The 144,179-nt window shown below is 48.4% G+C and overlaps 1 protein-coding gene and 1 non-coding gene across 2 annotated transcripts; one reads left to right on the top strand and one right to left on the bottom strand.

The window, feature by feature from the left end:
• Positions 1-67,646: 67,646 nt before the first annotated feature.
• SFRP1 (secreted frizzled related protein 1) lies at positions 67,647-117,051 on the bottom strand. Its single transcript, XM_074383836.1, has 3 exons — positions 116,054-117,051; positions 110,545-110,622; positions 67,647-71,189 (listed from the first exon to the last, which is right to left on the bottom strand). The coding sequence occupies exons 1-3, from the start codon at positions 116,595-116,597 to the stop codon at positions 70,867-70,869; spliced, it is 945 nt and encodes a 314-aa protein (XP_074239937.1). The 5' UTR covers positions 116,598-117,051; the 3' UTR covers positions 67,647-70,866.
• Positions 105,019-105,120, top strand: LOC120361560 (U6 spliceosomal RNA). Its single transcript, XR_005577737.1, has one exon. It is a non-coding gene; the product is annotated as a U6 spliceosomal RNA (small nuclear RNA).
• Positions 117,052-144,179: the final 27,128 nt, after the last annotated feature.

The raw sequence follows: 144,179 nt of genomic DNA, 5'->3' as shown, positions 1-144,179 counted from the left end.
GAAATCTTTTTCTGTCTATTTTTGTGCTATCGAGGCCCCCAGCTGATGAGCACCCATCCACTGCCTCACACACCAACCTCCTCTGGAAACACCGCACAGATACCCCAAGAAGTGCCGCTTTACCAGCTCTCTAAGTATTCCTTAATTCAGTCAAGCTGACACCTGCAATTAACCATCACACAGCACCAGAAGTAGAGCGGCTCCCAGTAAATGTGTCGTTACTTTTTGTAATCCCCAAATGAACAAAATTGTAAAATACCTCTCAAATGCACCTCCACGTCTGCCTTATAGGAGGGTTTTGTGGCTTCCTTTCGTGACTATTCAAACAATATCATATCTGTTCTCCCACTGTTTCATTCTCCATTTTACCTTATAAAGTGAGTTTCCCTACCTGTCTTCCCTTGCCAGGGGCCTCATTCCTCGAGTCCACACTGCCCCTGGGAACCTTGTTTCATGCATGGGAATTGTCTCAGTTCAATCTTCTCACCTTGTGTGGGCCCCAAATCAGAAGATCCAAAGAAGGCATTAAAACCCAAGACCCTAGACCACAGATCAGCAAAGTGTAACTCATGGGCCAAGCTGAGCTCGCTGCTAGGCAAGTCCTCCCACGCCCTTTTGCTTACATATTGTCTGTGGCTGCATTCATGCCACAGAGGCAGAGATGAGTCGTTTGAACAGAGACCATCTGGGCTCGTAAAGTTGAAAATATTTGCTAACTGGCCCTTGACAGATTATGATTGCCAGCCCTTGCTCTAGACAACCAGGACCATCAAAAGCACCAGTAACTCTGTTTTCAGCTCTTGGGAAATTCTCTCACCTTTTCGCAGACTCAGTGATACATTTCAAAGGAATTTTGTGTCCTGCAAGTGCAGCCATATTGAGTGGGGAGTTTTTCTAGGACATCTAGGCCACCACCACATGGCCAGAAAGCAAAGCTAGCCTCTTCTTTCTTTTATCCTCTCAAAATTCTAATCACCTTTTAAAGTCTAAAACAGAAAGACTCTCCTTCAGAAAGCCTTCCCCGATGATTTTGGCTGAGCGTACTATGTGACTACATATGCTTTAAATGTCCTTATCATCTCTAATGGTCTAGTAATTCATCATAGGAGAGTGTGTGTGTGTGTGTGTGTGTGTGTGTGTGTGTGTGTAAACCTCTCCGGTTGCATTGAGCAGGTAATTATTCTCCTTTGTAGGGTTGTCAGAATCTTAAGAACAATGTTGATCATTTAGATCAAGGCCTAGTATTGTGGAATTTGGGAGTTAACACAATCCTGAGATGCTATGGAGTTCTACATCTGGTAGTTTAGAAAAGAAACTTTGGCCTCGCCATGGCAATGGAGAATGTAGCAAGGGGAAGTAGTAGGTGTTCAGGCTTTGAGTTTAAGCAGATATGGGTTCAGATCCCAGTTCTAGTTAATTGCATACTAGCCGTATGACCTTAGGCAATTAATCCTTCTGAGTTCAGGTTGCTTCATCTATAAAAATATAAAATAAAGAATGTTATACCTACCTTGGACAATCGAGAGACTTAGAACATACGTGCACGGTTTATGGCAGAAGTAGGCAATTAGCGGGCTATTATTATGTTATGGAAATAACTTGTTTGTTAATGATCTCCCGACCACACTTGAAGGCTTTGACTGTTCCAATAGTACATGCATCCCAGCTGGAATTCCATCTGTTATGTGTATCCAAGTTTGTGAAACCTGGACAAGAAGCCTAGGAAATACGGAGAGGAATTGGTAAGGAGGCATGCCTAGACCTTACGAGAGAGCAGATTTCCAGCATTTCAGGTCTGGCTGCAGAAATTCTTCAGGGTTAGAATAGGTCAAATGGCCTAACCAACCTAATCCACAGAAAAGTGTATTACGACGCTAACAGCTATTGAAAACTGCTGGCTGGCTGCGACTGCCACAGACAACGCATCTTGGCTTTGTCTTTGGCATGGACTTCCTTGGTAACTCTGTCAGTACCTTGTCCCACCATGCCCAGCGGGCCTGAGCTTCGCCAGCTAGTCTTATTTCAGGGAAAACACATTTGTTAGTTTTTCTTTCCCCTCTTTTTTGGCATTGGTAACAGAAAAGTGGGGCCCTAGGCAGGAACTGAAAAGGGAGATGGGGTGGCCTGAGGTTGCACCGCCTCCCTCTAGGCTGACTTAGAACTGTGTCTTTGGTGCTGGTCCAGGGGCTGCTGGAAGCCTCATTCAGGTGCCCTGGGCAGTGGGTTGGATACGAGGTAGCAAGAGAAATCACAGATTTATTCATGACCCAGCCACAGAAGAGGCAACAGGAGTTTATTGGTGAGAAGGCCATCTCTTCTAGGCCTTGACTCCTTTGGTAGCACTGAGTTCGTACTTGCTGACTTGACCTCTCTAAGCCCTTGCCTGGTGGCCTGCACCCCTCACAGGTCACTGTGCTGCCTCTGTTCTTGTTCTGCATAGGACTCCAGAGCATGCCTGCTTCATGCAGTGCTCTCCTGCAGGTAAAGAGGTTCCCACTCCCATCCTCACTCTGCCCAAACACATGTGGCCACACCCTCTTCTCCAGTTTCCATCATTTTATTGATCCATCCCTTTTTTTTAAAGACAGTGTCTCACTCTGGCTCAGGCTGGAGTGCAGTCATATGATCACAGCTCACGGCAGCCTCAAACTCCTGGGCCTAAGCCTTCTACTTCAGCCTCTGAAGTAGCTAAGACTACAGGTGTACACCACCACACCACACTAATTTTTTTAAAATTATTTTTGTAGAGATGAGGTCATGTTATGTTGCCCAGGCTAGTCTAGAACTCCTGGCCTTAAGTGACCCTCCTGCCTCAGTCTCCCAAAGCACTGGGATTACAGCATGAGCCTGACCTCTATCACTTCTGACTTAACTCATTTATGAATTTGAAATATATTTGTGTTACTCACAAGGGCTACAAAGCACAAAGGCTACCTTCAGTGTTTCCTGACTATTTCAGTTACTATTTACTAAGATGCTCTGTATCTGAAGCGAGAAGTCTCAGTAATAATAAACCTTTAATTTGCACAGCATTATTTTTCAATATATGATTTTATACTTTTGAAATAAACAAAGCATCTAAACTAGGTCAATACTATGTTGCAATAAGTTAATCGGAATGACCTATAACAACTGATGAAGAAAAATGTGCAATTCAGATTTCCCCAGCATACAAAGAACACTGCAAAATTAACAGACCAAACCTCAACAGAAAAATGGGAAAGGATATAAAGAAGACAGTTCACAGAAATGAAAGTAAACATGGATTACAACATAGGCCAGTGTACTCAACCTCATTCACAGTAAGAGAAAAACCAACTCAAAATTACATCATCTACAGTTTTTCACCATAAATGGGTAGAGATAATTAATGCAACTTCTCTAAAGAGTAATTTAGTAGTATTCATACAAACTGCAACTGTACACACTTGATCTAGCAATCCTACTCATAAGAAATTGCCAAACAGAGGTATTCTCACATATAGGTGGATAATAGTCACACAGGGTTGTTCATGGTAGCATTATTTCTAATAGCAAGGTATGGGGTAACACCTAAATGTTTATTAATAGAGGACACTGCCTAAAAAAGTCATGGGGCATCCATGCAATAAAATGCTATGCAACTGTAAAAAATAAAGTGGAGGAGAGGGTTAGTCTAGGATGGATGGATTTGACGCAGACGCTTAAGGATATATTGTAAAGTGAAAAAAGCAACGTGGGCGACAGTATGCATCCCATGTTGCTGTCATCTGTACTAAAAAGGTGGGAGAAGAGAATATCTAAATGTAAGTACACTTTTTTTTTGTCCTGAGAGACAAGGTCTCACACTGGAGTTCAGTGGTGTGATCATAGCTAACTGCAGCCTCGCCTTTCTGAGCTCAAGTGACCCTCCTGCCTCAGAAGAGCTGGGATTACAGGCACACACCACCATGCCCAACTAATTAATTTTTTTTTTTTTTTTTTTTTTTTTGGTAGAGACGGAGTCTTACTTTGTTTCCCCGGCTGGTCTTGAACTCCTGTCCTCAAGCAATCCTCCCCACTCTGCCTTCCAAAGCACTGGGATGACAGGTGTGAGCCACCATGCCCAGCCACATCTGTATACTTTTACATGCATAGAATATCTCTAAAGATACACAAAAAAATGTAACCCTGGTTGCCTCTTTTCACTGTCTACCCTTTGTTCCGTTTGAATTTTGATTATCCAAATTAACAAAACATTTTAATCGAGTGTCTATTATTGGCAGTAAGTGGTGTTTTTCTTGTGCCACTGAGCTTCATCAACTCCCTTTTGGAAATCAGACGGCACCCAGACATTTGCCAGCTCCACAGTTACCACCCGAGCAGAAGCAGAGGCTCCGTGCTCCAAAGTGGCCCTGCAAGTTCTGAGAGCTCTAAAGGGAGCTTCTCAGGTGCCCCCAAACCCATCTGTATCTGTGCAACCTCTGTCTCTTCCTTGGGCTCCCATTCACGCCTGCACCTGCTGATGCTACCCTCATGAAAGTCTCTTGGACTAGCCTCATTGCAGCCCTATCTGTTCCCTCTGCTACTGCAGTTCCCAAATACTCCCAACATTTTCTTTCTCTGCAAGTCTGGTTCCCGGCAGGGCAGTAGAAGAGCAGCAACCCTGCTCTGTGCTGCGTTTATCTCCCCAGCCTTAAGCAACTCTGCCTGGACACAGAGTATCAGAGTCTTTCCTGAATATTTCTATTAGTAATAGTACCAACCTCCAGTCCCCTATGTATAAACATCATTCTGACTCCATAGGCTCAAGGGAGGGAGGAGATTCCTTAACACTCACTCATCCTCTGCTTTTTCTGGGAGAGGGGAAAAGGGAAGGACAGGACTTGCTTCCCTCTCCATAACTTCCTCCCTCCTCTCTCAAAAACAAAACAAGTATGGGTGGAGGTGGATAGAGGGAAACAGGAATTCCTGATAACTGCTACAACTATAAAACTCCAATTCTAGACAATTCCTTTCCCTCGGGGATTATCATGTTAAGTTCTTCCTCGAGGTTTTCCATTGCAATGATTCTGACACAGCCCGACTCCACAGTGGCGACTATCCTGCAACTGCCATCAGCCCATTCTGGTTCCAGCCTGTCCCCTGATGTTCTATTAGCCTTCCTGAAACACTCTTGATTCAGACCCTAGTGGCTGCATTGAGTTCCCAAGTTTCCAAAGAACCCTTGAAAGTTGGGCTTTATGCCAAGGAGGCTGGCTGGGCTGAGCGGTCTGGAAGGCGTGTTGTGCCTTCTCTCATGGAGACGCCCAGCTAAGTGATGGGTGGGAGAGCAGGATCCGTAAGTTACAGTCCTGGATTCCAAGGAGCCAACAGACCAGCAGAGAATATGAAACTGTCACACAGAGTAGCTGCCATGTAGAACATAACGTGACACATGACAGAATAAGCAGCAGCAACAAACCAACATGACACGGAAGACAGCAAGGGAGAGAGGTGTCATCCACTGGAGGGATCAAGGAAGGCTTCATGAAAACAATAGGATATGAGTTCAGTGGTGAGGGTGTTGGCCTAAAAGGAAGAAACTGAGGCACAAAATATGATTTAAAGAGTTTCCTTGGCCAGGCACAGTGGCTTAGGCCTGTAATCCCAACACATTGGGAGGCCGAGGCAGGAGGAGCACTTCAGCCCAGTTCAAGACCAGCCTGGGCAACACAGTAGTACCCTGTTGCTGCGAAAATTACAAAAAATTAACCAGGAGTGGTGGCACATGCCTGTAGTGTCCCAGCTACTCACGAGGCTGAGGCCAGGAGGATCGTTTGACCCTGGGAGATCGCACCATTGCATAAGCTGGGCGACAGAGCAAGACTCTGAGTCAAAAAAAAAAAAAAAGTTTCCCTAAGCTAAAGCTAGAACAACTGCCTGGCAGACTCAGAGATTCAGACCCAAGTAACCTTGGATATGAGCTCTATTTGGGCTTTGTTACAAGCAGGATTTGTTTCTTCTGCTTGCTTGTTTGTTTGAGACAAAGTGTTGCTCTGTTGCCCAGGCTGGAGTGCAGTGTTGCAATCTCGGCTCACTGCAGCTTCCTCCTCCTGGGTTCAAGCAATTCTCCTGCCTCAGCATCCTGAATAGCTGGGACTACAGGAATGCACCATCATGGCTGGCTAATTTTTGTATTTGTAGTAGAGACGGGGTTTCACCATTTGGCCAGGATGGTCTCGATCTCCTGACCTCATGATCTGCCCACCTCAGCCTCCCAAAGTGCTGGGATTACAGGCGTGAGCCACCATGTATGGCCACAAGCAGGTTTTTAAAGGCAAGGGACAGGGAGTGGCTGGCAGAAAGTTGACTGTAGAGAATTCTCATTGGTTAATAGAAATAGCATTGATTAGTGATTGGCTGTACACTGTGAAGCTACCAGTGTGGGTTAGCGTGTTCCGTGCGGTGTTACGGGTTAGTTTCTAGCTACTTGTGGCAGCAGCAGGCAGCTTCAGGAGATGAGCAGCTCGAGGTGGAGGAGGACAACAGTGCTGGCTCACTTCAATGTCTCTCTGGGTCTGATCACTTAACAGGACTTTCATTCCTCGATTCAATGGTCTTTGCTTTTCTCAAGGGAAAGGTAGAATTTCCCTGGGTGTGGTGGCTCACGCCTGTCATCCCAATACTCTGAGAGGCAAGAGGCAGGCAGATCACCTGAGGTCAGGAGTTCAAGACCAGCTTGGCCAACATGGCAAAACCCTGTCTCTACTAAAAATACCAAAATTAGCCAGGTGTAGTGGTAAGTGCCTGTAATCTCAGCTACTTCGGAGGCTGAGGCAGGAGAATCACTTGAACCCAGGAGGCAGAGGTTCCAGTGAGCTGAAATCCCACCATTGCACTCCAGCCTGGGCAAGAAGAGTCAAAAAAGAAGAGAGAGAGAAGATGAAGAAAGAGGGAAGGAAAGAAGGGAGGGAGGGAAGGAAGGAAGGAAGGAAGGAAGGAAGGAAGGAAGGAAGAAGAAAGAAAGAAAGAAAGAAAGGAAAGAAAGAAAGAAAGAGAAAGAAGAAAGAGAGAAGAAAGAAAGAAGGAGAGGGAGAGGGAAGGAAGAAGGAAGGGAGGAAGGAAGGAAGGAAGGAAGGGAGGGAGGGAGGGAGGGAGAGAAGGAGGGATTTGGACACAGAGCAGGAAAGAACAGCTGAGCCAAGACAACAGGAAGGTCAGGTGGCCTGGCTCTACCAGGAGGCAGCCAGCGTGGAGACATTGGAATGAGCATGCGGTCAGGCACAGGCAGCCCCCAATAATGACAGCTACTGCCATTTGCATAGCCCTTATAATTTACGGAGCTCTTTCCAATGCATGGCCATTTAACCTTCACAATGACCTCGTGACTTACACATTTTTAGAGAAAAACAAAACTAAAGCTCAGAGAGTTTGCCGCAATTCACCCAAGGTTATTCAGTGGCAAACACCAGTTTTAACCTGGGAACATACAGAGTCCTTTGCAGGAGAAGGCACTAAAATACCATAGATAAGTGTTGATGGGCCCCCAGTTGCCTGGGGCTAATTTTAAGTTTGTTCTCTTACATACTTTTAACATTTCCACTGAGTAAATTATTTTCTACTATTGATTTGCATTGTAAGTAATGTCTTTGGGGTAAATTTCTTCGGTAAGTACCAGGTTAAACATCAGCCTTGACCTTCTTCAGATTACCCAAATTCTGAGTTACTGGTGGGTGATTGAATGAGGTTTCGCTGTGTGTTTCTTTACACTGGCTCAGCTGTGTCAGTGTTTTCTCGACTTGTAATTTGCACAGCTACTTTTTAACTGGATTTGGGAAGCCCTTAGACTAGCAGTGTACTAAAGTAAACAGGGAGACCCCTTTGTCTTTCTCTCTCTGTTCTTAGGATTGAAAGGATGAAAGTGACACAGAAATACATTTATTAGAGAAGTGAAAGAACTGCTTTATTGCTTCTTTTTTTCCCCTAATCTAATCCATAATGCTTTATTACCTATATGCTGAGATTCCTTCCAAAATGTCCACTGGAGTTGATGGCATTGAATTGGCCCAGTAGCGAACAGTTGCTTCCCGTGAGATGCCCGCTAACAGGCAGTGGTTTGCTTTTGTTGTTTTCTGTTTCTTTGTTTGTGGTTTCATTTGTATTATTTCATTTTCACTCTGGGGCCACTGAATAAATCACTGCAGAAAAGGAGCTCATGGTCTCTCCATTCTCAGGGAAAACCCTGCCCCTCGGTGGCATAGCCCTCCCCAATGTCATGGGTGTTCTAAAGATGTTTGCTAAAGGGAAAAATAACCTTCATGGATGTAGACCTAGAGCTTTCCAGAACTCCTCCAACAGGACATCCTTCATTCTGTGACATAGGGAGAGACAGGCAAGGGCAGGGACACCAGTCAGTTCATCACCATTCCCCTCAGTGGGCCTGGGTGAAAAATATAAGCAATTCTCATTATTGGAGATAGTGATGTTCCACAAAGTTTCTGGGAATACTGGAATAGTGAATACTGAACCATTGCTCCTAGGGGAAATAGAGGGTTATGCTCCTATGAGCCTCTGCTCACAACATCTTCATCAACTGATTGATTCATAACCTCGTTGTTTTGGTGTTTTGTTTGTTTGTTTGTTTGTTTTTACAAGAAAGAGGTTCCAATCTAGACCCCAAGAGAGGGTTCTGGGATCTCACTCAAGACAGAATTCGAGCGAGTCCACAGAGTAAAACAAAAGCAAGTTTCTTAGAGAAGTAAAGAAACAAAAGAATGTCGACTCCACAGCCAGAGCAGTGGCATAGGCTACTCAGCCAAATATACTTATGGTTAATTCTTGATTATATGCTAAACAAGGGGTGGATTCTTCATGAGTCTTCCAGGAAAAGGAGGGGAGTTCCCGTAACTGAGGGTATCTCACCCTTTTAGACCAGGTAACGTAGCTTCCAGCCTTTGCCATGACATTTGTAAGCTGTCATGGCACTGGTGAGAGTTTCTTTTCACACGCTAATGTATTACAATTATTATTATTATTTGAGACAGGATCTCACTGTCACCCAGGTTAGAGTGCAGTGGTGCAATCTAGGCTCACTGCACTGTCTGTCTCTCAGGCTCACACAATCCTCCCATCTCAGCCTCTCGAGTAGCTGGAACAACAGGCATGTGCTACTACACCCAGCTAGTTTTTGTAGCTTTTGTAGAGACAGGGTCTTGCCACATTGCCCAGGTTAGTCTCAAACTCCTGGGCTCAAGCTATCCTCCTGCCTCAGCCTCCCAAAGTGCTGGGATTACAGAAGTAAGCCACCACGACCAGCCTGCTAATGTATTATGATTAGCATATAATGAGGAGTGAGGATGACCAGAGGTCACTTTTGTCACCATCTTGGTTTTGATAAGTTTCGAAAGGCTTCTTTACCACCTCCTGTTTTATTGGCAAGGTCTTTGTGATCCATATCTTGTGATTCCAGTCCTGTTGACTTCCTGTTTCATCCTGTGACTGAGAATGCCTAACCACCTAGGAATGCAGCCCAGCAGGCATCAGCCTTATTTTCCCTAGCCCCTATTCAAGATGGAGTCACTCTGGTTCAAACCCCTCTGACAGTTTTATTTCTGTTTCTGTTTAAGGGCACTTCCTATGTATTGCTGATTCATTAACACATTGAACTCATGGCCACCCGCACTGTGACACAACCGAGCAAAGCTTACCTAACACACATATTTTCTCTGGAAGGCACATCATATCCTTCTTGGGCTATGGAGCACTAGATAGCACGTCAGTGCTACCCTTGGGGACCATTTTAAATGGCAAAATCACCAACAAAATGTATAAAAATGAGAAAAAAACATGTTGCTACATCAACTATGAAAGGGACTCTTATTTAGAGTAAGAAAAAGAGAGAGCAAAGTATTGCCTTGTTTGACCTCAGCTATAAACATGCACATCCAGAGACCCCCAATTTTTTGTCACTCTGCACATGTTTGCAAATGACCGTACGAGTGCCGTGAGTATGGATTTGGGGGAGTAGAGATACATTTTAGCAAGTAGGCACATTTGCAAATATAGAACCAGTGAAAAATGAGGAGCAACTGACTATTGAAAGCATGTGTGGGGGTGGGGGAATGGGTGTGGGTGCTTGTGGAAAGAATGAGGGATTCTGTGGTTGGGCAATGTGAGGGCTGTGTGCAGCCGGATCAGGGCCGCTAGTCTCTATGGTACTGTCATGTGAATTTTTTTTTTTTTTTTTCGAGAAGGAGTCTCATTCTGTAGCCCACATTGGAGTGCAGCGAGATGACCTTGGCTCACTGCAAACTCTTGCCTGCTGGGTTGAAGTGATTCTCCTGCCTCAGCCTCCCATGCCCAGCTAATTTGTGTATTTTTAGTGCAGATGGGGTTTCGCCATGTTGGCCAGGCTTGTCTCGAACTCCTGACCTCAAGTGATCCACCTGCCTCGGCCTCCCAAAGTTCTGGGATTACAGGCATGAGCCACCGCGTCCAGCCCCGTCACGTGAATTAGACGATGCCACACCTTCTGTGCAGCCTCACTTGCCTAGCACACAGCTTGAGAAACAGACAGAACAGCCAGTACCTTCAAGCCAAGGAAAGAAAACTCTTTTCTCCAGGAGAATGAAGCTTTATACCAACACACTGGTCTTGGTAGAGAGAGACAGAGAGGATTCCAGTCCCTTCTCTCCCCCTGGGCATGCAAACTGCAGAGCCAATGTGGTGGCCTAATAAAGAACGCGGCAAGGACAGGCCAGCATTGTCTGGGAGCAGAATTCACCCTTCAAACAGGTTCTGTCAAGGCACTTCCACAGAACTTCTGTGTCCGCATTTCCATTCTCTGCCCATGTTTTGCCTCAGGTCTTGGATTCCTTTAGGAGTCCCTGATTGGTTTCCAAGGGTTGCTGTAACAAATGAATACAAATGCCATGACTTAAAGCAACAGTACCATATTCTCTAACAGTTCTGTGTCAGCAGAACCAGGCTCCAGGGGAAACCTTGCCCTTGCCCTTCCAGCCTCTCATGGCTCCTGGCCATCCTCGGTGTCCTTGGCTTGTGGCTGCGTCACTCTGTTCTCTGCCTCCATCTTCACAGGCCCTCTTCCCCTGTGTGTGTGTCCTGTACCCTTTCTTTTGCATTTTGGGCCCACCCTTAATGTAGCATGATCTCACCTTAACTAATATATCTGCAAAGGCTCTAATTCCAAATGAGGTCACATTCTGAAGTTCTAGGCAGATATGAATTCTGCGGGGACAACATTCAACCCACCACCGCTCCCACAAATGAAGCCTGGGGAAGCATAATAAGGGAGGCCTGGACCATCATCTGATGACCTCTGGACAGAGCTCTGGATTCCTCTCAATGCCTCCACTACCGTGCGCCCCCCAGCTACAGGGTCCCCCTTTGTTCCTACGTCCTTTCCAGGCTTAAGGGGTTTGAATCAATTGTAGCAAGTGAAAAGATAGAGAAAGAAAAACAAATGCCAGCCACAAGAAAAACCCTAAAATATTTCACCTTGAAAGTTTATGCAAATATGCACTACCTCATTAACAATAACTTAAAGTTTGCTGTGACCCAAGGGCACATTCCAGGGGCCACCAATGGTCTGGGCATTAGAACTGCACCCAGAATAACACAAGAGGTTAGACATTAATGACCCCTTCGGCCACAACATTTCCCGTGGTCTCAGGAAACCCGCACTGCGAAGCCCGCCTTCGTGACAGCCTGTCCTCTGACACGCTCTGGAAGAGAGCGTGGGCTGCAGACCACTCTGAGACTAGTCCTTTTGACCATGAGGCTAAAAGTAGCTATCTACTGACAATGTACCTACAGGAGGTCTTTAGCTTGAGTCCCTTTGAAGATAAAAACTTTTTTCCAGAATGATTAAATCTGCTGCACTGGGTAATAGAAACCAAATGCAATTTACTCTCCTAGCTTTTTGGATTTTCAGATCTTTTTTTCCTTCTCCGTCGGTCCATGTGTTGCAGGTGGAGTTAACTCCACCCCTGACTTCAGGTGGCCCTGTGAGCCAGGCCTGACCAATCAGAGCACTGAATTCTCCTGGCCGCAGTGATCGGTTGGAGGATGGGTGCCGGCCACAATCAGAGCCAATGAAAAAAAGCCGGACTCCTTATGGAACTTCTGGGAGAAGAGCATGGGCTGTTGACATTGGGTTTGTATAGCTGCTGGCAGCTATATCGCCACCGTGGAATGACTTTGGAATGGAGCCAAGATGAGGAATCGCTGAGCTGAGAGAATCATTCAAACTGAAACTTGATGACATCAGCTGAGCTCTGGATCTAGTTGTAGCAAGAACTAAATATATATATATATATATATATATATATATATGTGTGTGTGTGTGTGTGTGTGTGTGTGTGTGTGTGTGTGTGTGTATGTATATAAAATTGGACTTTCCGTTACATGAAGGAGTAAATTCCCTTTTTTTGCTGATTTGAGTAGGAGTTTCTGTCACTTGCAATAAAGAGACTCTAAGGGCATGTACAAAACCACCCAAGAAGGGGGTAGGGACTCAAGGTCTGGCATTGAGTGCCACTTCCTCCTCACTAGGACACAGGAGATCATTCTGAACCAGCAGCTGGGTTAAACCTCTTGTCTTTAGAAATTACCCAGTCTATTTTGATCCTCATGCAATCACCATGACCACCCAGCTGGATCTGTTTCTCTGAGCACCCAGGAAATTTTTTGCTTTGCTCTCATTCTATTTTTTAAATAATTTTTATTATTTTTATTGGTATTATCATTTTTGTAAAGTTGGGGTCTTTCTCTGCTGCCCAGGCTGGTCTGAAATTCCTGGCCTCAAGCAATCCTCCCACCTTGGCCTCCTGAAATGCTGAGATTACAGGCATGAGCCAATGCACCCAGCCTACTTTGTTCTCCTTCTACATGAGGCCTCTGTGTGTCTCCCCTAGGCTGCTCCTGCTTGTCCTAGTGACAATCTGGTGTCCGCTTCAGACTACCTTGGCCTCAACTGGCTGCCACTAGCAACAGAGGCTGAGTCTTTGTCCACCCACCACCCAGTTCACTGCCCTGAAAGTCCAACACTAGCCTCTGCAATGGGTCACTTCTAACCTGCCATGAGGGACACCATGACAGGGCCCTGGCTGCCAGCTCAGTGTGACCAACATGGTGACCAATGCAGCCGGAGAAGGCAAGGCCCTGGCTTTCCAGAGCCATCCGGTGCCACAGGTTGATGTGGTCGTTCCCAGGCTGGTGTGTGGCGGGCTCTGCTTTCTATGTGGCCTTCACCTTGCCTGTACTCATGCTTCTCACCAGTTGTATTAGTCTATTCTCACACTGTTATGAGGAAATACCCAAGACTGGATAATTTAATAAAGAAAACAGCTGTAATGGACTCACAGTTCCACATGGCCAGGCAGGCCTTAGGAAACAGAGAGGAAGCAAACATGCCTTCTTCAGAAGCCGGCAGGAAAGTACCAGCAGGGGAAATGCCAGACGCTTACAAAACCATCAGATTTTATGAGAACTCCCTCACTATCACAAGAACAGCATGGGGGAACTGCCCCCAGGATCCCATCACTTCCTGCTGGGTCCCTCCCATGACACATGGGGATTATGGGAACTATAATTCAAGATGAGATTTGGGTGGGGGCACAGCCAAACCATATCACCAGCCTAAGCCTGGAAAGGACAATACAGCAGACCCAAGCCCAGCCACTTGCCAGCCAAGCCCCTCTCCTTCCTGCTCCTTATGTTCCCCAGGCTGAAAGAGGCTCCAACTTCTCGTTTGTTTCTCTTCTCTCACTTCCTGTTTCTCCAGGGCTCCAGCCAAGCTGGTCTCTCCTCTACGCTATGGAAGAAATCTTTGAGAGGCGTCACTGAGGCTCCGTTGGTGAAATGTTAAACGGGGAGGGACGGAGATGTGGAAATGGGTTTTGAAGACAGCAGCTTGGCATGCACATCTCTCTTATTGCTGAAGGATCAGATTCTGAATGTCAAGGGCTGAATATGAAGCTGTTCTTCCTCTTTGCATTTCTTAAATAACTTTTCTCATTCCCTCCCACTCACAAACAAGAATGTTTGGGGCAGATGAAAACAGTGCTGTCCAAAAGAACTTTCTGCAATGGTGAGAATACCCTCTGCGCCATCCCCACTCTAGCCTCTGGCTGTATGTGGCCACTGAGGACTTGAAACATGGCTAGTAGGCCAGAGGAATGGGCTTTTTCATGTATTTCATTTCAGGTAACTTACATGTAATTAGCCACATGTAGTGGGTAGTGGCTACTACTCTGGGTAGCACAGAACTGGTATATAGGTCTGTTCAGCAAGGCAAAAGAGAAACCCACAATCGTTATAATAAAATCTGCCCGCCCCCCCGCCCCCCCATTCCAGGTGGGAATAGCTGTGCAATTCTGTGTCCTCCTGCTGGGACAGATGCTCTGATTGGTCAATTATTTCATACCCAAGACTTCTCCATCGTCACCCACAGACACAACAGTGACAGGTGTTTTTGCAGCACCGCATTCCTGCCTGTCTGTAAACATCTCCTGTCACTGGTTCACATTGTTTCCAAGAAACAGATTGTAATCTAGACCACTGACTTTCTCATATGGAAATGGTCCTTGTTTTCCTTTGAGAGCCTCCTCGGGGCCTTAAGGAAAAAGGTCAGTGAACAGCGGGAAACAGTTCCATAAAAGCTCACTCTCTCAGGCCCCAGAAGGTCGCAGAAGGGCAACCTCCCAGTTTGGCTTATTTTCCCTGGGAAGTGTCTGTCATCCAAGCCTCTTTAAGGAGTCAGTCCGCTGAGCCCTGCTGGCTCCTGTGTGTACCGTGAAGAATGCATTGCAAGGTAAACCGTAGGAGTTGGAGGGGTCCAGAAAGCCGGGGAAACCCCCTACCTCATGCCCTGACTCCGAGTTCTAAAACCACAAGGTCCTTATGCTGTGCCCCTGGGCTCACCTAGGATAAAGGGAAAGGAACGCGGGAGATAGACAGGGAGAGAAAATCACTTTCCACCACAGTCTGGAGTGGGGCCAAAGAAGTGCTCTCACTGCCGATCCCACGCTGGTTTTGAGGATGAGTAATTGTCAAGAGCAGTGATTAAAAACTTACCTTTGTGTAGTAAGTTTCTCATACAGTATCTCACTTAAATCCTCTCAAGTCGACAGCATTATCAACGTCCTCAACTATGAGAAGAGAAAGCCAGGTCAGCAGGGGTCAGTGCAAGCTGAAGTCACACACAGGAATTGGGGCAGGTCGACTGTCTCTGGAGCCCAGTGGTGTGGGGTTTGGGAAAGCTGCAGCCACAGGGAAGAGGGTGTTGTGCATGACATGCGAGAGGGAGGGAGGAGGGAGGTGAGCACCAGGAAAGCTCTTCAGAGGACACAAGACATATTCTAGCCCCTAGACAGCACTGACCTTGACTGTACTAAAGTGATCTGCTCCCCTGGCCCGCACACTGCCTGCCACCCCGGGGTAGAAGCACTTAGGGTCACACCACATTGTTCGGTTTGTCAGGTCCTTTGTCCTTGCATGATCACATTTGATCCTCACAGCCAAAGGGCCTCAAGGTGGGGAGTCACCGTAGTTCTTGAGTCCTCCACGGGGGTGGGAGATCTGCAGTACAGAGGGATTGAGAAACCCACTTCATGTCAAACAGCCCAAGAGTAACAAGGCAAAAACTTCATTTATTTTTTATTGTACTATGTCTTTAAAGAGTGGAGGTCGCACTCTTTCACCCAGGATGGAATGCAGTGATGTGATCGTAGCTCACTGCAGCCTTGAACTCTTGGCTGTAAACAATCCTCCAGCCTCAGCCTCCTGAGTAGCTAAGATTACAGGTATGCACCACCATGCCTGGCTAAAGAGTGAGTATTCTGCCAGGCACAGTGGCTCACACTGTAATTCTCGCACTTTGGTAGGCCAAGACAGAGAATTCCCTGAGACTAGAAGTTCGAGACCAGCGTTGGCAACATAGCAAGACCCCACCTCTATACAAAAATATTTTAAAATTTTTAAATTAGCCAGGTGTGGTACTATGCACCTGTGATCCCAGCTTCCCGGGAGCCTGAGGTAGGAGGATCAGTTGAGCCTGAGAGTTTGAGGCTGCAATGAGCTGTGGTTGCACCACTGCACTTTAGCCTGGGGAACAGAGCAAGACCCTGTCTCTAAATAAATAAATAAGTGAGGATTCTAACCTCTGCCTCTGCCTCCCGGCCCATGGCTCTTTCCTATGCAGGCGAGGCCCGCTGTCGCCTCTCCAGGGACTGGGTGTCTGTCCCACAGCTCAGCACACCCGTCACTCTGCCCTGTCTGCCCTCTCCTCTCCAGCCATCCCAGTGGGCGAGAGTGGGTGCCTGGACCTTTCTCTAATCTAGCCACTTCCTGTCTAATCAGTCCTCACCTGGACATTGTTCCTGGAGTGAGTCAAGAGGAACCCCAAGTGCTCCCTCCTTTGAGGAGCCCACACTGCCCTCCTCTGCGGGGTGGGAGCCAGCCCACACTTCCAGCCTGACTTGTGTCGGCAAGGACTCCGGCTGGGGCCAGGCCCGCCGCCCGTCTGCTGGCATGTCTCCGTTCGTCTCCGGTCTCTCCCCGCAGGACTGCTTTGCAGAGCTTCACACAGACAGCCTGATGGGCCCTGCAGCTCTGCAGCCAGCCCTGGGGCCAAGAGCCTCCACAAGGCTGTCCATGGGAAGAGCTCCATATGTGATCGATTTTTGGCCCCTGATGATGCCCGCCTTCCAAGATGCCTCTTCTCTTCCCTCCTGAGTGGCTCCCAAGCCTGAAGACAGTAGGACGGACAGCCCAGCCCCTTCCCCACCCCTGAGGCTGCTTAATCAGAGGAAAGCAAGCCCAGGCAGCTCTGAGCCAACCAAGCAGCCACGGCCCCTGGGAGCCCCAGCCTGGATGCGCTCCCTCAGCCAGGGTGGTCTGGGAAAAGGCTCAGAGTTCCCAGAAGCCACCTGAGCACACTCTGCGTTGGCCCCTGCACACACGAACCTCTGCCCCGCCTCCCTGGAGTGGCTCCCAGGAGACAGTGGTGCTTCCTGCAGCCACGCCACCCGGGCGCATCCTCCTGAGGGGCTGCCAGCAGGAGGTAAGGGGAGGGACTGGGGCATGGAAGCAGGAAGGCCCCGGGCCGCTGCCCTGGCTGCTCACAGGTAAAACCCTCAAGCCTGCACCCCCAGGAACCCCTCTGTCCTCGGGTCTTCATCTAAACAAGGAAAACAAAAACACTTACCTGGCCAATCTCCTTCCTTCATGCATTCATTGAGCACCTACTATATGCCAGGCACTCTGCTGGGCTCTGTGCAGATGCTCAAGAGTGAACCATAAGGCCTGTTCCCCACCAGCTTACTGCCTTGTTCCCAAAGGAAATCACTCAACGTGCTGTCTTGGGGGGCTGGTGGTGCCTGGCACAAATGCAACCACATCTCCATCATGTTTGAAGACTTGGCTTAATTAACACATGCCTTTCTGCTCAGGACTGCTATTAGGCGCTAAAGAAATGGGGCAGGATCAGCACTTTGTAAACTATAAAGGGATTATACAACTGTCAGAGACTATTTGACTGTGGCCATGACAGAGGCAGCGCTCTGCTGGGCAGCTCTGAAAGGGAAGGCAGAAGTGTGTCCATGCCTGAGGGAGAACACCCCGGATCTTTTGGGCAGCGGGCGCTTCAGCTCCAAAGCAGGGAGAGACCATTTGCAGGCATCCACCCATAGAGGAGCCCTGGGGCCTCGGGCCAGAGGACTTGCCTGTGGCTAGATTAGTAAGGCTGACCACAGTGGCTTCCTTGCAAAGGGGTTCCCCAGACTCTCAGTAGGACTTTGGGTCTTTCAGAAAGACACTAAACTAATTAGGCACATAGGGAGGTAGTTAATTCAGGCAGGAGCATTTTTTCCTGTTTAGAAATCATCATTCTTTACAATTCTTAAAAAGAAGACAATTTTCTTCTCCAGCTCTCAGTCTCCCTTTTGCCTAAACTTTTTAACCCCAGATAGAGACATGGGGTCCCCTGGAACTTGGTTCTCACTGCTCTGTACTCAGAGTTCATGTCAACCCTCCTTCCACTGCCCTGAGCCCAAGGGGTTGATCATTTTTACTAAAGTTCCTTAGCATTTCTGAACTCAGCTGTTGTGAGGGCTGGGATACGCTCCCTACCTCCCTTCTAAGCCGCACTATCCCAGGGGCTTGCATTCTTTCCTGCTGAATTCCTTCCATCTTAGTGAGTCAACTATCTGAGAACTTAAGCACTTTTCTGTTTTCTCTGCCTCAAGCAAAAATGAACGAGAAGCCTTGGATGAATTCACTGATTGATCAGTTGATTGATTTCTGGCCACTGTCGCCTTCTTGTTCCACAGGGTGAATCATTTCCAATGATGAGATCACCACTCTGAAAATACTAATCAGCAGTAAAAAAAAAAAAAAAAAAAAAAAAAAAAAGCCAACAAAAGGGAATGCGAGTTCCAGGAGGGCTGTTTTAGATAACACTTTGCTAAACACACGCACGCAGGCACACATCAGACCTACAAGAAGGTTTCCTTCCTAAGAAAGCCATTTGAGGAGCAGCTAAGACTTGGGTTTGCTTCTGTCACATTTTGGGAGCTGATTCTCTAATCTTCTACAGCCCTGGCTGTATAAGACCTTTTTCTCTCCAAAGTCGGGGGATAAGAGCTAGGGTTCGCATCTCACCTGAGTGAGAACAAGTCTGGACACCTATACCGCATTTGCCAGAGGCTCCAAGGGCATCAATTGAATTCATCTCAATCAATTAAGATTGAATGGGAATCATCCATAAAGCAGGCTGAAGAGCAGGCCCAGCTCCAGCGCCGCCACGCATTCATTTAATCACTCAGTAAATAATCACAGATGCCGAGAGGCTGAGGCAAGAGGATCGCTTGAGCCCTAGGAGGTTGCGCCTGCAGTGATCGCACCACTGTGCTCCAGCCTGGCAACACAGTGAGACCCTGTCTCAAAAAATAAATAGAATAAATAAATAAACAGCCATAGAGGCTAGGAATACAGTGAGCCTAGAGGGATTTTCGGTCCTCAGAGAGCTTGCATTCTAATGGCATCTGGTCGGGGCTACTCCTACCTCCTCTTTCCCTATCATCAGCTGTCCTGGACAAAAGAATTGAAAAGCAGAGACTTTCCTCTCGAGCCACCTGTAAAAGCCACCATTGCCCCTTTACCTCACCAGATCAACACTGCAGTCTGTGTAGCCCTCTGAGAGCCTTCTCGGAAGCATGGTGCCTAGGCTGGCTGCACTTTAGAATCATACATACATACAACCAGGTCCTACCAGAAGATGTTCTGGTTTAATAGGCCAGGACTGGAACCGGGTTTCTGCCAGAGAATTTCTGTTTTCATTTCTACCTCCCATCAAAATTAGCTGTGTGTGTGTGTTGGTGTGTGCGCATATGTGTGTGCGTGTATGGGGAAGGTCTTTGCCAGAGCCAAAGAGGTGGAATCCCCACCTCTCTACCAACTCTGAGACTGAAACATCCAGACAGTGAAAGGCAGCTGGTGAGTAGAGAGAAGGCTGGACCGGAAGTCAGGAGATCAGACTCCTAAGTTTAGCTGCACCTTCACCAGTGACATGACTTTGGACGCATCCCTCTACCTCCTGGGCCTCAGTGACTTCAGGTGAGTTCCCTGGGGGTAAGTCACAAAGTGATCAAAGATTCATTCCAGCTCTGACAGTCCGTGGCTCTGATACAAACAGTGACTCAGCCCCTTGGGTAGAAAAGAAGAAAAGTTGCTCACTGTCCCATGATCTGGTTGGGTTCTATCAAGGGAGAAATTTAAACAGCATTCTCCAAGGAACATAAAAGGTTAGAGGTTCCTAAGCCAAGAAGACAAGAGGACTCCCTCCTAGAACTTTCAGCACACGACAGGGCCTCAGTCACTCTCACACCTGATGGACAGTGTCGTAAGCCTCTGGCAGCTTGGAGCTCCTTTTATTACCCTGAAATAGCACAGCATCTCGGCTTCACGAGGGACCCCTGCTGCACACAAAGGCACATGAAACAATATGATCGACACTGCTGGCCTGCCTCTCTGTTGTTGTGATTCTCGTCAGTTTTAAGAGACAAGGCTGGAGTGCACTGGTGTGATCATAGCTCAGTGCAGCCTCAAACTCTTGGGCTCAAGTGATCCTCCTGCCTCAGCCTCCTGAGTAGCTGGGACTAAAGATGTGCACCATCATACCCAGTTTATTTTGTTTTATTTTATTTTATTGTAGAGACAGGGGTTTGCTATGTTGCCCTGGCTGCTCTGGAACTCCTAGCCTGAAATGGTTTGGCTCTGTGTCCCCACCCAAATCTCGTAAGAAGAGTTCTCACAAGATCTGGTTATTTGAAAGTGTGTAGCACCTCCCCCTTCTCTCTGTGTGTGTGTCTCACTCTCTGTCTCTCTCTCTCTGACTCTCTGTCTCTCTCTCTCTGTCTCTCTGTCTCTCTGTCTCTCTCTCTCTCTCTCTCTCCTGCCTGCCATGTGAATATGTGCCTGCTTCCCCTTTACTTTCCACCGTGATTGTAAGTTTCCTGAAGCCTCCCTAGAAGCAGAAGTCTGTACAGCCTACAGAACCATGAGCTGATTAAACCTGTTTTCTTTATAAATTATCCAGTCTCAGGTATGTCTTTACAGCAGTGTGAGAATGAACTAACATATGGCCTCAAGTCATCTTCCCACCTTGGCCTCCCAAAGAATTGGGATTACAGCTGTGGGCCATGGCACCAGGCCTGCATTGGCTTTAAAATGAGCCTCCCAAATCCAAACTCGGTGCTGCTGGAGCAGAAACACGTTTCCTGCTCTGGTTTTGCAGAATCTGGGTCCACCAGATGACAGTCACTACCCAAGATCAGTGGGAGCTGAAGAGCTCTCCAGGCTGATAAGGAGACGAGAGATTGTTCTCCAGGAAAGTTACAGATCAATGAGGTTTTCCCATTGGCTTGGGAAGTCAGCCTGTCAATCCGCTGCTCAGTCTCCAGAGCCGTAATAGAGGGCAGATGGCTTTGCTCCCTGACAGGCTGACAGGAGCAGCTCATCATGCTCGTCCATCATCAGTCTGCTCTCAGACTGAGAATCCGAGCTTGACAGCAAGGCTCAAAACAGAAGGCAGCCCTGGGGTCAGTCAGCTCCCAGAAGAGCCCTGCAAAACTAGCAGAGGTCTGTGGGGCTGAAGCCACACTGCCCTGAAGCCATCTCATGTAACATCACCTCTAAGACTTAATTTCTCTGGCCTATGTGGCCCAAATGGCAACTTCTGAACATGCCCCAGACACTGACACCGCGAGGGATGGCAGTGTGGCCGCGGCAGCCCTGTTTACCCGGGCTCCTCCTCCTGGGGTTCACTGAGGTTCTTCCTACCTGGGTTCCCCACCGTGAAGCGGTCAGGGAAGGCCTCTGCAGAGCACAGGAAAGGCCAGGATTTGCCAGCCATTCTGAAGCAGCCAGCTAGCAGCAAAGAAAGACAGCAGAGGGCATTTGTCCTCTTTCACCTCTAACACTGGTCATTGTTGGGGACTCGGCGGTGCCCCTGGAAGGACAGCCACCTCCGTCCCTGCAGATGGAGCTATCCTGGTCCTAAAGGAAAGGAGCTTGGTGAAGGAAAGAGCAGATATGGGGACCCAAGCCAAGAATTGCTAAGTCTCCCCTGTAGCTCCCTTCTCAATTCATAACTGCATCTTACTCAGAAGTCTTCCGTGGGCCAGGCAAAGCAGCTCACTTTCCCAGCACTTTGGGAGACAGAGGCAGGAGGATTGCTTGAGACCAGGAGGTCGAGAACAGCCTGAACAATATAGTGAGACTTCGTCGCTATGAAAGATAAAAAATTGACCAGGCATGGTGGCACGCACCTGTAGTCCCATCTACTTGGGAGACTAAGGCCGAAGGATCGCCTGAACCCTGAGTTCAAGGCTGCAGGGAGCTATGATTGTGCCACTACCTCCTGTCTGGGCACAAATCTTTATTTTCAGAGACAGAGACCCTGAAAAAGTCAAGAGACCCTGTCTCTGAAAATAAAGGCTTCTGTGGCTTTGCAGCAGAATGTATTCCAACTCCCCCAATCCCAATCAAGGCCACTCAAACGTGGCTCTACTTGACTACCCCAGTGTGTCTCCCATCCCGTGGTGCGGACACGGCCTTGGCGACATGCTTCCTGAGCCCTGCCCACTTCCCAGTCCAGGCCAGTGCTCACATCTCCCTGTCCTGGCGCTCACTCCCGTCTATCACATGCCTGAATGCTGCTCTCCTGACCCCCACACCCATCGAATCCAACCCATTCTCCAAGCAGCACCTAAAGACCCAGCTCTTCCAAGAGTGCTCCCTACCACTCTAGCAGACACTGTTTCCCCTCTGCTCTGAAATACTCTCTTCTTGCCATTTGCTATCCTTATTAGAGGAACTTCAAGTCCTGATGTACCTGTGATTCCTGGCTGTATGACTTCCACTAGATCATTTGCACTGAAAGGGAGAAAGCCCAAAATAATGGACTCCAGACTTAATGCTCCAAGAATCTGAGCCACTTTCCACTCCAGAATCGCTGCACTGGGGCAGGATGGAGTGGAGCAGGGTGGAGCCGGTAGTGTGAACATTCCTGCTCAAAAGCTCATGACCTTTGTAGATATTGCCTTTAGCCTTGCCCTGGTTCTATGACACTGAGCCACCCAACTTGTTTCTGAGTCTATTTCTAATCTGTGTCCCTGGACAACTCAGGAGAGTGCCATTCACTTAGACTGAAAGTGACTGTCACCCCCAGACTTGCTCAGTATGCAACCTGCACAACCACACACAGCAGTCCTGTCTAACTCCTGGAAGCCCATCTTTGTGTAGCTGTCCATCTATGGCCCCCAGCAACAAACCGAGATCACACATAGGATGAGTTCCATTGAAAATGCAGACCATTGCCTGGAAAGAGACAGCCTATGCTCCCTGGCATTCCTTGGCTCAAGTGCCAGGAACCAGGTTGAATCACCACCTGGCATCTGGTCATGCTCTTGCTCCCTCTCCATAATGAAGAAGGCCTGGGCAAGACCCTGGGCCAAGCCAAGGGTTGACCCACATTGCTCTTGCCTGGGATTCTGACAGTCATTACCATTCACTGGAAACTTTCGGCTAAAATTCTTAGAAGCTCCTGAATTCCAAGTGACTTCCGAATATCACAGTCCCTCTTCATTTTCTTCATTTTCTGTTCCCCAGAGAGCACACTGACCTCACGGGCTGCCCACATGCTTGTGGGGAGCCCGTCACGGAGGGACTGAGCCTGAGTCATTCTATTAAGAGTTTCCAAACCGTGCGTCAGCATGGGCCACTCTGTGGCAAGCAGGAAATTATCAGTAGAAGTGGAAGTGACAGGGTGTTTAGCAAACATTCAACCAAGGGAGCTTAAAAGGTCTTGGAGCATTGTTAAATAAACATTGAGGATGACTGAGAGGGCAGAATATGAAATGGAAAAGAAAGTGTAAACACGTTCTGTGGGTGGGAGAGGCTTTGTCATTCTTCCACCTTCTGGTCACAGGGCTATGAGGATGCCAGGCGTGAGCTGGATGAAGCTGTAACTTGAAATAAAATTACCCTTTCCAAGGGGGAGAACCAACCAACAGACATTCAGAGGAAAGGAACTGAGTCTCTTTGTTCATCTTGAGACTCAGGTTTGACTCTGATACTCATGTCTTGAGATGCTAGGCCAGGTCTAAGAGGGTCCCAGGGCACACCTGGCTCAGGACCTCACCCTCCAAGATGCCCCAACAGGCAAGCCAGCTCTGGGACCGAACAGCCTCACCTGAGTGCCAAGCAGCTTCTGTGAGCCTCAGAACAAGCCCAGCATGCAGGCATCCTCACCAGGGGTAGACTAATGCTGAGAGAGATGGTCACAGAGGGAGTGGCAGAGCCACGGTGGGGACTTGGGGACTCCAGTCTGTGTGCTCCAGAGTCCCCACCTTCAGCAGTGCCCTGCATTTCCATGAAAAGTGCCATGAGGGGCCTCCGCCAAGCCCCTCCCAGGGCACCGCTGGGAGGAATGAAGACTGGGAGAGACAGAGGCCGGGGAGGGCCAGGCCCGCAGCGATGAAGTGATGACCAGAATGACGAGAACATGGGTGGTGGAGATCCAGACCTCGACAGCGTTACAGCGCACAACATTTGCTGGCCCTTCTTTGCTCTAGAGGGTTCTCTGTTGCTAATTTGTAGGGGATTCATTTCTCACATGGCTCCAGTCAGTCCAGGGAAAGGGCCGAGAGCAGCAAGCCTGGGAGAAGGCCTGGGTCAAACAGGGGGCTTGTGGGGGAAGCCAGCCAACCCATTCTTGCAGTGTCATAGTTAAGGGAGAATCTGGAGGCCTTTCTCCTGTTCTGCCACGGTGACTCAAGTTGGTTAGTCTTCTCAGGGCTTTATTCCCGATTTCCTACAAATGCAGAAGACGTGTGCATACGGTTAGTGGGCATGTCTCCTAAGGATGATTCCCCCATCCAAAACTCACACATGCCCACATGCACATACGCACACAAGCACACACACGGACATACACACACAGACATACAGACACACAAACACATGTACATGCATGCACACATGCAAGCACACACATGCACACATGTACAGAATGCACAGACATGCACACACACAGACACATGGGCACACAGTACCTGTAAACACATATGCACACATACACATAAACACATGCATGCACATGCACACATGTACACACAAACATACATAGACACATGAATGCACAAACACGTACATACATGCACCCATGCAAGTACACACATGCATACGTGCACAGAATGCACTAACATGCACACATATGAACATATAGACACACGGACACACAAACACATGTGCATGCACACACATACATGTAAACACATATGTACACTGTGCACACATGTACACACAAGCATGCATGTATGAAAACACATGCATATGCATACACACATACAGGTACCACCCCCTTCCCAAAACAACTGGAACAACCAGGCAATCCCTGGTGGGCTGGGGATTGCCACAAGCCCACCTCCCTCCATGGGAGCCTCAGCTGGGCTGTGCCTTGTACTCTGGCACCTGGAGTTCGTAAGAACTTAACAAAGTGAAGCAGAACCAGGCAAGGCAAATAAATAAATGATTCAAGAAGTGCCAGAAAAACAGCAATAGAGCCAGATGCATCCAGCGTCTTTTCCAGCGCTTCCACAACAGGCTGTGACCTTGCACACGTGTTTGCAGGTTTATTTCATATCTCTGGTTCCTTAACTACTTCCATCTCAAAGCTGCCCCAAGGATCCCCATTACGCAAACTAGAAGCCGGGGCCAACACCCCAACTGCTCTCCAGCAGACTTGCCAGTATCCTGCTTGTTGCTACCTCTCAGTTTTCTCTCTGCTGACCCCAGGTCTCTCTAACGTCTCAGGGTCTGTGTCACCCTGGCTTTCCTGAGTGCTCACATCCTTCCAGGGCCTCCTCCACCTTCCTCTTTAAGAAGACTCCCTCGCCCACTCCAGGCCAAAGAGACTCCTCCTTCCCCTGAATCCTTCCAGCATTTTGCAAGCCTAGAGCTTGGCTTCCTCCCTTTATGCCAAGTTGATTAGTCCAGACTCCTCACTTAGGCCCTAAATCCTTGGGATCAGAGACCACAGCGCTGTTTCTTTGCCACCTGGCACATCACGAGGGCTTGTTAGCTGGCCGGGAAGGGAGCATCTGTCCTTTTCGTGATCCATTCAGGCCAGCAGTAATCACTGCAACTGGGCTGGCAGTGTTGGCTCTGGCCGGACAGGCTGGTCCAAGGCCCAAGTGAACGTATTCCAGAGACCTGAGAACTTCAGCAAAACGTCGGCACCTGCCCAGATCTGCAACAGGCTCAATCTATACCTCCAACATCAAGCTTGGACCTAATTTCTGCTGTGTTGCACTAAATCAGTGACACAAAGAAAGGGGGAAAGAAAGAATTTTAAAATCGCCTTCACTGTTTCATATTGAATCAGTTATGAACGTCCACAAACAAGGTTCAATCTCCTCCAAATGGAAGTTACTTTGATGGTATAGTGCAGTGCTCAAAAGAGCATTGATTGCTTGTGTGATTACAACTGCTGGCAGGGTCTCCCTGAAGCCTCACACATGTGTATTTGCTTACATGGGCTGGGATTTTTACCTCCCTTTTTGTTGTAACATAATTACACATTTTATGTGTAAGGCTCTTTCCACGTGGGTATTTTTCAAAATACCATGGAAGTTCCCATGTTGGGAATGGAGTTCCCAAAATCATCGACAGGGAGAAGTGAGAGATCAGCAGAAGGTCCATGGTGAGGCCCTTTGTGCACACGTGAGGCTGCGGTCTCCCTGTTCCGGTCTGCAGGGGAGACTCCAGGCTGTAGAACAAGATGTGGGTGTCACCTCTAGGTCTGCCACCTAGATCTATGCGCCCTTAGACTGACCCTCTGAGAGAGAGAGAGAGATCCTCTATTTTTATATCTGTAAAAAGGAGTATGCAGATATTCCTTTCCTCACAATGAGGTTATGTCTTGATAAACTTATCATAAATTGAAACTATCCCAAGTTGAAAATGCATTTAATACACCCAACCTACTGAACATCATAGCTTAGCCCAGCCCACTTTAAACGTGCCTGACCACTTACCTTGGCCTACAGATGGGCAAAATCATCTAACATGAGGCCTATTTTACAATCAAGTGTTGAGTATTGTACACACATGGGCATTTTGCAGACATGATGGAATGAGAAACAAAACACAATATCTAATAAACACTGGCGACACAGTACATCAGAAAGTGCATGTCCCAGGACCCCCAACCTGCACCAAAAGTCACCATACTCAAGTCTCTGATATAAAACAGTGGGGTCTTTGCATGTCACCTACCCATGCCCTCCCATATACTCTAAATCAGGGGTGTCCAATCTTTTAGCTTCCCTGGACCACAATGAAAGAAGAAGAATTGTCTTGGGCGACAAATGAAATATGCTAACACTAACGATAGCTGATGAGCTAAAACAAAAACCACAAAAAAGTAATCTCATAAGGTTTTAAGAAAGTTTACAAAGCTGTGTTGGGCCGCATTCAAAGCCAGCCTGGGCCTCATGTGGTCCACAGGCCCCAGGTTGAACAAGCTTGCTCTAAAGCAGCTCTAGGTTACTTCAAATACCTGATATTTAATACAATCTGACTGCTATGTAAATAGTTGTTACACTGTATTATTTAGGGAATAATGACAAGAAAAATGTCTGTGCATGTTCAGTACAGATGCCACCATCTGTTGTTGTTGATTTTCCATGACCATTTTTAAGTTGCGGTTGGTCGAGTCCATGGATGTGGAACCCCGGGATACAGAGGTCATTCACCCTTGTGACCACAGAGCTGACTGGGAGCTGTGGCTTGCTGTCGCCGAGCATCAAGAGACAGCATCAAATGCATATTGCTAGCCTGGGAAAAGATTAAAATTCAAAATTCGAAGTGCAAGGCCATCTATATTAATCTCTTATGGATGCCATAACAAAAAACTACAATCCAGGAAGCTTAAAGCAACAGAAACGTATTCTCTCACAGTTCCGGAGGCCAGAGGTTTAAATTCAAGGTGTCGGCAGGGCTGTGCTCCCTCCGTAGGTGATGAGGAATATCCTCCTTGCTTCTCCAGCTTCTGGAAGCTACCAGTAAAGCTTGGCTTGCAGACGCATAGCTCCAATCTCTGCCTTGGTCATACGAATCTCCCTCTCCTTTCCTGTGTAAAAACAGCAAACAGCAATCACTTTGTTTCGGGCCCATCTTAATCCAGTATGACCTCATCTTAATTTGATGACATCTACAAAGACCCTACTTCCAAATAAAGTCTCATTCACAGGTACCAGGGATTAGGACTTGAACACAATTCAATTGGCTCTAAGGAGATGGTAGTGAACACTGCTCCAGACTGTTTTGGGGGAGGAACAAAATCACAGAATACAAAATGATTAGTCCATAGAATGCAATAACTGAGGATCCACTGAGTCATGATGAGGTTGGTCTGCACAAGAATGGGGCCTAAAAAGCCCAGGATGGGAGCGTTGGCCCCACAGCTGTAGTGTGCTTCCTACCAGACCCCCTAGTTGGAAAAAAGAAGCCCACCAGCTTCAATTACAGATAACAGGGCTTAGCTCCCAGAGACAGAGGTTGACTGGGTGTTTGGGGCATTAGGGGATGAGTGAGATCTCATACTTATTTGAATTAAAGCAACAATCTAGTCACACACACTGGCCAAACATGGCAGGATGAGAGAGAAGAAACACACTGAGCACAGAAATCCCCCCGGCCTAAGGACAGAGAGACCATCTCTAGAAGGAACAGGGCTGAGATGTGGCTGCTCTGGGAAGGACTGGCCCAGGGGTGAAGTGGGCCTGTTGCTTGGGGGAAAGCCAGAAAGGAGAGGAGATTCTCCAGGCAATCATGACAGACTTGCGTCATTTCCCTCTGTGCAGCAGTGACCTACTGGTGACCCCAGCCAATTTGGGAGCCTGCTTCTCTTCCTCAGTCTCTCTCTGGGGTTCTCATGAAAATCCTGTCCTGTTTAAGGGCCTGATTCGACATCTACTTGCCCTAGAAATGTTCCCTGACCACCCCACGCTCCTTAACCACCTTATAACGTGACTACACCATTTACTCCTGGGATTAGTCCATTCTCACACTGCTAAAGAGAACTGCCCAATACGGGGTAATTTGCAAAGGAAAGAGGTTTAATTGATTCACAGTTCAACATAGCTGTGACGGCCTCAGGAAACTTACAATCATGGCAGAAAGCAAAGTGGAAGCAAGGCACCTTTCACAAGGTGGCAGGAAGGAGAAATGCTGAGTGAAGGAGGAAGAGCCCCTTGTGAAACCATCAGATCTCATGAGACTCACTTACTCTCATGAGAACAGCATGGGGGAAAACACCTCCACTATTCAGTCACCTCCAAATGGGGATTATGGGGATTACAATTCAGGATAATATTTAAGTGGGGACACAAAGCCTAACCATATCACTTTTATGAAAGGTTCTATCCATTAATAGCTCCCTCTCGCCAAAGGGAACAGAAGTTCCTTGCAGGCACAGACCATGACTTACTCTCAATGCTCCTATGGCCTCAAGTGTGCTACTCAGGATACAGCAAGAACTCAATAAACACTTGCTTGGCCATTTCTTATTTCTCACCCATCCTCCTTTTTAGAATCATGTAGATTCTAAGAGAATGTAAAAAATGTATGTCCGTAGCCCAAGACACAAGCACTAACCCTTGGAAAGCTTGCTGTTTTCCAGAAATTGAGTCTTTTCACATGACATCATGTTCCAATAACTAAGTGTATCATACTATTCTCCGATTGTCGCAGGAATCCTCCTCTCTCCTTCTTCATCCTCAACTACAAATTCTTACTGGGCACCATGTGCTAGACACTCCATTAATCATAAGAAAAGTCATAGCCTTTAGGAAACCAGAGCGCCTGTTTGTCTTGTTATAACATAACTTCGTCCAACTATAGATATTTTGCATGTTTCTGACATACTTGGCAGGTGCTGGCCGTAAAAAACTAGCTGAGTTCCTCTGCTGGAAAATGAATGAACCAATGGCAAAAAAAAAAAAAAAGGTTTTGGAATTCAAAAGAGGACACAGTGATGATGTGTATAAACAGTTTTGCTTCTCCAAGATGTGGAATCAGAAAGCCATTTTATTTAATGTTTGATTTGGGAGATTGGCTTAATTGTGTGGCATGCTATCGATGCAGAAGAAGGGAGTCAATATGGGTAAAGGCAGAAGAGGAAGAAATCCAACAGACTTGGCTGCTTTACCTCTCATCTTCCTATGTGCCCATGAGGCAAGCACATCATCAGCATTTCAAACATGGAAATACCTGCATCCTGGGGAAGAACAAAGTTGTTGCTTGAGGAGGACTTACTAACCTTCCTATAACATGATCAACAGTACAGTATTTCCCTGGTAGAAGGCAAAGAGGAGCTGGCGTGTGCAGAGATCACATGGGGAGAGAGGAAGCAGGAGAGCAAGGCTCTAGTTAACAACCAGTTATCATGGGAACTCAGTGAGAACTACCTCACCCCCAAGGGAGGGCATTAATCTACTCATGAGGGAGCCACTTCATGACCCAAACACTGGTTGATATGTGGACATAGTTTGTTGTAACAGAGTCCAATAGGATGTTTCCTGTATGTTATAAGCACCCAGATATACCTGAATTTAATTTTCCTGAATTAAATTCAACATGTGATTGAACTCTATTTGTAAAGTCTTTAACTTTATATTTGTACATTATTTGTATATTTGCATATTATTATAACTACATAGATATATTATCTAGGCAAAGATGATTATTAGAATACTCCCGGGCCAGGCATAATGGCTTACACTTGTAATCTCAGGGCTTTTGGAAGCTGGGGTGAGAAGATTACTTCAGGGCACAAGTTTGAGACTAGCCTGGGCAACATAGTGAGATATTGTCTCTACAAAAATTGAAAATTGCCAGATGTGGTGGCACGTACCTGTGATCCTACCTACTCTGGAGGCTGAGGCAGTAAGATCCCTTGGGCCCAGGAGTTTGAGGCTATAGTCTGCACCATCACACTCCAGTCTGGGCAACAGAGTGAGACCCTATCTCGAAAGAAAGAAAGAGATAAAGAGAGAAGGAGAGAAAGAGAGAGAGAGAAAAAGAAAGAAGGAAGGAAGGAAGGAAAGAGAAAGAAAGAAAGAAAGAAAGAAAGAAAGAAAGAAAGAAAGAAAGAAAGAAAGAAAGAAAGAAAGAAAGAAAGAAAGAAAGAAAGAAAGGAAGGAAGAAAAAGAAAGAAAGAAAGAAAGAAAGAGAAAAAGAAAGAAAGAAAGAGGAAGGAAGACTTACCTCTTGAAATTATGCTGAACATGAAGAATAGAAGTCACCCTCAAATGGAAGGAGAGAGTATCAGCAATTCACATACTACCTACACCTTCCCGCCCTGCTATGGTTTAGATATGGTTTGTTTGTCTCCTCCAGACCTCCAAATTTGATTCTCAGTGTTGGAGGTGGGACTCATGGGAGGTGTTCGGGTCACGGAGGTGGCTCCCTCATGAATAGATTAATGCCCTCCCTTGGAGGTGAGGGAGTTCTCACTGAGTTCCCATGATAACTGGCCGTTAACTAGAGCCTGGCAGCTCCGCACTTGCTCTCCTTCCTCTCCATCTGTATGATCTCTGCACACGTCAGCTCCCCTTCACCTTCTGCCATGCATGGAAGCAGCCTAAGGCCCTCCTCAGATGCAGGTGTCTGATCTTGAACTTTCCAGCCACCAGAATTGTGAGCTAAATAAACCTGTTTTTCTTTATAAATTGCCAGCCTTAGGTATTCCTTCACAGCAACATAAAACAGACTAAGACACACCCCAAATATGCCTCTGAAAGTAGGATAGTCCCCCTACCACATATATTTTCAAATAGCTCCTCATGGGACCCAACCAGTCACTAAGGGCATTGAGAGACCCCTGGATTTGGGTGAAAACATGATTGGTTTCTAAGCAGCTGAGGTGAAAAGTAATTAACAGGATTACTTTCTGGTTCTGCAAATTCGTATTCAAGTTGCCAAGGAGATAATTAATAATGGCACAAGCTCTCTTAGCCCTGGCAAGAAGATTTTCTTGAGCCTAGGTCTTTGAGGACAAGAAGATTTTCTGGTACGGGCTAAGAAGGTAAACGTGATCCTGAATCCCTGACTCGAGACTCTCATGCTACCTTGCCTATCTTGAAGATGGCTTAGATGAGTCAGATCTCTCTTGGTTTGCATTTCTGTAAGAACCTAATGAGAAAGTATGTGTTAAGACACTTTTAAAAGTTTAAACAATATCAGGGATTCTTGTATGGGCAATAAGAATCATAGAACAAAGTCCTACAAGGACCTGGAAGTGGAAAAACATACAAGAGAACAGGCCGGTTACCATTTCCAGCCCCTAACCCACAGGTCTGTCTCCAAAAGGGGTGGCATCTTATTGCTCGATACCCAAATGTCAGCATCAGGGCAGGGCAAAGCAACATGGTTTTATTCTCAGAGACACAGCAGTGATGTCTCTCATGGTGTCCAGTTTTTGTTTTTTGTTTTGTTTTGTTTTGTTTTGTTTTGTTTTGTTTTTGAGACAGAGTTTTGCTCTTGTTGCCCAGGCTGGAGTGCACTGGTGTGATCTCGGCTCACTACAACCTCTGCCTCCTGGGTTGAAGTGATTCTCCTGTCTCGGCCTCCTGAAGTAGCTGAGATTACAGGCGCCCGCCACCATGCCCAGCTAACTTTTTTGTATTTTTAGTTGAGATGGGGTTTCACCATGTTGGCCAGGCTGGTTTTGAACTCTTGACCTCAGGTGATCCACCTTCCTCAGCCTCCCAAAGTGCTGGGATTACAGGCGTGAGCCGCCGCACCTGGCCACGGTGTCAGCATTTAAAAGAACCATGGAGTCTTGAATATTTTCCCAAGCTTTGTGACAAGCAGATTTGTGTGATGTCAACTTCACTGAAGTGAACTTGGTTTCTCAAATCCTCTTGCATCGTCCCAGGTTAGTGTGACTGACCAGAGGCATCCTCTGTCATATTTTGAAGCAGAAGTCAGATTCTTTGGCCCCTCAGAAGGTCAGGCCATTTTACCACTTGCTGTAACATTTCACGCACAGCACAACTTACCTGCACCTCACCTTGCTGGTGTGGGGATACAGCCAGGCCCTCAGCCACCCCAGATCCTGCCAGATCCTCCCTTTCAGCATCTTCAATTCCTGGGCCAGGAATTGAATTGTTTTATTTATTTTTCTAAGAGACTGCCCAGGCTGGAGTGGAGTGGAGGGATCATAACTCACTGCCACCTCAAATACCCAGGCTCAAGCAATTCTCCCACCTCAGCCTCCCCAGTGGGTGGGACTACAGTGCACACCACCACAACTGGCTATTTCTATTTTTGTAGAGACAGGGTCTTGCTATGTTGCCTAGTCAGGTCTTGAACTTCTGGCCTCAAGCAATCTTCCCACCTCAGCCTCCCTTGCAGTCCCAAGTTCTGGGATTACAGCACTTTGGGAAGCTATATCCAGCCACCATTAATCTTTTGGTAAAAATTAAAATTATAGTGGGCAGATGGATTGTTACCGAATGCACTGAAGAATTTGGGGAAACAAAATAATGAGACCAGGGTTTAAAATTCCCAGACCAAGCTTCCTAAAAGGAACTTAAAAGCTTCTACTCTGGCCCTAAAATAAACCTTTCTCTTGTGGCCACCAGGTTGAGATTTCTGAAAACCAGAATTTAACCTAAAGTCTAGTTCTAGAGGTAGCTGAATTATAAGACAAATTGAATTCTCAACTTTACAGGCTCCCTAATGTAGTTACGGCATGGATTTTGAAGGAGTGGGACCTTGAAAATTGGGGAAGGGACACAGGGGTATATTCCAACCTGTGAATTTTGCCAACCGCCTTGCCAGTGCCCGGAATGAGAAGGTTAGTGTCCTCTTGGCTGAAGAAACGTGGGGTCTTTGCGAGGAAAGGATTGTGCCTCTTCAGCCCTACTTTTGTCACCTCCTTTTGCTTCTAGAACTACAGCCACATTTCAGTCCAACCAGCCACAGAGGATAAAGTGCAAAGTGCACTTCAACTTATTTAACAGTCTCAAAATGACGAACCGTGACGGAGAAGAGGTCAGTGGTTGAGGGGGTTAGGTTTGGAGGAGGGTGACTGTGCAGAGCAGCATGTGGGATTTTCTTTGAGGTGTGGTACACTTCCATGGCCTGACTTAGTGGTCATTATGCAAATCTGTGCATGTAATAAAATTTGGTGGAACTACACAGCAACAACAACAAAATCACCGTGTAGAGAAGATTTAGCAGGATAAGTAAATCAATGGAATTTTGGCTCAGGTCTAAGTGTGTCTTTAAAGCCTCAAAATACTCGGTTGCTATTCCCTCTGTTTGGGAGCTGGAATACACAAACTCAACGAGGGGAAAATCCCCACATTCCACCCTGACCCACAGAGTGAGGGCTGTTATGGCAGGAAAGCCAAGGAGAAGCCGGGACACCTGCCTCCACCTCCTGAAATATGACACCAAAGGCAACATCCCATTTCTAGAGGGACTGAGAGATTCATGTCACAGCTAAGACCTTGACAGAGGGAAGGGTGGTGACTCCCACCACATCATTGTCAGCTCACCTGTTTGACCTGTGCAGAAGCCGGATCTTCACAATGATAGCGGATTGTCATCAACTTAATTAGATGGTGGTTCCAATTGCAGCTGCTGCTCCTAATACATTTTCACTGATAGAGAAAATCAATAGTCCCATAGGATCCACATGCAGCCACGATTGGGAGAATGATTTTTTTCTGTAATCCTGTGCTAGCTTCTTAGGCTGCTGTAACAGAGCACCACAAATTGTGTGTCTTAAAACAACAGAAATGTATCACCTCACAGTTCTAGGGCTGGGCCTTCACCATCAAGGCATCAACGAGGCCCTGCTCCCCATGAAGGCTCCAGGGAAGAGGGTCCTCACCTCTTCTAGCCCCTGGCGGCTGCTGGCAGTCCTCAGCATTCCTTGGCCTGTAGCTGCATCTCCCGTGTCTTCCTCCATCTTTACATGATGTTCTTTCCCATGTGTCTCTTCTCTTCTTTTTGAAATCTTTAGAAATATTTTATTTTATTTTAGAGACAGGGTCTCACTCTGTGACGCAGGTTGGAGTGTAGTGGTGCAAACATAGCTCACTGCAGCCTCAAACTTCTGGGCTCAAGCAGTCCTCCTGCCTCAGCTTCCTGAGTAGCTGGGGCTATAGGCAGGCACATGCCACCACACTTGGCTAATTTTATTTTTTTATTTTGTAGATACAGGGTCTCTCTCTGTTTTGCCTGAGCTGGTCTCGAACTCCTGGCCTTAAGCAATGCTTTGGCCTCAGCCACCCAAAATGCTGGAATTATAGGTGTGAGCCACCAAGCCTGGCCTCTTTTCTCATTGGACCAGAAGAATACCTTCACCGTCCTATCTCAGAGCTAATCCACCCTCCAGCCTTCTGTCATCATCTACTCCATAGGGACCTTAGTAAGTCTCTCCATCCTGCAGGATAGCATACTGACCATGACATGGATAATATCATATTAATTGGTCCTGGTGAACAGGAAGTAGTGACTACATTAGACACATTGGTAAGACACATGGATGCCAGACTGTGAGAGATTAATTTCCCACAAAAATTCAGAGGCCTTCCATCTGGGTGAACTTTCCTGGGATCCAGTGGTCTGGGACATTGTTGAAATATCCCTTCCAAATTGAAGGGGAAGTTGCTGTATCCGATTCCTCTTACCACTGAGAAAGAGACAGTGCCTAACAGGTTTCTTTGGAATTTAAGGCAGTGTACACCTCATTTAATACTCTGACATATTTACTGAGAAGCCCAAAAAGCTACCAGTAAAACAAGAGAAGGCTTGGCAACAGGTCCAGACTATGTGGGCTACACGGCTGAGGACATTAATGGTGCTTGAAGCACCTGCAGCAAATTCAAAAGCTGTATGATAGAAACTTTCACAGGTCTCTCTGGAGAAATCATGGCACAGACTGCTGGGATCTGGGAGCAAAGCAATGCCATCATCTGTGGTGAGCCATTGTCTCTTTGAGGAGCAGCTGCCAGGGTGCTACATGGCCTTTGTAGATTGGACACTTAACCATGTACCACTAAGTCATTGTGGAACTTGCACTGTCTATCATCAACTGTTTGTTGTCTGATCCACCAAGCCCCATAAATCTGGGCATGCACAGAGTCACTCTGTCAGTCACTAATTGCAGGGGTCTGTCTTGCAGACCTCAACTCAGTGACAGATGAATAAAGTACACTGACACACAGATATTATGCTTTGCTTGTTCCCCTAAGTGTGACTGGGAAGCTTACAGACTCCTTGGAGAATGCTGAAAAGAGATAGCAGCCACTGGCCTTTACTACTTAGTGAGACTTGCATTTATTTAGTAAAGTTTAATTGACAAAGATTTAAGTTAACACCACTAGAGTGAGTATAAAGATTATAAAATATGAGGATTATAGTGGATCTCCTGCAAGAGATCCCTAGGGGTGTGCATTTTCCCCCTAGTGCTGCCTTAACAAAACAGCATAAACCGAGTGGCTTGAAACAGCAGAAATTTATTCTCTCATGGTTGTAGGGGCTGAAAGTCTGAAAGCAAGGTTTTCCCTCCAAAATCTCTGGGGAAGGATTCCTCCTTGCCTTTTCTGTCTTTGGGTAGCGCAAGGAATTCCTTGGCTGGAGGCAGTATCCCTCCAACCTCTGCTTCTCTCTGTGTCCGCATAGTTCATGGTGTTCACCTTCATGTACGTGTCTGCATCCAAATCTCCGTCTTCTTATAAGGCCACCAGTCATGTCAGAGTGAAGCCCATCCTAATGACCTCATCTTAACTTGATGCTGTCTGCGAAGATACCATTTCCAAATAAGGTCACACTCACAGGTACCAGGGGTTAGAACGTATCTTTTGGGAGGACACAATGCAGCTAGTAACACGGTACCTCCTAGTACTCCCATGCCCTGTGATTACATTAGTAGAATTAATTATTGTAGAATTTTAATTATAATGAAATACAATAATGGACAACTACAGATAGGACTGCAGGCTTGGGTCACCCCATCAGGCAGGGAACTATGATGATCCAAGCTGATTGCTAAAAGCAAAAGAAATATGGAATGAGAAGTATAAGAAGATACTTACAAATAATAGAACTGTAGTAGATATGAGTATCTTTTTATTCTGATAAGAACACATTTGTGTATATATTGTTATTTTCTCTTACCTTCTTCGAATTTCCAGCCATCTAATGGAAGATGTCTCAATAGTAGTTAACCTTATATCTCAGTGTTTGAGTCAGATAATATCAATGGGAGAATGTATCTAGCTAGAGACGGAATGACCCTCATCCACAGATGGATAAAGGGACTTTGCACCTTTCATGGAGAGGGCCAGGGTGCTTTCAGTTGTATGGACAGCTGCATTATTTTAGGTGAAAACACAAGTTTGATATTGCCTTTTTCAGGCAATTAAGTACGTTAAAATAGTTGTATGTGGATACAAAGGTTACAAGGGGTAGATAGTTGTAAATATGTATCAAGTCAACTTAGCTTGACTGTGGGATCATGGTGAGACCAGTTCTAGCTAAACTAGAACTATGGTTCCTGGCAGTCTTGGGTTACTGTCAGTCACAGGACATATTTAGTGTGAGGTCTAGACAGCAAAAGTGAAGCCAAAGCCACGTCCTTTTTATATTCAAAAGTTGGTTAAGGGTACCAGGCCCTGCTGCGGCTCACCTCGCGGCCCCTCCTCTGAAGGCTTGCCTTGTCAGGGTGGTGACTCCACCTCCAACCTCGCCCATCTCCCCCTGAGCTCATCCATCTCCTAGGAGTTTGAGCTCCATGCCAGCAGCTGCCAGTTTCTCCTGCCCTTCACCACCCATCTTCAAAGTTGAGGCATGGAGAGGATGAGAGGCCACTGCAGGTTCTCATCCACACTCATAGCATCTGTGTCACCTGTGTGGATGCTGGTCCTCCCTTCCCTCATTTAGGCACATCCTTGACTCCCAACTGCCTGCTTTTTTTTTTTTTTTTTTTTTTTTTTGAGACAGGGTCTCACTCTGTTGCCCAGGCAGGGGTGCAGCGACATGATCATGGCTCACTGCAGCCTCAAACTCGGCTCAAGCAATCCTCCCACCATGGCCTACTCAGTAGCTGATACTACAGGCATGAGCCTGGCCATCTGTCAAAAATCCTTTAACTAACTCCCACAGCTGTGTAAAGTCAAGCCCCTATAACAAATTTTTTATTATATATCCTACTGGTCCTGCTCCTCTGATTGAACCATGGCCAAGTCAGTGCCACCACAGGCCCTTGCTCTGCTGGCCTTTCCAGACACTGACGGGCTGCCTTAGCCAGCAGCCCTGCTAGAAGCTTTCGATGGGGTCAGACCTGCAAGCCATCCTGCCAATGGAGTGCCTGAAGATCCTGGATCACTGTAACTCACAGTGTGTGGTTCACAGGCCCATTGATTCATGTTTACTGTGTGGATATCCTCTTTTAAATGTCATCTATCCAAAACTGTGCTTATTAACCACCAATTAAATTGTGTTCTCATATTTTATGACTCGCAGATAATAAAAGCTGCTCACCAGCCCAGGAAAGCCAACATTCGTCTCCTGCACTGACATAATTCCAGCCAAAGGAAAGAAACTTGACATGTGATCAGCTCTTCAAAGTCCACAGCAAAGGGAAAGTGTCACATCTTTCAGTTTGCCTCAGAAAAGCCTGTGGGAAGCAAGGAGGGGGTCGCAGTCTGCAGATGGGAGAGCCAGGACAAAGCGTTCCAGCGACGCTATTAATGAGATCGTGACCCAGTCTTCAGCAGAGCCAGGGATGCAAGAAAGAGCGGGAGAATAGGTGGAGAGGTAGAGAGCACACGGACTCGCCCACGTGGGGTGGCGTGTCGTGTGACATTCTGACTGCATCTGATCCTTCCTGAAACAACCTGAAAGAAGAACAGCACACAACTCAACCAAGAAGAGAGGTGCCCTAGAAAGCTTTGGGTTGGTGACATCAGGGATAGGTCCTGCCCTCCTCTGTCCAGTTGGTGATGTCAGCAAAAGTTTGGGCCACAGGACGGAAAACCTAAAGAAGACAGTCGGCCGGGCGTGGTGGCTCACGCCTGTAATCTCAGCACTTTAGCAGGCTGAGGCGGTGGGATCACCTGAGGTTGGGAGTTCAAGAGGACAGTCCCCCCAGCCTTGGTTGGTCAGGACTCTATCGTGAGAAGTGAACAAAAAAGAGTTCACCTCATGGCTCAGCTCCTAGGAATAACGACAGAGATGATGATACAGTGAGGGCATTGGCATGAGGCAGGAGACTTCCATGCCTGATTTTACTCTGTTGTTAACCAAGTTTGTAATTCTGAGTCCATGGTGTCACCTTTCTTGGCTTAATTTGCATCTTGTAAAAGAAGGACGCTGAAGCATAGGGTGTCCTTGGTGAAGATGTAGGTGTCCATTGAGGTCTGCATGCCCCTTCCCCTCTGTGGACTTGCTGCTGCCCAGCCAGAGACAATACTTCCCAGACCCCCTGCAATCCGTTCTCAGCGATGGAACAATGAGTGGGAGTCACTGGAGCACTTCCAGACCAAAAGCGACGAAAAACAGATCGCCTTTTCCAAACTCTCCTCTCCTATATCCTGACAGGATGTTGGTGTCCACAGCAACCTTGGAAACCACATGTCCAGAGCTCCCATCCTTCAGCCTATGTCCCCAAATGCCTATACAGAGAGAGTGCAGACCAGGACTTGACATGAATGAGAAATAGCCACTCATTATGTTCAACTGGTGACATTCTAAAGTTTCTCCGTCAAAGCAGCATTAAGCTTTAAATTTATGACTAACAATTTACAAATACTTTCTTGTTACTATTTTTAACTCAACTGGACCTAGAGAATGACAACCATGTGAAATAAGTCAGATATTTTTCTCATTTTACAAATGAAAACCCAAAGCGAAAATACTGAAGTTGTTCTTCAAAGTCACTGACAAGCAGCAGAGCCAGGAGGCGGCAGGACTTGGACTAAGGCTGAGGGTAAGAAGTAGGTGGTGGTGCCGGCACTCACACCACAGGGCTCTGGGTGCCATCCTGGGCCTACCCGGGACTGTCTCTGTGATTTTAAGGAATTCTTTAATTTCTCTCAGGAGCCATTTCTTGGATCATAAACAGGGAACCATAGGCCGTGTCAATCTTGTAAAGTTGTTGTAAAGATAAAGGGAAGCCGGGCATGATGGCTCGCCCTGTAATCCCAACACTTTGGGAGGCCAAGGTGAGAGGATAGCTAGAGCCCAGGAGTTGAAGGCTGCAGTGAGCTGTGACTGTACCACTCCACCCCAGCCTGGCGACAGAGCGAGGCTTACTCTTAGTGCCCATCTACCACAGACCAAGCACTTTCCACCGTCCTGAATCTATGGACTCATTGACCCATCCAACCACCCTACAAGTTATATAGAGTTATATCCTCCCTATTTTCAAGATGATGAAGTTCAAAACAGGTAAGTAATTTCTCCAACATTATGTATCATCAGCCTGGATTCTCCAGAAAGCGGAATCAGGGGAAAGAGAGGGTGGGATCCACTCTAAGCTGGTTGTTACTAAATGCAGCTCCTTGACCTCATCAGACTGTCTTCCTAGAAGCTTCTTAAGGTATGACTCATGACTGTGTGTCTGGGACAGGAGGGCACCTAAGTATGAGTGCTGAGTAGGGTCCCCAGGAAGCCCCAGGGCAGAAGACAAGAGGAGCCCAAGTGAGCCTGAGGCAGGGCACAGCCACGCTGACTGCTGGAGTCGGTGGGAGTCTGCGCATCGCTGGACACACCTCTGAGGCTGGCACAAGAGGCAGGTGAGCTGGAAAAAGTGTGCAGTGGGGCAAAGTCAGATATGTTACAAACCTACGGTGTCACGGGGCTAGCCTGAGTTCTCTCCTTGTGTGAAAGACGTGGTTCCCATTCCTGACCACCACAGGGAGGCATGCATTGTGAGCTAGTTAGCTCCTGGTGGGAACAGGCACACATGTGTTCTGTTCCAGCCTACAGACAATGCCTGTCTCGGAGGAAGGAATAGCCCAAGTATAGGGAAGAGCAACTTTCTGCTCAGGATAGCCACCACGTGGAGCTTCCGGGTCCAGGGTGGATGAGACACTTCCCCAGGGAACTCCGTCTGGCTGGACGATTGAAGACGTTAACGATGCATCTAGTTGCACCCAGCCACGCTCACCAAGGGAGAAAAACACTGCTGCCCCCACCAAGCAAGTGTCCTTCAAGGAGCTCCGAGTCAGGCTTGTGCTTTCAAATCTGGCACCGAAATAAAAAAAGAAAGAAAAGAAAAAAAGGGTCAGGCACGGTGGCTCATGCCTGTAATTCCAGCACTCTGGGAGGCCAAGGTAGGCGGATCATTTGAGGTCAGGAATTTGAGACCAGCCTGGCCAACATGGCGAAACCCCAACTCTACTAAAAATACAAAAATTAGCTGGGCATGGTGGCGGGCGCCTGTAATCTCAGCTACATGGGAGGCTGAGGCAGGAGAATTGCTTGAACCCGGGAAGCGGAGGTTGAACTGAGCCGAGATTGTGCCACTGTAGTCCAGCCTGGCAACAGAGCAAGACTCCTTCTCAAGGAAAAAAAAAAAAAAAGCAAAAGTTTACTTCTTTGATTATAGAAGTAAATACTTCTCCATTAAAAGTAACTTATGCTGTTGTAGAAAATTTGTAGGTATAAAAATACACTTAGAAGTTTGAAGAAGAGGACTATTATCACCTAAAATCTCTCTGCTTCCCAGGATAACCACTGCTAACATTGTGGTGTATTCCTTTCCAGGCCTTTCTGTGTAGACATATTAAATAAAAACTGCATTTTTAAAATAAAATTGAGTCACATGATACAAGTGTTTTATTACTCTGCTTTGTTCTCTTAACATTTTGTGATAAATATTTTATTGCCATTAAGAATGCTTCCAAAGCACAATATTTACAGCTGAACAATATTTTCTGGACGTTCGGGCTGTTTATAGTCTTTCACTGTGATATATGGTGCTGGGATGAACATCCCTAAACATAAGTCTTTGATCACGTTTCTGATTACTGCATTTAGAAGATACTTAAAAGTGGAATTACTGGGACAAATGATAGAAATATTTTAGTGAAAATTTGTATTGCCAAATTTCCAGAAATGGACCAATTTACAGTTTTATCTGCAATGTGTCAGTGCAGACGCATTGCAAAAACAAGTCAGATCCCAGCACTTTGGGAGGCCGATGTGGGCAGATCACGAGGTCATGAGTTAGAGACCATCCTGACCAACATGGTGAAACCTTTTCTCTACTAAAATACAAAAGATTAGCCAAGCATGGTGGTGCATGCCTGTAGTCCCAGCTACTCAGGAGGCTGAGGCAGGAGAATCGCTTGAACCTGGGAGACGGAGGTTGCAGTGAGTCGAGATTGCGGCACTGCACTCCAGCCTGGCAACAGAGCAAGACTCCATCTCAAACAAACAAACAAAAAAATTAATATTTTTAAATGCTTTTCAGAGCAGCAAGAGGAAATGGTATCTTAGTCTTTTGACTCCTGTTTCTTTGATTAATGGTTCTATTGACCAATTCTTGTTTTGTTGACCATTTGGATTTCTTCTTTTAAGAATTGCTTGTTCATTTCCTTTGGTAAATTTTAGGTTGGAATTTAGTATTTTTTATTGCCTTGATATAATTAGGAGCTGCTTATTTATCGTGCTCATTGCAAATATTGTTTTCATTTTACTTTTGATAATTTTTTAAATTTTTTTTATTTTAAAAAGCCAGTCAAATTTGGCAGTAGAAGTTATTTTACTTTTAACTTTTATTATACAGGGATGTTATAAGTATAGATGGTTTGGGGGCTCTTCTTTGCTTTACGTGGTTAGATCTAACAAGAGTTACTTTTGTGATTCCTCCCATGATCTCATGCTTATAAAGCTCTCCCCATCCCAAGATCAATTATACATGTTCCTATTTTCTTCTAGATAATTAAGAAAACATATAAAATCACAATGCATTAGAATCGGAAGAGTTGGCAAAGTCCTTTTCGGAGACGATGAAACTAAGGCTTAAGGGGTAAAGTAACTCAAAAACCAGATCATGCAGCCAGTAAGTGGAAAAGCCAAGATTTTCTTTTTGATTGAAGTGTAATTAGCACACAATAAGATACTCACCATGTCAAGTCAACAATCTGATGGGTTTTGATAATTGCCCACGCTATTGTAATCACCTCCGAAATCAAGATACAGAATGTTTCCACCATCATCAGCAACCACTATCTGGTATCTTTCACTATAGGGTATATTCACCTAGATTTGGATTTTACAAAAGCAGAATCATAAAGTACTTTTTAGTGAATGACTTCATTCACTTAGCATCATATATTTGAGATTCAACCATGCTGTTGTGTCTCTAAGTAGCTCATTCGTTTTTTCTTCCTGCGTAGGGTTTATATGAATATACTACACTATGAATGTACTTCAAATACGAATATAGCATAATATGCTTATCCATCCTCCTGTCAAGGAACACTTGCATCGCTTCCAATTTGGGGCTATTATGAAAAAGGCTGATATGAATACCCTTGCAGAAGTATTTATTTGGACATGTGATTTCATTTTACGTGGGAGTGAAATTGCTGGGGCACTGAACAGATGCAGATTTAACTTTATAACAAAGTAGGGCTAAGGTTTGCTGTCTGATGCTAGAGACCATGCCCTAAGCCACTGGACAAACTGTCCCTCACAGCACTGGGAGACAAATCCCAGCTATTCCCTTTCCTTGCTGTGAAAACTTGAGCAAGGTCTTTAACCTCTCAGTGCCTGGTTTGTTCTTCGGCACCACCGCACCCTCCCTCACCATTCCTCAGGGGTTGTTGTGAAAATTAAAAGAGTTCATATAAATAAAGCCCTCAGAATGAGATCTTGCACGTGGTTGGTTTATTATTATTATGTAATAATGTGACTATATATATTTTGTCAGATACTGGACTCAGAGAACGTTTCTCTTGAAAGTAGCCAGGAAAGGCCTCTGTGATGGTGGAGCCATCCTATAAGACTGCTTACGGCAGAACGCTGTCCCTTCTCACAAAGCCAGCTGGGTGTGCCACGACCGTCCCAGTGCTCTGATGTGCTGTGGCAGGTGCGCCCGCCCCTCTGCAGTGCTCGTTCTCCAGATCATGTGCTTGTCCTTGTGGGGTTCAGCACACACAGCTCTCCTGATCACAAGGTTGCCCCAGCCAGTCCCTGAGGACTCACTGCTTTTTTTTTTTTTTTTTTTTTTTTTTGAGATGCAGTCTCGCTCTGTTGCCCAGGCTGGAGTGCAGTGGTACAATCTTAGCTCACTGCAACTTCCACCTCCCAGGTTCTTGCAATTCTCCTGCCTCAGCCTCCTGAATAGCTGGGACTACAGGCGCACACCGCCATGCCCGGCTAATTTTTTGTGTTTTAGTAGAGAAGGGGTTTCACCGTGTTGCCCAGGCTGGTTCTCGCTGCTTTTAAATACTCCTTAACATCTGAGCAGGATCCCACACCCAGCTCTACCTCTCCTCCTTGGATGCCAATGAACTTGCACAAGACTCCGTTGGCTGTGGCTAATCCCTGACATCCCAGCCTGCAGTCCATCTGGAGGCAGGTTCTCGGAGGGAACGCATTCACACCCTGGTGTCATGCTGCTGGCACTGAATAGCAGAGCACCTTTCCCATCCTGAGTGCAGTTGTCCCTCGGAATCCATGGGGGATTAGCTCCAGAACCCCAAGATTACCCAAATCCATGGATGCTCAGGTCTCAAGTTTCAGATATGGATGGCCTATAGCCTATGCAGATCCTCCCGTAGACTGTAAAAATACAGAGCCAACACATCATCTTATGTGCATGAAATCAATGTAGTCCTCAGCACACAACAAAAATTCAAGTTTTGCTCTTTGCAACTGTGAAATGATCCTTCCTAAATATTTTCAGCCCTCAGTTGGTTGAATCCATGGACACAGAAGCCATGAATATGGAGGGTTGATGGTACTTCCTAATTCCTTCTAGAACATCACCTGCTCTGCCCTTCCTCCATGCCAATCTTTCCCACTGGATGAGAAGCTTCATAAGGGCAGAGTCTAAGGTAATTTTGTGCATGGAGCCCGAGCACATCGTTAGTCAGGCATCCAGTAAGCACTGTTGATGGATAAGGCAAAAATACATGTATGTATAAGTATTCAAAGCCTATCCTCTCCTCTGACCCTCAGGAGATTTCTGCCTTCCCTCGTAGTTCAACTTCTGGGCTTTTATTGTAAAGATAAGAAAAGAGTTGAAAAGAACAGAGCCCAAAGAGGCTTTTTCAATTTCTTTGTAAAACAGAAGCAAACTATTAATCCACCAACAGGAGTACCTATAGATGATGATTGTCCATATAACAGTGTATATAGTGAAAATGCAAAATCTAACACACACTTATCCATGGACTCTATTTGTGCACCTATCAATATGCCACACAAAGTTCAGTTTTTAAAATTTGAAGAGTGATACATATGTACATACATATGTGATACCATTTAAATAAAATTTGAAAAATGCAAGATGTTGCTATTATTACTATGACATATAGTTATGAATATATACTATGTAGTAGTATACAAACATGTATATAAAATAGTGTGAGAGTGATAAACACCAAATTCAGGATGAAGGTTATCTCGCTTGGTACCAAATTATGTAGATGATAAATTATTTGTGAAGAGTAACTGAAAGTTTTGGAGCCGCAACTGACTTGATCAGAGTTGCAGTTTACAGTTTAAGATGGTAAATCTTACCAGAGAAATGGAGGAAATGTTGACTCATTCAATATTTATCAAGAGTCCATTATCAGCCAGGTGCAGTGGCTCACACTTGTAATCCCAATGCTTTGGGAGGCTAACGCAGGAGGATCTGTTGAGCCCAGGAGATTGAGACCAGCCTGGGCAACATGGTGAGACTCCATTTCTACAAAAAATAAACAAAAATTAGCCAGGTATGCTAGACTGCACCTGTGGTCCTCACTGCTCAGGAAGCTGAGGCAGGAGGATTGCTTGAGCCCAAGAGTTCAAGGCTGCAGTGAGCAATGATCACGTCACTGCACACTGCACTCCAGCCTGGGTGACAGAGTGAGACGCCATCTCAAAAAAAAAAAACAAAAAACAAAAAACAAAAACCAGAAAAATCCATGGCACGTGAAACACTGTTACAAGCACTTGTGAACTGACAAACCCTGCCCTCAATTGCATTCTTGCTGCTTTCTAGCCCTAAGGCCAAAGAGCTTGTCTCACAGCAGTCCAGCTGCAGCTAGTGAGGGCCTGGAGCCGCAGGACTGGAATTGAGGAGGACTGATTGCCCAGGTAGAAGGCACAGCCTGTTCAAATGTGCAAGGCACTGCGTCAGGTATGAAAATGGGGTTTGGCATCTTGGTGGCCTGAAGGATGGCTGTCCCTGGGTGAAACTGGGAACATGGAAATGAGAAAGAATGAGCACTCGCTGTGTGCCCAGCCCTGCAGCAGGGCCCAAGCTCTCCCGAGATGGATGTCATGTTCCTTAACCCCAAGCAGCTCAAATTAGTTCTGACAACCATCCATCCAGTAACTCATTCAGCAAATACTTTCTGAATAAGCGTGCGGAAATCTGTACTGGGTAACTGTCATCCTAGCAACCTAGCAAGAATGTAATCTACAGTTCCACAGCAGAATGTGGTTTTGGTTTGGGGGGTCCGGTGCAAAGGTGAGAGGCGCCCTGATTCCAGGCAGGAAGGAGAGCAGGAGAGTTACGATGTGCACTTGTCTCTCGCTGGTTCAAGTACCTGCTCCTCTCTTCCTTAAACACTGCTCATTCCCAGTCCTGGTCCCTCGGGGGCTCAGCCTCCGGCCCCAGAGGCCACAGCCATAACTCTCCAAACTCAAAACATCCACTCAGGGAAGATAAATCTCCGCTTCTGGAAAGACTCTCTTTGGGAAGGAGGGTTAGAAAGGCCGCCTGAGGCAGCCGATCGCTCCTGTGGCCCGAATGTCAGTCTGGCGAAGCAGAAAGCGTCTGTCAGTGAATCAGAGACCCGGGTTTCAGCATCAGCTCGGCACTAAAAGCTGGGTGACCTTGTGCAACCTCTTCACGTCTCTGGGCCTTCGCTTCTTCATTGGTATGAAGGCGCACTTCGATCTCTCAGAGCCACCCCTACTATAACCACCGTGTTTCGTTTCTGAGGGCTGCCATAACAAAGTACCACGAGCCAGGTTGCTTAGAGCAAGGAATACGTTTCGTGCAATCGCACTGGAGGTGAATAAGAGCAAGATGACAGTAAGGCTGATGCCTTCCGAGGACCATGTGGGGGAATCTGTTTCATGTCCCTTTCCTGTCTTCTTTGGGTTTGCTGGCACACTTTGTTTTTTCTTGGCTTAGGGAAACATGACCCGGATTTCTGTCTTGATGTTCACATCACGTTCTCCCTGTATGTGTGTGTGTCGTATGCATGTGGAAGATGGGGAATGGTGTCTCCAACTTTTTTTTTTTTTTTTTTGAGACAGTTTTGGTCTGTCACCTTGCCTGGAGTGCAAAAGCATGATCTCAGCTCACTGCAACCTCTGCCTCCCAGGTTAAGTAATTCTTGCCTCAATCTCCCAGGGAGCTGGGACCACAGGTGTGCACCACCACAACCAGCTAATTTTTGTATTTTTAGTAGAGACAGGGTTTCAACACATTGCCCAGGCCAGTCACCAACTCCTGGCCTCAAGTGATTCCCCTGCCTTGACCTCCCAAAGTGCTGGGATTACAGGAGCAAGCCACCATACCCAGCCTGGTGTTCTTCTTATAGGACATCAGTTATATTGGACTGGGACCCACCCTACCTGTTCCAGTCTGACCTAATCCTAACTCATTATACCTACACCTATTTCCAAATAAGGTCACATTCTGAGGTATGGTGGGTTAGGAGTTCAACACAGATTTTGTAGGGAGACACAATTTAACCCGTAATAACCATCCTAACCTTCTAATTTCTCCTCCCAGGGACCTGTAGGGTGACCATAACATTTATCGTTCAAACAGGGGATTTTGAGAATGAAACAGGGAAATATTCACAATTGTGGCAAACAGGTATCACCGGGTACTGGCCCAGGTGAGTGGGGATACAGGTCCCCTAAAGGGCCTGGAGAATACACTGGGGCTCCTTTTTCTCTCCCAACCTGCTGAAAGCATGAAGAAATTTTTCTCCAGTATTTACTGTGAGAACCTGGTTGATATCTTGAAGACCACACTCACATAAGTGTTGGGGGCCCCCTAACACCGAGTCGCCCTAGAGCTTTTAATTCTCAGACTTGTCCAGGCTTAGACTCCAGCACCTTGTCGAATACAGACCCGGTTTTCCCAGGCAGCACTGGTTCCTGCAGAGGTCGCTGCTCTACCGTACTGTGACGTTCTGGATTTGCTTGTCTGTCTCTTTAATTTACGGACAGCAGTTTCCCCTATGACCTCATTTCTCTCATACATCTAAGAAAAGCTGTTGATTTTTTCAGTTTGTTCAGCTCTTACTGTTAGGACATAGTGGCAACTTCCAAGCTCCTTATATGGAGAACAGAAAGCCAGGAGTTGCATTTTTCATTTCAGGTATTATATTTTTCCACTCTAGAATTTCTGTTTGGTGCTTTTTATACTTTCCATTTCTCTCTCCATTATCTTTGTATTTTCCACCAGATTTTTTTAGCATGTTTATAATGGATCTTTTTTAAAATCAATGTTTATTTAGAATAATTTTAGATTTGTAGCGAAGCTGCAAAAGGTAGTATAAAGTTCCTGTACACCATTCCCCCAGATTCCTTTAATGTTAACATCTTGCATAACTGTGGTACATCTGTTAAAAGTATGTGTTGTGGCCGAGCAAGGTGGCTCACACCTGTAATCCCAGCACTTTGGAAGGCCGAAGCAGGTAGATCACTTGAAGTCAGGAGTTTGAAATCAGCCTGGCCAACATGGTGAAACCCTGTCTCTATTAAAAATACAAAAATTGGCCTGGCGTGGTGGCACATATTTGCAGTCCCAGCTACTTGGGAGGCTGAGCTAGGAGAATCTCTTGAACCTGGGAGGTAGAAGTTGCAGTGAGCCACCACTGCACTCTAGCCTGGGTGATAGAGTGAGACCCTGTCTTTAAAAAAAAAAAAAAAAGTACATGTTGTGAGTTAAAGTGAATTTTCCCTCAAAAAAGATATATTGAAGTCCTAACCCCTGGTACCTGTGAATATGAACTTATTTGCAAATAGGGTTTTTGAAGACGTAGTTAGTTAGCTTAAGACGAGGTCATGCTAGAGTGGACCGTAACTCCAGTATGACTGGAATCCTTGTAAGAAGAGAGACACCAGGAGAAGGCGGTGTTTTGAAAGAGGTGGAGACAGGCATGATGCATCTGCAGCCAGAGAATCACAGGGTTTTCCAGTGACCACCAGAAGTCAGAGGAGGTGGGGATGCTTTCTTCCTAAGGCCCGTCAGAAAACGCACCTCTCTGCAACGTCTTCCCATCAAACTCCGGGCTCCAGAACTGTGAGAAATCCATTTCTGTTATTTTAAGCCACCCAGTTTGTGATACTTTGTTACACAGTCCTAGAAAACTAATACAAGGAAGATATTAACGTTTGTACATTACCATACACAAAACTCCAGATGTCATTCACCTTTTACTACTTTTCCCCATAATGTCCTTTTTCTGTTCCAGAATCCAATCCAGGAGCCTGCACTGCATTCAGACACCCCATTTCTCCTGTCTCCTTTGGACTGCGACACTTTCTAAACTTCGTTTTCCATGATCTTAAAAGCACTTGTCAGCATTTTGTATGTGTTTCTCAATTAGAGTTTCTTTGATATTTTCCCTCATGTTAGGCTAGAGATATATGGGGTTGGGTTTTTTTGTGTGTTTGTTTGTTTGTTTGTTTTAATGTCAGAGAGGTGAAGTGCCCTGTCAAGACATCGTATAGGGGATAAATGATATTAACCGGTTATATCAGGACTTCAATATATCTTGATCTTTTGGTGAAGATCGTTATCTGTCCAGTCTCTGGCTGTGAAGTTTCCGTGTTCCGCCTTAGATCCTCTATTCTTTGCAAGTGAGTCACTAAGTCCAGCCACACTCTAAGGGAATGGAAATAGGGGAAATTAAACTACTTTTCTTCTCATTCCACATGTCTGTCATTTCTGGGTTTGTTTCTTTTGAGTCATTTTTTTCTCTCCTGGCTGTGGGTCACATTTTCCTGCTTCTTTGCAAACCTAGTAATTTTGTGAATGTTGCATTCTAGAGTGGTAGCTTTTGTTGCATTTCTTTCAAGAGTGTTGGACTTTATTCTGGCCTTCAGGTAAGTTATTCAGATATTAGTTGAATAGTATGGGCTTAAAAAAAAAAAAAAAACCGGAAATCTTTTTATCAGACAGGAGGTCCAGAGGAGTGTGACTCTATATTACTTAAGTACACTGCCAAGGTGTGTACGTTCGGTGGCCCTTCTAGGATTTAACTCGGTTTCTCCAAGCTACCTGGTGGAACTGAATGAGTCCCAGTGCTGTGTAAGCTCTGGGGATCCTTGGCCAGCAGGCTCTCAGCAATTGTTCTTTCCCTAGTGGTTGCTCTTTGCTCAATCTCAAGGATGCCATCCTGCTCAGCCTCCGACTCAAGAGGACCCTTCTGCACATTTCTGGAGTCACTTTCTGAGTAGTTTATTCACATCTATTCTCTATCTCAAAAGATCCAGCTTTCTCAGCCTCCGGAACTTCAAATCTCTGCCTCGACAGGACCACTGGGGTCTGTTGGGCTTCACTCTCCCTGCACCCTGGTTCAGAAATCCCCGGCAAGCAGAGAGCCAGAACAATTGTAGAGCTTGCTCACTTCATGTTCCTTCTTGCAGCAATCACAGTCCCAGGCTGCCCACTACCCAGCATCTGGCAATCATCATCACACGTGTCTTTCTTGTCCAGTTTTTTAGCTGTGCATGACAGGGACACCACTAACTGCAGATGCTGTTACCACTCATGACAGTAGTGCTTCTACATTTTCTTTCCTTTTCTTTTTCTTTAGACAGAGTTTCACTCTTGTTGCCCAGGCTGGAGTGCAGTGGTGCAACCGTGGCTCACTGCAACTTCTGCCTCTCAGGTTCAAGCAATTCTCCTACCTCAGCCTCCCGAGTAGCTGCAGTTTCCATAGTTCTTCTCTGTCTTTCATTCCCTGAGAGGGGTAACAGCTTGCTACAGTTCCTGCCTCGTAATACCTTAGGAGTCGGTTGAGCCTTTTCAGTTCTCCAGTACAGCTGGAGAACTGTGTTGCTGACAGTGATTTAACTGTGATTACACTCTCTCCATGGGAGTAGCGTGTGTTTCCACCCCCTGTCAGGACCACCCATCTTCCCTCCGCGGAAAAGCGGAAGATGGAGGGGAGGGCAGGTGGCTTGGTGATGGGTGAAAAGGATGGTCACCTTTTTCTGCCTAGAGCAAAGGGGGCCTATAACTAGATGGGAGGCTCAGGAACAGTTCCCAGGGGGGCCCATACGGTGTTCCCTGGAGTTGAGAGACACAAGTTAGGTGTCCCACCCTTGTAGTGGAGCCAGGCGGCCAGTGCATGGGTGGTCATGCGGAAGGGCCAGCAATGAGAGGGTTGTCCTGGAGCACCTCTCAGGGACTGGCAGGGCCACGGAGCCAGGTGCTTCCTCTGGGCAGAGCCAGTAGCTGAGCTGAAGCCACCTAAAGACCATGCTAGCCAGGCACAGTGTCTCATGCCTGCAATCCCAGCACTTGGGGAGGCCAGGTCAGGAGGGTCAATTGAGGTCAGGAGTTTGAGGACAGCCTGGGCCATAGAGCCAGACCCCATCTCTACAAAATATAAAAATAAATTACCTGGGCCTAATGGTGCCCCACTGTGGTCCCAGTTACTCAGGAGGCTGAGGCAGAAGGATCACTTGAACCAGGGAGATCAAGGCTGCCGTGAGCCCCGATCTCACCACTGCACTCCAGCCTGGGTGACAGAGCGAGACCCTGTCTCAAAAATAAACTAAATAAAATAAAATAAAAAATAAAGGCCATGCTCACCAGAGTACCCTCCAGGACCAGATGGCCCCAGCAGACAGGACAGGCTGGGCCTCCAGGAGCAGGAACTGAGGGAACCGTGTCGCACTGAAAATGGGAGGTCCCCAAGGGGAGGGGAGAGAGTGCCCAATAATTCCTAAAAGTCCCCGGAGACAAAGCCTCGCCTAGGGCACCAACCAGCCCAGTTAGAAGGCACCTACTCGGTTCCTACCGCCAGCCAAGGATGACCGCTTCACCCCTATATAGCTCCCTACCTCCCTGTCGCCCACCTTCCAACAAGCAAGAGGGCGGGGAGGGGGAGGTGCGGGGGGCGGGGAGGACGCATGGAACTAAGTCTGGCCTGAAGCTGCCGCTTTGACTATAATAAGTTTGGCCTAAACTTCTTTCCGTACCTCGTGAGCATAAGCTGTCTGCAGGCTAAGACTGCAGCCTACTCTTGTGCCAATCACCAAGTTTCCAGAAATCCAAGGCGGCCAACTGTTGAACCCCTGTTGCCATCAGGCAAGAGCCCCGCTGCAGCCACCCCGCTGCTTCTGCAAGTTCCTCGCTTTCCCTTTTTTATCCGTAAACCCTCTTCCACCAGGCGGCGGGCGGTGCCGGAGCCTCTCGGAGCCCTCTGGTCTGCTTCTGAGTCTGCCCAGTGTGTGAATCGTTCTTTGTTCGATTAAACTCTGTGAAATTTAATGTTTCTTTTAAATTTAATGTTGTTTAAGGTTTTTCTTTTATCATGGAGAAGGAAGACACGTGGAGAGGGAAAAGACACACCCCTTCCTCTACTGCAGGTTCAGGAGGCTGTGGGGCAGGGGGAGACCAAAGTTTAACTTCAGTAAGAACTTTAGGCCGGGCATGGTGGCTCACACCTGGAAACCCCAGCACTTTGGGAGGCCGAAGCCGGCAGATCACTTGAGGCCAGGAATTCAAGACCAGCCATGGCCAACATGGTGAAATCCTGTCTCTACTAAAAATACAAAAATAAACCGGGCATGGTGGTCCACGTGTGTGGTCCCAGCTGCTCAGGAGGCTGAGGCAGGTGCATCACTTGAACCCAGGAGGCGGAGGTTGCAGTGAGCCGAGATCACGCCACTGTACTCCAGGCTGGGCAACAGAGTGAGACTCCATCTCAAACAAACAAACAAAATAAAATAAGCACCTTTAAAAACTTCCTAAGATTACTCTGAACTATTTGGTACAAGAAGATGAGAGGGTGTCTTAGTAGCTGCAAGGGACCAGAAAGCAAAAAAATCTAAATGAGGCCCCCAGGACAGGGATCCAATGAAGCAGGTGGATAAGGCGATCAGGTAGGAATCAGAAAACGATTTCATTAGTTTAGCCCCAGCCTAGCTCCTTCAGGAAACCAGCTACAAATATTAGATGCATGAAAATAGTTCATAAGAAAAAATATAGGAGCCCAGAGTCCCGGATGAAGAGCAAGCTGTTGCTCGATCTTCCCTCAGCGCCCCAAAACCCCACGACTTCCCCTGTAGGCTGCCCTGAGTCACCCTACCACGAGGCTTCCCCTGCAAGATGCCCAGATTTCCCCCCCACCCCATGGTGTCCCCTGCAGGCTGCCATGAGACACCCCACCCCATGGCTTCCCCTGCAGGCTGCCCTGAGACACCCCACCTCATGGCTTTCCCTGCAGGCTGCCCTGAGTCCCCCTACTCCACCCTATAGTTCCCTTGCAGGCTGCCCTGAGTTCCCCCCACTCCAACCAATGGCTTCCCCTGCAGGCTGCCTTGAGTCCCTCCGCTCCACCCCACGGCTTCCCCTGCAGTCCACCCTGAGTCCCCCCCACTCCACCCCATGGCTTCCCCTGCAGGCTGCCCTGAGTCCCCCACCCCACCCCATGACTTCCTCTGCAGGCCATTCTGAGTTCCCCACCTGACCCCATGGCTTTTCCTGAAGGCTGTTCTGTCTTTCCTGAGTCCCCTACCTTGTGGCTTTGCCTGCAGGCTGGTGGCAGTCCTCAGCTCCAGATTTTCCCCATGACCTGAGGGTATTCTCAAGGTGGAGCCAGAACCACCAACGCTAGCTTCCACACACACCTGAAGACCTGTGGTCCCTGCCTGACAATGTGGGACCCCAGCACAGGTATGACAGGCCACTTGCACTCCGGCTGGAAAGTGTAAATAGACCAGACGTCAGTCAGCAGCCCTCAGCAAACCATGTGAGGCTGGAGCACATGTCACCCTAAGAAAATGGAGCCTCTTCCAGGAAGAATATCTTCTTAAACCACCTGTCAGGAGAGACCAGGTGTTGTTTTCTCTGTCCAACCTGTCACAGATCTATATTTTGTAAAATGCAATACAAATGAGTTATTAGGAAAAAATAAAAACAAAGCACACAGAATACAAGCTGAAAATTTCTATTATTAGATTATACAGACATAAAATTACTCCATCAAATTGCAATTTCTGCACTTATTTCTTCCTGAACCAGCCACAATCAGTCCACAGACCATGCTGTGAGCAGCCCCAGCCCAGCCAGGGACAGTCCGTGGCAGCCAGCCCTGGCCACTGCACTGCCCAGGCAGCCAGTCATTCAAACTTGCAGGCCATTTGGCAGGGTTAGGCCATGCCTATGTGTCTCCTTGCTGGCCTCTCCAGCCTCCTTAAAGCCACTTCTGATCAGGTCAGTCGCCCTGGCGTCGGCCTTCAGCGGACACCCAGCACGGATCCACGTCCTCCTTCTCTGCTTCCTGGGCCCTCTTCCTGACCTCGCGTGTCCAGTCCCGACCGCTCTCAGCTCCGCTTCCCTGCCCCACCTTGCGAGTCCTCCCAATACCATCACTCTGAGGATTTTCAGGGAAGTTTGTCCATACTTACTTCTCATTTCACTTCCTACGCAGCACTGGGGTTCTTATGCCGGCCTCTTACCTTCCCTGTGATATTGTAAAATCCTTGGGGGCACAATTCATTTCTGACTTGTCTTTGCAACTTTCATAAGAGCTGGTACAGTGGCTACCTCCAAACCACTGACTTTTATCAGTGATTGAAAACAATAAGGCCAGGTGCAATGGCTCACGCCTGTAATCTTAATACTTTGGGAGCCCAAGGCAGGTGGATCACCTGAGGTCAGGAGTTGAGACCAGTCTGGCCAACACGGTAAAACCTATCTCCACCAAAAAATACAGAAATTGGCCAAGTGTAGTGGTACCACCTGTAGTCCCAGCTACTCAGGAGGCTGGGGCAGGATAATCACTTGAACCCAGGAGACAGAGGCTGCAGTGAGCCAAGATCACACCACTGTACTCCAGCCTGGGTGATAGAGGGAGACCCTGTCTCAAAAAAAAAAAGGAAGGAAGAAAGGACCCTCTCCCTGAGTCTGGATGGAGCCATTTGGGCAGAGAGAAACAGCTGTTTGTCTGTTCTTCTTACCTCAATTGCCAGGAAGGTCCAGGCCCCAAAGGCCCCCAGCCCAGGAAGCTCCCTCAGCACTGGGGAAAAGAGTCGGTTGCTAAGTGGACACTTTGACAGGCTCTGTGCCTTCTGAGCCCTTCAGAAAACGAGGACACCAGCTGTCCCCTGTCTCCGTCGAGCAGGACGTCTCCTTTCATCCCTCCTGGGCCCCTTACTCCCTAGCAGGGTGTCAGAGCCCACTGCCAGTTGTCCCAAGATGGGGAAGCGGCCCGACAGATGGAAGATAGCTCAGTGCTGTGTGAAGGGAGACGGCTTTTGTTCCCGCCCCGGTGTGTGAGGCAGGCACGAGGCTTGGTGACAGAGTGATGAGCTGTGGAAGGAATGCACCACAAGGCTGGAACACAATCGTGCTTTGTTTTTATTCCTGCATCTGAGACTGTCTTGGACCGATGGCAGCGAGCAGGCCCAATGTGCCACATTTCATACCTGCAGGCACCAGTCCCATCCCCCACCACAGAGAGGCGGCTCTTCCTGCAATCCAGCCACACTGCGCCTGCCGTAAATCATGTGGCTTCCCCCAAGTCAAAGTCCGTCTGAACAAGGCGACAGAGAAATACGGGAAGACAGACGGCCTCATCTGGCTCTACCTTGGAGGGGGAGGCTGCCTGGCCTCCCACAGCCGGAACGGCTTCCCTGTGTGCCTGGAAGCCTGCGAGTGGGTCCCCAGCATGAACTCCTGCTGCGACACCCCTCAGAGCAGGAGTCCTGTGCCAAGGACAGTATCTTTAGCTATGAAGGGGAGTCAAGAAAGAAAGACGAGGAGACAGCAAGAAAAACAGAAAGACTGAGGACAGCGGAGTGGAAAGGGCCAGAGGGAGGGAATGAAGGGGGAGGATTTTAAAAAATAAAAAAAGAATGGATGCAGCAAACCACCATGGCACATGTATACCTATGTAACAAACCTGCACGTTCTGCACGTGTATCCCGGAACTTAAAGCAAAATCTAAAAAAAAAAGAGAGTGTGTGCAAGGGACGCCCCCTCCCCTTTACAAAACCATCAGGAAAAAAAAAAAAAAAACGGAACAAGAAGAATGGACAAGAAAGAAAAGATGGGGAAAAAAGTAACGACATTTTTAAAGTGGGGAGAAGAGATGGCAAATAAGAAACGATGTTGGCAGTAACGGCTTTTGAGAGCCTCACTGATTGATAGAAAATATTTCCTAGGTAGGTTTCCCTTCCAGGAGGGAACTCTTGGTCTAAATCCCCTCTTCTCGTGCTGGCCAGGAGCAGGGCTGCAGATGAAGCTGGGGTTTTTCAGAGAAGCCCAGCACTCTTTTCTCTTCCTTCTAGGCAGGCAAAGTCCTGGGATCCCCAAGAAAGCGAGTTCCGAGTTCCACTCTATCCCACAGGGAGGCTGCAAAGTGGTGTCATCTCTTGGAGGAAGTCTGCTGAGCTGGCTGGAAAATGTGTGTGTGTGTGTGTGTGTGTGTGTGTGTGTGTGTACACGCCACACTCGCAGCTTGTGTGCAGCAGTTGGGAAATCAGAGGTCTGATCACTTTTGACTCTAGTGTAGCTGTTTTCTTCTCGTAATCCTCAGTGTGGTGAGCAGAAGGCGGTGGAAAACACACCCCGTGAAGTTCGTTTTCCATTCGGAAGTCACTAAACTGCATAACTCAGAAATAAGGTTGTGCTGCACACATAGCCTTCAACTTCCATATTCCTGGACTTTGGACAATATCTTTTGTCCCAGAAAGGAGAGGAGCAAAAATATTTTTTAATTACTCTTTATTTTTTGTTGTGATAAAATACACATACCATGATATTTACCATCTTAATCCCTTCAAGTGTACAGTTTTTTTTAATTGCATTTTAGGTTTGGGGGTACATGTGAAGAACATGCAAGATTGTTGCAAGGACACATGCACACGAATGTTCATTACAGCACTGTTTACAATAGCAAAGACGTGGAACCAACCCAAATGCCCATCGATGATAGACTGGATAGGGAAAATCTGGCACATATACACCATGGAATACTATGCAACCATCAAAAACAATGAGTTTGTGTCCTTTGTAGGGACATGGATGAAACCTGGAAGCCATCATTCTCAGCAAACTGACAAAAGAGCAGAAAACCAAACACCACATGTTCTCACTCATAGGCGGGTGTTGAACAATGAGAACACATGGACACAGGGAGGGGAGCACTACACACTGGGGTCTGTCAAGAGTACAGTTTTGTGGCATTAAGTACATTCTTATTATTGTGCCACCATCACCACCATCTCTCCACAGAACTCTCGCAAAACTGACACTCTGCCCATTAAACAATAACTCATTTCTCCTTCCCCCAGACCCTGGCAACCTTCAACCTGTTTTCTGTCTCTGTGACTTTCACTACTGCAGACACCTCATGTAGTGGAATTATATAGTCTTTCTTTTTGAGACTGGCTTATTTCACTTAACATCATGTCCTCAAGGTGCATGCATACTGCAGCATGTCAGAAATTCCTTCATTCTTGGAAAGAGCAAATACTATTCTGGAGTACGTATACGGCACATTTTGGTTTTCCACTCATCCACCTTTTGGCTATTATGAATAATGCTGCTCTGAACATAGATGTACACATATCTCTTTTAGTCCCTGATTTCAGTTATTTTAGGTATACACTGAGAAGTAGAATTGCTGGATCTTACAGTAATTCTATTTTGAAGCTTTTGAAAAACTGCTATACTGTTTTCCACAGTAGCTGCAGCATTTTACTTTCCTACCAACAACACGCAAGGGTTCCAATTTCTCCACATCCTTATCAACACTTGTTATTTTCTGTTGTTTATTTAAGAGACTGGGTCTCATGACGTTGCCCATGCTGGCCTCGAATTTCTGGACTTAAATGATCCTCCTCCCTCGGCCTCCTTAATAGCTAGGATTATAGGCACAGGCCACCACACCCAGCTAATTTCTGTTTTGATAGTAGCCATTCTAATGGGCAGGAAGTCATACCCCATTGTGGTTTTGATTTACATTTCTCTACTGATTAGTAACGTTGAACATCTTTTACTAGTTTAAGGGCCATTTGTATATCTTCTTTAGAGAACTGTCTACTCAGGTTCTTTGTGAATTTTTTAATCAGGCCGTTTGGTTTCAGTAATTGTTGTAGAGTTGCAGGAGTTCTTTATATACTCTGGGTATTAATCCCTTATGAAACATATGATTCCCAAATATTTTCTCCCATGCCGTGGGTTGCCTTTTCACTCTGTTGATTGTGTCTTTTGATGCAAAGAAGCAATATTTTAAGTCAACTGCAATACTATGGCACTTCTCAAGATGCCATGAAATGTGAGAAAGAACTAGATAAAACCCTGCCCTGAGGGCTGAAAATGTGTGCAATCTGCCAGTATCTCAGCCTACCTCACCAGAGCTCACTGACCAAGTTAGGATGTAGCCCTCCTCTTGCGTGACCTTCTCTATCAGAGTCTGTATGTAAGGTTCCCAGAAACCCTTTCTTTGCAGACCTATGCTAAATAGAAGGTTTTATGTTTTGGCTTTTTTATTGTTTTGTTGTCTGGGTTTTGTTTTGATGCTGGTAGTGTTTTGGTTTGTATCTCTGCCTTCTGACTATGGTTTTTCAAGTCTTGCAGTAAGGAATCTTGCAGAATTAACTTCACATAAAAGATTCAGATGAACAACTTACTCAAAAGGAAACATCCCAGGTTTGCTGGCCCAGCTCAGCTCTCAGCTCTGCACCAGCAGGGATCATTCTGAAAAGTCAGTAAATGATCCCAAGGGGAGTGAGCCAGATGCAGACATTTAACAGTTCTGCAAGATAAGGACTTGAAAGCATCTCACAAGTGAGTGCTCAGCATTCAAGGTCCTGGCTCTAAGTTTTATGAGCCCTAATTCTGTTCCAGTGTCAGCCGCTGGAGTCTCTGCCAAAGATATACTGGAAAAGCAGCTTTTCTTCAATTTCATTGGTATGTCAGCCGCTGATGGACATCGTCTGTGAGGCCAGACCAACCTTTACAACATCCAAATCTACTGGAATGAGTGCATCATTTTCCTTTCATAATGGAAAAACAAAGCTAGTTTAGTGGAAGACACGTCAACCCAGTAGTGCCAACAGGGGGTGGGGGAGAGGCTCCCAGGCAGGGACAGGAAAGGTCCCAGAGTGCTGCCCAACTATCCCCACTTTAGAGTCACTTGCCTTTCCCCAGGGAACCCCACCAGCCATGGTCTGCCACACTCTGAAGTCCAACTGGTTCAATTCATTCCTCTTCTTTCTTAACCACCCTGTACAAGTTTCTTGAGTTTAAGGCATGTGCAAGGCACTGTACTGAGGGCAGTACTGTGGGGAGGGAGACACAGAGCTCATACTATACACAGCCGCTGTCCTCATGGTGCTGACAGAGAGGTGGAAGTGACGAAGAGACATTCAAGAAAAAGAGTGATCAATACAGGCCAGATGTGGTGGCTCACACCTGTAATCCCAGCACTTTGAGAGGCCAAGTCAGGCAGATCACCTGAGGTCAAGAGTTCAAGACCAGGCTGGCCAACATGACGAAACCCCTGTCTCTACTAAAAATACAAAATATTAGCTGGGTGTAGTGGTGGGCGCCTGTAGTCCCAGCTACTCAGGAGGCTGAGGCAGGAGAATCGCTTGAACCTGGTAGGCAGAAGTTGCAGTGAGCCGAGATCACGCCACTGCTCTCCAGCCTGGCGACAGAGTGAGATTCCTTCTCAAAAAATTTAAAAAAAAAAAAAGCAAAGAAAAGGTGATTAATACAAAGCAGGCTTGGTACCACAATTTAACATTCCACTGGACACCAAGTATGGTAGGGGCTTGTAGGAGAGGGGCCAGTGAGGAGGAGAAGTCCCCATGGCCTGGTGCTGGAGCCACATTGCACACCCACACACCAACACAAACACAAGCACATATCCCAATGCCAACACCCACACACACTGACGCTGATACGCACCCACACATACACAGACCCCCGAACATACACACACACACACACACGCACACACACACACACACACACACACACCCTAAAAAAGGTATGTGCTCTTTCCACACCAATGCAGGGATACATTTTTTTTTTTAACATTCCTCTCCTAAAATAAATGATAAACGGGTTGGGCATGGTGGCTCAGGCAGGAAGATTGCTTGAGTTGGAGACCAGACCGGGCAACATTGCGAGATGCCATCGCTACAAAAAATACAAAAACTAGATAGGCATCGTGATGCACTCCTGTAGTCCAGGCTGCTTGGGAGGCTGAGATGGGAGGACTGCTTGAGCCCAGGGGTTTGAGGCTGCAGTGAGCTATGATCACACCACTGCACTCCAGCCCAGGGCAACAGAGCAAGACCTGGTTTCTTAAATAAATAAATAAATAAGAAATAAGAAATGGGCAAAAGCCCAGAGCCTCCTAAAGCAGTTTGTAGGTCCAAGAAGACACCACGGCTGAATTTCTAACATGTCACCAATGTCACCATCCCTTGCCCCATTCCAGACAGGTTTCATGTGCACCCTATGAAAAATACACCCCAAGTTCCTGGGGAGAGTGTTGTAAAGGAGTAGATTAATGTTCATGGTAGGTAGTTGCTAGAATTTCAGGTGAAGAAGAGAAGCGCCAAGCCCAGGGTGTTTTTTGCAGAATTCGAAGTCCTCTCTGCAGATGTACATTTATTCCTGTAAGTGGATGCTGGGCTTTCGTTTTATGTACGCTGGCTCAATTTCAACACAGGTCAAGTTCAAATGCTTCATGCAGCGTGGACGGTGATGAGCCTTGAGGAAATCCAGGTGGTTCTGATTAGGTCTGGAAGCACATAACTCGTGCAATAGAGAACCCAATCAATTCCAAAGGTCTGGGTCCCTGTTACTGCCTGCTGGGTCCAAGTTTCATTCCTGTTGGAATGTAACTTCCCAATCAAAGACAAAATCTTTGATTCCTTCTCTCTACCTACCCTCTCCATAAAAAGTCACCAAGAGGAAAAAAAAAAAAAAAAAAAAAAAAAAAAGGCTGGCTTGGATTTAAGGCTCCAGAGATTTGTTTGGACATCACCCACCCTTTGTAAATCAACATTTTAACGAGTTAAGTGCACATGAATCAGAAACACAAGGGTCACATTTCCTCTGAAATACTTGTGGGTGGGGGTGCAAAATGCACTCCAAATTTAGTCTCGGTCCAGCATCAGGAGTCAAGCCAGGCCCTTGTCAAGTCTCTCTCATCCCAATGTTTGGCCCAGCAGCCAGGACCAGCTCCCCGAGCCGTCCTCAGCTGGATCAGGACTGAGCAGAGCGGTGCTCACATACCCTGCCAGCCGCACCGCTAGGATAATCCATGCCAACCCCACAGAATGGGAGGCAAGAGATACTGAGAACAGTGAAAGGGTCTGACATGGAAATTTCAGTAGGAAACAAGCAATTACATGAGAACAAACATTTCCAGCGTCACTTACAACAACTGGAACGCAACAGTGATTATAAAAATGAGAGCAACAAATTCAGACCTGGGCAGCTTGCACCTTAAAAAAATTGTCCTCCTGGGACAGAGTTGTGACCCTCTCCCTGGGCAACGGAGTGGCTCTGTGTGTGTGTGTGTGTGTGTGTGTGTGTGTGTGTGTCTGTGTGTGTGTGTCACATGATTTTGGCTTGACTTAGAAGCCGGATCTCTTATCCCTGCAGTAGAAACCACTTCTCCTGAGCAAACTGGTTTCCATCCACCAGGCAGGGAGGAAACAGAAAACTGGAGAGGATCTTCTCTGGCTCTGCTGGAGGTTCAGTCTCAGGATTGTGGGATAACGTACACAGCAGGGGAAAAGACCCGTCTTCTCCAACTCAGGGAAGAGGCAGGTTTCTAATAAAGAGGGTCTAAGAAATAAATATTTTGCGGGGAGCCAAATGGACCAGGACACACCAGCTTTCCTTGTTTTCCTCATCAAGATCCACAGCACAGTCAAACTGGTTTCTAGAGTTTGAAAGGTAAATCATTTCCTTCCCTCCGCTGAGTGAAAATCACTGCGAGTCTCTGGGTCCTTGCGCACACCTCTTCAGTCTCCACTATGGGATGCCTTCCTTTTCCATCTCCAGCCTGTGTTTCTCAGGCGTAGCCGGCAGTTCTAGCACTGCTAGGAGGAGGCATCTGAAAATAAGGCAGCAGCCTGGGGAAATCTGGAGAGGATACAGGGAGTTTCCGCGGGCAGTGGTTGGCAACGGGAGAGCAGAGCTAGCAAGGCTTCACGCTGACATACACTGCAATTCACAGGCTGGGGCTTATTTTTTTCTCTAGCCAACTGCTAGCTGCCTCCTGCCCCTCCTCTTCTGTAGAGGCCTTAGAGCCTCCTTCAAGCCTGGCCCAGCTCGGAGCCTGATTTGCGCTGCTAGGAGTCATAGAGTAACCTGCCAACCCTAGCAGCCAAATTTGGATTCCCATGGCCTCAGCCCTGGGGAGGAGGCACTGACCCCAGAGGTATCCAGCTAATTTTGTGGAACCCACCCTGGTTGTCCTCGGGCCACATTGTGAAATAGGCACCTGGGTTGTGTGTTGGGTTGTGGCATGCGATCTCTTTATTCCTTCAGATGACAGGCCTACTCATCTAATTGATGGGGCAAGATTACCCAGATCTGCATAAGCTCCCCAGAGAACTAGGCAGCAAAAATGGAAACTGAGGCCCCCAAACCACCCTTCCACCCTCAATCCATTCCCAGGTACAAACAATGACAGCAGATGCTAGTGGAAATCATTAAAAAGTGCAATCGTTGGCCTAAGAGGGTGGTTCATGCCTGTAATCCCAACACTTTGGGAGGTGGAGGCAGGAGGATTGCTTGAGCCCAGGAGTTCGAGACTAGCCTGATCAACATAGTGAGACTTGTCTTTACAAAAAAATTTAAAAATTAGCCAGGCTTAGTGGCTCATGCCTGTAGTACCGGTTAATCATAAGGCTGAGGTGGAAGGATTTTTTGAGCCTGGAAGGTTAAGGCTGCAGTAAGCCAAGACCACACCACTGCACTCCAGCCTGGGTGACAGATCAAAACCCTGACTCAAAATAAATAAATAAATAAAACTAAAATAAAAAGCGTAATAGAGATGGGATCATGTGCAAAGCATTTTAGCAGAACCTTCTGTTTATTTTCTAATTCTCTTCCTTAGAAGAAAATTTAATGTGCAGTTGGGTTTTTTTTTTTAATTTCAATAGATGTAGGGGTACAGATAGTTTTTGATTACATGGATGATTGTATAGTGAAGTCTGGCCTTTTAGTGTAACCGTCGCCCACACAGTATACACTGTACCCAGTAAGTAATTTTTCGTTCCTCATCCCACTCCCACCCTCTGTTCTTGTGCGTCTCCAATGTCCATTATACCACCCTGGGCCGGCCACGGTGGCTCACACCTATAATCCCAGCACTTTGGGAGGCTAAGATAGGCAGATTGCTTGAGCTCAGGAGTTCGAGACCATTATACCACTCTGGTGCCCCTGTGTGCCCACAGCATAGCTTCCACTTATAAGTGAGAATACGCCAGCATTTGCTTTTCTATTCCTGAGTTACTTAGGGTAGTGGCCTCCAGCTCCATGCAAGTTGCTGCAAAAGACATGATTTCATTGTTTATGGTTGAGTAATATTCCATGGTATATACACACACACACACACACACACACACACACACACATATATATATCACGTTTTCTATATTCACTCATTGGTTGACGGGCACTTAGGTTGTGAATTGTGCTGTAATGAGCATACAGGTGCAGGTGTTTTTTGATATAATGCCTTCTTTTCCTTTAGGTGAATGCCCAGCAGCAGGATTGCTAGATCGGTTGGTAGTTCTATTTTCAGTTCATTGAGAAAGCTCCATACTGTTTTCCATAGAGGTTATACTAATTTGCATTCCCATCAACGGTACATAAGCATTCCCTTTTCACTGCATCCATGCTGACAAGCTCTAGGTTCTGATTGCATTATTTATATGTAAGCCCTGACACCCAAGGATCTCAGAGCAGCTGGAGCCCTGGATCCCACCCGGCCAGCCAATGGGCAGTCTTCCTGAGGGTACACAGCTGTAAGACTGTGGACACAGGCACTCCAGGGAAGGAGGAGGTAAGAACTCCTTAGGGCTTGCAACTGCAACATCAGAATTTAGCTGAAATCCTGGGAATTGGATGCTGACTCTTTCCTCACCAGCCCCCATCCTCCAGTCGTGTGGCTCAGGTGATGGGAAGGTCATCCTAATGATAACCGCATGTGGGTTTGAGCTGTGAAAAAATTCCTGGCCCCTTTCTCCTTCTTCCCACCTCCTCTTTCTCCCCTTACACACACATGCAGCTTTCCCTTCCTTTATTTAAGCAAACAACTCTCTCCATGATTAGGTACAACCCCTTCGTATCTAAACAGTCCACAGATGTATGAAGACACAGGAGCTTTCGGCTCCTATTCAGAGCTTGTTCTGGTGCCCCTCTTCTCCAAACCTGCAAAAAGTGACCTCCCTTAGATCTTGCTGACAGCAATTCCTACCTTCTGCTCCCCTAGTAAATCAGCCCAGGTGACAGGCTATCCTCAATGCATCAGGGGTGGGATTTTCCCTCCAAAGACTTCAATTTCCCCTCTCTTTCATGGCTCCTCCCATAACCTGAGTTTGAAACTGCCCAGACATGAGCAAATGGAACAGGATAAGTCCCAGTTATGTTGTCAAATTCCTATATAACTTCAGCTGTCCAGGTAAATACCACCAGTTGGTTAACTCCACCAACCTTTGGTGGGTCTGGGTTTGCTGGCTGGGCACTGGAAAGTTTGGTAAGGGGCACAGTCAAGAATGCTAATAGGCGGGGGGCAGGGGGGGAAGGTTGCCGGCATGGGGGGAGGAAGCAACCTGTGAGTTCCTATAATGAGCACAGTCTAAGGGAAAAGAATCAACCCATAAGTCTGGGACAAGAATGAAATCTAATGGGTGGGTTGAGATCAGACCAACTTTGGGTTTATAAGCATGACTCTGGTTCAGTTTTCTTCCCATTCCAAAGCATGTCAATATTTAGAGTCCCTAGGAGATGAGCTGTGCTGACCCTAGAGATGGTGATGCTGTAGCAGGGGTGAGGACGCACCTGAAAGCATCAGCCATTCTCACTTTCCTGTTAGAGCTCCCCTACTCGAAGTCCGCTCTGCACACTGGCAGTTTCACAGCTTCAGCCTCACCTGGATACCCAAGGAAACCTGGTACGTATATGCTGTGGAATACTACACAGCCATAAAAAAGAACAAAATCATGTTCTTTGCAGTCACATCCAAATGCCACGTTCTTACTTATAAGTGGGAGCAAAATAATGGGTCCACATGGACATAAAGATAGAATAGACTCTGGGGACTCCAAAAAGGGGAAGGGAGAAGAGGGCAAGAACTGGAACTCCTCCTGTTAGATATTATGTTCATTATCTGAGTGACAGGATCAATAGAAGCCCAAATCTCAGCAGCATGCATGATACCCTTGTAACCAAGCTGCACATGCCCCCAAATCCAAAATTCATATTTAAAACTTTTTAAAGATTATTCAAGTGTTAACATGGCCAACCAGTAGTCTGCAAAAAGAATAATTATATAAAGTGATCTTCGGATTAAGAAAAATAAGCTTTTTTGGTATTAAAAGCATTGTGATCATGTGTACGTTAGGTACTTATGGATTATTTGACAAAGCTCCATTGGATAGGCCATGTTTGTCTTTATACAAATAAAACCAGAAAAAAAAAAAAAAAGAGGAAAACAAAAGAAAAGAAATGCAGAATTCAAGCCCACCTCAGATCTACCCAACAGAATCCGCATTTTAACGCTGGTCTTTTAGTGACTCACATACATACTGAAATATGAGAAACACTCCCTGGACAGCCCAATGTCCCATTTGGCTCATTCCCCTGCATTTAACTTGCCTCTATTAACTCATGCCAGGTAAGACGAACTCATGGAGCTTCAGAAAGGACTGTGGCAATATGAAGTGTGGGTGTGGGGAGACGGAGACAACAGAATGACCTCCTGCCTCTCATCCCCAAGCCACACAGGTCCTATGAGAATGTTTTGCAAAGTAAGTGCCCATGGACTGCTGGCATCAGAGAAGTCTAGCGTCTTGGTTCTAGAGCCCCTTTACCAACCGTAACAAACTTTCCCAATTGGGATGTCTGGGGGTGGGAGCTAAGACCTGCATGTCAGCAAGTCCCCCTTGGTGATACTAACATAGGCTGAAATTTCAGAACGATTCTCCCTCTGCCCTTCAGTTCCTGTTGGATGATTAGTGCAGTGTCCCTCCCTCAGGAGCAAAGGTGAATTGCTAGACTTCTGGACCCAAGGTGGAGAGATAACCTTCGAAGTTAAGGCGAACCTAAGTCTGTATCCCTTTGTCTTTTATACCTCCTGCCTAGGGGAGCACCAAAATTGCTCATTAAAGAGGTGTAGGTGCCATGCAGCTTGAGGACAAGCCTGTGGTTCCAAGTGCTGCCAGCATCTCTGAGGTACAAGCCTCAAGGAGGACTGACCCCTGGGTACCCCAAACTCCATGGTGATTCTAGCAGCTGGAGCTGAGATACCTTTGTACACACTTCATCATCCTTTTGCAGACATAAAAAGAAATGGGAAATGGTGATCATGGTAGTGGGCTTCAGTGGAGCGTGACAATGACATCTCCACCCAGCCTAACCAAATGTCCTTTCTTGTTAACCACAGGGGAACTAAAAGGAAAAATATGGACATTTTCCTTGGCTGCGCTAGCATCTCACTATTTCACCAGTCAGGTACATTAGTGTGGGAGAATCTTTCTGGACTATAACATGACTTCGATAGAATGTTCACAAGTTTTCATAACACGCCTTAAAAAAAAAGTTGTATCCCTGTGCTTGGATGTGGATTTGGGTAACTTGGGAATATTTTATCACTTCTGGGTCAAACTGTCAGTTGTCTGTGGTTTGGAGGTGACTTATTGATCAGGGAACTACGTTCACTGAAGTCATCACTGTAATTGTTTGCAGAATTAGAAGTCACATGGAAGAATTCCTTAGGCGAGAAGCACAGAACCTAATATGAAACAGCTTGGGCTGGGCACAGAGCAGCACACTGAGTTCAAAGGGGAAGCTCGGTGGTGAGCGCAGACGTCATACCTACGCAACTGGGAAGGAGGAGCCCCCGGTTCTCATTCCAACCAGGCGAGTGACCTGGAAGTCCCACATTCGCTGGGAAATCCCAGCCATAGCCCCATCTTACGTTAACAGGGTGGATGGATGTGTTCCTCTCCAAGGCCTCCTGTGGGTCTAAGACTCCAGATACAAACAAGTTTTCCAATTCTAGTTGGTAATTCTAACATTGAGTTGAGCCGGAAGGGAAAGAGCATGTTTCCACAAGAAACATGGAAAAGAAATTCAGGCAGGGCTGAAAGCTACATTCTTGTAGAGCAAGCCTTTAACCTTCTTTCTGATCTGAAACACACACAGCCAGGAGAAACACTTCTGGAAGTTATTTCTAGGAGCAGATGGTAAATGGGAGTGTGGGGGCCACCGGTAGCCTGTGGTGCCTCCCAAGTTCTCCTTCAGCCCACCCACACCCAGTTACCATTTGCAAGCTGTTGAACTGGGACCGGAAAGCATCACTGAAGAAACTGAAGAGGAAGAAGACACGTGGGCTTCCCTGGAGAGGGTGAGGAGTGTATGACTGGCTGGGGAAAAAAAGTCACGGCTCACAGTATCGTTGATTAATTGAGTGATTTTAGTCAAGTGAATATTGATACATGGCTGAAAAAGCAGGAAAATAAAATGAACACATACGGGAATTACTACTAACATAGGCGATAACATCAAAACATCTGGTAAAATGCAGTTAAAAAAAAAAAACACAAGTGAACTGGAATGTAAAACATTTTCACAGTATTCAAAGCTTTTGCAAGAGACTTAGGCTCTAAAAGAGGAGTACTACAGAAAGAAACTAGAGGAAACGGGAATTTCATCCGTGTCCTGTGTATCTGCTGGTAACAGGTCAGAATGGTCAGTACGTTATTCCCTGCAGGCTGCCTAGGGTGCTCTCCTGAAACAGATGCCTGAGCCTCCTGCATCTATGAAGTTATGACACAGCAACTGGTTACTTGGAGTCTAATGAGAAAAACAGATTTTAGGTTTGGGAAATGGGATTGCTGTAATTTATACATCCAAATGCAAACTGGAGCTCTGATTGAATTCTGCCCTGGGGAGAACTTGCTGCTAACCCACAGGCACCAAGAGCCAAGTGTTACACAGGATACTTTAAAAATAAAATGTTCTTGGAATCCTCGCCTCCCATGCTATCTTCTAAGATAACGACAAATACTCTTCTAAGCTTTAACTGAGTTCTGCCGAGGACCTCCCAGGACTCTATCCAGAATGATTATTGTAAAGCTTTACAAAACCCACCTTGGCCCTAGTGATAATTGGCAAATCACATGCAGACATCCTTCTCGGAAACCAATGACCAGGCCGATGAGTCTGCACATTGGTTTTGTTAGATACTTTGTGGAGAAAAACAAAGGTTCGTGATAGTGTAGCTCTGGGCCTACAGAGAGCCTCCCTTTTGGTTCTGAAATTGCTGATGTGATAGAGACAAAGCATCTATGGGTCTACAGTCTTCATTAAAGTAACTAATGGAACTCAAAGTCCTAGGTCTCTGAGGCGGTAATAAAATCCACAGCTGTGATTCACATTTCCAATTCATTTGGAGCTCTTTCTGAAGCTGTCACTTCCTACCTGAGTATTCCCATTTAGAGAGCTACACAGCACAGCCACCTGCCCTTCCATACTCTGTGGTCATTGCTAACGTCCCAGATAAACCCCTCCACTAAGGACTCTGCCACCAAGGACTCTGCTGCAGAGAGAGGGCCTGGTTGCATGAGGCACTTTGTCAAAACAGGCAGATACATACGAGCACTGAACACTTGAGTGAAATCAACCAGAACTAAGACCCAGATCCATGCACTCAAGAACTTGCTCTGAATTTGTTTGACAACAGAAAAGTAGACTATTTCTAATTAGCTAATATATATACACATCTTTTTAATCATCCAAAATCACAGGCAAATCACTTAAGGTCCCCAGCACTTTACGATGAAAGGTCAGAGAGAACCCCACAAAAAAAGGATTAAAAGGATAGGATCACTAATTGTGAGGGGTTAATTATATCAGAATAACTCTCAGGTGGGTAACTAGGTGGGCATGCTGATTTCATACTGGAATCTTCAACAGTTAACAGAATCTACCATCCCTTCCTCCAGGTCAGTTCAGGGCCACAGGGGTCACTTCATGGCCTCACTGCAGCATCCTCACTGGGTATAAGCATTGGCCCAGATGGACGATCACAAAGGTCCTCAAAGAGTTGCAGAGAATTAAGAATCCGACTTCGGGGGAAAAATTAATATGAATTGTTTTAGAACTACTTCCGGTACACTGGACAGGAGGGGTAAATTTGCCGAAGTGAACTGGCTTATGTACATCGCTGATAAAACATAAGGGCTTTGAGAAATATCTCAGGGCACTTGGGAAAAGCTGTAGAGATGTTTTGTCTTTGAAACTCTCTCGCTGGATGGGGACACCCCACCCTTGTCAACTTTCCATCTGCAGAAGTGAAAAAAAGTATGTAAAAAGTGCAGGGGGACGGACAGGCAGGCTGTTCCAAATGTCTTTGATCTATAGGCAATCAGGTTCAAAGAATTGTTTCTTTACTGGAAAGGAAACAATGGAAAGCACTGTGAGTTTTGCCTGGGGGGGGGCGTTAGGTTCTAGGGCAACCCAGGACTCTTCAGGAAGGAGGGCCACATGGCTCCGGCTGCACCACCAGGAAAATCCGCCTCCCTTGGCAAAGGCCTGGGGAGAGCTGCTCTTCGGGAAAGCAGCCTGGGACGGATCAGGAGAGCTTGTTCTAGCATAATGTTCAAATGTTCAAAGTAGACTTTTTTAAAACCTTGAAAAATCAGTGGGTGTTTGTCGTTCTTTTAAAAATGTGAAAAGGAACAAGCATGAGATTAGAATCCTAAGCTTTTCAGCCAATTTCACAATTTGCCCCGACTAGCAATTTGCTGGACTGTTCTAAAAATTTTTTTTTATTTGTTTCTTTTTTAACTATGCGTTTTGAAAACTACCAGACATTGCCTTCTCAGCCCCAAAATTGCCGTCTCTCTCAGGTTCACTGTGGTTTCCTTTTTCTGACACAAAGGCTGCCCCTCCACATGTCTGGGGGATAAGGCTGTGCCCTGGGCTCATAGAAACTGAACTTTCAGAGCATCTGAGACTGGCTGATTTGGATCCAAAGACAATCACAAGGAAAGACGGTGGGCAGAGTCGGCGATGCCTCTCCCAGTCCCTTTGCTGTCACTATTACGTAATGGATTTGCACTTCCCCCCCCCCCTCCGCCCCCCGTGCCTATCACTTTCTGGCCTTGACCTTAACTGTAAGTGTGGTATGGGTCTGTTTCCACCTAAAGCAGACAGAAAGAAACGACTCGACCTGAAATCAACATGACTTGCCAGTTATTAGAATGTTCTAGCTGAAAGGCAGAGATCAGCCAGTAGATCAACACCAACAAGTTGGAAAACAGTTTGTTCTGGCTTTCACTTTCTGCCCAGTCCCCCTTTTTGTACTTCAGTGTCTGCGTCGCTGGTGGAAATGGTTTGTCACCTCCTCCTGCGGGGTGGCTGCTGCTCTACCTTGTGGATCTTAAAAGCCTTCCTAATCTAAATGGCCCTTGCCTTACCCGGCCGTGGCTACCCTGGGGTCTGGAGCGTGGCTATGGAGGGAAGGGAGCAGGATGCTGCAAGAACAAGCCGACTGGATTACAATGTCCACTACTGACAGGCGCAGTGCGTGTGTGTGACCCACCGGGTTCCTGGGGCGCTGTCCCCCCGCCCCCCCAACCTGAGGCTCCCTCCCCACCCCGCCCCCGTGAGAATCACTTAAACACCGACTGAAAGGTGGGGCACTCGTGGTTTTTCATTTTCTTCATGAAGTTTTTGAACTCCTTGTTTTTCTTGTCCCACTTGTGGATGGCCGTCAGCAAGTACTGGCTCTTCACCTTGCGGCCCATGATGAGGAAGTGGTGGCTGAGGTTGTCCAGCTGGTGGCAGGGACAGTCGGCCCCATTCTTCAGGTACAGCACGAGCTTCTTCAGGTCCTTCTTCTTGATGGGCCCCAGCTTCAGGGGCTTCTTCTTCTTGGGGACAATCTTTTTGTCTCCGTTTTCTTTTTTCACTTCTTTTATTTTCATCCTCAGTGCTAGAGAGGGAGAGGACAGAAGAAAAGCAGGGAAGAGAAAGCATTTAGAATGCAGCTTTTTTTGATCCTCCAAGTGATTGCATTTTATTATTTTATTGTTTTGCTTACACTTTCTTCTTTTACGTATTTTTTTAAATTTTAGATTCAGGGGCACACATGCAGAGTTGGTTTCATGGGTATACTGCACGATGCTGAGGTTGGAGCTTCTAATAATCCCATCGCACAAGTAGCAAACCCAGTGTCTGCTGCCCTCCCGCATGTCTTTTGGAATTTCCAGTGTTTACTGTAGAACACAGTTTTTCATCTAAAACAATGACCCAAGCGTACTGCTGAAGTGGAGAAGAAAATGAAAGGCAAGTAACAAGTCAAGAAAGAGGCAGTTTGATCCGTAAAATCCAAGGTCTGTAATCCCAGCACTTTGGGAGGCCAAGAAGGGTGAATCACCTGAGGTCAGGAGTTTGAGACCAGCCTGGCCTACAGGGTGAAACGCCATCTCTACTAAAAATACAAAAATTAGCCAGGTGTGGTGGTGGGCACTTATAATCCCAGCTACTCAGGAGGCTGAGGCAGGAGAATCACTTGAACCCAGAGGGTGGATGTTGCAGTGAGCCGAGATCATACCACTGCACTCCAGCCGGAGCAAGACACCATCTCAAAAAAAATAAAATAAAATAAGCCAAGGTCTCAGTTACTCATTCTGCCACTTCTGTGGTGTCCAGTGGTATCTTTGTAATGGCCACTGGTGCCAGAAGATCCTCAAATAAATTTCAAAACTAAATCACATTGCTCTTTTTAAAAACCCATTGACTCAGAATATCATACACTGCTTTAAGAGAAGAAAGTGTCCTATAACCCAATTTACTCCACATGATCTGACGCTATTGATCTCAGCATTCAGAGAAAAAAAATCCTGAGTGTTTTTGTTTTTTGTTGATGTCGTCGTGGAGGCAGGGTCTCACTCGACTGCCCAGGCTTGAGTGCAGTGTCTTAATCTCGGCTCACTGCAGCTTCAAACTCCCAAGCTCAAGCAGTTCTCCCACCTCAGCCTCACAAGTCTCGGTGACGACAGGCACACATCATCACACCCGCCTAAATTTTTTTTAAAGAGATGGGTCTCACTATGTTTCCCAGAACTCCTGGACTCAATAAATTGTCCCTCCTCAGCCTCCTAAAGTGTGGAGATTACAGGCATGAGCCACCATGCGGAGCCATGAGGGTTTCTTTTAGATTGGTTTTGTTTTAAGAGCAAGTTATTAATTTAGTATTTTAACACTGAAAGACCTACAAGTCCTTGAAAGTTGGGTCCTATAAAACGACAGGCAGAACTATGTGTGTGCACTCAGAAAGGGAAAATTCAAAATTGTTTCAAGTTGTCATGCTTGCTGCATTGAACATCAACGTCCAACCACAGCATGGGAAAAATCAGTTTCTACTACTGGGTCTCCACAGCAGTAAGATAGCAGGTACTGCTGATATCAGTCAATTGCTAGTCAACCACAAATCCCCACCAACTGAGGAGACCCACACAAAATCCAAATCTATTTTGACACCCCGGCAGATTAGAGCAAGTCCTGGTGAAGCCCTAATTGAAAAATCCAGGTGATGAGCTCTCTTCAAATCCAATATTGTACCCAGGCTGCTTCTCCTCTCAACCCCCAGCAGAAAGGGAAAACCAGCCCACCCACCAACTCCGCTTTCTCTTTCCTCTGTCCCCATGGATGCTGAATGAACAGTTTTAACCCGTGAGCCACATCCTGTAGTGATGACTCCACAGGGGCTACTGATGAAGATAAATGAGCGTGGACGCGCTCTGTGAAGGAAGCGCACTGAACACATGGTGTCGCTGATACAATCAATTCCCCGATAACACCGGCCAGCCCCAGATATTCCCAAAGGAGCTGGCAATCGCTTTCTAGGTGGCAGTCACCACATAATTTGTCTATCTTCTGAATTCTTTTAAACACAAAATTACGAAGCCCCCTCTTTTTAATAACGCAAGGCTTCCTCCCACACACGCTGAGAAAAGTCTTGAACCTGAGCTCAGTCACAGCGGTTAACAATTGTGAAAGCCTGTGACCGGCCAGGACATGAGCTGGGTATTTTCTGTGCCTTTCCTCATCCTCATCTAACAACTCCAGAAGGAAGGTATCATTATTTTCCCATCTAATAGATGAGAAAACTGAGGCACAGGGGGTTAAGTTGACTTGCCTAAAGTCACTGATCATAAGTTGAAACCTATGTCTAAATGGGCACGTTTAATCTGCATGTTATCCATGCTGACTCCATGTTTCTACAATTCTTTAGACTGAACCCCAAACTTGGAATACTGATTGCATGGACCAAGAAAATCAGGGGGAGGAGCTCAGACCCTCCTCCCAGTTTCACCTACGTTTCAAAATGACTTCACATACACAATGGCAAAAGAGTATTTTCTGGTCGAAAGAGACTTCTCTGGCAAAGGAGAAATTGCATTTGTGAAAGCGTTATTATGTAATATTTTATTTTATTTATTAGAAACAGGGTCCCACTCTGTTGCCCAAGCTGGAGGGTGGTGATGCAGCCTTGAATTCCTGGATTCAAGAGTCCTACAGGTGCATGCCACCATGTCTGGCTAATTTTTTCACTTTCATTTTTTGTAGAGACAGGGTCTTGCTATGTTGCCCAGGCTGGTCTCAAACTTCTGGCCTCTAGCAATCCTCCTGCCTTGGCCTCCCCAAGGGCTGGGATTACAGGTGTGAGCCATGACTGGCCTATTATTTAATAGTGAGTTGACTAGAAAGACATTCCTCTGGCTAACCCAAGAATATGGAAGAGGAGAAAAGAGTGCTAGGAAGAAATCTTTCATGAATGTGTCAAAGTCAGTAAATCAGATGGTCTCCCTCTGCTTTCTTACTGAGGCCCACTATGACCCCAGGCCTGCAATGTCTCACCCCAAGGGCGGCAGAGGGGATGGGAATGAGGCCCCAGTGAGCAGAATTCTCCAGCTGAAAATGAGCACTGCCCTCCCAGGCTACTCCACACTTGCCAGCACACATGAGAGCGCTCTCCCGAGCGAGTGCCTTCTTCACACCCCTCTCCCAGCCTGGGGGCGTCCCAGTCTCCCAATTAGGCTGGACCCCACCCCTACTGAGGACAGAGCACAGTGGTGACCGGCAAGTGGGAGTGCCATCATGGAAAGCAGCCGAAATCCCCCACGGCCTCGCCCCAACATGCCCACGCAGGCCCACTCCTGGTTCAGCTTCCACGGCTGGCTCGCAGATCTTGTACCTGGGGGTTCACACAGGAGAAGACTGCCCCTGCTCTAGTCTGTGGCTCACTCAATGAGAAACGTTCTCAGTGGGGTGGAGTGAGAGACCAGTAAGAAGACTCTCACTGCCCAGGCCTAGGGAAAGGCAGGCAGGCTCCCTCTCTGCCATCCCTCTGCAAAACAGAGCCAGTGGGAATGGTAGAAACCACATCTCAAAGAAAGGCTGCAAAGAGCGCTGCACAGTTTCAAAAGAGTAAGAACAACTCTGCTCCTTTCACAAGACTCTCCAAGATGTGGCTTCAGGTCCTCAGGAAAGCGCCAACCTCCTTCCCAAAGTCTGAGGCTAGAGCCAAGCATTGCTATAAGAGCGTACAAGGACATCACCAGGAGAAATGAATGCATGCTCCAGATGACAAGGCAGAAGCCCTCTTTTCTGCAGAGAAGTGAGCCGTCGTAATACAGTACCCACCACGTGCTGGGCTCTGCAGATGAGAATGGGATATGTCTATCTATGACTCCTTATTTAACACTCCCCGCAACCATGTTAAGAAGGCCTCAATAGGCCAGGCATAGTGGCTCATGCCTGTAATCCCAGCACTTTGGGAGGCCAAGGCATGTGGATTGCCTGAAGTCACAAGTTCGAGACCAGCCTGGAGAAACCCCATTTCTACTAAAAATACAAAATTAGCTGGGCGTGGTGGCACATCCCTGCAATCCCACAATCCCAGCTACTCAGAAGGCTGAGGCAGGAGAATCGCTTGAACCCAGGAGGCAGAGACGGCAGTGAGCCGAGATCGCGCCATTGCACTCCAGACTGGGCAACAGGAGAGAAATTCTCTTTTAAAAAAAAAAAAAAAAAAAAAAAAAAAAAAAAAAAAAAGGCATCAGTACTACTTTATTACAATCAAGGAGAAGGACACTCAGGTTAAGTAACAACAGCATGAGGCCACCATTTGTAAGAGACAGAATCAGGATCAGAACCCACACCTAACCCCAAAACCACACTCTCTCCTGCCATACATACCATGACTCGGCTAGAAATGATATTGCTTCAGTGGAAACTATTTCACTCTTCTGATTGTCTTGCCTTTAATCACAACTGAAATCAAAAATTAATGTTCCTTTGCCATGACCATGTAAAGGAATGTAGTTTACATAGGTGGGGGAGCAGCGAGGGACGAGAAATCAGATGATGGGAATGTGTTACACATTAGACTTTACTTCTTGTCTTGCCACTTGGCCCCCTTTCTTTTTCTGAGGTGGGGAGAGCAGGGAAGAAGGCACATATGGCCAGAAATTACTAACATCTTTCCGTCTTTCAAGGGTTTGTTTTCGGGGTGCAGATTACCGACAATGTTGAAGAGATCAAAAGCTGTCCCGGGTGGATTTTCCCTCGTGGGTGTGTGTACAGACCCCCACCACGCCACATCCCAGGTTGTAGGGGTGAGGGTGGGTGCTGGCCCGGGAGCAGCCCCGAGCTGATCACCACCACCCCACGCCACCCCATCCCATCGTGCTCACAGTGCCTGGGTCCCAGCGATGTCGCCCATGGGCTGAATTTGCAATGCAAATGGTGGTGGTGGGCAAACAGGAGAAGCCCCAGAAGGTAACACTGAGGCAACAGCTGGATAGAGTCCTGGGACCTGGGTTCTACTCTGGGCCTCAGTTCTCTGTCTGTAGAGTACAGAGCACCGTCCGACTGCAGGCCTAGTGGACTGACCATCCGAGGAGCCCCTGCTGGGTACTTCTGGGAGACGGCAAAGCTTGTCTCCAGCACTGTCCCTACCGAGTGCTCCCTCCATGCTTCCCTGCTGTGCCTGAGGGATACAGCTACAACTAAGCTACCACCTCGGCTCCCTGCAACAGGGGCCTCTCTGGACCTTGCTCAGGAAACCTTAAAATAATCCGTTACACTTAAGTAGGCCATTAAACGTTCATTCTACTTGCAGTCACCCAAGCCATTTTTGCACACAAAATATACTTCCTTGGTAGGCTCCACAAGAAGGCGGACCCTATTTGGGAAGCTGAAATGAGAAGTCATCACATACCATCCAAAAGCCTCACATTCTTCAAAGCTGTGTCTTCCTCCTGACTCCCTGCTTCTATGAATAGTGCCTCCAACCCTCCCAAGCCTGAGATATCTGACCCATGGCTTTGAACGTAAGGCAGCCATTGGCCCGGAGCCAGTCATTTCATACCAGTCCTGTGCAACAGCTGTCGGAGTCCAGGAAGGGTCTGTGGGGAAAGGCGGGCATGAGGTTGCATTAGGAATCAATCTTGTAACTCCTCTGATTGCAGATGACAGTAGTAATGAAAGGTAAAGTACAGAGAGGAAGAGGAACGCCAGAGAGAACCTTTGTGGGGTCAAAGGAAGAGTTACTACAAAAGCCATGAGAGGCCCAGCTGGGAAACCAGGCAGCCCAGTGTCCTGAAAACCACAGGGTACACTTAAACCGCAGGAACACCCTCAACCCTAAGTGCTAAAGACTTTAACAATGAGTCTGGCTGGGCGCGGTGGCTCATGCCTGTAATCCCAACACTTTGGGAGGCCGAGGAAGGCAGATCACCTGAGGTTGGGGGTTCAAGACCAGCCTGACCAACATGGAGAAACACCGTCTCTACCAAAAATACAAAATTAGCCAGGTGTGATGGCGCATGCCCAGAATCCCAAACCCTACTTGGGAGGCTGAGGCAGGAGAGTCGCTTGAACCCAGAAGGTGAAGGTTGCAGTGAGCCAAGATCATGCCATTGCGCTGCAGCCTAAGCAATAAGAGCAAAACTCCATCTAAAAAAAAAAAAAAAGAAAGAAAGAAAGAAAAAGAAGTAATAGTGAGTCTGAAACTAGAGCACTTAACTGAGTGATTAAGGGAGCACACCAACACATAGGAGGCCAGGATCCAGAGTGGTGAGGGTGAATTCCAGAGAGCTAATATTCAATAAGAAGGGAAAGGAAGAGAGAAGCCATACCACCAAGCTTCTGGACTCAGTGCAAAGGGGCACTCCTGGGCACGCAAGCCACACATATTAGACAGGACACATGCAATCATCCCCATTCTTCTTGAAGTCAGTTTAAAATGATAGTCAAAAACAAGTTATAAACACATGCAATGAAGTGGCAAAGGAAGCAAGAGCAAATCAACGTAATAGAAAGCAAATGGATGGTAGAATCTGGCTTGAAAGGGAGAATAAAACCTAAAATGCAGACAGGGATGCCAGAAAGAAACAGCCCGTCTGCCTCAGGTCCCAGAAATGTTCCTGAACTGGGAGCCCCAGACGCTCCGTCACAGAGGCTGTCAACGTTGGGACTGGCGTCAAGTTTATATAGGGATACTCAGACCCACTCTCCTGGGCCATGAGTCCAGGTGGCTGCCATCACCAACTCCAGCAGTAGCCATGGGCTTCATCCCATACAGAAGGCCTATAGTCCCAGCTACTCGAGAGGCTGAGGCAGGAGAATTGCTTGGCCCTGGAAGGTGGAGGTTGCAGTGAGCTGAGACTGCGCCACTGCACTCCAGTCTGAGTGACAGAGCAAGATTCCATCTCAAAAAAAAGAGAAGGCTTGAACCTGCAGACAGCCTGCAGCTGGGGTACACCAGGCACAGAGGAGGACAGGGTGCTGCTGCGTGAACACCAAAGGGTTACATGAAAGTCTGCAAAGTGAAGGATGAGACTCTCGGGTATTAGAACACAGCACGTATATGCCTGTTTCAGAGGACTGAGTGTTTTTTCTCTAAAACTATTAGGTTGTTGCAAAAGGAATCGCAGTTTTTGCCATTATTTTCGATTGCAAAAACCATAGTTAATTCTGCATCAACTTAATAATAGTTCAAAAGAAAAGACCCATGGGCCTTCCGCAAAATTCTCAAGTGAGGCCCAACAAATCACACACCCTTCAGGTACACAAAGAGCTTCCAGCGTCCTATCTCACTGTTAAATTTAAATGGAAGTCAAAGACTGGTAGGTATTTAAGGAAAGCCTCCGAACGTGAATGACAGAGACCGTAACATACAAAACAGAAAAGGAAGAAAAGGAATTCAGAGATGACAGAGGCAATGCAGGGAGTATTTAAAAAGCTTTTCACTTTTTCCCTTGTTGCACCCCTAAAAGCAAGATGGGTCACCAGCAGCTCTCCTGGAGCCACCCAAAAGAATTAGGCCAGGCTTCTCACTCTTGTCATTACAGTCTCCATATGTGCTGCCAGTGTTTCCATCAGTACTCACAGGAAATAGGTTTTCTTAAGTTAGACTAAGTGAGCTTCCTTGAATGGATTAGCCAAGGCATCCACCAAGTGAAGGAAACCATGCTAGCTCTCTGTACATAAAATAGTACTTTTTAAAAACTTTAGAAAATAATATGGTCAGGCATGGTGGCCCACACCTGTAATCTCAGCCCTTTGGGAGCCTGAGGCAGGCAGATTGCTTGAACTCAAGAGTTTGTGACCAGCCTGGGCAACACAGTGAGACCCCATCTCTACCAAAAAAAACATTAGCCAGGCATGGTTGTGCATGCCTGTAGTCCCAGCTACTCAGGAAGCCATGGTGAGAAGATCACCTGAGTCTGGGGAGACTGAGGCTGCAGTGAGCTATGATTGTACACCTGCACTCCAGCCTGGGTAAGAGAGTGAGACCTTGCCTTAAAAAAAGTTGTTTTAAATGATAATAAATTAGATAACACCTTTGTATTCCTAAAACCAAAGCAAAAAGCTATTAAAAGGAATGTTCAGAGATCAGGAAAGATTACTTGGAAATTTAAAATATAAGACAGGAAATATAAAATGCAGTACAAGTAAAAAGATGTAAAAGAAAGGAAATAAATATGCAGTATACTACATGGCTCAGCTGCAAATAATATTTACATAATTCTAATAAATTAAACATTCAATATTAGCCAAAAGTGTGATATAACTATATTGGAAAGACAGTGTAAAAGAGATAAATCTTTAACTTCAGTAACAGAAAATCAATTGGTTTAAAGATAATGTTGAAGAGGTGGGGCACAGGGGCTCATGCCTGTAATCCCAGCACTTTGCAAGGCTGAGGCAGGCAAATCACTTAGGGCCAAGAGTTCAAGACCAGACCAGCCTGACAAGCATGGCAAAACTTCATCTCTACTGAAAATACAAAAATTAGCCAGTGTGGTAGCACATGCCTATAATTCTAGCTACTTGGGAGGGAGGCTAAGGTAAGAAAATCACTTTTAACTCGGAAGGCAGAGGTTGCAGTGAGCTGGGATCAGGCCACTGCACTGCAGCCTGGGTGACAGAGCCAGACTGCCTCAAAAAAAATTTTTTTCAAGAATATTTTTAAAAAGTTGTTCTAAGATAAGGTTGAAGTAATTTCCTGAAAAGGTGAACAAAATAACAGAGATGGGAAAGAGAGAAAAGAAAAAGATAAAGTATCAGTCCAAGACTTTTAATGTCTGAGAAAAAGGTATTATAGCAAGAAAGAACCAAGAAAACAAATGGGAGAAAATATCGAAGAAATCATCCGAGAAAACTTTCCAGAAATGAAGAACATGAGTCCTCAGGTTAAAAAAACATCCAGCTGAAAGAATCATGGCATTTAGAAATATGAAGGACAAAGAGAACTTTTAAAATCTTCAAGAGAAAAGAGTAGAAATCTAATACAAAGGATCAGTATCCCAATTGCACTGAATTTATCAGTAGTGACACTAGAAGCTGGAGGAGAATGAATCAATACCTTTAAAATTCCCAAATTTGATACTGAGACAAGCTATCAAGCAGCATGCAAGAGTGGAATAAAAACATCTTCAGGCATTAAACGGTTTTAAAACATCATCTCCCATGTATCTTTTCTTAGGAAGCTACTCAATGATGTGCTCTACAAAAATGCAGAATTTTTTTATTTAAAAAATATATTACTAGCCAGGTGCAGTGGCTCACACCTGTAATCCTAGCACTTAAGGCAGAGGCAGGCAGATTGCCTGAGCTCAGGAGTTCCAGCCCAGCCTGGGCAACATGGCAAAACTCTGTCCCTACTAAAAATACGAAAAGTTAGCCAGGCATGGTAGCACGTACCTATGGGCCCATCTAATAGGGAGGCTGAGGCAAGAGAATTGCTTGAACTTGGGAGGCAGAGGTTGCAGTGAACTGAAATCACACCACTGCACTCCAGCCTGGGCAACAGAGTAAGACTGTCTCAAAAAAAGAAAGAAAGAAAGAAAGCATTATTAATGTTACTTTTGATTGAAAAGTAGTAATTGTATACACTTACGGGTTACAATGTGAAGCTGTGATATGTGTATACAAGAAGGAATGATTAAATCAAGCTAATTAGCATGTCCATCATCTCACTTACCTATTTTTTTAAAATGCAGAATTAAACAAGACATAGGATTCAGGAAACCAAAAGTCTAACCTAAAGAAAATAAAAGGAACGCTTGGTCTGACCTAAGAAAGGAAAAGCAAATGATGTTTTCTCCACAACAACTGTGCAGCAGGCTGCGATGGTTAATTTCAGGTGTCAGCTTGGATTGAGGAATGCTGAGAAGGCTGGAGATGCGTGTCTGTCCAAGAGGGTATTCCAGGGTGTGTCTAGGAGGGTGTTTCAGAAGAGACTGACATGTGAGACAGTGGGCTGGCAGAGGAAGACCCAGCCCTCAATGTGGGCGGGCACCACCCAGTCTGACTGTAAGGGCAGTCAGAGGAAAGCAGGGAGAGGATAATGGCTGTTTCTCTCCTCCTGCCCTTGCAGGTCAGACTCCATATTTTTCAACTCTGGGACTTTGGGGCTTGCGCCAGTGGCCTCCTGGGGCCTCTGAGGCTTTCAGCCCCAGGCTGGGGGTTGCATTGTTTCGAGGCTTCTCTGGTTCTCCAGCTTGCAGACAGCCTCTCGTGAGACTTCTCTGATCCTGTGAACCAATGGCCCTAATGAAGTTCCTCTCCCATCTCCTATTGGGTCTGTTTCTCTAAAGAACGCTGTCTAACAAACAGGCCTAAAGCTCCATCAGCCCAGACCAATGGCAGGAAAGAGCTCAGGCTGATTTCCCGATCCATATCTGCCAGAAAGTTTGGGGCTGAATTCATAATACGAACCTAAGTAACTGGGCAAATAAAATGGGGCAGTTACCACCTCAAGGAAAAACAAAACATGTGAAAGAAAGGAAATAAATATGCAGTACACTACATGGCTCAGCTGCGAATAATATTTACATAATTATAATAAACACTGAATATTAATCAAAATGTGATATAACTATATTGGAAAGACAGTGTAAGACATAAATCTTTAACCAATAACATAAAATCAAAGAATGTCTAAATATTCAAAGTAAGGAATCAAATTATAAGCATGTTATTTATTTGCCCCAGTTTGGTGAATAAGAAGAAATCACTAAAAATACTTGAAAATTATTACTTCTAGGTCATAGGAACTAGAGGTAGGAACTGCAGTTTTTTGTTTTTGGTTTTTTTTTTTTTGAGAAGGAGTTTCGCTCTTGTTACCCAGGCTGGAGTGCAATGGCACGATCTCGGCTCACCACAACCTCTGCCTCCTGGGTTCAGGCAATTCTCCTGCCTCAGCCTCCTGAGTAGCTGGGATTACAGGCACGCGCCACCATGCCCAGCTAATTTTTGTATTTTTAGTAGAGACGGGGTTTCACTATGTTGACCAGGATGGTCTCGATCTCTTGACCTCGTGATCCACCCGCCTCGGCCTCCCAAAGTGCTGGGATTACAGGCTTGAGCCACCGCGCCCGGCCCAGAACTGCAGTTTTTGTTTAAAATCTTTCATTCCTATTTACCTTTCAAACTATATTTATTTTGAATCAAAAATTTAAAATGTAACAAACTTACAGTCTAATACAGAATGTTAGTATATGTAAAATATAAATACAAAATGTCAGATTATGAAGGCAATATAGAGATCGAACACGTCCAGACCCTTCACCTTCCTTAGGGATTCTTAAGGGTTTTGTTTGAGTAAGAATTCTGCTTTCTCAAGCAGCTTTCTGTTGTTTCCTTTTTTTTTTCTTTTTTGAGGAAGAGGGAGGCGGTCTGCTGATTACGTCAGTCTTCACCATTTTTCAGATAAGATTAAAAAAATCAATTGGGTTAGAATGCAAATTATTTACTTAGAACTAGAAGGGATGAACAGGGGCCGGGCCATCTGGGAGGACAGGGCAAGCAGTTGGATCCATTTTTTCCAAAAGGTACTGATTTAAAAAAAAAAAATCACCAAGAGGCAGATACCAGACCACACACTCTGATTCCTAAAAGATTTGCTCTTTCCCTAAATTGCTTTCTCTTTCAGAGGGGCCTAAGGTTCCCAAAGAGATCACCTGAGAAGTAGAGGACAAGCTAGTCACAGTGAGACTGGCAAACTCTTTCAGAGACAGGGTCTCACTGTGTCACCCAGGCTGGAGTGTAGTGGCGCCATCATAGTTCACTGCAGCCTTGATCTTCTGGGGTCAAGTGATCCTTCAGTCTCAGCCTCCTGAGGAGCTGTGACTACAAGCATTCAGTACCACAGCCAGCTAATTTTTTAATTTTGTGTAGAAACAGGATCTTTCCATCTTTCCCAGGCTGGTCTCGAACTCCTGAGCTCAAGTGATCCTCCCACCCCAGCCTCTCAAAGTGCTCTCAAAGATGTGAGCCAGCACACCAGTCTGTAAACTCTACAAAAGTAGCTTAGCCCAGCTTGGTTGATTGGGAAGGGCCCACAGACAGGCACCCCGATGCACGAGTCTCGCGGGTCTGCTCCACCCCTGCTACCCCACAGAGCATCCAAGTGGAAAAGTCTGTTCAGATACCAAAGCCCCACTAAGCCGTGAAGACAGAGCACTGATTTCCTGCCTCCTAGCCCCAGATCACACATGTTTTTGGATAAGTAACCCTGAAGCCCGAGGCAGAAAGCACCTCCCGAAGTCCAGCTGTGCAAATGAGATTCGTAACAGCGCTGGGTATGGCGTTTGGCTGCGAGCAACCACAGCCTCCTTCCAACACTCAGCAGAGGTCTGGGCACCATGGCGAGCTGGCTTTGCAGCACTAGGGCCCAGATAAGTCCTACTGACAATGGCCTTGCAGTGGCAGCTTAACAGACCCCTCTGTTCCCAGCAGGAGCCGAAGTCTGGCATCATTAATTCATTTAGCAGAGAAAGGGGCTTGTGCCCTGTCACGATAACTCAGCCTCTCTCCCCTGACCACAAGCCGCACGCTGCATACTCAGATGCATTTGCTGACTACAGGACATATGTTGCACACGAGAAAAACAAAACTGAAAAAACAAGACCCAAGGCAGATTTCTTTTTCTCTCATCTCCAAAAAAAACAAAAAAGACAGGTGTGGAAAATGCTCCTGACTGGCTCATTCGGGACAAATTATTTAACTGAAGTTGTCCTGTTTTCTGGACCCCAGACACCTTGGAACGGTAGCCAGGCAGAAGAGTAGAGACTGCAACTTTGCAGAGCCCTCTCCCCAGTGCTCACATATGAATGCACACACACACACAGGCTCGTGTACACATGTGCACACACATATCGGCATTATCAATGCATACACAGCAGCGTCATCCATGCATACACACCAGCGTCATCCATGCATACACAGCAGCGTCATCCATGCATACACACCAGCGTCATCAATGTATACACACCAGCGTCATCAATGCATACACACCAGCATCATCAATGCATACATACCAGCATCATCAATGCATACACACCAGCATCATCAGTGCATACACACCAGCGTCAGTGCATACACACCAGCATCAGTGCATACACACCAGCGTCATCAATGCATACACAGCAGCATCATCCATGCATACACAGCAGCAGCATCAGTGCATACACAGCAGCAGGGTCAGTGCATACACACCGGCAGCGTCAGTGCATACACACCGGCAGCATCAGTGCATACACACCAGCAGCGTCAGTGCATACACACCAGCAGTGTCAGTGCATACACCAGCAGCATCAGTGCATACACACGGGCAGCATCAGTGCATACACACCGGCAGTGTCAGTGCATACACACCAGCAGTGTCAGTGCATACACACCGGCAGCGTCCGTGCATACACACCGGCAGTGTCAGTGCATACACCAGCAGCGTCAGTGCATACACCAGCAGCGTCAGTGCATACATACGAGCAGGGTCAGTGCATACACACCGGCAGCGTCAGTGCATACACACGGGCAGCATCAGTGCATACACACGAGCAGCGTCAGTGCATACACACCGGCAGCGTCAGTGCATACACACCGGCAGCGTCAGTGCATAAATCAGCAGCGTCAGTGCATACACACGAGCAGGGTCAATGCATACACACGAGCAGGGTCAGTGCATACATCAGCAGCGTCAGTGCATACACACCAGCAGCATCAATGCATACACACAAGCAGGGTCAGTGCATACACACCAGCAGTATCATTGTCAGCTACCTGGAATCCTGCTGTCTAACTGCTTGATTTCCTAGATTGTTAAATCCCAATTAAGTTAATGGTGCAAAATGAAAGTCCTGCTCTGAGAGAAAAGAGTTGCCTGTCATGGTTTCGTTTGGGAAGGCAGGTGCCTTGGGGAGCAAGGGTTTGGGCCTCAGAGTGGATCAGAGAAGAACTGTAGCCCCTCCACTTCACAGTATGCACCTTAGCCTCCTCCACCCCCAGCCCCCAACCACCACCCTATGCAAAAGGCAGAGAGAGAAGAACAGAAGAATTGCTTAAATAAAGTCCATCATCGGGATTGATTGAATCTTGGCTCTGAGTCCCAGCAAACCTGCCAAGGCAAACAGCTTTTCCTACCATGGGGTCACTGGTTCTTCATTCCTCTCCAGTCTACTCCCGCTCTGTCCGGTATTTGCCCAAACAGCAAGCTGAAACATGGGCTGGTCTCCTGGGAGGGAAAAGATGGGGAGTGGGCTTCACAAAAGCCGCAAGCTACCCCTCACTCTGAGAGAGGCTTAAGAGACAAGCGCAGGAGTAGGCATCATCAGAAGTGCCTGGTGGACTGCGAAAAACGCTGACCGTGGGGCTCCACCCTGAGTTTCTGAGTCAGCAGCCAAGAGATGGGGCCCAGGAATCTGCACTGCTTTTTGCTTTCACAGACTGGGTCTCACTCTGTCACGCAAGCCGAAGTGCCGTGGTTTGATCACAGCTCACTGCAGCCTTGAACTCCAGGGCTCAAAGGATCCTCCGGAATAAGTGGAACTACAGGCGTGAGCCACCACACCAGCTAATTTTTTTTAAATTGTTTTTAGTTTTGTACAGATGGTGTCTCACTATGTTTCCAAGGCTGGTCTCAAACTTCTGGCCTCAAGAGATCCTCCCGCCTTGGCCTCTCAAAGTGCTGGAATTACAGGCATAAGCCACTATGCCTGGCCAGGAATGTGCATTTCTAACAAGTCCCCAAGTGAGGTTACTGCTGCTGGCCTAAGGATCACGCTTGAGAACCACTGGTTTAAAGAGCCTGAAGGTTGGGACAGGGTGGGTTGTTTGATTTGTCACCTTGGTTATTCACAGTAGTTCATTCTAAGGACTCTTTCTTGGATGACGTCTAAGTATCCTAGAGGCTCGGGGCAGCCCCCTAAACCCAGTGGAGCTCGGGTGGAAGCCAGCAAAATTGGCACAGGCTTGTCCAAGACATAGGGGAGCTAGGGCGAGGTGATCAGCACCACTTACAGAATTGCTGAGGTCTATTCCAGAGCTGTGGGTACTTGCAAAGTCAAGAAAACAAAAGCTTGGATGGCATGAGGCAGCACATTTCAGAGGAAAGGACCCCAAGTTCCAGAGTCTGCAGACCCCAGCTGACCAACCCTCCCCCCGACCCATGGTTCAGTGGATTAGTCTCCACCATTAACCTCTTGCATAAACTGGGGTAAAATCACTTTACTTCTCTGGCTCCCAGCGTAGTCATTTGCAAGACGAATATGTTCGTTCATTGCGATGGACCCATTCATCTCAGTCCATGGAGACTGCACTGGCTATCCACATCTGAATCTTCCTATTTCCCTTCCCTGTCTCTGAAATCCAGTAGGGAAGCCCAGACCACAGCAATGGGAACATCCTACATCTCGGATGGCAACACCGCCCAAGACACTCTACCCAGGGGCCTTGCTTCCATGTGCCCCAGGCCCACCCTGCAGGGCAGACAGCAGCACCAGAGCACCATCTTGGTCGCAGAGTTGCCTAAGCATGAAGACAGCCCTTACAAAACACCTGACACACTCCACACATGATGATCAGCAGGACTTTGTGCCATTCCACGTGACAGACGGGGAGCAGAGGCCTAGCGGGTGCTGGCTCCTTCGCTGAGAGACTCCTCATGAAGTCAGTCCAATGTCGCTGCAAAACGGAAGCAGGTGCACCTCACTCTTCGCCCTTTATCACGTTCTCAGTTTGTCCCCTCTGAAGGCAGGGGGCGCAGGTCACCGTGCTCCAGGCCAAGCTACAGACCATCTTCTTCCTGATGCCTCCCCAGCCCAGTCTAGCCTTGGTTCTCCTGGCTCTCCTGGCCTCAACCATGCTGCAGCAACAGCTCTGCATGAGAATGACCTATGAGTGTTCCTACCTCTCCTCTTCCCGTCTGTGAGCTCATCTAGGACAATGGCCCACAACTCATCCATCTCTGTTCAATGCCTGATGCATCAGAGCGCTCAGCTAAACACTCGTGGGGCACATGAATGAACACAGAGATGGAAAGAGCTCAGTCCCTGCCCGGACGTTCACAGACTCACTCGCGAGACTGGCGCTCTCTGCACAGACCTCCGCTTCAGCACTAGCAGCAACAGCAAGAGCCAGTGGGCACCAAGTGCTTGCCCAGGCCAGGGTCTGCTCTGCACGTCTTCCAGCAGACGCACTCGGGGCCTCCTCTAACAGCCTAGAAGGCAGATACTCCAATAATGACATCCAGTTTCTACATAAAGCAACTAGACAGAAAGGTTCAAGTCCCACAACTAATCCATGGCAGAGCAGGACTTTGACCCCGGAAGCCTGGCTCACAACATATAAATTCTATCAGAAGCAAAACAAACCACACAAGCAGAACAAGAGACCTCTGTCTCAGCGGTCCCCTTTCTACTGGGGATAGCTGCTTTTCAGGCCTAGGGGCAGAGAAGAGTCTCACTGGCCCCTTTTCCTTCCAAAGCTTTCTAGGTATAAAGAAAAGGGATTATAGGCATGAGAAGGAAGCATTTAGAGAAGGAAGCATCCCTCTGATCCATCATAGACATCTCCAAAGCACAAAGCTAAGAAAGCACCAAAAAATGCTATGTCCAAAATCCTTCATCCTCATCACACCATTCTCTCCAAAGCCAAAACAGAGGACTCTCTCTCTGGACCTGATAGTGTCACAATCACAGTTCAAGGTGCTTGCTTATTCCCATTTCTGACCGTCCCTATTTATCCAGCTTTCTATGCCTGAACAGTCTTGTTCTTTTTCTCAGCTTTCTAGGCTTTACGTCAACAGCAGGAAGGCTTGAAGACAGAGGGGTCCTGGTGGCCTGCTCCAACTCCAGTCCTTGGCAGGCACGAGGTCCCGTCTGAGCCTGGGCCCAAGCTGCACACCTTCCCTGGCATCAGATGGGCAGCGCCCAGCTTCACTCTCAAGTCCAGGGTGGGTGGGGGAGGATTGACGGAGCTCATACACTTCTCCTCTGTGGGGCGGGGGGCGGGGGCGGCAAAGTCCCGCCAGAGGCACGCAATCATCCAGAGAGATGACAGCATATACCACACAGGACGCAGAGGAACGCCGGCCTCTCAAAGCTGACAAGCTTCCTGGCCTGAGACAGGTGTGGCTGAAGCCAAGAATCTAAAAAGCCAAGAGGAATCACCACCCCGTCCTGTCTCAAAGCCAGCCTTATCTCTATTTTCTAGAATTCACACTGCCTGCCCTGCTCCACTGGCATGCATTCAGGGCAGCCAAGTGACACTGGCCTCAAGCTGAATGCCCTGACTCTGGTGTCCAGGTCCTGGAACCCTTACCGGCTCTTTTGTTTCTCTCAACCCATCTGGAGCCAACACACAAGTCACGGGGCAGAGGTTCTAAGAACCGAAGGGAGCAAGTGGCAGTAAACGTACGCCCCCGACTCTGCACACCCTTTCAGCTTTTTCGGGAAGTCACTTCTTGAGAAGAAACAAAACACGAAAAGCTTCCCAGTGGCTGCAGGGTCTACTGACCCGTGGGGCCAAATCAGCCCCTGCAGAGGGACAAACACCCCCCAGCCTTAGAGGAGACCACAGGAAGGCTGCCAAAGACTCAGGGCACACAGAGACAGAGCATTGCAGGAACGGGTGCTCAGGCTACATTGCAGGGTGCCTTCCCCAACTCCCAGATATACTCCTAGCATGTAGAAGGCAAATGCTTTCTATCTACCAAGTAGCTCCAAAATGGAAAGATTCTTCTAATGTTCCAAGTACTCTCGGGACCATGCTTCTCTTCCTACTGAAAACAGTCAACATCCAGGTTTGGGGGCCAAGGCTGGGTCCTGCCAGGCAGACCTGTGAGCTCCTAGCTCCCCAGCAGGCATGCCCACCTCTAGTGTATACAGCCAGCCCACTCTCTTTCCTCCAGTTCCTTTTCCTGCCTCTCCTGCCACCTGCTAAGTGCTCCTACCTCATTCATGGCTTTCCACTGCCTGCAAGGAGGGATTGGGAGCTCTCTCTCCTGCATCTCCTCCCCAAGGCCTCCAGCCTGCATCAGAGGTGCTGATCACAGCCCCACCTCACCAGCCTTCACCAGCAAGCTATGCCCTGTTGCACAGCTGCACACATCCAGGGGGCCAGGCGGGCCCTTCAAGGATTTGCCAGTGGAGTGGGCGTGCAGTGCCCTCACTCCCTCAGCGTGGGGGGATTAATGTTGCAGCCACAGGCAGGGGAAAATGAAAGACAAACGTCAGCTCACACCGACCCACAGCTAGAACACCAGCAAAGTCCCTTCAGAGCACAGAAGGGTTAAGCCCACGGCTGCCATCCAAAGAGTTCAGACACCTTGAGGATGGAGAGTAGCTGGTCAGCCCTCAAATGCGCCCTTGTGGCTCCTATCTCTTGTGGATGGATGTGTGTACAGGACCATGATATAAACAACAGTCACAGGGGCAATCTGTCACCAACTGAGGATTCGCTGTGAAGCCATCCCTCACACACCACGCACACCCTGGTTAAGCACTATCAGTGACCTTAGGAGCTGCGAGCTGTGTGCAGGGGAAACCCCCACAGCCTATGGGGTGATGAATTTCATTTAAGCGGCCAATTCGGAAAGGCACAGGCCTAAGATCTGAGATCCCGTCCCAACCTTGCTGACCGCCCTCTGGTATTCTCACCTGCCCTAATCGTGATTCATCCAGAGCACCTCTGGCGAATGCATATGTCATGCCTCGTGGTCAACAAATAAACAGGTTTCAAAGGGTCCTCATTTGTCTAAAGAGCTTGAAATGCGCTGCTAGGGCAATTCATGAGACAGCTGGAGACCTTCAGAGCACTCAGGGCCAGAGGCGCAAGAGGTAACCCCCTCCGTCCTTCTCGTCACCCTCTAAGACGGGGTTGCTAAGGGCCTTTTGAAGAGCTGGCTGGTTGCCTCCCACATCTGCCTCTCACTCTCCCTGGTTTGCCTGTGTGGCAAATGGCCTCTCCTCCCAGGTGTTCAGATGTGTGCACCTTGTAGCTCTGTGTTTTGTCATGTTAGAAATTGGGTCTTGGCCGTGCACGGTGACTCATGTCTATAATCCCAACACTCTGGGAGGCCAAGGTGGGAGCAAGGCTTGAGCCCAGGAGTTTGAGACCAGCCCGGGCAACTTAGCAAGACTCCATCTCTACAATTTTTTTTTAATTAGTCGGAGTTGGTGGCATGGGCCTGTAGTCTCAGCTACTCAGGAGGCAGAGGTGGGAGGATCACTTGAGCTTAGGAGGTCAAGACTGCAGTGAGCTATGATTGAGCCACTGCACTCCAGTCTGGGTGACACAGCAAGACCCTGACTCCAGAAACAAACAAAAAAAATGTGTTTAGAAATCTGAAATCTAAAAAATAAATAAATAAATTTCAAAATGAAATAAAAATAAGCTCGAGCATGGGAAAGCATTTTGAACGTGGCAACCTGTCCCTCTTACTTTTAATCTGCATCATTTGGACATTTTTTATTTTATACAATGTGAATACATTGCCTTTCTGAAACTATATTACATATTCAAAAGTAAATTATATACATAAATTTATGTACAGAGTTATGTACATGTTTATCTATATTTTATTCACCCATTCATTTATTGTATTTTCCTGGCTTTCTCTCCAGTTTTAAAGTACTGCTCTGCCTCCAGGGAAAGCAGAGATGGGCAAATAAAGTTTTTTTACCCTGATTGTATCCAGCTCTACAAATTTTAATTCATTTCCCTATGTTCTTTCAAGAAGCTCTCTATGGCTATCTACAATCTCATTCTTCTTCATTCCACTCCAAAAGAATGAAGATTCCAAGTGCTCACAGATAAAAGCACTGCTGAATTTAGATTCTAGCTTTTATTACATGACCTTGGACAACATGAGTCTCTATCCTGTTTCTCCCTCTTTCTAGATGTAGATTTCAATATCTTACTTTATTAAGTTTCAGGTCAGTCACGTCTTTGTTTCTCCTTCCCTTTGCTACAATAAAAAGTACTTTTCCCTGACAGGTGTCAGAATTAGACCACCAGGTAGGTGTCACATCTGTCTCCTCCACGGAGTCTCCCTCAAAATGTGTGTGTCAGAATGAGAGTAGAATGATCTTTATTTAGGCCTTGTCCTGTGAATGTGTCAAGTTTTCTGCATTAGACAGACCTGGTGGACAGACAGGAAACCCCGTGAGACCATCTAGAGAGACAACGTGCAGACCTCCGATTGCTGTTTCAGTCATGTTAAAGATTTACTTAAAGACGATCCAGTGAAGTGATCAGATGATCAGGCCAAAATCAGCAGCTGAGCTTGCAAAAAGCATTCAGATCAACACTATTTTTTAATGTAAACTAAAAAAATTAAAAAAGAAAAAAAGAAAAATTCCTCCAATTTTCTTCTTTTTTAGACAGAGTTTTGCTCTGTTGCCCAGGCTGGAGTGCACTGACACAATCTTGACTCACTGCAACCTCCACCTCCCAGGTTCAAGGGATTCTCCTGCCCCAGCCTCCCAAGAGTAGCTGGGATTACAGGCACCCACCACCACACCCTCCTAATTTTTGTATTTTTAGTAGAGACAAGGTTTCACCATGTTGGTCAGGCTGGTCTCGAACTCCTGACCTCAGGTGAGCCACTGCCTCAGCCTCCCAAAGTGCTGGGATTACAGGCTTGAGCCACCGTGCCTGGCCAAACTCCTCCAATTGTCTTGTATCTACTGACGAGTTGGGTTAACACGCGGAATTGATTAGAGTTTGTTTCTTTGCTCAGCCTGACTGTTCTGTCCAACCTACTGCTATACACAATCTGTCCTACCTGGGCCAGGGGACCCTCTGGGGGACTCTGCCTACAGCCCCACCAGCATTACCTGTTTGCCATGGCAAACTCTACGATTGTCAGCAAGTAGGATCCAAACCGAGGCAGGCACATCTACAGTGGCTGACAGGAGCCTCATCCCTGAGTGAGGATGGGAAGCTGGAGAATCCAAGAATAGTAAGAGTCTGGTTCATTAGCGCAGACCCAGAAGCAGGAAGAGGAGGAGAAAGGCAGCTCCGGGCACAGCACAGTGGCTGCTGTGGAAACCGACCACGGTGGGAAGCAAGTGCTGGGTAAACACACTGGAGAACTCTTTCACTAGCGGCTGGGATACACCAGGGTCGGAGCAACCTTGCTGGAGGGTCCCTCCCGCAGCGAACCCCACTCATGCTCTGGGCACAGTGCTCTGGAGGCTCTGTGACAGCTGAGAGCGTCCACAGGGACCCCCAGGCTGGCGGAGGAGCTGCCGCTCAGGAGAAGCTGGGCTGCAAATGCCTGGGGACCTCCAGCACGGCTGACAGCAGCAAGAACAGCCGCTCAGGGCGGCAGCAAAGGCAGTGACTGCTGCAGATGCCTCCAGGGACTGCACCTGCTCACTCCAGAGCCCAGGGAGGGTGGCGCAGGCGGAGAGGTCTCCCGTGGGAGTGTGTATAAAGCCTCTGGGAGCAGCTGGAAAGCGCAGGCATGTGCAGGCTGCCTGGTTTTCCATAACGGAGCTCAGGGTGAGATTTTCCTCTGAAGAAAAGTCGTGCTTCTGGGTACATGAGTGTTTAAGGAACACAAACTTAAGACAGAGATGCACGGAAATTAAAGCACAATGGGATTTCGGAGGCCAGCCAACCAAAGTCTCATTATACAGATCAGAAAACTGAGGCCCAGAGAGAAAATGAGGCCCCAGCCCCTCAGCCGACAGCATCTGAGCTGGCACCAGAACCAGGACTCCCGACTCCCTAGACCACGGCTGTCCCCGGCCCCTCGTTCCCCACACACTATTCCTGAAGTGCCTGTCCTTCACACACACATTTCCAGAAGGGTGACGCCCCGGCCCCTCGAATTCCAGCCCCACGGGCTCAACCAGCCTCCCTCCCACCTTCCATAAATGCAAGCAAGCCGTCCTCCAATTCCCTGCCAAAACAAAATACCAAAACCCAGAGAACTCAGCCCCACTCCAGGCTGAAGAAGCGCAGCCCCAGCTCACGATCAGATAAGTCATTTCCTGGAAGAAACGTGGCTGCTGCAGTGAGGCAGGAAAGCTGGGAGCCACTCACCCGAGGACCACAGTTGGATCAAACAGCGGGGCTGTGGCCCAACCCCCCAGCCCTTCCTACTCAGGAAATGCCAAGCCCCCTGTGCGCCCGGGAGTACCCCTGCCCTGCCTCCTCTGAAGAGCATTCTGGGGTGAGGCAAGGACCTAGGACAGACGTGCTCAGTTAGCTCGAGCAGGACGGAGGCTCCACCGGATGGGATGGCCAGGCCGGGGCTGGGGCTGGGGGTGCCACTGATCCCTCCTGGTCGCTCCAGAAGTGGCCACCTTTTGGTGTCCTGGGCAGCGTTTTGGGGCTGTAGGTCCCCAGGAACTCTCAGGCTGGGGGCTCCATGGGAGGAACAAGCAACAGGTCCACTCCAACCCAGGGTCCCCATTCTATCGAACCGGGAGTAGGGGGACAGGCAGAAGTGCAGAGTTTCCAGCCAGCCAGACCAGATTCCTGGCACCACCCCACTCCCAAAAAGTATCGGGAATGGGGGACAAGGATGAGGATGATGAACCCAAGAGAGAGAAACACTCTGTGTTCTTCCCTGGGCTTGCCTGTTCCCGACTTCGAGTAATCATCCAAAACAAGGAAACCTGCCAGGAGATACATTAAGTCTGTAAGTGAAGAAGGCTCCAGGCAAAGAGCTGTCAGTCACCGGGAAAAGCAACACAATGCATGGATTCTACTCCTGTTCCAGGGCAGGGGCAGTTCCTGCTCAACCTTCCCGCCGCCTCCCCCGCCGCGTGCGCGTGCGCGCGCAAACACACACACACACACACACACACACACACACACACACACACACAGCGATGCAACTCTGAAGGCAGAAAGGGATTTTTTTTTTCAAGTTACCAGGAAAACTGACACCAAGGGAGGCAGAGGGAGTGGGTGTGGGGCCAGTGGCTCCTCCCTGGATATAGGACACGGGGGCAGGGGGAGGGGGTTCAGCCCTGGGCCCGGACTTCATTCCATGTCCATGGGGCCTCCTTGCTGGCAACTGGAGGTCCGTTTCCCCAAGAGCCTCGGTCACTAGAATGCTCCAGGCCATCTGGCCTTCATCTCCAAGACACGCATCATGGAACGACTCCAGGAATCGGTCTTTACACACCCTGGGGTCATCCCTTTCCTCACTGAAGAGGGGGTCCACATATTTCAAGAGTGGGATTTGTGCACTGCTGGTGACCTAAAGAAGCGGGGGGCACTGGCTGGCTCCTCCACCTTCCTCAGGAAAATCATCTTACATCTCCACCAGAAGGAGGGTTCACCCATCAGCACAGCCAACTTCTAGGGAAGGAACACAGGGAGTGCTCCAAGAAACCGTGAGTCGTGGCATCTGAAGGGCTGAAAAGGGTCCTGTGGGTCACGCCTCTGGCTTCCTGCCCAATGCAGGCCTCCAGGTATCGCAGCTAAGAGGCCGCCCCGTCTCTCAATAATGGCTACAGTGGGAGCCTACCACGGAACAAGGCAGCCTGTCCCTGTGCCGAGCAAGGTTTCATTCCCTCAGGCCTGGCTCTCCCGGAGCTGCACAGAAGTCTTCCCTTTGCTGGACAACACGGCACTGGCCCTCGCATGTTTTCCCTGACACTTGTAGTCCTAAGAGGTGGACGTCCTGAAACTCACGGGCTTGTCCATTTGAAGGCAGAACATGGGGAAGAGAATGGCCAGGCCCCAGGAAAGCAGGAAATGTCCAACCTCACACTGCAATGTCTAGGAGTGACAGGCGTGCAGCTCATTCTCTCTCACCTCACAGGTGCTCTTACACAAGACCTCTGCCATCGGCCGCCATGGCCAAAGCGATGCTCAGCTCTAAACACTGGCATCGGCTAGAGGAACGTCACGGAGAGTGGGTCAGAGCACCAGGTCACGTGCTACCGCAGGCTGGTGGCCCTGATGCACCTATCCCACCTCCACCAGGGCCTGCTCTGGGCTCTGTTCCCTCTTTGGAGTGAGCTGGCTCTACAGCTCAAGCCTGGATTTTCCAAGTATCCTCTCTGATCTGATGCTTTCAATCTCGGGGTCTTCGGCTAATATTTGCTCCCCCTCTGAGTCTACAGAGAAGGTGAGGGATTAGATAGGTGTGTATTATAATAACCTCTGAGGCTCTTTTTAAGCTCCTCTGAGAAATACATGACCATTACGATCCTGGCTTCAATTTGGTATACCTAGAAAATGCATTCACCTGTTACAGTTTAAGGTAAGTGCAGCACGTGTCACAGACGCTTTGGGGGAAGCGACCGCAGGGCATGCTGACAGCCTCCACATCAACAGGAAGCCCTTCCAGGGATGCCACACAGAGCTGTGAGAGGGCAGCTGGGACTGGCAGCCACTGGGTGAATGACAGGTTAGAGGAGAACTGTACTTTCTTCACTGGACATGGTAGCTCATGCCTATAGGCAGGAGGATAACATGAGGCCAGGAGTTCCAGACCAGCTGGGCAACATAGCAAGGCCTCATTTCTATATAAAACTTTAAAAAATTGTCTGGGCACAGTGGCTAATGCTTGTAATCCCAGCACTTTGGGAGGCCAAGGCAGGCAGATCACAAGGTCGGGAGTTCAAGTTCAAGGTCTGGCCAAGACGGTGAAATCCCGTCTCTACTAAAAATACAAAAATTAGCCAGGCGTGGTGGTGCACACCTTGTAGTCCCAACTACTCAGGAGGCTGAGGCAGGAGAATCGCTTGAACCCAGGAGGCAGAGGTTGCAGTGAGCTGAAATCGCACCATTGCACTCTAGCCTGGATGACGGAGTGAGACTCCATCTCAAAAAAAAAATAAAATAAAATAAAAATAAAAATTAGCCAGGTGTGGTGGTAGGCACCTGTAGTCCCTGTACTTGGGAGGCTGAGGCAGAAGGATCACTTGAGCCCAGGAGTTCGAGGCTGCCCTGAGCCGTGATTGTGCCACTGCAGTCCAACCTGGGCAATAGAGTAAAATCCTGTCAAAATAAAAAAGAACGACACTGCACTTTGTGGTTTCCAGGACTCTTCGGTACACTCTCATGGGGTCTACATACCAGCTCTGCGGGGGATGCACCATGGTCATCATTCGGCAGATGAGAAAACGGTCACTCTAAGTACTGCCCTTCACAAAGCCATGTGACTGGTAAATTGTGGGGCAGGAGTGAAAACTCGGTTCTGAGTTTCAGAAAGTACTTACTCCACACTTCCAAACTGCTCCCCTGTAGCAGGCTCTCTCTTACCCTGTGCAGTGGAAGGGACTCCTATGCCATCAATCTCTGGATTTCTGAGTACACAAGAAGCAGCAGCTCAGAGACACGTTCAGTAGAGCGGCTGCAAATGTGGGGACCAGCCCAAGAAGAGGGCGCTGGGGCCAGAATGTCCAGCAGCACCCAGCCCTGGTCAGAGACCACTGATCCACAGTGCATACAACGCACTGTCCTTTGTGGTGGTCCTACGCCCTCACTGCACCCCCAACTCAACCCTTCAATGAATGCATCCAAGTCAATTTTCATCTGCTCCACCCCCTGAGGCACCTGCAGGCTTTTTTTCCCCATCCACCCAAGATGAAAGCCAACGTTCCCAGTGGCCTTGCCTGGGGAGCAGGAGGTGCCGACCAAGGTATTACGCCAAGATAGCAAGTCACAGAACAAAACCACCCAACTGCAGAGCTGGGGGAGACACAGATCGCCTATGATGACCGTTCAACTCACTTAAGGAAACAGGCTGGGAGATTTTATCTGACTGGCCAAAGTCACAAACAGTTCAGTAGCAGTGCAGAAATTAGGTGCCAGGGCTCCAGAATCTGTGTTATTTTTTTCTTACTTCTTATTTTACCTTCTAACAGAAATCTTCTTGTTTTTTTAACAAGGAGGTAAACTGAGCCACAGAGTGCTTCCAGGACTCGCGGGCGCTGACACCGTAGGTGGGAGAACGAGGTGCTGGACTCACGCCTATATAACTCCTAACACGTGTTCTTTCCAATGCACTCTTTAGGTCCTAGGGATTACAGCACAGCCTTTATGCCAATCCCTGCTAACCACTGGAATTTGCTAAGGAAGTGGCTCCTGCCCAGAGAACCAGCAGTTCTACATGGACTTGCTGCAAACACTGAAACCTAAACAAAAGAGGTCTATTTGGCACTCAAAGTAATAAACAAAATACCGAGACCATAGGGGTGCTCCCCATACTCACAAAGATGGCACTCAGTTTGCATAATGGCATCACTACAGAGAAATCCCTCCTGGGCTTCTCAGAAGCCCTTCTGGAGGACGGTGGATTAGCAGCATGCTGTAGACAGTCTCTCTTTCAAGCACTGCGGAGAGGAGGTGAGCCTCGGGCCTCACCAGTGGAGACCAAGTCCCTGGGAAGGCCAGGCCAGCTGGAAAAGGTGGCTGTCGGGCATGGCCAGGTTCACCAGGCAGATGTGCAGGAGGGCACATGCACACAGCCCATCACACCACACACTACTCACATCTGTCTACACCACACCTCACAGACTGACCCATTCACAGGCAAACAGACACAAACACACATGTGTGCAGAGCAGGTGGCCCCTCATGTCCCCCAACTACACACGTGCATCGACAGACACCCACATCTCCCGGATATAACCACAAGTGCACAGAGGCATAAACACACAAAAAACACACACGCACCTCCCCTTGTCCCTTATGATCACGGCAGCCTTTCCTGCCTCCTTCTTTCAGGGAAGCTCCGGATACCTGAGCTACCCCAGCCCTGCAGACCCTCATGAATGCCATTCCCAGTGCCGTGCTTCGCGGCTGGCTCTGGAGACACTGTGCCTGCTGCCTGCCTGGTCAGTAACAAGGTGTGGAGAGAGGAGTCAGGCCTGTGTGTGACAGGTCCTAATGACGACTGCTCTTGGTAACAGCCAGCTCTGCAGTGACCCAAGTATGATTACAGGCTCTGGCTGTAATCATACGCTCTGCACACCCAGAACTCAGGTGTCCCAGGGGCGCTGACCACAGCACATGGCCCCTTCCCTGACAGCTGGGGCAGCCGTGCTGACCTCATCGGTCACCTCCCAAGAGCTCCTTCAAGTGGGTGGCCCTGAACAGGTGCAGACCCAGCAGGCACCAGCCTGAGCCCTCTCCTAATGAGCATGGCTGCAAGACTCTTCTCTTCCTCCCATCCTCACTCAGAGTCTCCCCTGTCCAAAATGGCTCACCACTGGTGCCTGCATTATTTGATTAATGATGTCTTCCTCTTCTTCTCTTCCTTTTCCTTTTGAGGTCCTTTTTAAAGATATAAGACAGTCATATTTTAAAACAGGTTCCCAGTACCTCTCCGTTGCCAACAAGGCAGATTCTCCATTCTGTAAAAAAGCAGTCAGATGGCTGCACACGCTGGCTTTTGCCTGTTTTATCATCATTTCTAGACACTCACCACCACACCCCCGATCAGCTACCCACAGAGATGCGCCACTCCCCAGTGCAGTGTCGCAGCTCCGGGTCGCATCTCCCTGGGGTTTATCTTCCTAGGCCCACCTTTGCTGCCTGACAAATGCCTACCAGTTCCGTGGAAGACAGCACAGGGTCTCTTGTCTCTGCAGCTCCCCTTGACCACTTCCTTGAAGACCCGCTCCCTTTTCTTCGATGCCATGGCTCCTAGCTCTTCTCTATCACAGGTGTCTCTGCATCCCCTGACCCCCCTTATTCTAGATGGTAAGGTCTGGCAGAGAAGAACCACCTCCCAGTCACACCCCATGACCACCCCATGAGCACTCACCAGCGCGGTGCCCAAAACACGCACCACACAATCAGCCTTGACTGGGTCTCTGACACTGCATAGGATTAAGTGAATCCAGGCATTCCCTTCCCAAGGCAGGAAACACCACGAGGAGCAGCACAGACACTGTGAGCCAGGGCTAGAGCACCGACAGAGGCACCTTGGAGAAGCCCTTAACAAACCCAAACGTTCTGCCTCAAACCGGCCTCAGGAGTGGGGACAGCGAGATGCCATAGTGCTGTCAGGGGCTCCCCAGTACAGATGCCCTCGCCCTCTCCTCCAAAACTCACCAGCTCCCATCTGGCCAGCCCAAGGCTCTCTGCAGGGTTTCTCACTCATTACACAACTTTAAAGGCAACACGGCCCAGGCAGAATTACACCACTAAAAACCTCCTCTCCTGGACTCAGGTGTGCAGGGGAAAAAGCTATCTATGGCCAACGGAGTTTCCACCTTCCTTACCAAGGGCTTAACTCAGGTTCAGAGCACTTGGAGCGGGGAGGTGGCTGCAGAATTCTTTGCAGGAAACACCCCCACAGCAGCACTTTTGGCTTTAATTATTGATAGGTTTTGCGTCCTCACCCAAATCTCAACTTGAATTGTAATCCCCAAGTGTTGAGACAGAGACCTGGTGGGAGGTAAGTGGAGCATGGGGGCAGTTTCCTCCATGCTGTTCTTGTGGTAGTGAGTGAGTTCTCACAAGATCTGATGGTTTTATAAGGGGCTCTTCCCCTTCTCTTCCTTCACACACTCTCTCACCTGACGCCATGTAAGACGTGCCCGCTTACCCTTATGCCATGACTGTAAGTTTCCTGAGGCCTCCCCAGGAAATTAAGGCCTCCTCTGACCTTACATGTGCAACTGTGAGTCAATTAAAACTCTTTTCTTTATAAATTATCCAATCTTGGATAGTGTCTTTATAGCAGTGTGAGAACAAACTAATACAATTATGGAAACTTTCCTCTTCCCAGGCCCTGGGAAGAAATGATATCAACACTTCTGTCTACACAGCTAAAATCTCTTTGGATGTTGATTCTAGTTGACAGATGTAACATAGACTAAGCAGGACTCAGTAAAAGCCCAACGATTGCTGAATTATCTCTGTAAGAGTGCATGCCTTCTGCGGGTGGTTAGATTTTCAAAAGAAAACACTTGCACAATCACACATCACGAGCCTGTTTTTAAATGAATGTGTGTTAAGACTAAAGACCCTGTGACTGGAGAAGCTGCGTGCTGGCTGGCATTTGGCACTGTGCAGACATCGTCTGTATCTCACAACAAAGGTCGGGACTCTTTCCAGCCAACCCTGCATCCTGTGGGCGGAAGCAGCGGCTATGGGTTATGCGGCGGTGAGAGGCTGCACCCAGGACTCAAGTCTTGCCTGTGCACTTCTGAGCACCTTGCCCAGGGCTGACAACAAGTACCTACCTCACTGAACTCCTTCCCCACACAGCTATGCACTCCTGGGTGTCATCTCTGACTTGGGCCCATGGCCACAACCACACGAAGGGCCCCTAAAATTCATTCCAACCGCTGGGACCTCATCACCCTTCGAGCTGGGTACACAGGCAGCTGCGAATCGAAAGGAGCAACTCCCCCTACCATTCCTCATCCAGCCTTTTAGTCGCCACCCTGTGGGCTCGAGCTAACCAGAACACAGAAAGCAAAGCAAGTTGTTAGAACTGACAGGTGATAAACCAACATTCTCCTCTGTATGTATTTACCTGGCTTAGGTTTCGTCAATTGAAGAATGACTACTTGTTTTGAGTGTTAACTACCTTTCCCCATCCTCATCTCTGGACCCCAGGAATGCCCTCCTCTATTTTCTCCATTAATCTTCAGCCTGACAGTTAGACCGTCATCTCCTCCAGGAAACCTCCCTGAATTTCTCCAGCCCCCATAGAGGACCCCTCCCTCCTTCAGACCTGAACACTGGAACTATGCACAAAGGCATCTGAAGCTACCAAAGAACGGAGACAAAAAAGCATGGCAAAGGCCTCTCACCCACCAGATTCTTGCGGAGTTTGTTGGGGGGGGGGGGTTGTTTTTGTTTTTGTTTTGAGACAAGGTCTTGCCCTGTCTCAAACCCAGGTTGGAGTGCAGTGGCTCAAACACGGCTCACTGCAGCCTCGACCTCCCGCTCAAACAAAGCTGGGACCACAGGTATGTGCCACCACCTCTGGCTAATTTTTTTTACTTTTCGTAGAGACAGGGTCTTGAACTCCTGGGCTTAAGCAGTCTTCCCTCTTCACCCTCCCGAAGCACTGGGATTACAGGTGTGAGCCATCACACTTGGCCACCAGGGGCAGGAACTGGGTCCTCTGTATGGAGCCGAGACCAAAGAAAAAGTGGAAGGTGCGTGGGCTGTCGACCAGCCTGCGAGGCGAGCACGGCGGGCTGGCACGGCCGCCCTGTGGAGTCCTGCGGGAGGGGAGGCACTCTCCAGGCACCAGCTATTCTCGGGTTTGAAGTGCTTATCCAGGCTCGTTTCTAGCTCTGGTGCCACCGATGCAGAGTAGGGGATTTCCTTCGGCCATAAGCCATTCCACAAAGCTAAATGCATCCGCTGCGGAAGACACTGGTGTGAAATAATTTTCAAAGAGCTCACAAAGAGAAGGGAACACATCTGAGGTAGTCCCAAAAGGAAATGTCCTGCAGAGAAAGCTGATGGAAGGGCTAGAGAAAACAAGAGAGAGAAAATCCCCCTCATAATCCTGCCTGAATGAGAAAGAACATCGTTTAGGGAAGCTGGTTTCTCATTTTTTTTTTTTTGTTTTTTTTTTTTCACCCACTGCCAAAGTACTATTTTGGCATCTCTTTACAACTCACAGACATCCTTTCAGAATTTGTAAATGATTTCCCTTAATTCCTGCCCTACAGAAAATGCCTCCTTTATTCCTCCAAGTATCTGCAAGCCAGGAAGCATCTACTACCTGCACATCAATCCCTAAGAGCTGTCAAATAGCCTCGTCTCTCATGCTCACAGCCCCCCAAACCTAAAAGAGCAACACCTTTTACATTCAAGACTCAAACACGCAAATGGAAGCTCTGCACGTGCACAGAGATCTCAACCCCAAAAGCTCAAACAGACATAAATATCACCTTTTCTCAAGAGTCCCCAGTTCCCGCTTCCGCCCCTTTGAGGAGCTGGGATGAGAAGGACCCAGGGTGCAGCGTAAGTTATGGGAGCTCCCACAACATCATTGAACTCAGCCCTGCAGGGAGAACCCCAAGGCCCATGTGACATGGAAACTCCAGCATCTGGGGCTGGCTGGGACTGTCAGAACAAGCAGTTTCTAATCCAGCAGTCTCCCTGAAAAACCACGATCAACAGTCACTACAGGCCGGTACAGTGGCTCACTCCTAGAATCCCAGCACTTTGGGAAGCTGAGGTGGGTGGATCACTTAAGCTAAGGAGTTTGAGACCAGCCTGGGCAACACGGTGAAACCCCATTTCTACTAAAAATACAAAAAAAAAAAAAAAATAGCCGAGTCTGGTAGTATGAACCTGTAATCCCAGCTACTCAGGAGGCTGAGGCAGGAGAATCGCCTGAACCCAGGGTGCAGAAGTTGCAATGAGCTGAGATCACACCACTGCACTCCAGCCTGGGTGCCAAGAGCAAGAGGCTGTCTCAAAAAAAAAAAAAAAAAATTCCCTACAGTGTGTTCCCTGGAAAGACCTGGAAGGCTTTATTCCATCACCATTCATGTGTCCATTCACCCCCTCACTTAAACATGTGCTGTGGCACTCACAAACTCGACCTGCCGCCTCGTAATTCCCAAATGGGTCCCTCACAGCCACCCACGAGCAAAGCCAGAGACACTGGGGGAGTATCTGCAGCACTTTTTTTTTTTTTTTTTTTTTTTTGCCACTGTCATCAACACTCAGCAGAATCCAGAAGGTAACTTCACCCGCTACCATCATGTTCTGGCCCCAGCTCCCGCTTCAGTCAAGATTTCCAGCCCCCTGCCAATGTGGTTCAACAAATGTCTATTTTTAAAGAAACCTAAGCTGGCTGCTTCTGGTTCACTTTCCTGGTAACTCATCACCAACTATTTGTGGGATGCAGTGGGGAGCCGTCCTGAGCCTGCCCCCTCTGAATTAGGAAGTCCCAAGGTGCCAGCACTGAGTGGCACTCAAACCCAGGGAGGCTCACGCCACGGGGCGGTCCCGCAGATACTGACAGTGGGGCAAGTCCCTCTTCCCGGTCGCCCAGGCAGACAGGCTGCGGTGCCAGGGGCTCGGGACACAGTGAAAGTGACAAGCGCTAGTGGCACGCCAGACTCCATACACAGCAAAGCTGTAGTTCAAATATTTATTGTATGTGTCTGGCTTTCACACGGAGTTTGCCAGTTAGTAGTGTTTACCTTGGTCAAAATTCACGGGAAATCTTAGTCTGTACAGGCCCACAGTTTATTTTACTGCCAGATAAACAACTTTCTTTGATAAATCATCCATGTGACAGTGTTCCTGAAAGACTAAACAACGATTTCAAGCACAATCTATAGGCCTTTGAGAAGGCTTCCAAAGCAAACGCACGTTTAATTGGCTGCTCCAAGGTCGGGGCAGGGCAAGGGTCTGACATTTCTTTGGCCATTTGTTCTTCTTTAAAAAAAAAAAAAAATGGGGGCTTCTAGCCTATTTCTACAAAACTGAGTGAAACTTAACCAATATTTAAACGCTCGTTTGCATTATAATGCATAGCCTATTTTTTTGGTTAAAGGAAGTGACTATCATAAGGCAGGCGTTCGGGTGAGGGAAGGGAAAAGTGGCCTAGAGATATCCCTGGAGAAAAAAGGGGACAGAGGGAAGTAAAACAGCATCAAGGGGCTCTGAAGTCCCTGGTCCATCAGCCCTGCTAAATTAGAAAGAGAACACGTTAGGTAGAGGGTTTCTAAAAAACACACACATGAAAACTTCAGTGGTCCTATCCTGGAGCACCAGTCAGCCTCAGCTCCCACATTCAGCCCTCATCACTGTCTGGAAGCTTCCAGTTTTACATTGACGTAGGATGAACCCAGGTCCTCCTAACTTCTACTTAGGGCTTGGCTTTCTGAGGGGGAAGTTGTTTGTTATTGTTATTGTTAACTACAGCCCCTTGAAGCTGCATCAAGCTTTTTTTGGGGCACGGGGGACAAAGTCTTGCTCTGTCGCCCAGACTGCAGTGCAGCAGTGCAATCTCAGCTCACTGCCACCTCCGCCTCTGGGTTCAAGTGATTCTCCTGCCTCAGCCTCTGAAGTAGCTGGGGTTACAGGCACCCCCATCATGCCTGGCTAATTTTTGTAGAGATGGCATTTCGCTATGTTGGCTAAGCTGGTCTCGAACTCCTGACCTCAGGTGAGGAGTCCACCCACCTCGGCCTCCCAAAGTGCTGGGTTTACAGGCATGAGCTACCGCGCGCAGAAGGTTAAAGCTTTTAAAGATCTTCCAAATGGGTTTTTTAAAAAGATTTCTTCTTTAAAAAGACATTCTTTAACCAGAGAATTAATTAGTATACTCCATTCTTTTTCCTAAAAACTTTTCCCCCAAGAAACTATTTCATTCACGCTAGAATTTTCCTTCCTTAGCTAAATTTCACCCTAAAACAATTCTTTCCAATAAGAAGAGACAATAATTATTACAGATTGAACAGCCACCGTATTCCAGGAACTGTCCACACTCGATTAAATCCAATTCTCCCAACACAGTCATGTAGGAATTCTCATCCATAATTTGCTGATGAGGAGCCAGGCTCAGGGAGGTTAAGAACTTTCTGGTGGTCGCTTAGCTTATAGGGTAGGGATTTAATCCACATCTGTCTGACCCAAAGCCTATGTTCTTTGCATTCTGCTACTCTGTCTGCTTTCCCACCAAGAAGAGAGCCACTGATTGCTGAGCTCCTTCTGTGTGCTGGGCACTGACATCAGTCCATTTAAATTCTAAGGGTAAAGGGGCACCTGATGCCCCGCCCAGGAAGCTCCTCAACCACTGTCCTGCGTGATGGGTGTGAGAGGATGAGAAGGAGCAAGGTGTGTGGTCTGGCCTGGGTGCCAGGGAAGTGCTGGTGGGAAGTACCAGGGATCTAGGTAGACTGCTCTTGGGTCATCAAATGCCTAACTCCCTTTTTTTTTTTTTTTTTTTTTTGTCTTATTTCCTTCAGTCAGTAAGGTGAGGGTATGAACTGACTGATCTTTGAGGTCATACACAACACAGCTTTACAATGGCAAAGTGCTACAGCGGCTTGCTTCAGTAGCACACATGCTAAAACTGTAACAATACAGAGAAGATTTGCATGGCCCCATGCAAGGATAACACGTGAGTTTGTGAAGTGTTCTGTATTTTTAAAGAATGAGATATAGTATTCAGTAGCACAGCTAGGCAACTATAGTTAACAGTGATTTGTTGTATATTTTAAATTAACTAGAGGACTAGATTTGGAATATTTCCAACACTAAGATCAGTGTTTCAGGTGGTAGATATCCAAATTACTCACTTTTTTCTTTTTTTTTTTTTTTTTTTTTTTTTGAGACAGAGTCTTACTCTGTCACCCAGGCTGGAGTATAGTGGTGTGATCATGGCTCACTGTAGCCTCAAATTCCTGGGTTCAAGCGATCCTCCCACCTCAGCCTCCCAAGTAGCTGGGACTACAGGTGTGCACCACCATGCCCAGCTAATATTTAATTTTTAATGGAGACAGGATTTTACTATGTTGTCTGGGATCCTGAGGCTGGTCTAGAACTCCTAACCTCAAGCAATCCTCCTGCCTCACCCTCCCAAAGCATTGAGATTACAGATGTGAGCCAGCATACCCAGCCCCAATTACCCAGGTTTGATCATTACACATTGTATGCTTTTATCGAAATATCAAACATACCTCATAAATATGTGCTACTATTTGGCATCCATTAAAAAAAAATGTAAGTGGTACAGGTGAGCAACAGAGCACCCAAAGAAATGGACAGTTTGCATGGGCTGTGAACAGCCCCCTCGTCCCACTCACCCCTTGTCCCCTCTTTCTCTACCCACCTCCAGAAAAGCTTCAGAAAATAAACGTGAACTTGAGGGCAAATCCTTCTCCCCACTCCCCTTCTTATGAGAGTTTATAGTCACATCCAAAGATGAGGGCATGATGCGTAGGAAAATAAGCCAGATGCAAAAGGACAAACACTGGCTCTGCCGCCATCTCTGCACTGTCCCCGCCCCCGCCACCACACCCGCCGGACTCCCATGCACAGTAAGACTGCTCAGAAAGAGATGCAGGCTCTCGGCTGGGAGTCACACTTCTAGTGTACTGAGCAATGGGACAACCTAGGTTTTTATGCACATGAAACATCCTAACAATTCGCTCCTAGCCTGTACAGATCTGTGCATGGGATATGTATCTTCAGTCACAATAAAACCCAGTTGTTTTCCGCCTAGCAATTCCAGTCCCAGGGTAATGATTCCTTCCGTGTCTAATTTAACTTTGACTGAATGAGATTTCTGGATGTTGAGGCTTCTTTTAAACGTCAGTACACTCAGTCACCCACAACAGGGCATGTCGTTTTCCTTGAACTTCCTACACAAGTTGCCAATATCCGCCTTGAAAAGAGCCTTCTCCTTTATAAAAAATAAAAATAAAGAAAGAAAGAAGTCCATCAAGCCTATAATCCCAGCATTTTGGGAGGCCGAGGCAGGTGAATCACATGAGGTCAGGAGTTCAAGACCAACCTGGCCAACATGGTGAAGCCCCCTCACCTCTACTAAAAATATAAAAATTAGCTGGGTGTGGTGGCGGGCACCTGTAATCGCAGCTACTCAGGAGGCTGAGGCAAGAGAATTGCTTGAACCCGGGAGGCAGAGATTACAATGAGCCAAGATGGTTCCACTGCACTCCAGCCCACGTAGAGTGAGACTAAGCCTCAAAAAAAAAAAAAAAGTCCAACATCCACATCCCTGCCATCACCTATTATTCATACACTCAGCCGACAAACTTTCGTTTTATGCCTACCATGTATAAGGCACTGTGCTGGGGACTATTTGAGTACAAACAGGCCTTATTTTGTTCATTCCAAGACACAGATTTTTCTGCACATTTCTGCAAGAAGTGTGTTGCTGTTGTTGTTGTCGTTGTTTTTGTTTTTTGTCTGAACAGTGTGTCTCACAATTAACAGGCATCTCCCATCAAGTAAAACATGGCATCAGATACAGAGCCTGCTCTCAGGCAGCCTGCAGGTGCTCCAGTGACTGTGCTAGCAGCCAGCTCACTTCGCCTTCGGGAGGAAACCCAAGGTTTAGTTTGGAAAGGATGAGCCTACTTTCTGCAAGACCTCAAACTGCCCTTCAGAGTAAAACATTGTCACAAAGAGCAGCATAGCCAGAACACCTTGAAAGAAGTTGGAGGCAGAGTGAGAACGGATTAGTGGACATGCAGGAACCTCTGAAAGTATTTCTACTAGGAAATACTCCCTAAGGCTAACTGTGAAAGCCGATTTTCTTTTCCTTCCTATTTGACTAATCTTAGTGTTGCCGAGTACAGCTTTTCTCTTTATGAGGAAATATATAAACGTTAAAAAGAATCCTCTCAGAAGGCAAGGAAAGTTTCTGGGGGCAAAGAAATTCTTTTCTACACGGAGAAAATACTGAGCTAAACAAATTGTCACCTGGACTCTCAAGCTCAAAATACCGCAGAAAGTAGCGCAAGTGGAAGCTCTGAACTCCCCCAGCAGAAGTACATCACCGTGCAAATCTCCCCCAGGAAAGCTTACGGGTGTTTACAGACACTGCAGAGGAAGCCAGAGAAGGTGGCCAGAGGCGGGAATTCACCTCACTGCAATTATAAATAAATCAGATCCTCATATCCCTGGGATAAACCAACCCAAACGGCAGACAGCTGTGGGTGCTGAGCTGTTAACAGCAGGATGATTAGCATGGCGGCTTGCAAAAACTATATTGGGCTATTTAAGAGGTAGGAGTGGCACCCTGTTGTCACAGAGCAGGAAAAGCAGAGAGAGAACAAAAAGCAGAGCCCTGCCAGCTGATGGAAGCCAGCAGGCAGGCTGGTCACCATGTTCAATGCGGTGACTTCACCCATCTAAGTCTTGGCTCCTACATCTGGTGCTTGATGCAGGCTGATCAGCTGCATTCCTGAGCATCAGCACACAAGCTTTTCTGCTCATGGTTTCTTTTTTTTTTTTCCTGTTGGGGAAAAAAAAATGTGCCCTGAACTAAGGAGGTACAGTGCAGAGCTGGAGACACAAGTGATTGAGCAGACCTGCCAAGGGGTTAAAGTCCACTGCCTGGGAAGGTCAGGGGTCAGACAGCCCAGCTCCACTGAGGCTGCTGGGATCCACAGATATAGTAGCAGGGGAACGAGGGTACTGCTTACTCAGGGAAATGCACCCCTCATTCCCGGAGCTCACAGAGAGCCTTCCAACAACCTGATGTCTTCCCACTGGGGATGTCAGGGCCACTTAATGCAAAGTTTGATCCCTGGAGGAGGGAGTCAAGCATTCTCTTTCTTCTCTGCTGTGTGTCAGCTTGCATTGTTCAATTTCTTTGTCTCCTAACGGAATCCCATCAGCGTGGCTGACTGCCTCACTTACTTGAAGTGAACTGAGCTAGGAAACACGTTTCTCGACAAGGCTGCATTCTCTGAGGTGCTAAGAAGGGCAGAGCTAAGCTCAGCCCCTGCAGAGAGAGAGAAAAAAAAAATCCTATATATTGTTTTATGAGAACATTACAGACAAAAAAACAAAAAGGTTTCTCCTGCAACCAGCTCAAAGAAGCCTGCCATACACCATACGCACACTAAGGAGGTCAGTGCCTCCATGTCAAAGCCCAGCGGCTGTGCATCGACTCTTAAATGAGAAAGTGTTCATCTCTTCAGTGAGAAAGTGTTCGTCTCTTAAGTGAGGAGGGCAGGTGGCAGAGTGCAGAAGGACTCTGGTTGGGAAAGTCAAATTCCTTCTTTATCAAATTAGAGGACTGGATAAGATGACCTCTGAGGTCCAGAAAGAACTCAAAAGTTCTGTGAATCCAAGAAGAAAACTTTGTCAGGGCTAAAAGAACCCAGTCCCAAACAGCTACTCACTCAGACTCCACAAACCCTGATTGGTTATCGACATGAGCTCCTCCGTCCTCTTCGGGGTGCAGGACGCTGGCTGACTCGGCAGGTGCCTGCTGCCATGGGAAGAGGTCCATCCCAGGTGAGTTACCTGTGTGCCCTCAAGACCCCTGCCCTACACCTTAAGGTCAACCTTGCCAGATTCAAATTCTTTCCCAAGGCTTAACTCTTCAGCCCATGTGGCAAAGGGTCTGAATCCTGAATCCTCCAACTTCTGTTTGTTTGTTTGTTTTTTAAATAATGCTCATGTATTACATTTATTTAGAGGAAGAGTTCTACCCTAAATCTGTATCTATAGAACTCAGAAAGCAATTGATATTCAGGGAATCCTCACTGACAAACTTGAGTTAATGCAGAAACAGACAAGTAATTCACACCGCTGCATCATAGAGAACACAGTCAATCTTCCCCATGCCCGGAATGAGGATATGCGCTCTCCAGTTCAGCTCTGGTGGCCATCTGCATCCAGCTTCCATCTTCATCCACAATTGCAACACCCTGAGAATGGCCCTGTCATGATGCACGATTCCCTCTGACTTGTGTATGTTCTCCCACGTGTGTGCAGCTTACTTCAACAGGGCTCTTTACAGGAACAAGACCCTTCCATGTACTTTACCATGAAAACATGAGCTGGGATGCCTCTGAACGGACTCACGTCACCTATCTTTACGCTCTTACAGATAAGCATTCTGCAAGAAATCTGATCTCAGGGACACAATGCAGGAATTATGAGAAACACATTGTTCGGCATGACATTGATCCTTCCAAAAGCATGGCTTGGCCCCGGCCACTGCTCTGCATCCATGTCAGGTAGAGGCGAGAGAGAGGGAGCTGGGCCTCCAAAGGGATGCTGTTTACGTTTACTTTCCCCAGAAGAGAGACTCTCAGGCTCTGGGGAATTCGGGTCTTCTGCAGGTCGGACTATAACAGACCATCCCTGAAAGGACCCAAGGCTCCTGGCATCTCCCCCACTGCCCCCTGACCCCTACCAGCTCCTCCTCCTGGAGATGCGAGTGCTGGTTCAGAATTCTCTTTTGACAGAAAGCGACTTGGGAAGAAAAGAGAAAAACCACACTACTGTGGGGATGTCCGTTTTCTTTGCCTCACAGAACCTGATGAGGATCCTTCTCTGAATCCCCTAAGCACTGAAATCTCCCCTCCCTGGGAAGGCACCCGGAGGTCAGCCATTTAAATCGTGGACAGAGTCATGCTGACACCTAGGGGTAGATGCTAAAAAAAGGAGCCAGTCCAGAAAAAGCCGGGCCCTACCTGCCACCGGAGCAAGTGGCAACTTGTACCTCCTGCAGCTTCCGAGAAGGAGCTACTGTCCTTCCCTGCTCCTCTTGGCCTGTCCCCAAATCAGCCTCCTGCATGCCTAGAGAAGATCCCCAAAAATCTGTCCAGTGATCCCCCACAAAGGAGAGCAAAGTATGGCCTTCATAAAAACTGGCTGGTTCCCGACCTTGTCTAGTCTCTCATTTGCCTGAGAAAAGCAGCCATTTGGAGAGGAGTGAGGTAGAGAATGTGGGAAGCTGCAACGAGATACACCAGCAGAGCCTCCGTCCGACAGGGACACACACCAGGAGGTTCTAAACCTTCCAGCGGCAGCTAGAAACGCTTTCTTACCAAACCTTCCAGGGGCAGCTAGAAACGCTTTCTTACCAAACTCGCTGGCGCAGAGATGTTCGATGATGGCCTCGGATTTCAACTCGTTGTCACATGGAGGACACACGGTTGTGCCTAGGAAGGGAATTGGGGAGAAACAGAACAGTAAGTTACAGGGCAGGAAGGCAGCAGCCCCCTGGGAAAGAGATCGGCCCTGGGTCCAGGCTGAAAGTGGTAAAGGTCTTCTGGAACTTCTGAAGGGGACCTGAGAATTGAAAAGCAGCAGCCTTGAGCCCACAGTCTACAGCCAGAGCAGACGCAGGTTTCTGGTAACATTTTGACCCAGAGCTGCTAAATGTGACACAGTTATTTAAGGCAGCATGACCTGAGGCTGGGTGGGGGCAGGTCATGTGAATGATGACTTGTGGGCGCTGTGAATGCCGGGAAAAGCTGGCTTACGAACCCACAGAGATCTCTTCCTGCTGTTTGCCTCCCATCCTCTCCCTTCTCCTTTCAATTCCACCCTCCGATTCCTGCCCCCTTCCCATTTCCATGCTCCCAGCTAGCCTGCTGATCCCTCTGACCAGGTCACCAGGAGCCAAAAGAGAAGAAAACTCAGCCAGACTCACAAACCCCTGCTCTCAGCCCCTGAACACCCCACTCCAAAAGGGCCACCGCAGCAGGAGGCTGGGGCAGGCAGGCGGGGCGGGGAGGGGCGGAGCAGGGCAGGGCAGAGCACTGGCAGGGGCTGCCAAATGGGAGGACAGGGCTGGATGGGAAGGGGCCCTTTGGAGGCGCTTTTCTGGGCAACTGTGAAGTGCTTTGAAGACGAGGTGTGCAGCGGCAGACATGCCTGTCACTGGGAGGCAGCTCCACTGCCCGAACGGAGATGTCTGAGGCCAGGGCAGAAGCCTCCTCCAAGTCAATATTCTGCTGAAATCAGAAAGTCCAGTGGAGGAAAAGAACCCCCGCTTCCCAGGGCAGAGGTAGAGCAGGACACTGCTTTCCTCCAAGGGCTGAAGGGGCTAATCCTCACTGTCGTCATCCTCACCTATCAAGCAGTCTGGAGCTTATCGACTGTCTAGGAAAACATCATGAGCACATTCCAGGGGCACCCCACCCCGGGCACAGCACCAAGCCAGCCTAGAGGCGAACGAAGAGCACAAGAAAGTCACCCCGACACTGCACTCGGGGGAGAAGGTGAGGGTTGGTGCGCTTGGAGCCCACTGCTCTTCGTCCTTCTCCACCGTGGCAGCATCTCCCTCCCCAGCAGCCGCCACTATGGCTTACACTGAAATAGACAAATGCTCCGCAAATGGTGGAGAAGCGGGGACCTGGAGAACACCCTCAGCTCAAGGCTGCCCTCTGGACACTGGTGGCCCACAGACTACTCCCTGCCTCCAAGCAGGGTCCCCGCAGGGCCCAGCAGAGACCCCATCCTTAGTTTTTATTGACACATTCCCCTCCCACCTTTACTCTGCACCCAGGAGCAAGCACTTTCCAGATTCTCGGTGTAGTTAAGGAACAGACTCCCAGGGCCAGGCATGGTGGCTCACGCCTATAATCCCAGCACTTTGGGAAGCTGAGGCGGGCGGATCACGAGGTCAGAAAATCAAGATCATCCTGGCTAACACGGTGAAACCCCATCTCTACTAAAAATACAAAAAAGTTAGCCAAGCATGGTGGCACATGTCTGTGGTCCCAGCTACTTGGGAGGCGGAGGCAGGAGAATCTCTTGAACCCGGGAGGTGGAATTTGTAGTTTGCCATTGCACTCCAGCCTGGGTGACAGTGAGAGTCTGTCAGAAAAAAAGAAAAAAAAAAAAAAAAAGCAAGAAAGAAAGACGCTCCAAGCAGATGATGACGGGACTGTCCTTAGCCCCGATTGTGGAAATTTACTTTGCACCCAGAACTTGAGATTGGGTTCTAGAGCTGGTGATTCTCACAAAGGAGGCAACTTACCCAGAATTTAGCATTACGGCTTTTGCTTCCACGTGAGGAAAAGGAATTCTGGCAAGGAAAGGACCAGGTTACTTACACAAGGAGAGTGAACTATGCTTTTGGGTTTTTCTTTGTTTAGGTTATTTCGAAAACTGAAAAGTGGGAGTTCTCACATTGCAAGTTTCTGTGAATATAATCTTGACCAAATAGCAAGGTCAGTCAGGGTGATCAGAATACACAGGGCACATCCCTGCCTGCTCCACATGCTCACCACATCTCCTCTGGACACTTGAAGTTTGCCTGACCCAGCTGGCCACGGAGGGCTCTGCACCTCACAGGGACATTTTCCTCAGTCCCGTCAATTACATGTGGACTTCAGTGCCTCTCAGAGTGGCAGCAGCTTGTTGGGGTAGGCTCTGCGTGTTTTTACCACAGCTTTCCCCCCATCTCAGCTTTTGTAATGGCTGACTCTGGAGCAGCCTGATCCAGAGAGAGAAAGAAGAATCTGCGATGCCGAATGAACCCGGGCCGTCTTGGGGCGTCTTGAGGCCCTACAGGCTGCCTCTGCAGGAGAATCCACCCAGTCATCCTTCTTAGAGGAGGAACTAAATTGCTGTTTTCGGGTGTATTTAAAATAATATTTAAAGCAAATGGACAAAAAACCGTAAAGGTGCTGTGTTTATTAATATTTCAGGGGTTACAGAGAAGAGAGCCCAACAGCTGAATCAGGATTAAATGATTGTTGTAATATATCAATGCACACACGCGAGTGTTCTCTCACTCTCTCTCTCTCTCTTCTATCTCTCCGTCTCTCACACACAACCCCCACAATCTTCCCTGGCCATTTCTGGCGGGACTAAAAGGGAGCCCTAAGAAAGGCTTTCTGGGGAACTGAGGGCTCTGTGGCCTCTACCAGGCTGACTAAATGTGCAACATGCCGAAACAGCAACAAAATAAAACCCAATGTGCTGGCTCATACAACTTCCATCAGTAAAACCAGGCAGAGAAGCGAAACAACAATGTATCAGCCTGGGAGTTCACAGTTCGAATGGAAATGCCAAATTTAGAAATAATTTCCCCGGAAAAAGAACTATTGCCTCTTCCATAACAGGAGATGCTATGGCTTGGGTATCAGCCTTGCGGCGGGCAGGGATGTCAAGTCATTTCGTAGTATCAGGTTTCTCCTAAATAAAACATGACCATGGAGCGCTGGCCAATACCCCAAAACTGAATATGCCCAAGTGTATGAAGAGAAACCAGCTTACCGTATGCAAAGATAAGACATGACTTTGAAAATGCATTTTAATTCTAAAGAATAAAAGCATAAAGGATCATTGAATAAAAAAGTAACGCATTCGTACTTATTCTCATTGGAAAGCATCAGTTATTACTCCACAGGCACAAGCCATAAAGTTACGAGGATCAGTAGTTTCATCTGTCTTGACCTGCCCTGTACACACCTACACACACATAGACACACATACACACACACACACACACACACACACCACACACACACACATGCACACACACACCATCCTCCCCTCCATGGGGACCTCGAAGGAAATCCCGTGGGGCTCCCTTACACCAGGGGCTGCAGTCCTGGGGAGGATGCTGTGTCCTCTCAAGCAGAGCCCCCCATCAAAACCACTGAGAGGAAAACCTGTCCCAAGCCCCACTCCCGACAGGCCCTCTACCCGATTTTCTCTTTGTTCCTCAAAGACCTGTCTTGGGAGGGTGACTATCTGCACGCTGCTGGGAGGAGTGGAGGACAGAGGATGGTGAGAAGCCAGGCAGAGGAACGCGCCCACCAGTGGAACTACACCCAAGGGGCAAAAGGTGTCCGGAAGACAGCGATTTTGGGGTTTACCCACCCCATCACAGCCTTCTGGGGGCTGGGGTGAGGGATTCTTTCCTCTCTTCTGCAGGCACCCTATCCAACCCCTCATGTTCCCTGTGGCCTGCAGCCACTTTTTCTGCAGCCGATTCCCTAACGTGTCCATTTACGTCTGTAGATGGTCCCAGAAACCGACGCCAGTGGCCATTGAGATGGTCTCCAGGTCAAGGCTGGGCATAGCCTCTCCAGGCAGGGCTGGGCTAATCCCCCTTGGCTGAGGAAGGGGAGAAGGAAATTCCCACGGGCTACAGGGAATGGGTGCAAGCCAAGAGAACACAAGGCACTTTGTTTGCCCCAGGTAACTGCTCAGTGCTTGCCCGCGAAGTGCAGATGCATCTGCTACCCCTCATTCCACTTCCACCACCAGACTTGACCCTGAGAGCAGCGGTACCAGACCTGGCCAGTGCGGGCAATCACTGCCGTTCCCACCCAGCCATCCAACGTCAGTCACTGTGGACCCATCTCCTCCCTCGCTAGAATAAGCAAAAGTATCCAAGATTTGGGGTGTCCCTTTCCCCAACCTACTGGAATCCTCACTCTGAAGAGCCAGGTGACTGCATGGCCTTCTTTTGGCATCAACAACAGAGGTTAAAGACACTTTAAGGTGAGCTAAGCGCACGCAGCCGTCCTCTCTCGCCCTAAAGGCCCTCCTCCAAAAGCCCTCAGGAAGCCTGCGCCTGTGTGGAGTGCAGCTCCCCGATCCCTGACCCTCTCCACACCGCGGAGCCTAAACTTCCTTCTAAAGAATTCTGGGTTGAATTTACTTCTATCGAAGTCAGGCCACAGGGCTGGAGTTTCTCTGTGTTGTCTATATTTTATATTTTTTATTTTATTTTATTTGACTCCCCAGGCTATTTTCTTCCCCCCTCCAGAATTGCCCTTTGACTATTAGGGGGTTCTGAGAGGATCCTCGGGCCGGTCCCCCAGGCGGTTAGGAAAGTCTCCAATTTGCAGATCCGTTCTCCCAGGGAGGAGATGAACAATGAGCTAATTACATTTTTATCTTTCTAATGAGCTGAGGATTTGTGTAAATGAGAGAAGCAGGGGGTATGCGAAAGGGAGGGAGAAGAGACTTTCCACCCCCAGCCCTTCGAGGGCAGAGCTGGTACCTGGAAGGGGTGGGGAAGCACAGGTCCCCAGGGTTCCTAAACTTTCTCAGCCAGTTCTGCGGCAATCTCGAGGCTACTCGACTGAATGACCAGTGTAGGAAAGGGCTTGGTTTTATTTTTCAAAATCTCTGTCGAACCTATGGAAATAAAGCTGCGTCAAGCATTCTCTCGGCCTTTCTGAACTTTCTACGTTTGGGGTTTTGGTTTTTTTTCTCCCGTCTCGGAGGTAAAAACTTCGATAGGGACTCGGAATCCTCCCAGAGGAGAGGGGAGCTCCCCTGTTATTTAAAACGCAAGTCTTTGTTTCAGGTATAGGAAAGGCGAAGCTGGACCCCAGGAAGAGCGGCGCCGGGGACCACAGCCAGTCCCTGCGAGGTCGCGGCGCAGAGCTGCCGCTCCCGGGCCAGCCCCGCCGTGCACCTGGGTCGCGAGCGGCGCTGAGCGATACCTGGGACAGACCAGACGCGCTTAGGAATCACGTGTACAGCATGCGGGCAACCTCGGGCCGCCAGTCCTCAACGTCGGGACCCAGCAGGCGGGTGTGGGGTGGAGCGGGCTCTCCCGAATCCCTGGCAGGGGAGCGGGTGGAGGGGCTCGCGCGCCTCGGAGGGGGGCCTTACCTTGGGGCTTGGAGGCTTCGGTGGCATTGGGCGGGGTCATGGCGATGCAGACGTCCCCCTCAGGGAACTTGTCACACTTGAGCATCTCGGGCCAGTGGAAGCCGAAGAACTGCATCACCGGCTCGCACGAGTCACGCACGGCCTCGCAGAGCCAGCGGCACGGGTAGATGGGCCGGTCCAGGCAGACGGGGGCGAAGAGAGAGCAGAGGAAGACCTGGGTGCCGGCGTGGCAATTCTTGTTAAGCAGGGGCACCCAGCTGCTGGCCTGCTGCTTCACCTCCGCCATGGTCTCGTGCTCCAGCAGGTTGGGCAGCACCATCTTCTTATAGCCCACGTTGTGGCACAGCCGCAGGTCCGCGGGGATGTCCACGCACTGCGGCGGCTTGGTGTAGAAGCGCCCGCTCTGGTACGGGCCGATGTCCGACTGGAAGCTCACGTAGTCGTACTCGCTGGCCGAGCCCGCAGCCAGGAGTGCGGCGCCCAGCGCCAGCAGCACGCCCAGGGCGGCCCCGCGGCTGCCCCCTGCGCTGCGCCCGCTGCCCATGCCTGCTTTGCGCCCTGGCCCCCGCGACGTCGGGGCTGCCTCCGCCGCCTCCCTGCGCGCGTCCCGCCGCAAACTTCCAGGGACCTCCGGGGACAAAAGGCGCCGTCCCCAGTGCTGCCCGGCTCCGCGGCCTCGCGCTGCTGCTGGGTCCCCCGGCCGGTGGCGGCCCTCGGCCTGCGGCAGGAGGCGACGCGGCGGGAGGCGGCGCGGGCGGGGAGGAGGCGCGGTGGGCAGGGTGCGCCCGGGCTCCGAGAGACGCGGTGGGCAGGAGGGCGCGGGGCAGCGGGCGCGCGGCACCGACTCCTGAGGCTGCAGGGCTGGAGTGCGCGGGGCTCCTGCGGCCGAGCCCTCGGAGCCGCCCCGCGCAGCCAATCAGCTCCCGGCGGGGCAAGCCGCACTCGTTACCACGTCCGTCACCGGCGAGGGAGCCAATCGCCTCCCTCGCGAGCGGGTTCGGTTTACTAGAACCAGACGCTGCTCAACACCCCTTAAAAAACAAAACCAAAAATACATAAATAAAGGGGGAGGAGGAAAGAGGCAAGAGGGAAAAAAAGAGGGGGAATGGATCGCGGCGTGGGGTGGAGAGAGACCAGGTGGCCGGTGTAATTAACTCTCATCGACTTGCAGAGAAGCGAGGAGCCTGGATCCTACTTGTAAACCCACGAAATCATGAAGGCTTTTTTTTTTTTTTTTTTTTTTTTTGAGTTGGAGTTTAGCTCCCGTTGCCCATGCTGGAGTGCAGGGGCGCGATCTCGGCTCACTGCAACCTCCGCTTCCCGGACTCAAGCCATTCTCCTGCCTCAGCCTCCCGAGTAGCTGGGACTAAAAGTGCGCGCCACCATGCCCGACTAATTTTTCGTGTATTTAGTAAACGGGGTTTTACCATGTTAGCCAGGCTGCTCTCGAACTCCTGACCTCAGGTGATCCGCCCGCCTCCGCCTCCCAAACTTTTTTTTTTTTTTTTTTTCCCACACGGTTTCCTAATTTCAACCAACAGCCCGCTAGACTAGCGGCTCCTCTCCTCGGTTCTCTAGCTGCAATGCAGACAGGTCGTTTCCCAGCTAACTGGGGGTCAGGAAGGCTAGAGCGAGGGAGGTCTGCTTGTAAATCCCCAGCGGGCCTGGCCGGGCTCCCTTGAAGGCGAGGCGAAGGCGCAGTTGGAGCAGTTTGCAGTGAGCAGCACCTCTCCAGGTGGGGCCTCCCGCGGTGGCCCTCCGCGCTGGGGCAGTGGGTGGACTTTGCCCTGTGTGGCGAGAAGTACTGCTCGCAACGGTGTTAGCTCCGGGAGGGCACTTTTTAAACATTTATAGATTTTTTTTTTTTTTTTTTTTTTTTTTTTTTTTTTTTAGTAGAAAAACCCTACTCAAGTCCCAGCCCAGCCGACAGCCCATCTGTGTGTTTGTGGTGTGGAAAGCCAAAACATTAAAAACACATGTGCAGTTATCAGCGTGGCTGGTGTAAATATCAAGTCCACCACTCGGGCACACATGTTAAGGTCAGACGCAGTCCAGGAACGACAAGTCAAAACCAAGGGTCCCCACTAGGGCAGACGCCCAAGAGGACGGTTCCTCGGCCCCCAGGAACAGAAGTCTCTCTGCCACCCTCCACCTCGAATTCCTGAGAATTCTTTTTAAGTTTCAAGCATTCCCCGGAGAGGGAAGAGGATTAAGCTCGGGAGAGCTGGGAGTGAGACCCGGACTACCCCGGGACAGGGGAGCACAGCAAACAGTTCATGAAGTTCCGGAGTCTCCACACCTTCTGTCGCTCAGTGCAGGTGGAGGGAGGCTGACGTGCTCAAAGCCGTATCTGAGCACACACCCCGTGAGGCAAAGGGGCCACAGGTCTTAGCACTCCACACAGACACCGTAGGAGGCGCTGCCTTGCCGGCCAGCTTGTTTGCAGAGCTCTAGGGAGCTTGCTTTGGACTCTGCAGACCTAATTTCTTGATGGACAGATTCCAAGTGAAATGACTAGAGTTTGTGAAGAAGCGGGGCTGTTCTCTTAAAGCAGTCGTGCCGGTACAGACACCGTGATTCCACGGTGCACACAGAGGCTTCAGCAGATGGATGACTTCTCTGTCATTTCGTGGCCAGTGGAAGATGCCTCGACACCCAAGAGATGACGTGGGGGCTGGGAGGAAGACACAGAGAAGAGAGCAATATTTGGATGGCCAAGGGTTAATCCCGAGACAATTGGTGAGGCTGGCCTGTGGAGCTGAGGAAGACATTCCTCACAGAGAACAGACCGCAGGAGACCCGGCGACTGTGTCTCAATTCAAGGGGCATTTAGAGAAAAATGCTGTTTGGCAGGGGGTCTTTTTCTCTCCTAGGGCCAGGCTCTCTGCCTCAAGCCAAATGTGTCTGTTTGCTCACTGCAAAGACGGGTGTTTGCAGCTGACATCCTCTCACCTCTGAACCCAGGCGTAGCTGACCGCTCACTCACGTCTTGGGTTTTCCCAAATGGCAGGAGGACTTGTGTCTGACTGCTGTTAAATGCTGGAAATTCATCCAGGTGACTGCCCCTCCCCAGCCCTGGAAGTCCCAAGTCAGGAGTAAGTCTCACAAATCCATGCAGAGGAAGAGCTTACCTATGTGTGGTCACTCTGCCTAGACTTTGATCACCTCCAGTCGCCACCTCCCCCACCGACCACTAGCGGCCCTACTCCTTTACCGACCCCTGCTGGGAACACAGTTGTCTCTTGGTCAAACAGGGAGTGATGGGAGAAGACCCCAGAATGCTAAATCCAGCGCACTCCTGATTCCTACCAGATCCAGCTGGAAAGGAAGGACCCCAGACCTCCGCCCCATCAAGAGACTTTAATCCATTCCTGGGACGAGGGAGAGGGACCGCCCCCCCGCCACCCTCCCCGGCAATTCACATGCTGCATAGCAGCGCCAGGGAGATCAGCCTGAAGACTTTGTATTGCAGAGGGACATACAGTACTTCTGTCCTTTTCCTTATTGTCCAGTCTTTCCACTTCAAAATCCAGTACCCCTTTTCCTAATGGCAAGTGTGTGTGTTTGTGTGTACATGCCCTCCTGTGTGTACAGAAGGTTCTAGAACAAAAGCTCTTTAAACATGCAATTGACATGACAGAGCTCCCAGATTTGAGAGTACCTGAGTATGAGAACTGTGGACCAGGAGACACAACCCCCATCCTTCCAGAATGGCTTAAATAAACACAGGCAAAATGCAGCTTTAACTTATGTTTCTCATTTCCCAAAAGTTCTGATTTTCCCACACTGCCAAAATGCCCATGCTTGAAGCCTGGAAGTACGTCCTCTGTTACTTCAAAACACCAGCCTGAGGAGGCATTTTCAGTTCTTCAGCCTCATTTTTCGTTCTTCAGCCTTCACAGAAGGTCACAGAGCACCCCCCACTGCCAGCCCCAGTTGCCTCTCCGGTGGCCTCTTCCCAAACGCAGAGCTTTTTCCTGGCCTCTCCTGGAAAAAACTGGGAAGGGAATCTTCCCATCCATAGCTCCCATTCTGTTCCGCTATCATATCATCAGTGATGTCTGCGATCCTCTCCAAAGATACACCGAGCTTGCTCTCCCTCAGCCAGCAGCACTGGAGAGGCACCTCCCCCCTGAAGCCATGTAGCCATGGGTCAACGGCAATGCCAAGGAAAGCATGCTGACCCACAGTCAGAGGACACAGGCTACAGCCTCAACTCCACTCCTAACAGGCTGGGTGACTCATGGGAATCGCACTTCCTCTCTCTCTGCCTCAGTGTTCCCATCTGTGAAATGGCGCTATTAATGCCTGCCCTGCTGCCCTGCTAGCTCGTAAATGTGAACTCTCAGCAAGTAGGGTCACTTGAGGCACATCCTTAGGCTTTCAGACAAGTTTGAAGGGCCAAAGTGGTATTCGATGTAAGATGCCATGAAACCTGGTCATGCTCTTACTTGGACAAGTTTCTTCTGCGTTCTGCCTCTGTGGATGTAAAATCCTGAGCCCTCCTACCTCTTTCAAGAACTGGCCTGAACTGCTAACTATTAACTCTGAGAATGTCTGGGAAGCATCTTAAAAATGTGGAGTTAAAGGCAAATTCCAGCCCCAACTCTTCCTAGAGTAAGCACCCCTCCCTCTGCATCTTTTTTTTTTTTTTTTTTTTTTTTTTAAGATAGGATCTCACTCTGTTGCCCAAGCTGGAGTGCAGTGGCATGACCTTGGCTCACTGCAGCCTTGACCTCCTGGGCTTAGGCGATCCTCCCGCCTCAGCTTCCCAAGTAGCTGGGACTCCAGACACAGGTCACCACACCCAGCTAATTTTGTTGTTGTTGTTTTGTTTTGTTCTGTTTTTTTGTAGTGATGGGGTTTTGCTATGTTATCCAGGCTGGTTTTGAACTCCCAGCCTCTAGCAATCCTCCCGGCCTCCCACACTGCTGGGATGACAGGCACGAGCCGTCATACCTGACCCTCTACATCATTCTTGACAGACGATAATGGAGCATCACTTTTACTTGTTTGGGACATAGTGACCAAGTTCAGACAATCCACTAGAATGTTCTTCCTTCCTTGTAGGGAAACTTTGCTCCCTAAATTTCTACTCACTAGGCCATCCTAGGAGCAGTTCCTATTGTAAGCAGCCAGGAAGACCCCCTCAGCCGAGCCCCAAACCAGGAGACCAAGGTCACCGTCCCTGGCCTTCTGCTCAGACAGTCACACCTGCGCACTCTCCAGTGAGGCTCTGTCAAACGGGGCTTGACAATCTGTGTTCATTTGTTACTACGCTAATTAATTTATAATTAATATTGTATATATTTATATATTATAAATATAATTTATATGTAAATAAATGAAGATTTGTATACCACCTCCTAGAAAGAAGAGATCTGAAAATAAAAGGCATATTTGAAGATGACTTTTTAAACAGAAACCAAAACACATCAAATGGACTATTTCTCTGATTAAAATTCTCACACACTCTTTGTCTACGGGAAAAAGCCCAAGCTCCAGGATAATATCAAGACCCCGCCCTGACCCCCTCCCCGACCCCTCCAGCTTCAACTCCCCAGCACCCCCTACCAGCCTCATTTACAATCTCCAGAAGTCCTTGCACTTTCTCACCCAACAGCTTCCCGCTTGCCTCTCATCCTGGGCACACGCTGTGCACACATGCTGTTTTCTCAGTCTGTAATGTCCTTCACCACTCTTGCACAAACTGCTACTCACAGGGTTTCCAGATTTGCAAATAAAAATACAGGACACCCATGGCCAGGCACAGTGGCTCATACCTATAATCCCAGCACTTTGGGAAAGTGAGGCAGGAGGACTGCTTGAGGCTAGGAGTGTGAGACCAGCCTGGGCAACATAGCGAGACCCTGTTTCTACAAATAACAATAATTTTTGAGAATTAGCTCAGCACGGTGATATGTGCCTGTAGTCCCAGCTACTCAGGAGGCTGAGGCAGGAGGATCACTTGAGCCCAGGAGCTGGAGACTGCAGTGAGCTGTGATCACACCACTGCCCTCCAGCTTGGGTGACAGAGCGAGACTCTAGATCTAAAACTAAAATTTAAATTTAAATATTAAAAATAAGACATCCAGTAAAATTTGAATTCCAGATCAATAAGAAAAAACTTATTATGTCTCAAATATCGCCTGAGACATACATATAGCATAAATTATTCATTGTTGAACTGAATTCAAAGTTTGCTGGGCATCCTGTATTTTATCTGGCAAATCACCTGCTTATCCTAATAGCATTGCCTCCTCCAGGAGGCCAGGCTTGACCTCCTCCCTGTCATCACTGCCCTCCTCCATCCCTAGTCAGATTCACCCGCTCTGTGCCCGCAGCTCTCCCATCTATATTTATAACTGGTCCCTTCCGGGTACATCATACAGAGAGAGCTCTTAGAGGCCAGGACGTTGTCTTATTTTGTCTCACCCATTCCACATCTCCAGCATCTGGTACAATGCCATGCATATACTGAGTGCTCAACAATTACCCCCACCCCAATAAATGAATAATGAGGAGACAGACATGTGAAATACCCAGGCTCTTAGGGACCCTACCTTTGCACAGTGATTTCATGCTGCGTTTTCTGAGAACAAAGGCATGAATACCTCCCACAGTTCTCTTCGTCTTTAGAAAAGGAAAATCTTTTCTAGAGCTCAGTCCTAAGGGAATTGATCTTCAGTGCCTTATACAAACACAGCAAACAGAGTGTGGGACTTCTCCACTGGGTCTCTTGCCATCCCAGAGCCGACCCTGTGGACAGATGCCACACCTGATCTGCTCCTCTCTCCCCAGGACCTGCACTGAGCAGATCGCTCCATAGAGGATGGGATCATAGAGGCTGGGTTGGTCGATGCAGTGGCCCATTCCCACAAACCCCCATGCAATACTGGGGCTGGCACCTGGGATCCTGGTGTTTCTGGAAGCCTTGTACACCAAGTGTGGGTAGGGACTGGGGAGCAAGAGAAGTTAGAACGGGGCTCCACAGTGTGACACTTGGGGCTGGGTCCTGGCATCGGGGCTCAAGGCTTGGCTGGGACATCACAGAGCACCAGACTCAGGTCTTTAGGAAACCCCTGTCCCTCTGGGAAGCCCAGGGAAGTGAAAGTGAAGTGGCACATGCTTCAGTGACCCAAAGCCCATAAATCTGCCTCGCTGGCTTCAGGGAGGGCAGCGGTCCAGTGCCGGGACACATTCCCCAAGGAGCCATGTGCTTATTTACCTAACCCTTCACAGCAGTCGGGCCAGACGGTGCATTGCCTTCCTCAGGGTTTAAGCCAGGAAGAAGTCAGATATAAATGAGGTGCTGGCGAGAGGAATGGGGGAGTGCCCATCATCACACTCCTGTCTCGAAGGAAAGCCTTCCCTGCTCCCAAAGTCTGGTGACCTCAGCTGGGGAAGCCTCGCCTCCAAGTCTCCATGCTGGGAAGCCTCCTACCCACAGTGTCTCTCAGCCTGAATAACGCATCTGCCATCTGCTATGTAAGGGGCATTACTCACCTGGGCAAAGGCAGAGCCCCCTGTCTCCTAACAAGATGCCTTGCTGCAGTCTTTTCCGATTTCCTCTCTACATGCATCATTCCATTTGGGCCTCACCAAAAGCCTCTGAGCTGGCTGAGTTCATTACTTTGACAGAAGAAGACACAGAAGCTCAGAGGAGTGGGACCCTGGCTAGCAGTCCAGCCACCGAAGCACTGCAGTGGGGGCCAGTCGCAGGTCAGGAAGCACAGATCACTGGACTCCAAATGCTTCTGGTTTTGCACTAGACCTGGTTTTGCTAAAGGCCAGTCCCCTGGGAGGAAAACCTGGAGAGCCTTTGCAGCCGGCAACATCTGACTGTCCATTCATTTACCAGGCTCTCTGCCCTGACCTCCACCAGAGACTGCAAGGTGCACAAAAACGTGAGCCGCGCATATCAGACCCGTGGCCTCTACAAGAAGATGGCCTGAGACTGGCCCAGGAATTGAAGAAAGACACTTTCAGTTTTGAGAGAGAGAGATCCTCTTCTATGAGAAAATGGCCTGGGAAGGCTGGATGCCACCAAGCCTACTGAGAGAGGGCTGCAGGAGTTCCAGAAAGAAAATGACAACAGGTGGAAGCCGGCTGACTGCGAGGCCAAGTGCCAGCCTTTCCTGAGTGGCACTTTAGCACCTAGGGCCCTACCCAAAGCCCACAGGGGCCTGGAAGTGCCGGGGGACTGTGGGCCTTCAGGGTTCCCAGGAGGGAGGTGGGTCACAATGCCGGGGCTTGGGTCCAGAGCACCTGCCAGTTTGATTCTGTTTTCTGATAGCCAGGTCCTGAACGCCCAGGGATGCAGCACATCAGCCGGTGCTGCTCCCTTTAAAGCACTTCTGATGGGTCTCTTGTTAGTTTAGCTCATCCTGTTCATTAGCTCATGCTGAAATTGCTGTCACTGATGTCTGATAGATAGCATTAGGACTGTAAGGTACTATTTTCCAAATAAAGATTGTGTTTCATATATATATATATATATATATATATATATATATATATATATAGAGAGAGAGAGAGAGAGAGAGAGAGAGAGAGAAACCCAAACCCACAATATGGCATGGCACCAACCCATCAGATTGCATGTAGACAAAAAAACCTCCTTTGCAGCCTGACAGGTACATGCCCATGGGGCTGCAGTATGCAGGAATTATCAGCCTCCCGCCTCTGTGCTGAGCTCACGCTGCCCCCACAAGCTGGGCTGTCTTCCCAGCACACATCCCAGGTTCAGCTAACGGGCCTCCCTGTACATCATGGCTGTAAGAGCACTGCTCTTCAAACATTCTTTTGCTTGTTTGCATGTCGGGAGTCCTGGAATCTTCCTGAAGACAGAATCTGTATCTTTTTTTGTATTTGCTATCTCCAGTGGCTGCCACATGATAGGTATGCATTAGACATGTGATTGCTGCACAAACCACCGTCTCAAGATTCGTCTTTTTCATCTGATTGTCTGAATGCTTTGTACTTAGGGCATCTGAGGAAACTCTCCGTGATTCAGTCTCCTCTTCTAAAAAATAGGGTTTCAGCCGGGCATGGTGGCTCATGCCTGAAATCCCAGCACTTCGGGAGGCCAAGGTGGGTTGATCACCTGAGGTCAGGAGTTCGAGACCAGCCTGACCAACATGGTGAAACCCCGTCTCTACTAGAAATACAAAAATTAGCCAGGTGTGGTGGTGGGTGTCTGTAATTCCAGCTACTCGGGAGGCTGAGGAAGGAGAATCGCTCAAACCTGGGAGGCGGAGGTTGCAGTGAGCTGAGATCGCGCCACTGCACTCCAGCATGGGTGACAGAGCAAGACTCCCTCTCAAAAAATAAATAAATAAATAAAAAGAAAAGAAAGGGTGGGGGTTCATAGGACCCTTCCAGTGGGAGGCTAAACAGAGGGATACAGAACAATGTGGGTGCCTGAGTGAGACAAACCGGGGACTCCTGGCAAAGGGGTGTTTCACAGCCATAGGAACTGGAACGGGAGGAAGGTGTGCAAACTTCCAGACTCATGGAAGAGTTTCTTGTCGCCTCCATCAAGATGGGGTTTCTCAGTCTTAAATAGGCATAGGATTCACCTAGGAATCTTGTTAAAATGCAAATTATGATTGGATATGTCTGAGGGGGCAACTAAAAATTAGAACCTCTGTGGCAGATGATTCTAATTTTTACTGTCTCCTACGACTTTGCTACTCCAAGTGTGGTCTGCAGACCAGCAAGACCAGCATCTCCTGGGAACTTGTTAGAAATGCAAATCTCAAGCCAGCGCTGACCATGAGAAGCAGGTGGAAGTTGGTAGGTGGGGCGCCCTGGAGCGCATCATAAGACAGATAGCCTTGGAAATGTTGCCTCTTCCTTCTGCTTCCCGCCTGAAATTCAGCTGGGATGCCTGAGGTACAGCAGCTGTCTGGCAACCGTGAGAATGAATGCCAGCAGACCAGAATGATGGAGAAGGAAAGGGAGTCCCTGCACCCGCCCTGCACTGCCCACCCTGGGATTCTCACTGGGAAGACCTACAATCTCTCTCCCTCACTCACTTAAATCCAAAGTCATTTTGATTTTCTCTTTCATGCAGCTAAAACCAAACCTCACTGGCACAGGTCTGTAATTTTCACAGCCAGCAGGAAGCTCAGACTGCAGGTTCTAATTTTTACTGTCTCTTAAGACTTTGCTACTCAAAGTGTGTCCCCCAGACCAGCAGCAGCAGCATCTTGTAAGACCTTGACAGAAATGCAGACACTCAGCCTGCCCCCCATCCCTGTACCCCAGATATAACAATCAGTGTTTGCATTTTAACAACATTCCTAGGTGAATCCTGTGCCAAAGACTGAGAAACCCCGTCTTCGGAAACTCCTCCATGAGCCTGGAAGTTTGCACCTCTTCCTCCTGTTCTGATTTTTGTGGCTGTGGAACACCCTTTTTTCTGTTGTCCCGATTTGTGATTGTCTCACTCCTGCACCCACATTGCTCTTATCCCTCTATTTAGCCTCCATCTGGAAGGGTCCTATGAGCCCCCAGTTTTCAGAAGGGAAGTCTGAGTCACAGAGAGGTTTCTCAGATGCCCCAAGGACAGAGCATTGAGACAATCTAATGAAATCAAGTTCTCAGGCAGAAAGAGTGGACAAAGCCACTCTCTTAAGGACGCAGGCGCCAGGAGGGTGAGGGCGGGTCACAACGTGAAAGTGCAGGCAGTGAGCAAGCGCTGCCCCTTGGCCCCTCCGAGGCTGACGGCAGCAGCAAAACAGACGTTGTTTCTTCCCCACACATGGTGGCACCAGCAGCTGTGTATCTGGAGGCTTCTGTAATCTTCCAGCAGTTTCTCACTCAATCATATTTAATATCTGTTACTATAAAAACATTGCCTTTTATCAAATTCTTCTAACACTTACAGCGTTACAAGACAGCCATGGCTCCCCCACGCAGAAAAGCACAATCTGTCCATCAAACTCATTTGTTCTTTATTTTTTAACAACAGTCTAGCAACTGAATTGCTTAACACACGGTAGAAAGGTCCATAAATAACAACTTCCCAGGGAGAGCCACTCAGCCCGGGAGTGCCTTCCAAGTTCTGCATTAAGTCCTCGGGTGGGAAGGGATTTCCAGCCATTTAGGTCCATAAATATATATAACCGGCTGCTTCCCAAATTGCCTAATCCTTACCACCATCACTTATGTTTTCTTTTATTGCCATTATCCCTGGCCTCTTGACAAGAGAATAAACTATCCTTTCTGGAAGATGAAATGCTCTACAACGTGCATGAATTTAACTCATCCAGATTCTTTTTGGCTTTATTTCCGTCCCCACCCCAAGGAAATCGACTCTTCACAATTAATGGGGATTTCGGATCGGAGTTTCATTGCCTCTCTCTCTGCTGGCTGGTGGCAGGCACTGTCTGAGCTGTGTTCTCCCAATTCCAGAAGCCAATGAAGCCACAGGTGTGTATCAGTCAGTTGCTGTGTGCAGGTCCTGTGCTGGGTCACATGGGGAACAGAGGACAGGAAACATAGATTCCCAACCCCGGGAAGCACAAAGGTGAGGAGGAGAGAGAAGATAAAGGACAGCAGAGAAGATAACAGAGCCCATGTCTGGGGAGAGTGGAGGGGGGAAGAGTTCGAACTGAGGGGATGTCACAGCCGGTCAGGACAGCGTGCTGCTTAGTAGATTTATCTGCCCACCCTTTGTCTGGCAACCCAGAGAAAGCAACAGACATGTTAGGGACATGGCCCCAGGACCAGCCAACCAGGACCCCACCTCCATCCCTCTGTGGCATCAGACACACTGAGGTGCCCATTCTCCGCAGGACAGAGTGGCTGACAGTGCTCCCTCTCTCTCCCTCTCCCTTTCTCTCCCTCCCTCTCTCTCTCTCTTCTCTCCCTCTCTCTCTCTTCTCTTTCTCTCTCTTCCTTCCCTCTCTTCCCCCACGTCTCTCTCCCTCTTTCTCTTCCTCTCCCTCTTTATTCTTCTCTCTCTCCCTTTCTCCCCATCTCTCCTTCTCTCCCCCACCACGATCTCTTCCTCTCTCCCGGACCTCCTTCTCTTCTTCTTTCTCTCTCCCCCATCTCCTTCTCTCCCCCGCCCTTACCTCCTTCTCTCTTCCTCTCTCTCTTCCTTCTCTCTCCCCCCTTCCACCCCTCTCATTTTGTTCATGCCCCCCAGACTATTCTGAACAAGCAGGCTTTGAGCCTTCTGATGTTTCTCCCCAAGTCTGGATGGGGGTTGTTTTTGAGAGGAAGCACACTTGTAATCGATGAATGATGAGCGGTGGAGCCAGGCAGCCCCAACACCCGTGAGAGGAGAGAGTGCTCTGAAGAAGGAGCTCAGGCAGCCCTGGGACCAGGGCAGTCACATTTGCTAACCTGTCTTGTAAGAAGACACCTGAGCCAGGACGGCTGTTCCTCGCCTTCCCTCCTTCCTCTCCTTCAGCCTTTCTATGGCAAAGGGCAGTCCTGGATGGAGCCTTAGCTTTGCAAAACACAGGAACCCGAAGTAAGGACCCAGAGACTCACAAACCCCTGCTCCCGACTTAAAAGGGCACTGATGATGGATGCCTGCATGCAGCCTCTCTGTCTGCAAGCCTCTCTCCCACTTGTCTCTCACACATCATATTTCTCAAGGTTCAGGCATCACTGACCCCAGAGTGAGAAATCTACAGGCTGCTCAAAACAAGTCCCATGACCCCACGTCCTCTGGAGGAGATGGTTCCTGCCGGGAAGGGGTTGCAGAGAAGAAGATGCAAGCACACAAGGCACAATCACTGTGGGAGGCAGGGGCGGTGGTCCCTGTCACAGAGAAGCCACTGACCACCTCTGGTCTTCCTCTAGCATCCAGGCTGCCCCTCATCACCAGGGTCCCCATGACCCCTTTCCACTGCTGGCCATCTCTCCAGTCTCCCAGTCGCCCTCAACTCCTCTCCCACCCACACCAGGTGCCAGATGGGGTGCTTTCCCGTGACTGGTTTCAGGGGCTCTTATCCCCCCTGGGATGGGGGACTGCGGGGCTTGGTGGGATGGGGGTGGGGGGAGCAGTGGTCTGTGGAATGCAGACCTCTGCCCACACTCAGGGGCCAGCCCAAGGGGCATAATAGAATACATTAGTCCCCCAGCCCATTCAGCCCTGCCTCTTTAAGAACAATGGTGGCAACTGAGCTAATTTTTGCCAAATGACTGGCTTCCGTCCATTGGGAGCAGAGTGGAGCCCGCCAGACAAAGTCCATATTCAGCTTTCAAGAGCGGCTGGCTAGTCGGCATGGGGGCATCAGGCTACTTCCCAGGACCAGCAACCAGAGCATCCCAGTGCCCAGGGTCTGAAGCTGACACCAGCCACTGGGGCATCTGTCCCGGGGCAGGGGGTGACACTGTCAATGAAAACAGGAAGGGCAGTCTTCATTTTCAATACAAGCACGCCCTGGTGCAACAGTTGACTACAGAACAGTCTTTATTACTTGGAGTTTTACTTAGCAGAAATCAGCGTGGCTGCTGGAAGGATGCTCAGGTCAACCTATGTGAGGCACCTGCGATCAGGGAAAGAGCACTGGGCCAGGAGTCCGGTTTTCCAGCCTCAGTGGCCTTCCACAATCTCTTCCCCCCTCCGAGTCCCAAGTCCTAAACATGTGAAGGAATTGGGCTAGATAGGCTCAGGTCCTTTGAAACTTTGATACTTTATGTAAAAAGAAAACTCGGACCATGCTTCCTCTGCTGTCCCATAGGACATTGCTAAGCACTCAAGAAATAAAGGCTTTAGGAAAGGAGGGAGGGAGGGAATATTTATCGAGAATATGGGACAGAAATATATGAATCCAATTTTGCAGAAAGAAAAGAAGGATAAGACAGAGAAAGGAGAAAGGAAGGGAAGGAAGGAAAGAAGAAAAAAAGCTAAAAATCCTGAAAACAGGTACACTGAAATGTTAGCTACTTCTGGGTGTTGAGATCATAGGTGATTTACACTGTGATTTCCACAATGACCATATATCACCTTTGCAAAGAAGTAAAGATTATTGATTTTAAAGAAAAGGAGATAGATGCACAGGACAGTATCAGTCTTCTCTCTGGGGAAAGAAGCAATGTGGGTCTCTGGTATTAACCTCTGTGAGGTAGGTTCTTCAAAATCCTACTTCATCGACGGTGTCAGGAAATGATTGCAAAAGGCTCGGGCGGGGGTGCACGATGGCTCACGGTTTCTGGATAATCGCCCCCATTGTCCAGCTGGTGATGCATGTGGAGTCATATACTCTATCTTTCTTCCAGACCACACAGACGCCGACAAGGGAGCGAGAACTTTCAGGCCAGCAATCAATCAGCAAATGTTTAATGAGCTCCTACTATGTGCAAGGTTCTGTGCTCAGAGCGTGTCCTCTCGTGCTCGCCCTCACCTGCTGGCTCATGCACTCGCCCTCCTCGATGTTCCATCTTCCCCTCACGTGGCAGGCTGATTTCTCTGGGCTCCTGCCACCTCCCTGGGTATCTACTCATTGAACCAAGCACCCCACCTAAGAGAAGAGATTCAGAGCCTTTTCCACCTGCCACCTGCCCTACCTCTGGACAGGGTGCATAGGAGGGCTGAAACTAGCTTAGAGAGGTTCTACAGCCCACCCCAGGTCTCACGGTAAGTCACGGGTGGACTCCAGGACTCCGGACTTCCTCCTAGCTGGCTCTCTAGGCTCCTCCACCCTCCTGGCCCTCCTCAGCATGGAACATGCACTGCCTGAGGCAGCCGGGCTAGGAGGAGAGCTTGGAAGGTCATATACCTGTCATCCCCGGAGAGCGCTTGGCAGCTGCACCTTCCAGGCTGCAGGAATCCGTTCTGTAATAACTTGCCACACAAAACACACCTTTCCCGTTTGGACTGGACGCTGTCCCGGGACAGGAGGGAGGTGGAAGGCTGCCGTGGGTTCTGCAGAGAGCAACCGAGCTCCTCCCTGCAGATGCCTAGAGGTGTTCGTTCTCAGGAAATGCTGTTCAAGCTTTGGGTCACCCGATCAGAGAGGAGAGGCAGGGAGCTGGGTGGCTCAGACATCAGGGAGCGTGTGGGAACGTGAGGCAGGATCCAGCAGGGCTGGGTTTCCTGCAAAGCCGACAGGGCTCAGGGCAGAAGTGCAGCAACTGTGAACAGGAGTCCTGGCTCCAAGTCGGATCCAGCCTCTGCTCACCAGGAGGGAATCAGCCTGTGAATGCTGAGCTTAGTTCCACAGAGACTTCTCCACCCCATCCCAGGCCCTGTGGGTCTGCTCATAACCGCTCTTCCTTCCACTTCCCCTGTGTCAAAATCCTTCTGATGTTCTCACCAGCACCACCCCCAGGAAACCTCAGCCTAAGCAGAGATGGCCAGAAGAGACCAATTCTCTGCAGCCCCACCTGTGTGCTTCAGGTCTTTGCACCAGTGAATTCCTGTGCAGCGCATCTCTTGGGGTTCTGACGAGGAGCCCTGCAACCACGCGCGGTGCTTCCCATGTCTCTCCCTCCACATCTGCCATGAAGCAGGAGAAGAGTAACCAGGAGCACAGTAGCATGGCCCCGAGCTCCCAGCTGAGCCCAGCAGCAGGGGAACGTGCTGTTGGGGGAAGGGTGCAGCATTCCCCAAAAGGAAGGACAATGCCCCACCTTCCAGGGATGACCAACCCTTGCAGAGCATGCTGTCTCAACAAAATGATTTCACTGCCAGCCTTCTAGCCACTCATTCGGCTCCTCAGTGCCGGACCCCAGGGAATCACAGCGGACAGAGACAGATCGCTTCTCAAGACAGCCCCGGCTCCTGCAGGAGACCTCACGGGCCATCTTCGAACTGAAGCAAGATCTGATTCTGATTCTTAAGATTTGCTGAATGTCTGCTTTCTGTCAGATGTCCTGATCACGGTTTATTCATACGCTGGCACCATGTGATCGTCTCAGCAAGTCTGCCAGGGAAGTCAGTTCGAAAGAAACAAGGTGAGACATTAAGCAATTTGCCCGAAGGCTAAGAAGTAGAGTAACCAAATGCCAGGACTCAGAAGACCTTGGATGGGACATGGTAGCAGTGGCAGGGTGTGTGGAGGAGGGGAGATGCTGGGTGACAGGGCTGTTTGAGCCCCGTGTAAGGTACCAGCTCCTGCGTCACTAGGCTGGAGCTCTTTGCCGTCCCACCCGGCCGCTCCACGCCCAGGAAACAAAAGCTCTTGTTATGATGGGTGCCGCTCCACCCCTCTTTGCCAGGGAAATCGCCCCACCCCACCCCATCCCATCCCCTGGCCCAGCAAAGGACCATGGTGCCCTCTGCATTTTTCCAACAGCTGTGGCCACGCAGCAGGCCGACTCTGCATGAGGGGCACAGAGGCTCACGTTTGGGAACTGCTTTCCACACTGCAAGTCTCCTCCCTTTCTGTCTGTCTTTCTTTCCCCGGTGTTCAAAGGAAAGCAAGGTCTCTATTGTAGCCTATTGTGTACGCATGGCCTGGCCACTGGTTTTTTCCGCCCTGTCTCATTAAGATGGATGGGGTTGCTGCCTTATTAATAATTGGAAAGGTTCCCCTTTGTTCCTCTTTCCTCTCCTCGCTAATGATCCTGCCCCAGCAGCACCACAGAGAGCCCTGCAGAGCACCTCCACACTGCTCGGGCACCACTGCCAAGGCAGGCCCGGCCCAGCCAGAGCACCCCGCCCAGGGAGAGGGTCTAGGCGCTCTCACCTGCAGACCTGGAGAGCCACAGAAGGAGAGGCTAGAGGTGACCAGAGATGGTGTCATCCAACCAGAAGGAGACTGATGCACCTGCCCAAGGTCACCCAGAGGGTGGAGTCAAGAAATCCAAGTCCTGGGCCTGGGTCCGCCCCCAGCCCCTCTCTCCGGTGCACCATCCTTTGCCCTTCTCACTGTGCTGCCTGTGACTATTTAACCGACCCATTCTCTCATATGCATTGGTTTCCATGCTAGGGCAAAAGAGAATTCATTCATTCATTTGCTTTATTCAACACATATATTTTTGAGGGTCTACCATGTGACCGGTGCTGCTTCAGGCACTGGGGCGGCAGCAGAGAGCAAGGCGGGCAGCTGTGCCCTCTCTGTTGCCATTCACTTTCCAATAGAGTCAGACAAGAAGAAACACGCAAACACAGAAAGAAGAATGTCTAAGAAATCGCGAAAGAAGTCAAACAGGATGATTACGTCTAGAGGGCTTAGATCAAAATTAGCTGGGCGTGGTGGCGCGTGCCTGTAATCCCAGCTATGGCCTCCCTGAAGACATGACATTTAGCTTGAGACCTGAAGGATGAGTATAAGTCAATTTCAACTCCCCAAGGAGAGCTCAAAGCCCGTGAAAGCTGGGATATCTTGAGTGGACCGACTAGGGAAATAGTAGGTATTAAGTTGTGTGGGTCCGACCTGTAGCTGGAGGTGGCTGGAAGTTTCAGAAAGAGGTGGAATCTAGGATGGGTCACATCTGGCTCGAGAAAGAAAAGGGTGCAGAGTGTTCCCTAAGGGACAACGGCTAGAGCCGGGGCAAGAGTCCCAGCGCAGTATGAGACAACTGCTTGCCTCTTTTCTTCTTTCTTGTTTTTTTAAGAGACAAGATCTTCTCTGCCACCCAGGCTGGAGTGCAGTGGAACGATCATAGCTTACTGCAGCCTCAACCTTCTGGGACTCCTGGGCTCAAGGGTTCTCCCACCTCAGCCTCCCGAGTAGCAAGGACTACGGGTGCACACCACCACGCCCAGCCAATTTTTAAGTTTTTTGATAGGGATGAGGTCTCACTGTGTTGCCCAGGCTGGTCTCCAACTCTTAGACTCAAATAAGGCTCCTACCTTGGCCTCCCAAAGCGCTGAGATTACAGGTTTGAGTCAACATGCCCGGTAACTGCCTCTTTATCCTAAGTCCCTAACTGATGCATCTGGGCACTATAGTAACTCTTCTCACTCCAATCCTGCAGTTTTTATTCCAGATAAATACGACTAATCTGGGAGCATGGTGGGAGTCGGCGAAGACTTCTCAAATGAGGGCACCCTGCGGGTCTATCTGGCCTCTGGATCCTGGCTTTTCTCAATCAGTCCCAGCCTATAACCACACAGCACAGGTTAACAGAGAGAAATAACATAGGTAGTAACATCAGATGAAGGAGGACTTCCTAAGAGAGGGGTGGAGGCCCCACCAGCTTGCCAGCAGTTTGTGAAAGCTTTTGGCTGTATAAATCACGTTGTCTTCGCAAGTTTAGACTTCTCCAGGCCTGCCGTTTCTCCAGAATGGGCTCCCACACCCTCCCACTCTGCCACCTCCTGCAGAGAAGATGGGTGCCTGTTCCCAGAATACACTCCCAAGTTCTTCTATGGGCACAGAGTCCCATCCATCTCTGCCTGCCCCACTTCCCAAAAATGAACATAATGAAAAGAGAGAGATGATATTTGCTTTCTGTAATGCTACTTGGTCTTCTTGAAGCCAACCTGACTTCATGCTCTCAGTTTGTAAACCAAAGCTTATTCATATAGCCAGATGGGACAAGGACCTCTCTCCTCATGGGATGCCCCCATTTGAGGGATTTCCACCCCAGATACCCCTCCCCCACTGCTGCCATGTCAAGAAGATTAATCCCTTGCTCCAAACTGTGAAGGGGAGGCTGGGCTGTCAGGGACCTTGCAAGGAAAGCCAGCTGTTTGCATGGGAGTGGAAAAGCTTGGCTGAGCACAAGCGTGCATTGGCACACACGTGTGCACATGTGCAAACATGCACGCACACACATACACACATACATATATGTGCGTGCACATATGCACACACTTGCACATGCATGAACAAACACCTGCACATATGCATGCACACACGCACAATATATACATGCATGCACACACATACACACGGGCACACAAACACATGAATGCACACATGCACACATGCATGCATGCAGGCACACATACACATGCATACACGTGCACACATACATGCACACCATACACACATGCACACAAATGCACACCGGGATGCACATGATGCACACACATGCACACACATATGCACACATGTGCACACATGCAGGCACACACCTACACATGCGTACACATGCACACACAGGCATGAACAGGTGCACAGGTGTGCACACACGCTCATATGTGCATGCACACATGCATGCACACACCTGCATGTAAGTATGCACACATGCACACATGTGCACACATACATACACATATGCACATGTGCAAGCATGCACGTGCCCATTGTACACGTGCACACATGCACACACATGCATGCACACACATGCACACATGCATACACACGCACACATGCATGCACACACATGCACACATGCACACACATGCATGCACACACATACACGCATGCACACACATACACGCATGCACACACGTGCACACATGCATGCACACACATACATGCATGCACACACGTGCACACATGTTTGCTCACACATACACACAGGCACACACGTGCACACGTGCACACGTGCATGCACACACGTGCACACTCATGCACTCACACACATGTGCGCATACACGCACATATATGTGCACATGTGTACACATACATGCACAGACACACAGACACACACCTTTCTATGACCCACCAGAGGAAGCTTGTATTCTCAACTCAGTTTTAGGGCCGCAGCAACATTTACTGTGGCACCTGAGTGGAGAAATTAGGTGGATCCTCTGTTATACCTGGGAGGGGGCAGATCCCATCTTGAGGGGATCTGGGCGCAATCCGACTGAGTGAACCCTACAAAAGTAGTTGCCCTCCACAGTGCTCCCTTTGATTCTAGTCCCTAAATCTACTGATGAGAAGGAAGAATGAATTTGACAGCCCTGTACAGAATGCCTGACTTGTACCAGCACCCCACTGGGCAGTGGATGGGGCACCGTTCCTCCTACAGGCCCCACCCTGGCCTGTGCTCACAGCCTTTCCTGGTGCCATTCCACTTTGCTCTCCTGCTTCGATGTCTGATTGGCTTTTTTTGCTCCAATCCCACCACTAGGGTAGCATTTTAAATGGCATTTCCAGCCACCCGTGGTGGCTCACACCTGTAACCCCAGACTTTGGGAGGCTGAGGCAGGCGGGTCACCTGAGATCAGGAGTTCGAGACCAGCCTGACCAACATGGTGAAACCCCATCTCTACTAAAAATATAAAAACTAGCCAGGTTGATGGGGCACACCTATAGTCCCAGCTACTTGGGAGGCTGAGGCAGGAGAATCGCTTGAACCCAGGAGGCGGAGGTTGGAGTGAGACAAGATATGCCACTGCAATCAAGTCTGGGTGACAGCAAGATTCGGTCTGAAAAAAAGAAATTCGGTAATTTTTTTTAATGGCATATCTACCTTGTAACCTTGTCATAATCACAACAGGGAAGGTGAAGACTGGTTGAGTCTGTACTCAACCCCTCTCCAGTTCCTACCCATCTCCCTAAATCCTCCTTCATTTGGTTCTTAATACTATTTACATATGTTTCAGAGCATGCTTCCACAGTCTAAAATGGCGATAATCCTAGTAACATATAAGTAGGTTTTAATACATTTCAATTAGATTATACATTGAAAAACGAAACAATGCAACAACGCTTGACGATACCCCTCACCTGCAAAATGGTAGCTGTGTCTGTTTTTCTTGCTGGATTGCAGTAACTGAGGTGTGTTTACCTTTATTCCTGCAGCCCCAGCCCCAGCTTGGACCTTTGCACACAGATGCTTGATAGTTGTTTGTTAAAAGTCCTCCATATCCATTCAGTTCTGGATGCGAATCTCTCAAAAACTGGTAGGATCAGGATTTGCTAACCTAGGCAATGCATTTGCACTGAGATACTGGAGTCTCCATGGCTCTCAGTGTCAATACATTTGCATGCTGGGGCTTTTGTCACCAAAACAAAGTTTCATAGTGGCCATTTAAGGCATTGGGGTCGTGGGGATGGGGGAGAATAATTATTGTGGGAAAAATACCTATCGGCACTTATGAAAGTACCTTTAGAAGTAAGCTAGCCCAGGGTCCCACAGGACAGCCATGACTGGGACATTTACATTTGCCACGCCGTGCTGTTCACTGTCACTGGCAAAGTTTAATTACCCCCAACCTTGCCTCTGAGAGGCTCTGGAAATTTCTTCTGGCCGATATTTTTCTTGCTTGAAACCCAGTGTCCCTGAGTCACCTGGCCACGCCAGGTGCTACAAGCATTCGCACCTTGATGCATGTGGTGATGGGAGGCCATGCTGTCAAAAAGGCATGGTGGGAAGGGGAGGGTGCCACCAGGAAAAAGAGTGACAGGTTGACCCTAGGTTGGGGGCAAAAGTAGGTATGCATTCCACATGGGGCATCTGAGAAGACCATAAGGGTCTGCTAGCACAGCCTTCCCAAAGCTCAGCTCTGGGTGTGCCATACACTTACCCAGAAGCCTCGAATGGGTCCTGAAGCCTCCTGAACCACATCCTGACTTCAGAGACCACTGCAGCTTGGCTCCAATGATCCCTCCAGCTTCCCATCCCACTCATTCCTGCTCCGTGGCCAAATCAAACAACTCACCTTGCCCTAAACAGCCACAGGACTTCCCACCTTCCCACCTTTCCCCCTGCTGTTTCTCTTTCTTGGAAGGTGAACCCTGTCACCTCCATCATTTGCAATCTCCTCGCTTATCCCTCCAGGTTCAAGTTAACGGCCCCCTCTGCCTGATCTACATTGGCAGGACCCCTTCTCTGTACCCATAACCGAGTGTGCTCTGTTGTGTGGCCTACTGGTTTTCTACTTTGTTTTATTCGTGCATTTGTCTTCTTTCCCTGCCTGGATTGGAAACTCTGAAAGAGCGAGGAGTTGGTCTTATATATTTTCCCCACAGCACTTGCACAATGTCTTGGTTGGAAAGATGGATGGATGGATTGATGGTTGGATGGATGGATGGATGGATGGATGGATGGATGGATGAGTGAGTGGATGGATGGATGGATGGATGGATGGATGGATGGATGGGTGGATGGATGGGTGGATGGATGGGTGGATGGATGAGTGGATGGATGGATGGATGGATGGATGGATGGATGGATGGAGTGGATGGATGGATGCATGGATGGGTGGATGGATAAGTGGATGGATAGATGGATGGATGGATGGTTGGATGGATGGATGGATGGATGGACATATGGACAAATGGATGGATAGACAAAAGGATGAATGAAAGAAGGGAGAAAAGGAAAAGAGGAAGGAGGAATGAAAGAACAAACAAAGAATGAACAAATAAACAAAAGGCCCCTGTGCATGGGGCTCTGCTAGCTCCTAGTGAGTAGTCAGAGAGGCCTGGCTCCCTGGAGACGGGGTGGTGAAAGCGCAGGCCATCTCTGAATGGCTTCCTCCTCCCCTGCTCCCCTCCCTGGGGCCTGTCTTCAGCAGCATTCGTCACACAGGCCTGTGCTCATTGAGGAAAAAACATGCAAAGGCAGAGCAGGGGTGGCCCTGCCCCGTGAAATCCTCTTGTTCAAGGGCCACTGCCCCCACAAGAAGTCAGCAAGGGACAAACTAACCTGCTGGGCCCCTTTATCCCCTGGCCCTGACACCCCGGAAGCTAACTGCGACCACACACAGCAGGAGGCACACACAATCCCCTCCGCCAGGGAGTCTCTGGTTAGCACCAGCGGCAACAAATCCTCCACGCTGCACAGACACACAAACGCCCGGCCTCAAGCCCATGCCGGGAACTAGAAGAAAAGCTACATTCAACAAGGAGGCTTCAGTTAACCAGAACTCCGCCTGACGGAATCTTCACTTCATCCACATTTTTGTTCGTGTTTTTGTTTGTTTTGCGTTCCATCTCAGTTCCCTCTCTGGAAGAAAAAGAGAAACCATCCAAGAAAACAAGCTGACATTAAAATGCAGTTAAGAAGAGTTCCAGGAAAAAAAAAAAAACTGGGAGAGTCTTTACTATCTGGAGTTTCAGTGACAGTTTTAGCAAAAGCAGCACAATTATCTCCCAAATTAGCAAACACAGCTATTCACACGTCCAAACTGCCCTAAGCCTGTGTCTACAAGTTGGAGGATGCCTGTATTTGCTGTTGATTGACTCCGTTCCCAAACCCCAAAGCAGATGATCCCATGTAGTCAGTGTTCTGTCACTTACTTTCCTTTCCCTGGTAACTGAAGAATGCAGAGAGCATCATCATTTTTCATGACGGTCATCGCCTGGCTGCTGTGGCACACTGGGCGTGAGCTCAGGCATCCAGCAGACAGGCATTTCCTCTCCTGTGACCGTCGCAAGCCCCCGAACGACAGAGCCTCAGGGTCCTCTCCGTGAAATGGAGATAATAATATTACACCCCTGTGAGGTTGCTTGAGGACTCACAGAGGGCAGTTCACACCAGCCCCATCAGGAACCCACGGTGGTCATGTTCTTCCTTTCGTTTATTTATTTTTTTGAAGACAGTCTTGCTCTGTTGCCCAGGCTGCAGTGCAATGGTGTGATCATACCTCACTGCAGCCACAAACTTGTGGTCTCAAGCGATTCCCTTGCCTCACCCTCCCAAGTAGCAGAGACCACAGGCGTGAGCCACCAAACCCGGCTAATTTTTAAAATTTTTATAGAGACGAGGTCTCTGTAAAAATGTGCCCAGGGCATGGTGCAGGATGCAGTTGGAGCTACACAAACACGGAGTTTCCTCTCCTTCCTGCCACTCTTGCCCACCCCAGGTCCTTGGCAATCACTCCTGGAGCCTCCTCTTGGAAGCCCTCCAGGCCTCAGGTGGTTGCTCTGCCTCCTGAGATGAGTTGTTTGGAATCATCAGACCCTGAGACACCCCCCTAGATGTTTCCCTCAGGAGCTGAAGCAGGTCCAGGCAAGCTCCTGCCCTCGCCTGAGCCACTCCATCCCCTCAGGGCTTTTGCTGAGAGCAGCAGCTCAGCAATAACTTAGGAAGGACAAGCTGCCCAAGGAGTCAATACTCAGCCAGTGACAGCCTCCCCCCACTCGCTAATGCCTGTCCACTCTGACCACCTTTTACCCAGGCACAGTGCCAGCTCCATCACATACCTGAAATATCTCATTTAATCCTCATAACAACTCTCTGACGTAAGAACTATCACTCTCTAAGACAGATAAGAAAAGCGGGGCCCAGGAAAATAACTTTCTCAAGGTCACACATCCAATAAGGAGCAGAATCAGCATTTGAGCCTGTGAAGCCTGGCTCTGGAGCCAATACCTGCACGCCTGAATCTTGGGACCTCTGTTTCTCTACACCCCGAGGCTTGAGGCAAGAGGTCTCAGGCACCCACAGTGGTTATGCTCTTCCTTTTGTTTATTTTTTCAGAGATAGGGTGTCACCCAGGCTGGAGTGAAGTGGTGGGATCATAGCTCACTGCAGCCTCCAACTTCTCGTCTCAAGCGATCCTCCTGCCTCAGTCTCCAAGCAGCTGGGGTCACAGGTGCAAACCACCATGCTCAGCCCATTCTATTCTTTCTAATCCTCACATTGAGTCTGCACGATGGATATACTTTTCCCACTTTTGCACGTCTGAAATACCAGGGTCCCAAGACATTAAGTAAAACCCTTTTATCACCACATTTACAAGGGCAAATTCAGATTCATCTGATCTTGAAGCCTGAGACTTTTCCATTTTCTACTGCCCAGTCTGAATGCCTAGCTCCTATTGCTTGGCATCAGGCACACCTAGGAGAGTGGCACAGTCGCTTTCATGATGGTTTTGAGAGGATAGAACCCCCTTCTGTCCAAGCACTCCTCCATGACTCCCAAGGTACAAACCAAATTCCAGCCTGATGGTTACCGCTCAAGGACCTTTTTCAAGAGGCCTGCAAAGTATCCGTGGTAATGAGTTATGCTATCTGCTACAGGAACACATGAGCTAACAGACAGATTAGCTGCCTTTATCTGGGCTTAACTGTCTGTTGCAAAGAACAGGGCCCAAATGGATTATGATAGAGGTTGAGGACACTTTGGGGGCGGGGGAGTGGATGTTCAGGAAGCCGTCAGGGTGAGGGGGTGAGGGAAGCCTGGAGGATGGAGGTGGGAGAGCCCAGAGAAGGGGCAGCCGAATGCACATGCTGTGCTTTCATGTGCAGACTCAGGTTTGCATTGTCTCGAGCTCTGTGACTTGTGCCACAGAGCTGTTAGTGCCCTGTACTAGTTACGGCACTTAGGGCTGTTGCTGGTGCAGGACACTCATGATGCTTGCCAAGAAGGCAAGCACCAGGAGCAGGGGACATGAGCAGAAACCTACGTGAAGTGTTTACCATGCAGTGACTGCAAAACAGCTGGAGCTCAATAAACAAGAGCTGCTATTAGCATTGTATTAGGATAATTATATGTTATCAATCGATTGATTGATTGATCAACATCATTCATTTATCTTCTCTGCACTCTCCATGGTACCCAGCGCAATTTGGTACCTCCCTACCCCTCCAGGTAGGAGGTGGGACTCAACTCTGGAGGCGGGCTTGGACACTGGACCAAATTGAGGACTAGCTAAAACAGGGATAGGGCGGAAACACCTTTCCGTAAGACACGCCCACCAGTGTGCCATGTCAGTTTATCGTTACCATGGCAACACTCAGATATTATTGCCCCTTTGCATGACAACAACCTGGCATTCTGGAAGTTACCACCCTTTTCTAGAAATTTTGGCATAATTCGCCCTTTAATTTGCATGTAATGAAAAGCGAGCCTAAATCTGACCGCAGCACTGCCCTGGGCTGCTACTCTCAACACGCACCTGTGGGGCAGCCCTGCTCAGCAGGAGCAGGCACAGAGATGCAACACTGCCGCCTCCATAAAGCCATTTTCTTCTACCACAAGCTCACCCTGGAATTCTTCCCTGGGCAAAGCCAAGCACCCTCTCAGGCTAAGCCCCAATTGGGCTCACACACCTTGCCCCACTCTTACTCTCTACTTCACTAAGGCAGCAACCACTGAGTCACAGTGCACACTGCATACTCCAGCCTGATGGCATACGCAGAGCACAGCCTCCTGGCCAACCTTCCTGCCCTGGAATCTGAGACTCTACCCTTACCAGCAAGATAGATCCCTGGAGGCCAAACAGAGATGTCGCTTGGGGACCTGCAGCAGGAGAGTCACCTCTGGCCCATTAAGGACAGGTAATCCTCCAGGATTGGAGACAGCTAGAGAGCCCTGAGCTGGCCAACATAGGTGGTTGCATCCTTGCTCCTGTGCTCTCTGGGTGCATGTGTGTCGGGGGGATGTAGGTGCTTCTGGAAGTGCTGACCTCAGATACTCACTTATGCCTCTGCATAAGTATCTTGTGCAGGTGTTTCTACCTGACCCACTCCTATGCTCCTATCAGACCTGGAAACCTGGTGACTGCCCACACCCTACAGACAGTCTTATTTGCAACTGGGAATCCAATAAGTATTTATTGTTGATTTGCTGTCCAGAGATTATAAGAGAGCATGTGGCTCCCAGGAAAGTGTGTACATGATATACAGGATCTGCAGCTGGTCCCTGCAGAAGTATTCTTGGGCTTTCTTGGTACAAGGGAGATTTTTGGTTGGAAAGACATTAGAGTCTCACTTATCGCAGCCTCTCAAGAACAACAAGGAGGATTGTGTCAGTCAGCTACTGCTGCAAAACAAACAACTCCAAACATAATGGCTTCACTCCCATGTCCATGAGTGGCAGGTTGTTGGCTGGGATGACAGGCCACTCATCACCAGAAGCAGCCCAGGCTGCTGCACGTGGTGGCAGTCACAGTGTTCCCAATGCAGTAACAGTGGACAGGCCCCACAGCGCTGGTGCTTTGCAGCCTCTGCCTGCGTCACAGCAGCCTAAGCAAGTGTCCTGACAAAGCCCAGTCTCAGAGTATGAGGGCAGTCCGTTACAGCAAGAGGATGTGAAGCTGAGGAGGGACAAATCATGGCCACCTTGGAGGTCTGTCCCAAGGTTGAAGGAACCAGTAGGTGGGCTGACACTTATGCATGCTCTCCTCTTACCAGGACATCGAGGTCATGTCTTCTCCACTGTGCCTGACTTACCAAAATAGATCTCAATAGAGGTTTCAATGGCTGCATAAATGAGTAAAAACACAATGCGACAGGAATAAGTGAATTAACAAGAAGTAAGTAAGAGAGTAAGTGAGTGCTGTTCTAACACTCAAGGTGTCTTTGTAGGTCCTCAGGCCTGGAGGAAGATTTCAGAATTTGGAGAAGAAATGTAAGAAACACACAACTCTTTTAAGATATAGAAGCATTAAAGACGATGTCTGGAGAGAACAGGCCATGGGCACATGAGAAAAAAATGAACTGAGAATCAAAAGCCCTGGTCAAGTGCAATGGCTCATGCCTGTAATTCTAGCACTTTGGGAGGCCAAGGTAGGCAGATCACTTGACGTCAGGAGTTCGAGACCATCCTGGCCAACATGGCAAAACCCCGTCCCTACTAAAAATACAAAAACTATCCAGGCATGGTGGTGCATGCCTGTAGTCCCAGCTACTTGGAAGGCTAAGGTAAGAGACTCACTTGAACCCAGGAGGCAGAGGTTGCAATGAGCCCAGATCATGCCACTGTACTCCATCCTGGGTGACAGGGAGACTGTCTCAAAATAAATAATCGAAAGCCCTAAGTCCTTAAACTTTGTTCTTTCTCTAATCCTAACGTGATTCATTTTTCCATTTCAATGAGTATTTATTATCTACTCCATGCCAGGCACTGGCCCCTAAACCCATGACATTGCCAGTCAGAAGCTGTTCTAAATGAATGGGTCCCAGGCCTCCTTTGAGGCGTGCTGCCCACCTGCACTGGTGAAGAGAAGAAGCCCTCTCACATTGCCACTGCCACATCCCCTCCCTAAACCTCAAGGGCCTCTCAGGCTGGGAACGATGGGAGACTGGGGCCACAGCTGGTTTTCTGGATTGATAGGATAGGGCATCCCAGGCCAATAGGACCTCTCAGATCCCTTTGAGCTCTAATGCTTTAGGTGAGATAAGAACTGGAACCATGAAAAGCCCCTGAGTGATGCCTCGTCCCAATCAGTAATCCCGTGCTGTGGGGAAAGCAGACATCCACGGACAGCCACACAGAAAAGCCCCTAAGAACAATACAATGGCAAGAGAGGATCCTCAGAGTATCCCCCAAAACAAGCTCCTTGACCACGCACAAGCTCGGCTTCCCTGATCTATTATCCAGTCAGCCTGCCATCCCGAAGTCCAGCTTGCCAAGTAAAGGC

Source organism: Saimiri boliviensis, chromosome 13 (assembly GCF_048565385.1).
Source record: "Saimiri boliviensis isolate mSaiBol1 chromosome 13, mSaiBol1.pri, whole genome shotgun sequence".
NCBI lineage: Eukaryota > Metazoa > Chordata > Mammalia > Primates > Cebidae > Saimiri > Saimiri boliviensis.
Note: the sequence above shows the minus strand (reverse complement) of the source record. Positions and strands in the feature narration are given on the sequence as shown.

Coding starts and splice junctions, on each gene's coding strand:
- SFRP1 (XM_074383836.1), bottom strand. CDS start 116,597: ATGGGCAGCGGGCGCAGCGCAGGGGGCAGCCGCGGGGCCGCCCTGGGC. Junction 110,623..116,053: donor CGAAGCCTCCAAGCCCCAAG/GTAAGGCCCCCC, acceptor TTCCCTTCCTAG/GCACAACCGTGTGTCCTCCA. Junction 71,190..110,544: donor TCTCTGCGCCAGCGAGTTTG/GTAAGAAAGCGT, acceptor CTCCCTCTCTAG/CACTGAGGATGAAAATAAAA.